Consider the following 134954-nt stretch of genomic DNA (forward strand, 5'->3'; position numbering starts at 1 on the left):
AAAAAACACTTAAGTGGAAATGAAGGTGGCTTTGCCAGACCCCTAGTTTGCCTCGCCATGACTGGACTGCCATTTATAAACTGTGCTGGACCAACAACATCTGGGCTGTGTGTCTCTGTTGCCGCACCCACACAGGTGATGTTCTCCTCTCATCAGATGGTCTCATCATCTGTTGTTTAACAGAGGACTCCAAGTCTTGTAGATTGTGTAAGACACCCAAGGTAAAGAGCTACTACATAACAAACCTGGAATTCAACCAAGATTTTCCAGAGGTCAAAAGTCTGTGTTTTCCACTAGTCAACGCTGCCTCTCAGGGAAGGCATCGTTCTGTCGCCTGGCATCCCTTCTTCAGTCGGGGCAGTACGGGACAGATTCAGCTATGGCCCTCGGGTAAGAAAGTGGGGAGATGTTTAGAAGGCTTAAAGTGGTGCCACCATAGTCAAACTGTGCCATTACACGAAAGTCCCAATATTGCTCAACCACCTCTACAAAACAAGTCAAATCCATCCATATACATTCCACTTACTCATATGATGACCTTATTAAAATGAGTCACGGTGAGCAGGCAAGATGGCTCAGGAGGTAAAGGGCACTAGATGGCAAGCCCAACCACCCAAGTTAGAGCACCAGGGTGTACACGGTGTGGGGCGAGAACCAACTCTTGCATGTTGTCCTCTGATCCCTATGCAGATGACACAGTCCATGCGAACACACATAAATAATATAAATAAATGAAAATTTTAATGTACTGCAAAAACTGGGTATGGTGGTGTATGTCTATAATCACAGTACTCTGGAGGCAGAACATTGGGAGTTCAAAGTCATCCTTGGGTACACAGTGATTTTGAAGCCAGTCTAGGCTACATGAGATCCTGTCTCAGGAAAAAAAAATGAAATTGTGCCACTGGGCTGAGGAGATGGCTTAATGAATAAGGCAATCACTGCTCACACATGTGAACCGGAGTTCTTATCCTCAGAACTCATACCAAAGTCAGGCAGTCATGGCAGCAGCCTGGAATCCCACCAAAGTCAGGCAGGCATGGCAGCCTGTAATTCCAGAACTTGGGAGGCAGAGACGTGGGATCCCAAGGGCAAGCTAGTTAGCAAAAAATGAGCAAGGTTGGCAAGAGAGAGATTCTCTGCCTCAATAAATAAAGTGGGAAATGAGTCACTTGGCATCAAATTTGGGTCCACGCACAGATAAATGCAAGTGTATACACACACACACACACACACACACACACACACACACATAGATACACACATACACACACACAAAGACACATACAGACACACACACACACACATAGACACATACAGACACACACACACAGAACACAGACACACTCAGACACACACAAACACACACCTATACACATGCAAATGCACACACATGTGCACATCAGAAACACCAAAAAACTAGGCAAGAGTCTACATATGGAGCTCCAGCTACAGATGCAAGAACTTGGTTCTCCAAGTACAGATGTATTGTGGAATATTACTTTAAGATGTGTTATATTTGTTTATGCTAAGGAACACTTGTTTAATGATGCAAAGCTGTGTTGCATTCTTTTATGTTGCATTTGTTTAACTCTGTGAAGCTGTGTTACTTCATCTGTCTAAAACACCTGATTGGTGTAATAAAGAGCTGAACAACCAATAGCATGGCAGGAGAAAGAATAGGTGGGGCTGGCAGGCAGAGTGAATAAGCAAAAGGAGAAATTTGGGAGGAAAGGAAGAAAGAGCAGGAGAGAACAAGGAAAGAAGGATGCTAGGAGGGGACAGCCACCCAGCCAGCCAGCCAGCCAGCCAGCCACACAGCCACCCAGCCACCCAGCCAGCCAGCCACCCACCCACCCACCCAGCCACCCAGCCAGCCACCCACCCACCCAGCCACCCAGCCAGCCACCCAGCCACCCAGCCACCCAGCCACCCAGCCACCCAGCCACCCAGCCACCCAGCCACCCAGCCAGCCATGGAGTAAGAGTGAAAGTAAATTACAGAAGTAAGAAAAGGAAAAAGCCCTGAGGCAAAAGGTAGACGGGATAATTTAAAGTTAAGAAAAGCTGGCAAGAAACAAGCCAGGCTAACACTGGGCATTTATAATTAAGAATAAGCCTCTCTGTGTGATTTCTTTGGGAGCTGGGTGGTGGGCCCCCAAAAAGAGCTAAAACAACCAACAACACAGGTACAGTCATTGCATCAACTGCTCTTGAGTGCTCCAGATGGAAGCTAAGTCAGCTAAGGACTCCAAAGGATGCCTGATACACGAAAAAGCAGCTCACTGATTCTAGGAGCTGGCTTCAGCCGTCAGCCCTCTGTGTATGGAGATTCAGAGATGGCAAAGCTGTGGGCCGACTATGCCTGTTACAATAGGAAAGCCAGAAATAGCACTCATCACCATGATGACTTCAAAGCAGTTCTCTGAACTGAATTAAATGGGGAAGAGGCCAAGTGTGGCTATTTGTGAATCAAATAAAGAGATAAATTAATTTTGTTTTTATGCAAACATTCGTCTGGATGAAGAATTAGACTGCTGGCACGAATATGCATTGGAAGAACAGAAGCAAGATTGTGTTCCAAAGGAATCGTCTCAATGACACAGCAGTTAGTGGCCTGGCTGCCTTCTCAGAAGAATCAGTGCTTGTTAGGAGAGTGATCTTGTACTTTCAGACTCTTCAGACCGAGCACAGCAAGTGGTCACTCTACTGGATTCAGCAATAACAAGACACTATGGCATGGAACCACATCTTGGGTAACTCTCCTGATGACGTCTGGGTTGACCCTTACACTTGCTCACCAGCTTTCCTAAGCTGATAGCATCTGCAGGCAGATAGTCTTGAGTGCAGCTCAAACAGCATCAGATTCAAATGAACCCACATGGTCATGAATCATTTGCTTTGTCTGTCTCAACTCAGAACCCTGGCGCCTGCTCCACTTAGGCAAGGAGGGCCTGTGTGTGCTTCTTAAATACTTAACCAGATGCATCTGTTTTTGAGAAGTGGGGGAAGCTAAAGAGATGGCTCAGCAGGTAAAGGCACTGTGGCCAAGCCTAAACACTTGAGTTCAAATCCCCAGAGCCCACACAGCAGAAGAAGAACAGACCTGAGAAAAGTTGGAGGAAACTAAAGGTAACCGTGCATGGCTACCAGTCAGTCCAACCTTCACAAAGCCCCTCACGGGCCCTGCAACACTGCCCTGCTAACACTATAGAAATCCACCACTATTGTCTTTGGCACTGTTCACAGAGATAGAGAATAATTTCAAAGACACAAAAGTGTTACCTAGAATATCAGTGGGGAACGGGTTCTCCTCCACATCTCCAATGTGTTCTGGGCTCCATAAGTTAGACAACTTTGTCTTCAAACATAATTAAAGGTGTGCCAGGATGTGGGGGGGGGGGGCAGGTCCGTCCTATTGTACCTTGTTAAAAGAAAGTGTGTAACCAAAGATGAAGAAATGGGTCCTTGCACTTCAATGGGAGATAAGTGCTGGTGAGCAGGCAGGAATAAGACGGTGCTACCACAAGGAGAGTGAGGAGCTTTGGGACACAGAAGCAGTGTGGCTTTGGCCAGACAACACTGGAAAATGGCAACTACATTGTCAGGCTTTCTGTGAGGGGCAGATATGTGGCTAGACCCTGTGTCAGGGAATACAGAGAGGTCCTGAGGAGGCATAAAACACCCAAGATGAAGTGTGAGAACAACTCTAAGGAATGGTACAAACTGCTTAGGAGAGACACAGCACACCCACAGGCAGCTAACCTCTGTCTGGGAAAACCTTTTTTCCGACATCTCTTGATTTTATCACTGAATGTCTTCTTCCTGTGAGCATGCCCAGGTGACCTCCGAATGCTGGCATCCAGGCCACATGCTCAGGACACTGAATGTGAATCTACAGCCTGGTTTTGGCCAAGCCCTGTCTTCCAGGCTATCATTTCCAGCTGCTGTCTAGACACAAATGTGTAACGTCAGCATTTCCAAAACTAGACTCATTTTTAATGTATTTCTATCTATAAGCTAATGGCTTTACTATTTGACCACCCCTCCCCCAAACTAAATAAAACATCAACTCCTCTCTCTTCTTTCCTCTGATATTTTTATTCCTGATGTCACTAGATTCACTTCTTATATTTTATTTGCATTTTTATTATGTATGTGTCTGAGTGAGGGTGTTTGTACATGAATGTATGTGCTGACAGCGGCCAGAAGAAGATCTTGGAACCCCCTGAAGCTGGAGTTACAGGTAGCTGTGAACCACCTGAAGTGGGTGCCGAGGATCAGACTTGGATCCTCTGCAAGACCAGTACATGTTGAGACTTCTCTCCAAGCCCCACTTCACTTGTTTCCACCTCTACAAATGTCTCTTCTCTGGCCTTTTCTCTGAGGGATCACTGCTGCTCAACTCTGAACCAATGGGGTGTGCGTGCGTGCGTGCGTGCGTGCGTGCGTGTGTGTGTGTGTGTGTGTGTGTGTTTCTGGCAATTACAGAGTGGATGAAAATGAGTAAGAAAGGTATGTCCTGAGGATGAAAATGAATAAGAAAGGTATGTCCTGAGGCAGCCAATCAGTGTCTACCAGAGTTCAGTTGGGTTTTATTTTTTATTACATTTCATTTATTGAGTATATGTACCCGCTGCAGGGCATATGTGGAGGTCAGAGAGCAACTATGGGAATCTGTACTTGCCTTCCACTGTGTGGGTCTCAGGGACCAAACTCTGGTTATCAAGCTTGGTGGCAAGTGCCCACTGAGCCACCTCCCCAGTCCTTCAGTTAGTGTTTGAAGAACCATAGCAACAAACAAGGATGGAGCCCAATCAAGTCATGATCCTGTCTGAAAGTCAAGCAAGGACATTGGACTTTATTTGGCTGGCCACAGGGGAGCGAGAAAAAAGCCTTTGGAAAGAGATGTGATGCAATCAGAGGTATGCATTAAGAAGATTAATTTGGCAACAGCTTATAGGAGAAGATTATATGGAAAATAGATTAACAGTCAGGAGGTCAGTTGTGGCATACTTGTAAAAGGTTATATGATTAGTAATAAAGACTTGAACTCAACCGACAGCTGTGGAAACAGAAGGCAAGGAATGGGAGGAATGTTTTGGAGATGAAAAACATTTCAATTTTGAGACAGTCTCTCTCTACATATAAACACGGCTTACCTTGAACTCCTGATCTTCCTGCATCTGCCCCCCAAGTGCTAGGGGTCACAGGCATGCACCACCATGCCTAATGTCTCACTATGTTTTAATGTCTGGTGAAGGAATAAATAGAAATGACTTCCAACCTAACTGCCCAGGATGTAAGTCCTTACTACCCACCCAGGGCAATGATGATTCCATGTGAGGAGTGACGGAACAAGAGAAGAAGGTTATGGAATTTATGGGGAATTGCCAAGGTCCAACTTAGACATGTTGAGTTTGGGGATACCATGATGGCAATAGCACAGGGGGAGTTGTAGGGCAAAGCAGAGCCTGGAGGAGCAGTGACTCGCCCCTGTAAGAGATGGCAACAGCTCTGGGAATAAATGGTCAAGGCGAGAAACTGATAGAATGCTTCAGAGTTAGTCATGAGAAGAATAACACTCCTAAAGCCGGGCGGTGGTGGCGCACGCCTGTAATCCCAGCACTGGGAGGCAGAGGCAGGAGGATCACTGTGAGTTGAGGCCAGCCTGGGCTACCAAGTGAGTTCAGGAAAGGAGCAAAGCTACACAGAGAAACCTTGTCTCAGGAAAAAAAAAAAACACAACAACAACAACAAAAAACACTCCTAAAGGAAAAAAAAAGGTGGGGGACATCATGGGAAGTAGACTGTCAAAGTATGAGACAGAAGAGAGACAAGATAGACCAGCCTTTGAGGATGATGGGATCCTAGGCAAATGTTATAGAAAGATGGAGTGGGACAAACCACTTTGGAGTCGACACACAGCGGCATTGAAAGCTGTCTGGAACTCACTGGAAAGAACAGGAAAGGGGTGATGAGTACTAGTAAGCAAACTGAGTGGAAAGGCCAGAAGTCAGACAAGGGGCAGTTGGAACTGCCAGGGAGAAGGGACGCACCTGGCTGGCACATCAGTCCTATTGGGTCACTCTCTTAAGTGTTAGTGTCCAGACACTTCTTCGTGTCTAACTGATAGGAACCAGCCGACTTAAAAACTGCATTTTTGAGGTTGGGGATTTAGCTCAGTGGTAAAGTGCTTGCCTAGCAAGCGCAAGGCCCTGGGTTCAGTCCTCAGCTCTGAAAAAAAAATTGCATTTTCACACCCATTTGTCCAAAGCTCCCTCTTTAAGGATACTCAGGGCCTTAGATCACTGCAGGGGCATCTAACCAATGCTGGTCTTGTACCTCGTTCACTTCTGCTTTGATTGCTGGGGTTGGCTCAGCAGCTAAGAGCATGGGCTGTTCTTCCAGAGGATCTGTGTCTGATTCCCCAGCACCCACATGGCAGCTCACAGCCATCTGTAACTCCACTTCCAGGGGATCTGACACCTTCCTCAGGCCTCTGCAGGCATGAGGCATATATGATGTGCAGTAACATGTCAAAATAAAATTTAATTTAAAAAATGGAACATCTAGTTGCTACCCCCTCAATAAACAGCTTATTCCAGCGCAGTGTGACTCACCATTTCATGACTTTCTGTCAATGACAGTCCTAATCCTCATAGGTTCTGAGCTGAGCAATTATACTGGCCCTCCATTTTTCTTCCTCACTGCCTTAGTCCTCCGGCACTGGCCTAACATTGTCTGTCGGCATCTTCCTTTTCTGTTATAGTCAAAGGATCACCACAGGCTCAGGTCTCCCCATGCAGCCACCTTACCCACTGCCTAGTGGGTGCCCCAGGGTGGACTTACTAATCCCTTAGATTGAGCAATGTCCAAGGTCCACTACGCAGGCTCAGAACCAGTTTCATCAGAAACCTGAAAGATAAACTCAAAAGCTCACAAACCCTAAAGCATACATAACAATTTCAAGATGGCAACATTCCCTAGGAAGTCCCCCGCCACACGAATCAGGATGGCCAATGGACTCATTTCCTACCATATTGGTGGGAAGTCTTCCCACCATGTTTTTCCTGCTCCAGGGAAGGTCCTGACCATGAAACAATTGTTGGATGTGTCCTGGGATGGCTGTGTTCCTTGTGCTTGCTTCCATGTGAGCAGGATTTTCCATGTGCCATGACCCAGAGTACATGATTGTTCTTGTGTGTGTGTAAACTTGAAGAAACACAGAAGCCAGAGACTGCTTGTGTCTGGACTCCATCAGGTTCCATGCTCTAGAATGGCTCTGACTTCCCCCTTTCTGCTAGCTCTATTACTACTCCACTGCCTCCCACCTCCTCTAAATCTCTCTCTAACCCTTTAAAACTGATGCTGTTAGCACCAGGGAAACACAGTCAGTTAAGTACATGCCATGCAAGTACAAGGCCCTGAGTTCGATTCCCAGGCCCCAAGTGAGAAGCATGGCCTGGTGGACAGCACTTGTAATCCCAGCAGGGCAGAGGAGGATACAGGGGATCCCTGGGGCTTAGTAGCCAGTCAATTCAGCCTAATTGGCCAGTTCCAGGTCCCAGTGAGAGACTCTGTCTTTAAAAAAAAACAAAAACAAAAACAAAGTAGCCGGGCGGTGGTGGCGCACGCCTGTAATCCCAGCACTCGGGAGGCAGAAGCAGGTGGATTTCTATGAGTTCAAGGCCAGCCTGGGCTATAGAGCTAGTCCAGGACAGGCTCCAAAGCTACAAGGAAACCCTGTCTCAGAAAAAATAAATCAAAGTGGATGGAACCTAGGAAACAATGCCTGAGGCTGACCTCTGACTTCTATATAAACAAAGGCACACATAGAAAATAACAAGGAAGGTGAAAAAACCCTGATGCTTTGTCTATTCATGGTTCCTAACCCTAGATTTGGAGTTTTCCTCCATTCCCTATATGACTTAGGCCATTAATTCCCTCCTCCCCTTCATCAGCTGGTGACTCACACAATTCTCTTAAATGAGAAAAGAATTATAAGCACAATTTCTTTTTATCTCCTTAGATAATGTTATTTTAGATAATAAAAGGAAAATCTTATCCCTGCATGAACTCAAAACCACTTCTGTCCATGAAGTCTTGCCCATTCATCAACTGCTTGCAGCTCAATGAACACGCTGTCTTTCCTTAAGAGTTAAATTATGAGCAACCTGAAGGTTTCACATTGACTCATGCCCAGAAGTGCTTCTCTTTAATGGATTGAACTTACAATGTCTCTTTATTAGTCATAGCTCCTGGGTCAGAAGATGACAGCAGTGGCCAAAACAAAAACCTGAATCCTTGGTGATGGATTATGGCCGCAGACCAGTGCAGGCAATTCTAAGGAAGGCCTGAGTACAGACAAAAGAATGATCGAATCTTTAATTCCAGCTGGTACCATTGACCCAAGCCCAAGGCAGTCTCCTTGGAAACTGGGCTAAGCTGTGAAATAGCCAGTGGCATGTTTAGACTAGAAAGATATCTGGTCCTTACCTCCTCACCATTGGGCTCTACCACAGCTTCTGCTAACCCTCCACAGATTGTAGCTGGACAGGTCTAAATGCCAAGCAATCTCAAGTCTGTTGGCAGTCACTACCCACCTGAAAATGGCAAGGAATTGCAAAAGGAAACCCATCTACTTGACAAAAGGGCTTTGAACCTTCCAATCTGTCCACATAGACTAGGAGGATGATTTTTGGAGGATTCTAAAAGTCAGAACTCTCACTACATCTTATGTCTATGACTGGATAAAGTAATTAAATACGTGTGAACACAGCAAGCAATACAATACACGGCCACACAAACGCTACAAAATGGGAAACATTCTTACACAAGGGTGTTCTCAATTTGTGATCCCAGCTAGGGTGGCCAGTACAGTTCAGTGATGAGACTGAAACCACAAAGAACCAAAACTAAAAGGTGATGTAATGACCATGACCTGGATAATGCTAGTCTTTAGCTGGTAGAAGACAAAGGAAAGACAAGGAGAAGAAAAGGGCCTTTTATTATGTACTCAACTCCCAGGAGGAAAACTAGACAAGGCAGGTACAAGTATTCTCAGTACAATATCATATCAATATATAAATATGTGTGTGTGTGTGTGTATGAATATATATATATTCAACAAAGAAGCAAGCAAGCTTAGCTAGATTCTCCCACCTAGAAAACATTCTCACAAAACATGCAAAGCCCTCTTGCTCCAAATCCTTGATTATCAAGAAGACCATCTGACTATTAATTAAATTTGCATTATGGTTTTAAAACAAGACTTTATGATTTGCTTAGCATTAACACTCTGGGACTTATCCACCTCAAGGTGAGCTAACAAAATTGAATTCTTTGACCTGAAAAGATCCAGAACCCCAAACACTATTATTTCTTTCCTTCTAACACCCTCACCATGAGGTGCAGCCCAAGCCCTTGGTTGGCCCTCCAACCTCTTTCTTCCTAATCAGCTTATTGCAATAGTATTAGCAAGCATTCCAGGGCCTACGGACTACTGGCTAGGTGTTGGCTGTGGACCATCAAAAAACAAATGAAGAAATTGTTTAGGAGATGAAAAGATGTGTCATATAGGCTGTACATTTCAAGGGACAAGGCAGAAGAATCTCAAACTAAGAGCCAGCCCCAGTTGTTTATTAACTACCACATATTTGATAGTAAGGAGAGGGATGTTGTGACTAAATTAGTCTTTCACCTTAGTGAAGCGTGTAAGCTGTAGCACCACAGACAGAATGAAGAGAAAACCAGTAAAAGGCCAAGGAAAGAGACCACCTTGTAACTTAAACACTGCACCAATGATCCTTGTGTTCTCCAGCTGTGGATCTGAGTTGCTGTTAGTACTACCACAGAACAAGCAACGTCTACAGTAGAGGCTCCAGGAAGGTGGTGAACTTTGACATGAATTCGTCCCTCTCAGTGGATCCCTGCGACTATCCTCCATGAAGAGCTTTGACAAATTCAGCTAAACACGAAAAGACATTACCTGCCTGTCTTTAGAAAAGGATGTTTATTCATGCAACCCATTCACAGCACAAACTCACGCTCCAGCGAAAGCACTGGGTGGGCTTCTGTGGGCAAACAACTGCCCTTTGTCCCATAAGCATGTCTTGGACAAAGAATGTATTCTTACTTTGTCCATTTTTCCTTCTGTCCTGCTCCATCACATGAAATATTGCTTGACCTTTGACTTAGACCCCAGACAGGCTATCTGCTGATCTCGCAGCCTCCCTTCAAACATGCTCTAATCATCTCTGTCTCTGTAAGGGTTATCACCAGTTTTTCCCACCACACTCAAGAGCCTCCCTGGGCTTCAAAACACCTCTCTTTTTCTTCACATCCTCGTCTCTTTCAAATTCAACTTTTAAAAAAGATGGTTTCTAGGCCAATGTTGGCTCAAAAAGCAAGGAAATGAAAGTCTCTGGGGTTTTCTAATTCGATGATTGGTAGAATCAATTACCAAATGTCAACAAAGATGGGGTGGTGAGTTAGAACTACCATATGCAATGGTCAGAGATAAAATTGGGATTCTACACTTAGATTAAAATTTATAAATGACAGAGGTGGAGGTATCTCTGTGGCTTCAAGGCCAGCCTTGTCTACACAGTGAACTCCAGGCCAGCCAAAGATACATAGTGAGATCCCATCTCTAAAAATCAAATCAAACCAAACAAAACTGATAAATGAGTATGGCTCATTATGATGACTACCCTATGGTTGTGTTAGATGCAGAGTAGGAGGGTGTCACAGTGAATAGAGTTATGAATGCACCCAGGGTGCAACACTGTCTGCAGAGCACCCTCATCAAGGGACACTGAAGCCTTATCAACTTGTCCTCAGGGTGGACACAATCTTATCTAGAGAGCCTCCGGTTCAGGGCATCACACTGGAAGAGAATGACCATTGGGAGGAAGCCAGAGGACAAAGTCCTGTGCTGAGAAGATTCCAGGTCCTGCCTCTGAAGAGGAATCTCCCGAAGAAGTGGGCATGTTTATTTGGCGAAAGGAAACATGCTGTCAGAAGACCAGGAATCACAACCAATCTATAAAGAGGCCGGGCAATATGGTGGACTGGGGACACAGAATGAGCACTCAAAACAAACAAAAACACAAGTGTGACAGTACCACTGGCAATGTCTTCTGGCCTCAGAGTTGGGGGGACTCAGGAAACTGAGCTGTCCCAGCGTGGGACCCCATGGATCATCTTCACAGGATCTAAGCCAACTGCTACCTTCTTCCAGCTTCTCAAGATCAGCCGAAAGTACGGCTGGTTTTTATTGTTTTGTTTTTGTTTTTTTCCAAGACAAGGTTTGTCTGTGTAGTTTTGGTGCCTGTCCTGGATCTCGCTCTGTAGACCAGGCGCTGGCCTCGAACTCATAGAGATCTGCCTGGCTCTGCCTCCTCTGTGCTGGAATTAAAAGCGTGCGCCACCACCTGGCGAAAGTACAGTTTTTAAGGCAACATGGTTCAATTTGTAATTTTTGCAAATATTTCCAAATTCTCGAGAAACAGTGGTGCCTGTGGGCAGGCAGCAGCCCAGCTTGTCAGTTTACAAGATCCCAGGGAAGCAATTCTTGGTTTCAACACGCTGTGGAAGGGAGATTTTTCTGGATAGTGAAAGAACCTTTAAATGTTTGGGATTCCTCTACAGAAAAGGGTTTTCTAGCACATTCTAAGCAATGAAAAATAATGAAGTCACTCCTGGGTGACAATGCATGAGGGATTTTAGAGAAAGCATTCTCTCCTTAGGCACAGGTATTGAATGGAATCACACTACAATTATGTTTTCCCCTTTATAAAATGCATTTGTATCATCTCGTATTTAAAGTTCATAGACCAACCCCTACAAGGAGAAACGTAGATGTTTCTGATTTACAAAGGTGTGGGCTGATATCTGAAATAGGAAATCGTTTTCAGAAGCAAGCAGGTCCTTGAGTGGCAGGTCTAGGGCTGGGGAGTGGGAACCTCCTCCCCATCACTCTGAGCTAAAGGTCTGGAAGTATTCTTTGTTTCACGGTACCTGCTCACTCTTCGTTCCTACAACTGTCCTCTTTCCCAAAGGCTTCTGTACATTTTTATATTCTGAAGTACCTTCCTGTCCCTTCCACGACTCCCTGGATCCTTCATGATTTCTTGATGACCCTATCCTAACCTGGTTCTATCAGCCATGGGAATGTCTCCTCAACTCTAGGTGTCCCAAGCTATACTTACCCTTGACAAATGTCCAAAACACACATCTTCTGTGTATCTCTTACATACCATCCCCATGAGGATAAAAACCTGCCTTAATTTACTCTCTGTCTCTCTGTCTCTGTCTCTCTGTCTCTTTCTCTCTGTCTCTCTGTCTCTCTCTCTCTGTCTCTCTCTCTCTCTCTCTCTCTCTCTCTCTCTCTCTCTCTCTCTCTCTCTCTCTCTCACACACACACACACACACACACACACACACACACACACACTGCCTCATCAGCAAATCATCCAATCTCTGAATTTCTGGATTTGTCAATGAGGATGATGATGTCATCAGGCACAGCATCTCTTTCTCACAGCCATCTCAACTTCCTTCCAGAAATTACCAGTTCTGACAAAAACCCAGCCAGTGTCTTTCTTCCTGCATTCCCAGTGAGGGGACTCAGTAGAGATTTTTACATTTTAATCTCACAAACAGCAATCTGAAACACACCATTATTCCTGGGGTTGGGATGAACCTTAGCCAGGAATGGAGAAATGGTGTCATACACTCTAACAGAGACAAAAAGCAAATCTTCCAAATGACTTAGTTTGACTACTAGAGGATTTTTTTTTTTTTAACTGCAAAGGGGTCTTCCTTGTTGGCTCACAATCTAATGCTGTGATATTTTCTAATGCACTATATCCAAACCTGGGCAGCCAGACGTCAATCAGCATGAAATAAATCGATACCACTTTTGTCTATCATATAAAATCAACGATGAAAATGTATGGAAACTGGAAAAGATGCATAGAAATCAATAAAGGGAAAACCCCAAGAATTCCTGACCCCTCAGCCAGCATAGGCAGACTGTTTTCCTTTGGTTTAGATTATTTTGTTGTGTGGATCTGTCTGGTCAAATGACCAGTTAAGAATATTTCATAGGATGAGTGTTCCGTTGCTCTAATCTCACTAGACAAGGTTCATATTTGTGTAGGTTACTTATTCTCCCTTTGTTGACTAAGTCAATAATCAGAATCAGCAGGTTTGGAGTCAGACTGGCAGGGGATCAGCAGCCTGGCTTGGGAGGAGGGAGTATAAAAACCCTTCCACCTGAGAGCAGACTTCACAGAGGTCCACTGGCTGCAGCAGGATGGCTTCCTCCCATCTGATCCTCCTTTGCCTTGCTGCATTGGTATCTATGTCTGAGGCTGACCCTGTGGTAAGTGATCCTATGGAAGCCTTTGCGGACATGGCGGGGCACATTAGATAAAGGAGAAGTGGCTTCCTCCGGCTCTGGCAACTAGCTGGTGTTATCAGGACAAGGATGCCCTTAAACTCCCAAGAGAAGATCTGCAGTTTAGACCCTTGGCTCTTTCTCCCGTTGCATTGGTGCGTTGAGTCTGTAATGCTCAGTATCTTAGTGTCCTTAGATAATAAAAAAATATGAAATAAACATAGAAATAAAGAAAAAAAGTCCTGGGCATGTAGTGTAATGGTACAGTGTATGCTTAGCATGTGGAGAGCCTTTTGTTCAATCTCCAGTTGTAGAAAAAAAAAGCATCATCAGTGGGGCTATTAATATTGAATCCTCATAAAATATATTTATTATACCTATTGTGTAAGGTTATATTTTGGTTCTTTAGCTAATCAAGATGTATTATTGATCATTATTTGTTTGGGGAGGAGCAGCACTCTATTCTAGTATCTGATGGAGTTCTGTAGAAGAATGAATCAGTACAATTAGATGGGTCAGGAAATATGTGGATGTTATGTTACAACTAAATAGCAACAGCTGATCAAAATGGTCTCAAGAAAAAGACCCTTCTGTCTTCTTGCACTGTGCACCTCTCCAGTGGCTCCGTTCAGATGGAGAGGTGAACAAAGTCTCTCAGAGGGCCTGTTTTCCCTTTGAAAATTCATTATACATGTCCCTGGTGCACAGCAGTATGTCTGGAGGCAGAGCTGTTCTTGCTTTGGAAACAATGCTCCCTGTGTTATACTGAATAAAAAAGCATATTAATTGTCAACACTTATTTTATCATAATGGGATCAGTATGTACTTTTGGGTTTGTTCCAGATTCTAACACCAGAAGGAACAAGCCCTCTTACTCTGATCAATTTCTCTGACCTCTCTCATCTTCTCTATGCCCAGGGCACTGGAGAATCCAAGTGTCCTCTGATGGTCAAAGTCCTGGATGCTGTCCGAGGCAGTCCTGCTGTGAATGTGGCCGTGAGAGTGTTCAAAAAGACTGCCGAGGGAACCTGGGAACCATTTGCCTCTGGGTAAGCTTGCAAAGCACCCTGCCATGGGATTGGTTCTATCTTTCCATTCACCCTTCTGCTAGTTAGAGACTGGCACATACAGTGTACCAGCTATAGAGCTAAGAGAGATGTCTCAGTGGTTAAGAGCACTTACTGATCTCGTAGAGGACATAGGTTTGGCTCCCAGCACCAAAATGGCAGCTCAAAACCATCTGTAACTCCATTTTCTGGGGGAATCCAACATCCTCTTCTGACCACTGTGTATGCCGGTATGCAGGCACACATGCTGCCAAAACATTCATACACATAAAGTGAAAGGAAGCAGTCTTATAAAAACAAAACTGGCAGTCAGAGGATCTGTTAGAAGGTTAAAGGTGTGGGCAGAGACCTTTCTTAAGAAAGATGCTTTCTTGCTTTGCTTAGTTGAGCATGACCAGGAACCAGAGCATAGCTTGGGACTGAATGAAGGAAAAGGAGAGTCAGTCACTCCTCTGCTTCAGTAGGAGTTTGCACTCTTACATCATAGCCCATTTGAAGAAGGTGATAAAAAACACTGCCTCTAGGGACTGGAGAGATGCCTCAGTCTATGAAGTGCCTGCTTGGAAGATAGGGTACTTGAGTGTGAATCCTCAGACCCCGTGTAAGAAGCCCAGCATGGTAGTGCATGCTTATAGCCTCCACCCTCAGAGTGTGTGTGTGTGTGTGTGTGAGAGAGAGAGAGAGAGAAAGGGAGAGAGAGAGAGAGAGAGAGAGAGAGAGAGAGAGAGAGAGAATTATAGACTCCATGACCTAGAGAGAGAGAATTATAGACTCCATGGCCCCAATGAGGCACATGGCAAATGCATATAAAATCATACAAGTAATTTCAGGAGTGTTCAGATTCCCTGGTACCCATGGGTGATGCTCAAGCTTTGAGTCCTGGTCTTAGAATCTTAGGAAGAATGTACCTTGTGCTGATTAATTACTGAAAGGAAAGGAATGACAAAGCCCTCTCCTGGAGTTGCCTGGCATTATCCAGAATCAGGAGCTTTTTAATGGACACTAGGAACAGAGTAGCTCCGTGCAGGGCTAGCAGCCACCATGCACATCACCCAGCACATCAACAGAGATCTGCAAGGCAAAACGCAGGGACTGATCAATCTCACAATCACCCACTAACATGCCAAAATGACTTCACACCTGTGCTGGCCACTTAACAGTGCATGTGCGCGTGCGCGTGCGTGCGTGTGTGTGTGTGTGTGTGTGTGTGTGTGTGTGTGTGTGTGTGTGTGTGTGTGTTTTAACCACCACAAGAATTCCAAAGAAATTACTAATTAACCTAAACAAATGAACCAATAGAAAAAGCAGCTAAGATGCCCTTAGCACCTAGCAGAAACAGCTAAGCCCTATGTCTCCTGGGTGAAGTCTTTCTATTAAGTTTTAATTGAATGCCAAGAACCACTAATGATCTTCACCAATCATTGGAAAGATCATTTTCTTCAGTGCAGTTTTAACTGAGTTTCTATGTGTTAGTTTCTTCCTGATTATATGAGTGTCAAGCCCAGCATGCAAAGTGGTTCGGGAATCTAAGTTGGAACAGAAAAGACACCCAAATACCCAAGCTTTCTTGGGACTCTTCTTTCTTGTGCACACTCCAAAAGGGGGTGGAGAGATGGGGACAGGCATGATCAGAGTCACTAAAGACAATTGTTACTTTGTCTGTCTTGGTTGTAATGAAATGAGGAGTCGCTTCTGACGTTTCCGTTAGGAACTGGTGCCTACATAGAAACGGAAGTTGCTTGGTGTTTCTTGTTGGCAAAGAATTTTAATCTGCTTGGTAAAAGGAGAAAGTCAGTTAGGTTCTTCTTTGTTTATTAGGTTTTCTACTCTGATGAATGGCACAGGCTCTGGAAGTCACCCTTGAGCCATGGAACACTGGCCTGTCATTCTGCTGCCACAGGGGGACGTCAGCGTTAGAGCTGCTTGTGACATTTTCAGGGACTATCATAGACTTTCATCAAGTCATTAACATTGAATGTAATAGTGTATGCGTGTGTGTGTGTGTGTGTGCATATGTGTGTGTATGTGTTTGTATGCATGTGTGCATGTGTGTATATGTGCATTGTGTGTGTGTGTGTGAGTGTGTGTTGTTGGGGATTGATTCCAGAGCTATACAAATGTTAGGAAGGAACTCTACTGCTGAGCAACACCCTGGGCCTTAAGGCTTTTGTTTTCCTTCTTTTAAACAATCTCATCTGGTCCAGAACTCACTGTGTAAACCAGCTTGCCCTCAAAGCTGTAGCAGCCCTCCTGCCTCTACCCCCAGAGAACTAGGATAATAGGAGGGCCCCACATGCCTGGGTTAAGACTTTTAAGGTAAACATTTTACTGTATTTTTCTCATAAAACAAAACTCTAAAATGAGCTGTACTTAAAGTTTCTGGGAATTTCTTGCCATTTTACCACAAACACAAAAATTTCCTCCCTCTTGACTCAGTTGATAGAAAAAATACACAAATACATACATGTTACACACATGCACACATACATGTCTATCACAACCACATACATACACATGCCTGTGTGTGGTAGCCCTTCTCTTCCCCTAACTCCCCCTGGACTTGTGTGCCTTCCAGGAAGACCGCTGAATCTGGAGAGCTTCACGGGCTCACCACAGATGAGAAGTTCGTAGAAGGGGTGTACAGAGTAGAGCTGGACACCAAATCCTACTGGCAGGCCCTCGGCATTTCCCCATTCCACGAATACGCAGAGGTGAGTGGACACGCCGAGTTGCTCGGGTTGTTTTCAGTTTCCGGAAATGTACTTCACTCTTGGGCATGAGAAGAAAGCAGGACCCTATCCCATCCTACAGCCAGAAAGAAGCAAATCTCCTGAGTTTGTCAAAAACTCATTTGGCAACATGGCCAGAACCTGCTCACACTACTTATGGTCAGTGTGATTTATGTAATTTATGTAATTACATTTGCATGAGTATTCATTTCCCTGTTGAAAGAATATTAATGTCTACCTTTGAGGCAGCCTCCAGATACCACCGAGGGCATTTCATAGCCAAAGAGAAAGTTCCCTGTGTTATTTCTCTAAATTCTGGCATTTTCTTTATTCCTAAACACATCGAGTGCCCCAGAGGTTTGGGTAAACAATTCCGGACAATGCACAGAATGATAATATATTGCAAATCATAACAGCTGAAGAGCTAAATCTCCAAGCACACACCACATGGCAAAGGGGTTTCTGTATCAAAACTGTTTCATCCTTACGATCAATCTATGGAGGGCTAGCCTTGTCTTACCCCCATTTTACCAGTGAAGAAGCTGAGGGAAGTTAAGTTCCTCATCAAGGTCATATGGCAGCACGTGTGAGCAGGTGAAGGCCCAGGGACATGTTGCTGGAGCCCAGGCTGGAGCTGGGCTCTGTGTTGGTTGGTATGCCTCCCATGCCTCAGCCAACTTCTCTAAGAACCTGAGCTAAAGCAAAACACAAAGCCAACAGCCAAAACCGTTAAGAGGAGCCTTTGCCTCACACTGGGCTCCATCTCCCCGGCTCCTCTGTCATTTCACACAGGCGGCTGTCATGGAAATAGAATCCAGGCCTCTTGGTCAGAACTGGAGATAACAAAGTCCATCAAAAATAGCTCTGCATGGGACCTGGTTTGTTGTCTGTTGCTATTATAAGCCCCATGACCTAAAAGCAACATGGGAATGGAAGGGTTTGTTCCATCATACAGCTTACGGTTCATCATGGAGGAAAGCCAGGGCAGGAACCTGGAAATAGGAACTGAAGCAGACACCAAGGGGAATGAATGCTGCTTACTGGCTTGCTTAACTACCGTTCTTTTACTGCCCTGTGCCCACGACCCACAATGGTCTGGGCCCTCCTACATCAATCCTTAATAAAAATAAATGCTCCATGGACTTGCCCACAGGCCAATCTGATGGAGGGAACCCTTCAACAAAGGGTCCCTCTTCCCAGGTTACTCTACTTGGTGTCAAGTTGACGAAAACGTATCCAACCCAGTCTGACAGGGAAACTCTCTGTTGCTTGGCCATGGATGAGTTTCAGTTCTCCCAGCAGACTCTGTTACCAGACAAACCAGAGGGGCTTGTTGGATTCTTGGGGTTCACAGTTGTCAAGAGTCTGCCATCTACCAAGATGTACTCTAGCTCCTCCTCACTGGGCACCAACACATTCATGGAATGGAGCATGTGCAGGGTTAGCTGGGGGACACCTCCTCTGACCCTTATACCCTTGTCTGCTCCAGTCTCAGCCTGCTGGGATGACTTGTAAGGATTCACCCATAACATGGTATCCCTCTTGTCTGACACTCTTTTAGAATTCAATCAACAAACATTTTTATTTTGTTTTAGCTTTTTCGAGACAAGGTCTCTTGTTGGCCAGACTGGCCTCAAACTAGCTGTATAGCTGAGAATGACCTTGAACTGCTAGTCTTTCCGTCTCTACCTCCCAACTGCTAGGATAACAGGCATGAACCACCATAGCTATATTACTCTGTGCTGGAGCTTTGAACCCAGAGCTTCATGATGCCAGGCAAGCACTCTACCAACTGAACCACATTGCCAATCCATCACTCAGCAAACATTCCAAAAAATGAAAACCTACGTCAAGCCCTCTGCTAAATGCTAGAGATGTGCTGTGGGATGTTCTGTATGTCAAATGTGTTGCTCTGATTGGTTAATAAATAAAACACTGATTGGCCAATAGTCAGGCAGGAAGTATAGGTGGGACAAGCAGAAAAGAGAAATCTGGAGAGACAGACACTGCCAGCCGCCACCATGACAAGCTAGATGTAAGGTACCAGTAAGCCACAAGCCACATGGCAAAATATAGATTAATAGAAATGGGTTAATTTAAGATGGAAGAAATAGAAAACAAGAAGCCTGCCACAGCCATACAGTTTGTAAGTAATATAAGTCTCTGTGTGTTTACTTGGTTGGGTCTGAGCAGCTGTGGGACTGGCAGGTGAGAGAGATTTGTCCTGACTGTGAGCCAGGCAGGACCAGAAAAACTTCAGCTACAAAGATGCAGAAGTGATACCATGCATCTGTGCCCTTGGAATAGAAAGGGAGGGACTTCCTGCTGTGAGTCTCTCTGTGGGTCCAAGGTAGCTCGGCACACAGGAGTGGAGACTGTGAGAAGTGGGGTGTGAGTCCCCCCCCTCCTCCAGTGCTGGCAGGCACACAGTGCTTGTGGCCATGGTCTTCTTGGCTATTCCTCTCCTGATAAACGTCTCCTAAAGATCTGCAGTCTTTTAGTACTGGCCACTTCCTCCCAGCCAGCATCCCAGAGGATCACATCACACACACCAAGGAAAACTAGGAAATGTTCTTTGACATTATTAGGTCTCTTTGCTTTGTAGATTTTTTTTTTATGTACGTGTGTGCATGGTTCTGTGCCTGTGTGTGTACAGGTGCACATGTGTGTATGCATGTGGACGCTACAGACAACCATTGCTGCCATCCTCAGGAACCCTGTCTGCTCCCAGCCACATACACAAACTTTGAGACAGGGTCTCTCATTAACCTAAATCTCATCAATTAGGCTAGACTGAACAGCCAGTGAGTCCCAGGCTATCTCTGCCTTCCCAGCTCTAGGGTTACAGACACAATCTATCACACCCTGAATTTTTTCATAAATTCTGGGGATCAAATTCATGTCTTCATGCTTGCAAGGCAAGAACCTTGCTGACTGAGCTCTCTTTCTTGTGGATTTTGTTTTGTTTTGTTTTTCTGAAGCAGGGGTTCTCTGTGTAGTCCTGGCTGTCCTGGAACTCACTCTGTGGACCAGGCTGGCCTCTAATTCACTGAGATCCGCCTCCCTCTGCCTCTCAAGTGCTGGGATTAAAGGTGTGAACCCCTACTTCCCGGCACTTGGTGGATTTTTTTTCTTTACATATCCCTTTTTCACTTTTGAGGAAGAAACAAATGAGACTGAATGATAACGTGACAGAGAAAAGAAACTTGGGATAGTGGGTGTAGTAGCACACACCTGTACTCTACTGCTGGGAGGCTAAGACAGAATGATCATGAGGTAGTGGCCAGCTTAGGCAAGAGGCTAGGCTTGTTACTGAGGGATAGAGGGCTTGCCTAGCATTCACAAGATTTGATCCATAGCACTATAAATAATAATAAATAAATAAAACAGAGAGTTTAAGATGAATTTCCCTTCCATTTATCTGGATGGGTTTTGTGTGTGTGTGTGTGTGTGTGTGTGTGTGTGTGTGTGTGTGTGTGTTAGTTTGTTTTACTCTATCATCCAAGCTTTCTTTGCCTTGTGTTTAGAAATAAGAGGTATTTGTTCAAAGTGTGTCCAAAGCGCTATCTGAAACCTGTACACAAAATGAGAAAAATTACACATATCTTCTCTGCCTACCGTTCCTGCTGGATGTGCCTAACCCCCAGCAGCTGTTGCTGCATCCATGTCTCAGACAGTCTGGGTATTTGGGGTGTGGCTAGCCAACTGCAAAATCCACATTTTTGTCCGGATACCTTCTATGAGCTCTGAAGCATTCATTTCCATTTCTGCCGATGTCACCAGATGTAGATGCTTGTGTTGTGGAGAGAAGCCTGTGATGCCTTTCCCAACACCTCAGCATTGTTACTTACCTAAAAATATACTACTTCTCCTGTTAGAAAATGCAAAGGGACAGAGGGAGAGAAGTCCTTGGACTTGGAGTCAAGGAGCCTTCCTTTCCTGGTGGGCCATCGCTGTAGAACTCACACAGACACCTGCATGCAGGTTTTCAGGAGAATGGTTCCTGCCAGCATTCTAGGTCTGGAAGTCTGCAGGGGGTTGACAACTACTGTTCCCCACAGGTCTATTGTCTATAGGGATTTCCCTTCTCCCCACTTTTCTCTGAAACCAAGAAAATGAACAAAAGCCCTCTGGCTCTCTGTGACTCAGCTTGGAGAGGCCAGGACCACCCAGACTGGTTGTAAACTTGAAGGGAGGCCTTCTGAAATTCTCTAGGAGCTACGCAAGGCTCCGAAGACTTAGGCAGTGTATTTGATTTTGTTCTAATTATTCATCCCCCTCAAAGACAGATGACAAAATGAAGATTATCAATTTAGCTTTGAACTTCCAGGGAATGCTTTGACTGTGGCTCCCGCCTGAGTTCTGTTTGAAACCTAACTTTCTCTCCTCTCTCCCAGGTGGTGTTCACAGCCAATGACTCTGGCCATCGCCGCTACACCATCGCGGCCCTGCTCAGCCCATTCTCCTACAGCACCACTGCCGTCGTCAGTGACCCCCAGGCGTGAGGCCCCCAGCCCAGGAGGACTGGGATCTTGCCAAGGCAGAAGCAGCCCATCTGCAGGGAAACAGTGTTCTGGCTCCATAAACTGTGTTAGCAATTCAGAAAGACGCCATGAAACATTCCTATTAAACCACTTGTCACTTCATTCAAACTTTGTTTCTTTTTTATTCCCTCATTTTTTTCTGCTGCCCCTAAAACCCAAATATTATAGAGCCACTAAAGAATTCTAGAAAATCTTTGACCAGAACTTCTTTTGGTGCCTGTCCTGGATCTCACTCTGTAGACCAGGCTGGCCTTGAACTCATAGAGATCCGCCTGCCTCTGCCTCCTGAGTGCTGGGATTAAAGGCGTGCACCACTACTGGCTGGCAACCAGAACGTTTTTTTAAAGATGTTTTATTTTTCTATGACCATTAGTGAAAGAAGAAAACAAACTGTAAAGGACTAGTTAGTTCTTCGGGCATTTTTGTTAAGTGCTTTATGCATTTGGGGGCTGTCACAGTTGTAAGAATGATAAGCAGCACTGGTTACTGGCACTGGTTCACAAGGAAAGGTCACAGCTGCAACTACCCTAATATCAGTATCAGAGCTTTATTAGGAGGAAGAGAACCAGGCCTGGTGAAGGAGCACGTGCAGAGAGAGAAAGATGGTGGGGGAAGAGAGAACAGAACAGATAGAGGGTGGGGTCGGAGTCACGGCTCCTTAATGCACAGGTGGGCATACAGAGCTAGCTCAGATTGTGTGAGCACGCTGCCCTATGTAATCACCAGCACACACTGAGGACGTAAGACACAAGACTCTTGTCAAGCTCCTGAACTGCACATGTGTTGTCATGCAGCTGGAGCTTGGCAGAATCCTAACCACAGTTCCTCTACACAAGAATGGGCCTATCAACAGTCAGGCATGAGGAGATGGGCTTCAGCGGTCCCGCCCTTACTGCTGAACTATTTACTGATATATAATCTACAATGCTGATAGATTCAGGGAGGGGGGTCGTCACTGTCTTCAGTTGTGTATCCACTGATGACCCCACCATGCTCCAACAGACATCAAGCCAAGGTGAATAAATGGGTCACAGACCCAAACCAAACAAATCTGGGAGAAGGGCTGGGGACAGTGTCGGGAGGGGGTGATGGGGTGGGAGGGAGATAAGAGGGCAGGGAAGAGAGCATCAGAATGCATTGTATACATGTATGAAACTGGAGAAGACAAAATTAATCACTAAAACATTTTTAAAGAATAGTAAATTCCAAAGGGACAAATTTGTAGCAACTCAGCCAGTAGTGGTATTTACTCTGCCCATGACCTTGGGCTTTACTCATGCTCTTGAAGGAGTCGGTGCTGCCTGACGTTGTACTGACCTCTTAAAAGGTCTTTTTTATTCTGGCATGATCAGACACCTGATGGCCTGGGAATTGAACCCAGGTCTAGAACATCAGTCATTGATCTTAACTGCTGAGCCACCTCTCTCCTCTCCTTTTTCCTTTTGTTTTTCCTCATCCTGGTGTTTAGCCTGGCTAGCTCAGTTGGTAGATCATGAGACTTTTAATCTCAGGGTCGTGGGTTCATGCCCTGTGTTGTGCACCAGAAAATGTGATAAATCCGTGGGAGTCTGGTTAAGGAGTATTAGAGAAATTTATTAAAGTAAATTGAGGAAATACACTCACGAATACAGAACAGAGTAGACAGCTGAAGTCATCCTCTGATCTGACTGGGAGTCAATCTACTTAGTTGGATCATACCAGGAAGCGGGGAGAAAGAGCTCATGACCCTTCTCCCTTTCCTTTTAAGAGGTCACATAGAATGGCAAGAAGCACTGCCTCCTTGAGGCCCTATAGCCCAAGGTCATGGGCAGAGCAAATACCACTAAATCAGCCCCTCTTACCCACTTTAGACCAGTTCTACCTGGCAATTGGGTAAGAAACAGAATCCAGCTTGCAGGAGACAGAGGCAGAGGCAGGAGGAGGTCTGTGAGTTTGAGGTCAGTCTGGTCTACAAAGTGAGTTCCAGGCTGGCCAGAACAACACAGTGAGACCCTGTCTAACAACAACTTAGTCTATCCCAGACCCATGTTTAGCTGAATATCTCTCTCTCTCTCTCTCTCTCTCTCTCTCTCTCTCTCTCTCTCTCTCTCTCACACACACACACACACACACACACACACACACACACACACACACATATGCACCAAGAGATGAACACAGTAATATAGGCAAGCAAACAAACAAAAAATCACAACCATTTATGTCATTAAAGAGAAGTTCAATTTTAACCACAGAGTTTAATGTAATCATACCAGTTTTTAAGCTCTAAAGTTGACAGTGTATGCATACGAGTAACCAAGGGGTGAAGGCATCTCTTGAAAAGAATAACCATAAATATTCAAGCCCTACCTGCAATCTATGATAGCACCTGCCAAACAAGAAACCAAGGGTATGTTTACCTCAAGCTGTATTCTATCCACCAGAATTTGTAGCAGAGGCAGAATTATGTCCCCCAAATCTTCATTTCACAGCAATTCCTTCCTTTACTTCACAGTTCATAGAACACGTGCCTCCCTAAGCTCCATTAGTTTTCCTTCCTGCCTTTCAAAATGGAAATAAGCTTAGAATCAACTCCATTTCCCCAGCTCTCTATTCTCTCTGGGTTGGAGCTGTCCCAGTTAATTTTAAGCCAAAACCAATGGTAATTCATCTTTGGCAAACCCAAGAAATACTTAAGGTCCATTCCGGAACCTTGCGAGCAAGGAGATGGGTTGCATACAGGCAAGGAGATGATGGGCTGCATGCGGGCTTCGCTCAGTAAATCCTAGGGATATGCACCTTGTCCCAATTCAGCAGTCAACCACTTGCTGTTGCTGACACTTATTCACTCCCAGGAAGCTAGAGATTATAGAGACAGGTACAAGGTATGATGGGAGGGAAGGCCAAGGCTGAGGCTACAAGGTGAACCCAGAACCGCTGTCTGCACGAGAACCTGTGCTGAGCGGAAGGACAGCAGTGTTCACTGGTTTGCTCAGGAAAGTGCATTTGGAGAGTACATTAGAAGTGTTTCCCAATTCCCGGAAAATAACACCTACCACACAGGAAGTAATAAATGTTTCAGCATCATGGAGTAGCATCCCTTCCAAACATGTGGAATGAATTAATGAATGAACCAACACATGAATGAATGAAGAAATGAGTTCCAGGTGTGCAAATCTGAGTCTTCCACCTCCTGTGACTGACCAGTTGGGTTTTCTCTCCAACATACAGCTGGGAGACCATGGAAAAAATGAGAATTCTGCTACCTCTTCTGGAACCTGTTTTATGAACCAGGGCCAGTTTCTACATTCCTGGACTGACTTCAAGAACTTAAAGTATGTGTAGAAACTGTCTATGGAAATTGTCCTTCTGACTAGCGCCAGGACAAAATAGTAGGCGCTTCTTTCAAAGGTACAACAAAAGGTCACAGAAAGGCTTTGAACCAGGGTGTTCGAAAGCACAGTACTTCTGCTGCCCCAAGCTTAACTAAATAGAGAAGCACCAGAGATGCGGCCCACAGAGTGGGATCTGGACACTATTGGGCAAGGGCTCCACTGAGGTCATTGAAACCTGCCAAGGGGTTAGGGAGTTCAACAGAAGCATTCGGATGTAATTGCTACAGAAAAAGGAAAGAAAGGATCAGGGGGTGGAAAGAGCAATCAGTTGGTAAAGTTCTCGCCATGTAAGCATGAGGACCTGAGATTGGATGCCAAGAATCCACATAAAAAGCTGGGTGTGGTGGTGTATGCCTATAATTCTGGTGTTAGGGTAGTCATACCAGGAGCTCATTGGCTAACTAACTTTGTCAAATCAGTGAGCTCCAGCTTCATGGAGAGACCCAGTTTCAAAAAATAAGAGGCCAGTGAGAACAGAAGACATTCATCAATGACCTCTGACACATGTACACATATGAAGACATACACATGCATACACCACACACACATATACAGGGGTGGGGGGGCTGGGTGTGTGGAAGAAAGGCAGGAAGGTGGAAGACAGGCCAGCTGGTAGGAGAGCCAGTCAACACTGTCATTAAAATGTTTTAAATCCCATAGCAGCAAAATAGAAAAGCATATTCTGATCTCCTGGGCACTAAGGACCTCACAAAGATGGGCAAATTGCTAATCCTTAGAAACTACAAGGAGTTACTAAGTAAGTAAATAGCAAAATGGAGTCATGAAAAGAAAGTTAAGTAGTGAAGGGCCAAGGACTTGAGATGGAGATTGACAATATTCATAGAAAGGTGGTACTTTGGTTATTAGAACCTGGGACATGGCCTATTCAGGCAAGAAGCCTGGAGAGCTTTGTTGGGAAAATTTTAAATCCAGGGCAGTGGGGAAGCTGGTGAAGGTAAGGAGGGTGGTGACTGGCCAGGGCTTTCTGAAGCTCATCCTGTGGCTAAGGTACTGGATCAGGGCCCCAGAAAGCCTGGTGTAACTGTCCAGCGGAGAGACAGCAATTCTATTTATATTGAGCAGCGGCATGGGGGAGGTAGGAGGTTTGTGAGATCCAGTCCAGCCTGGGCTACATAAGACAAAGAAGGAAAGAAAGAAAGAGGGGGGAGGAAGGGAGGGAAAGAGGGAGGGAGGGAAGGAGGGAGGGAGGGAAGGAGGAAGGGAGGGAAGAAGGGAGGGAGGGAGGCAGGCTGGCTGGAAGGAAGGAGATTTTCTATCTCTATTTCTTATCTAATAGAAGTAAAAGAAGTGAACTGAAGGGCTTGAATGTGTCCTTCCTGGTTCCATGATTCCTGTTCAATTTGTTCCTCAGTGGGATTCGTAATTATAATGCTTTAGCTTCAGGGCATAGAGTGAAATTACGTCCACTTCCAGTAATGACTTCTAAAAGAATTTTTTAGATAAGTAGCTACTAAAAACTCATTGTTAACAAATAATTACTTGATTATTTCCACCCATTTTTCTAATAGTCCTTTGGATAGCTTTTATTTCCTTATAAAAAATTCTCTATACAGGCAATGCCATATTCTTTTTTCTTAGAAGCAGTGAGATCTTTCATACTATACAATCAGTGTGTGTGCACACTCGTGGGTGGGTAAAATCTTTATAAATTGTTGAATTTCTTTGGACTTAAAATCTAAAGTTACAAACTGTGTTGTAAAGTGTTATCCTCTGAGCCAAGCTGCCACCATCTTCTTGAGATCAGCTCTTGACATGTTAACATCATGACAGAACTGTAAACATTTCCTCCTAGGAAGGCGAGTAGGTCATGGAACCCTCAACCTGAGTATCTGGTTCTTCCTTCCAGCCATTGTATGCAAGGCTGCCTTAATTGTCCATAGCTAGTATCTAAGCTGGGAAAAACTAGGAGTAAGAGGCTCCATCTATGGGTGACAATGAGGCCACCATCCACGTGCAGTGGAGACTTTTCACTATGGCTGCTTTGGGGGTCACTCATGTCCCTGCTCAGTAACTCACCCTCCCCCTCCCCCGGTATGTACGTAACCCTAATAAACTCATTGACTCCCAGGGTGAACTGAGGCAGAATGTCCTTTGGTTTGTGATTAGCACCTTTAGGGGAGGGAGTCATTCACATCTTCCCCAGAAAAAAATTCTCATGACAAATTGGCTTCTAGAAAGGATTTTTGTAGGCTGAGAAGTCCTGGGATGCATGGACTTCTACAAATCCTCAACAGTCGTTCAACGGTTTCCCTTTTCTGAATAAGCAGGAGTGCCTAGCAGCGAGTCTTCCCTCTCCTCTGCCTGGGACCCTCTCTCGGAACTGCAAAATGAATCTACTCTCTCTCCCAAGCCTCCTCTCACTTCTGAAGAGATGTGAGATTCAAAAGAGGAGTTAAATGGAAAGAGTTTAGGATGTTCCTGAATGTAATAAGTGAAACAATAGTCTCTTCATTAACCATTTTGTAAGCTGGCCCTGTGATCCTACAAAATATTCAAAAGACATTAAAGTAAAAAAAGCCAGGTGTGAGAGAGATTACCATAAAAAGAATGCATAAACATTTTGTCTCAGCCTTTTCACCATAATAATGTGTGTGTGTGTGTGTGTGTGTGTGTGTGTGTGTGTGTAAGTGTGTGTGCTTGTGCGTGCATGCAATGTTTGAGCAATGGTACTGACATGACACGGTTAAGATGTAAAATGTTCTTTCCCTTTCTTCTTACATGACTCTTTTGCATTAGCTGGTGGTGAGGTAACGTAATTGCACCTGTTAGTGGCCACATTTCTTCTACAACTACTACACATGTTGATCATGGGCCTTTGCCAGTTTTACTAATTGTTTGTGTAATTATGCAAAACCTCTGTCAACATCTCTGACAATCAAAAAACACCACACCAAATATTTCTCAAACATAACCCAGGGCCATTGGCATGGAAGAAAGGCTGTTTATCATAAACCCAGAAGCGGCTTCAGACAAATCTAGTTCTCATTGGGAATGTCAGGCCTGTTCCTAGTGTTAGCTTGTTTAATCATCCCCAGGACCCTCCAGTGGCTAAACCAAGAACTGCCCAACTTTAAAAGCTTACTGTTTGCTAGCTAATGACAAGTGATCTCCAAATTCAAACCTTGGTCAATAATGGATGAGTCTTCCCACCGAGCCTTCCCAAGAGTTTACTACCATCTATCAAGGTCTACTGCAGAAGAACAATCATTTCAACTACTCTTTCAGAGTTCATGTTTACAGCTAGGAAGCAGTCTAGCAATGGATGATTGGAAACTCATAAATGAGCGAGTGCAGCCTTGTGGATGGCTCGTGGATGTGCTCCTCAGATCCACCCACTCTATCAGCTTTACATTCAGAAGATGGATGCTTCTTGAGGGTCAGATTGGCTGCTACCCCTTCAAGTGCCTCTGGAACACAAGATGAAACACTGAAGATTAAATTATTAATTAACATACTTCAAGGACATCAAAATATATTTTAAGACTGTCTGAAGGCTGGGCGTGTTGGTACACTCCTGTCATCTGGTACTTGCTTACTGATCTCTAGTCCTCCAGAAGGTCAGTGTGTGCCCCTGACTGGGCAATCTCCCCAGTCAGACCCCAGCATGTGAGAGGTGGATACAGGAGGATAGGGTGTTCTACACTATTTGGGCCACACAGTGAGTTCAAGGCCAGCCTGGAATATGAGAGACCTTGCAGGTGGAGGTCAGAGGACAACTCCAAATATTGATCCTGCCTTCTACCTTGTTTAAGTCAGGGTCCTTTTTGTTGTTCACTTTTGCAAACATCAGGCCAGCTGGCCCACAAGCCTCCAGGAATTCTGCCTCCATCTCCCATCCCGGCACGGGATTTGACATGTGTTACCAAGTCTGGCATCACATGCATTCTGGGGACAAACTCAGATCCTCACGTCTGTGTGGAAAACACTTAACCCACATGTTCATCTCAACCCTGGGCTGAGTAATTCTTGATACTATGGGTTACCGATTGTATGGATGAGTATTAAATCATAGTGTGGTTGGGGGGGTTATGATGAGCACTAAGTGAGGGTGTTTAAGCTTTGAGCTCCATATCTTTAGAGTGTACCCTTAATATCAACCAAGTCATCAATAATGCACCCAAAATTAGGGTGAGGGGGGACAGATAATCCCCAGGACATCCTGAGAGAAAACAATGACAGCACCACACAAAGTCTTTAGAACATTATATTTCATAAAAGACAATGATAAAAAAAGTACAAACATTTCCATGAGAAGCAAAAACAAGACAAAAAAAAAAAAAGATTGCAAGGAATCACTAGCATTTACATCAATGCACTTACACAGAAGTATTTCATATTGAAATAAATAATCTTAAGTACACTTCCACCTCCTGAAAAACAACACTGTGACAGTTTGCTTCTCAAATGACAATTTGCAAACCCAAGGCAAGAAATCTAGAGTGCTGTTTATCTGACAGGTATATAAAGGAACAGGATGAGGCCCAATACAATGGCACAGAGCCTGCTTCGGCTCTCAGAGTCTCCAAAGGGAGACTATTGTATTGGCTATGCTTCCATTTTGTTTTAAGATGGTTATAGGGAATGTAAGTTTTTAATAGATAATTCTGTACTTTAATTTTATAAATAAGATTTTTCTTAGTGAACTACCTTTTCATAAAATACAAACAGAAATTTAATTTTTATTTACCTTGTGATTAACTTTGTGTGTGTGTGTGTGTGTGTGTGTGTGTGTGTGTGTGTGTACACGTGCCTGTGTACACATAGGAAGTCAGAGGACAACTTGCAGGAGCAGGTTCTCTCCTACACTGTGGGTCCCAGGGAGGAAACTCAGGCACCTTCACTCTCTGAGTCGTCTCAAAGGTCAAAGGTCAACAGCAGAAAATGATTTATCAAAAGGAAAAACAGTCACTTCATTCAAACCCTACTTTTGGCAAAGAATTAAACGACATCTTCACTGAGAACCAGAAAGAATGTTACAATGAATGCGTATACTCTCTCCCTTTCTTTGATAAACAGCCCATCAGTCATGATCTCTTTCTCTAGTTCAAAGGCATCATGTGATCTCCCCAGTGCCATGAGGACCTCCTGGCGTATCTGTGTCCACACTTGATTCGAGACTAAGACAACTGACAGGTGAGCTATCAGACGGTGTCTTCCTGATTTCAGAGAAGTTTCAACTTTCTGATTTGACTTGTTTAGGGAACAAAACAATACTTTTAAACAGCCACAGTTAGCAAGGCAGCCAATGGGGAATAGACAGATACCTGGTACAAAACCACTGGGGTAGATGTGATTGTATCAGACTGTCTGCTTCCACTAAAATGTAAGGAAGAGATTTATTGTCATGTGACCATGGTAACTGGGCAAAACTGTCATTCGTGGGAACATATATAGGTCACTGCTCGTAACTGAAAATAATTCTGGGCCTGAATTTAAAAAGCAAAATAGAAAACAAAGGGGTAAGGTGGTTCTCATAGGCTGCCTCACCTGATTCAACACCAAAACAGAACAAAAAAAAAAAAAAGTACTTACATCCAATTCCTGAAGCCATATTAATACCAGATGTAACCCAAGAGAGTAAGGCAGATTACCTGGGGTCCTGAATTTTCCTGAAACAGTGAACTGTGTATTAATTCGAAAAGGTATCCCAATGTCCACGTTATAAAATTTGTTTCCTCAGTAAGATTCAGCACGGTCGTCAATTTCCCCACCACTGGGAGGAGGAACCAGCTCTGGGTCACCTGCCTATACTCCTGTCTCACAAGACATCAGCAACAGTAACATTATAATCTGCTGTCATTCTGTCAAATTAAATACTGCATTAGCCACAGAAAAATAAGCGGATAACATACAAATATCTCCATCTGCAGGAGTTCTGATTTTTCACTATTTTGAGTCACAAAAATGTCAAAAGGTAAATATTTTAGAAACACCTCTAAGAAATAAACGTGGAAAGACTGGTGTCACGACAGACAGGGAAGGATTTTAATTTCTGTATGATTTGGTTTGTGGCCATTAGCATTACCAAAACTATGACAGAGGATCACAACTTCAAGCCAAGCGTCAACACTAGAGCTAAGGGAGTAAAGTTTCTCACACCCAGAACCCCTCCCTCTTCGCTCTTGGGGAAGGTCCACCTTGCGGGTAGACGGTGTTTGTTTGAAATCTGTGAAAGTATGGGAATAAGATCTTACGTAGAATATGAGATACTTTTCAAGAATCTTTATAATTGATCATTTTCAAAGTAAGAACACTGTTTGGGCTTTTGTTGTTTGGTCATGGAAAACCTCATCCAAATTGAGGATGAGTGTGGACTTGGCAGTAGGTAGGGAGACATATTTCAGAAGTTACAGTATCCACACATTCAATGAACCAATTTTAAGGTAAGTCTAGAGGCCCTAGGTTCAATCCCCAGCGCCACAGAAAGGGGGGCGGCATTAAATTACACTTTTGGTGAGAAAATTTTAATAACACTGAAGATTTCTTGGAAGTGAAAAAAAAATAGTTTGAATGACTGGCTGATATGAAAGGGAAACTGTGTACGTTTGATAATTAAAGTTGAAGTTATTTTTAATCTAAGCATTTATCTTCATAAAAATAGAGCATCTAATTTCTCATCTGTAGAAGCACTACTGGATTTTCCCTAAGCTCATTCTTAAAAAAAAGTTTTTAAAAGAAGATATTCTCTTTTGTTCCTCTTAACTGGAAATAATAATGCTGTTCATTATGAAACTGAAAAAAATACAGTATATAAAGACAACCTTGGGAACTTTTTTTTTTTTTTGAGGCACAAGATCCCTGACACTTACATTGGAGGTACATAGAGACAGTTAACGTGAAGAGGTCCTGTACAGCATGTCACTTCACAACTTTGAAGGTTTTCTTGGTAATACTCATGCAGTGCGCATAAACAGTATGGCTGTTGACTTGGCAAAATCTGATGAGATTGCAAGCAAGGAAAAACAGAACAAAACCAAACCAAACCAGGTAATTCTGGCAGGAAGAAAAGCTGTGTGCGTCTTTCCCTCTTTCCTTCCGAGCCCTCAGAGGGCTGGGCCTGGGCCCACAGGAGGCTGAAGGTCTAAAGCTGAACATCAGTAGAACAGTTACTGTATCCATCACAGATATTCCCTTCACGCCATACAAGGCTTAACCTTTGTTTCGAGACATAGATTTACATAATTTTCCCCATGCAAATAAAAAAATGTCTATAAAAGTCCAATGAAGGCATAACCAATCACATGCAAAATTGTGACATCTTATTTTTCAACAATTTGAACACATTTAATTTACATCACATATGTACAAAATATGTTTTGAACAGAAATAAAAGCATTCTCTTGAATTAAATTATAGATTTCAGTATAAAAATCTTCTCTTTGTAGGGAGTTCTCTTCACTTCCAATCCCAAGCAATGGGTTCAGGTTTCTACAATGCTTGCCATGGAGGATGCCCCAAAGCAGGGAGGAGAGTGGGGGAGTGTGATGGTATGGAGTCCCACGCTGTAAACATTAAGGACTGCTGGCTCTTTTCACAGACTGGGACATTGAGACATGTCAATCTCTAACCTCCATGGAGAGTACACTCCAAGCCAAGTTCACAATCCAGCACTGTGGTCTACCCCACCACGAGAGACTTCTTTTAATAGTCTTCAATTGGAGCTAACTCTGGCATGAGGTTTACAGATATATTTGTATACAACCTATCAACCAGTATTTTGGGTGTGTATAATAAATTGTTCAATCCATCGATGTACTGACGCTCCTTGGAATACCTTAGTAATTTATACCTAAAGAAAAAGCAGTAAACTAGATAAGAATATAAACATATATTGTCTACATTTATCTGTCTATATCTCTCTATATACACAACACACTCACACACACACACACACACACACACACACACACACACACACACACACAGAGTCAGAGAGACAGAGAGACAGAGACTATAACAGCAATCCAAGGAGACCTTTGATCATGGAAGTAACTTCCTTCTATTTATCTTCCTTAAATATGCAGTATATTAGTTTTGAAGCCTGGAAGTCTCGAGATGACCATTAAACTTACCGCCCTAAGAACTGTACTTCTCCCCGATGGTGATGAGGGATAGATGTGTATTTTCCCAAGTCCCCCTCCGGCCGGGTTACATTATACCCAGCATAGTGAACTCTGCAAGGCAATGTAGAATGGACTGAATGAATTTCAGAACAAAAAAAGGAGAACAAAAACAGATTTAAGAACTCCAAACTTTTCAGCCTGAAGTCTCCTTTCTTAGAAGAGGCAGATGTGATTTACAAACTATACAGAATTTGGAAACTCAATAACTAAGCAACTTGTGCCTCACCATACCTGTTCCAAAGGTCGTCGTCCTCTCCTCCCCAGCCCCAGAAGGCATTGGGAAAGCCGTTGATCTTCCTAAACTGCTCCACAGTCAGGCCACTCACCCCACCGAAGAACTCCTTATATGGAAGACTGCAAAAGAGATCACGACACAGTGGTCCACATCAGCCAGGACAGCCGGCCGGCCACTCATGTTCCACTTCTCATAGAGCTTGATACACACTTCTAGTTTCACAAAAGCAAGCTGACTTAGAGGGGGAAAATTGTTCCGGAAAATGTGGCCAGAGAAATGAAATATTCTCACAGAACAGCAAAGCAAGCATTTGCATTAAATGTAAAATAAAAACATGCGTGGCAACTGAAATTTAATAGTACTTTTGCTTTATGACTCAAGACCCAGGGTTCAAAAAATACATATTATTCTCACAAAAAAAAAAATGTGTTTAAACATGCTAGTAACTATCAATGCAATGCTAAATCTTGCTAAACTAAAAGCATTTTAAAAAATTAACTGACTTTATTTATAAGCATAGTATTTGTTACATAGAACAGAATAAACATAAATCAGGAAGAAATACATGTTTAATTTCGAAATGAACTGCTATTTGTAAAATTACTCTACTTATTTGGATTAAACTCACAAAATACTCATAGATATTTAATGTATAGTTTTAGAACATTTCCCACATGTTTGTTGGGGGGGTGCCATGCTGCCCTTGTAGTGGGTCAGGTCTTCTTCTTGTAGGGGGACAGCTTGCAGGAGTCGGCTTTCTCTTCTCCACGTGGGCCCCAGAGGTCAAACTCGGGTTATCCACTTACCACCAGGCACTTTAACCTGCTGAGCCCTCTCTCCAGCTCCAAATAGAGTTCTTTTTAATGGGCTAGTATTTGGGGGGGGAACCTTATTTTTAATTTAGGTATTATTTTCCCTCCTCTAACTCAAATTCCAAGGAGCTGGTCAAACTCTGAAACACTTAGAATGTTTGTTTATTACATTTGTTTATTTGCTTATGTGCCTGAGAGGGCCACTATCAGAGGATACCTTTGAGAGTTGCATTCTGTACATAACAGAAACACAGAAATAAGTCTAAGTTAAATGAAAGTATCACAAATGCACTAAAGATCATCAGTATTTAAAAAAAAAAAAACTTAACAGTGCTTCTCTTACACTGTCTAAATAGTAGACTAAACCCAGCAGGACAGGTCAGGGCATGGCCGTCACTGTGAGCATCCTCCTGCCCAGACCCTGAACCGTTCCCACCATCCCTCTGCTGCCATCCTCTACTTACAATTTTGTGACTTCTTAGCAAGCTTCCACCTACATCTAGACCTCTGGATGGCTCCAAAGGATTGGCTGTGACTTATGCCCCAGGAATTGCTGGTTTTGAAGACGCGTCATGCTCATTCCCACAACAGCTGGGCTAACTTACATTCCCACCAGGATTGTCTACCTTCTCTTTTCCCTATACCCTCACCAGCACTTGTTGCTACTTTTTAAAATATGTGTGCAAAAATATGTGGGTTTTTAGTCAGCCATAAAAGAAAAAAATTTGGCACTGTTTAGAGTGTGGTTTCTTAACCTTCCTAATGCTGCGACCCTTCAATACAGTTTCTCATGCTATGGTGACCCACACCATAAGATTATTTTCATTGCTACTTCATAACTGTAATTTTGCTACTGTTATGAGTAGTAATATAATTATCTGATACTCAGTACGTCTGATATTTGATCCCCAAAGGGGTTGAAACCCACAGGTTGAGAACCACTGGTTCAGAGGAAAATGGATGCACTAGACACCATTATATTAAGCAAAATAAGTCCAATTCAGAAAGACAAACAATACACAATTTCTCTCACCTGTAGAACCCTAGCCCTTATGGAGATACATAAAAGCATATCTATGTGGGAGCATGACTCTCTTGGGGAAGGAATGAGAAAATCAGGAGGAGGAGGAGGAAGGAAGGAAGGAGAATGGAGTCCTCAGTGTGATGGACTTATACAAGAATGTCTTTGTGTCATTGTGTGCATGCAATGGATATTCGCCAATCAAAATGCCCTTGAAAAAAAGCAGATGTCTGGTTACATGAGGTGGCACTGTCCATGGTAAGGCACAACTAAGATGTTCCTGTCTGAGTCATCTGTTTGTGTTTTGCCCAAACCTGTCAACACTGGATCATTAACTTTGATGGGACTGCTTCAGACTGTATACTTAGAGTAACAATTACTTATGTAATGAAGGTATTTCTAGGGGGCTGGGGACATGACTCATTATGCAAAGTGCTTGCCACATGAGCATGAGGAACTGAGTTTGAATCCCCAGCACTCACATAAAAAGCTGGGCCAGTGCTCCCAGCTCTGGGGATGAGATATGTCCCCCGAGGCTTGCTGGCCATCCAGTTAAACCACTTGGCAAACTCCACGTTCAAAACTAAGATGAAAAAAGACTGAGGAAGATACAGGACAGAAAGCTCTGGCCTTCAGATACATACACACATGTGCATATATACCTGCCTATACACACACACACACACACACACACACACACACACACACACACAGGGAGGGGGACATTTGTTTCATATAATTATAGAACAGGTGGTCTGCAGAAGGGCAGGTCTGGACCCTGAACCATCCCTAAGGAGCCAGCATGGGGCACACAGTTAGCTAAGATTAGGGTATGTGATCCCAGAAAGCAGCCTCACAGATAGTCTCAATTGTCCAAGGGAAAGGAAAGCCACCTTGAGAGGACCCTGAGACTAAGCAAGCCCTGGGGGGTAAGAACCCACTTTTAAATCTATGTGCTTACTATAGGGGATCTTTCCCACCGCGCCACATTCAACCTCTGTGTGGTCACAAATGGTCAAACCAGTCCTTGTCCTGGCTCCCCAGCACATGCTGGAATGGAGGATGATATATGTCCCTCAGGGTCCTGAGCAGTCTCAGAGTCCCAACATGCTACTACAAGCACATTATACAGCATCAAGAGTGGACATGCTACTCACATGTACATGTACTTGTCCAGCTTCGCTGCAAAGTGACGCGGCATCTCTCCACATCCGTAATAGTTCCGGTCATTCTCAGGCAGATGATCCACATCGTGGAAGATCACACAGTCCCAGGCGTTGTCTTTCATGGCCTCTTTGAAACCCACATTAAAGAGCATGGCACGATTGAACGGTTGTGTGCCGGTCTCCACAGAGCAGAGAAAATCAGAAATATACTCAGACTTGGCCATGTGATATTTTCCATCACTTCTTAATTTGTCATATCATGGTCAAGTAATAATTATATCTTGGTAATGAAATAAACAAGTCAGAAGCATATGTCAGGCTTTCCAAACATGACCAGGCACCACTTACCAACAGAGAGTTCATTCTGAGGTATCATTGAGTGACCAACACTGTACAGACATTACAGAGTCATACACAAATTATGGCTGCTCTATCACTGGGGATACACCCTGGGGAGAGCCATTATACATGTACAGTGCCGCTGATTGATGATGCCATCACAGGGTACGGGGCTGCAGATTGTTTAAATTTATTTATGATGTATTTTAATGACAAAGAAGAAAACCGGATAGCTTTTACTAACCACTCTACTGGTACACTGCAAATATATGATCATATCAACTTGTATTTCTGCTTTACTTCAAATATGCCAGCTCACAGATTACATCTAACCAAAAAATAAAGATAAAATTAAAAAATACACCAAAGAACACATAAAAACAACTTTAAAACAGTACTTTCTACTGTTGCTTTCTGTGATATTAGAAATGAAGACCAAGGGGGTGCTCCGAAGCTAGGCTCAGCACTCAAGAGCCCCGTCTGCTCTTCCAGAGGCACCGAGTGTGTTCCCAGCACACACACAACCATCTGTGACTCCAGCTCCAAGGAGTCTGATGTCTCTGACCTCCTCAGGACCTGCACTCAATTGCACACACCCACTTAATGTAATAAAAATAAATAATTTTTATTAAGATAGAAGGGGGAGCGTGTGGCTCAGTGATAAGAATGCTTGGAATCCTGGGTTTGCTCCCTAACCTGGGGGATGGGGAAAAATTAAGGCAGGAAACTGAAGGCGACTCACAAGCAGACCATTCTCTACATAAAAAAGATGGGCATCCTCTTGAAAGGACAGATGTACTCTGAGGGACTTGGAAGTCTTGCTGTTTACAGTCCACCAAGAGCATTTTCAACACCACACACCCAGCTTCCTTCCTATTGCAGACATCCTACATTACAGTGTACTGGTAACAGTTTCTTTGTTTTACCCTCTGTTCCTGCTTATCATAAGACAAGAACATTTTAACGGACACAACAGAGGAACCTATTACATAAAATCCAAGTTCCTCTACTGCAACCACCTTCCTTTATTCATAATGATGATACAAGTCTGCTGCAAACAGCAGAACTTGCTTTGGCATCTAAGGAAGATGAAAGACATTTACAAATGCCTTAGCAAATCTTATAAAACCATTCCCCAACACCTAAGAAAGAGGATTTAGGCGGGAGTAAAGAAGCCACGCAGTGCAGCTGGCATCAGTGTGGGGGCACAGGTTCCGCAGGAACCCGAGGGCACAGAAAGCACACTGCTTTTATAAGGAAAGGGAGGCAAATTATAACATTATTACTGGCACATCAATATCGGCTTTAATAAACTATTTTTTTCTAAAGTCTTAAAATCTACTTCTGGGAGATGGAGAGATGGCTCAGAGGTCAATTCCCAGCAACCACATGGTGGCTCACAACCACTTGTAATGAGATCTGGTGCCCTCCTCTGGCCTGCAGGCATAACACTGTATAATACATACATACATACATACATACATACATACATACATACATACATCTTTAAAAAATCTGCTTCTATTAAATGTGGACATGATACTTAGAGGTTTATTCAGGGACTCTAACCCATTTCCATCAGTCAATAGTGCACTGCTGCAACTTTTGGGCATGTTTGTTCTGGTGTCCCTGTCTACACCTGGATGCTATCTCTTGCCTGGTTAACTTTAGACATTTTCTAGACTTCCTACTCCAGAAGCAGAGGAGCTAAATCATATCACTGCCTTTCCCTCCCACCTCCCAATATGGTTGCCTTGGATTTTTGGTTAAATTAAAGAGGTGTACATTATTAGCACTGTGTACATATTTCTTTAGTGCTGAGTGAATTGATTTTTTTCTTTGTGGAAGAGATTAACTAGTTTTCTGTATAACTAGAAAGGACAGTCAATATAAGCTACACCTTTAGTAACTGATGTAATTACAGACATTTCAAATCCTCTCTCAGTTCCTTATCTCCTCAGCTCAATCTGCACTGTCCTCTCAGGCCAGCCATGTGCCTCTCATCCAGCCTGCTGCTTCATGTTCTTTGTCACCCCTGTCTTTTATGTGGCTTACTTCATTTGCTGAGGTATGTCTTTCAGAAGGTTCTTTTAAAAGCCCACGAATGTGTGCTCTGTGTGTGTGTGTGTGTGCTTTGTGTGTGTGTCTGGTGTGTGTATGTCTGTGTGTGTGTGTGTCTGTCTGTGTGTGTGTCTGTGTGTGTGTGTGCTTTGTGTGTGTGTGTGTGTGTGTGTGGTGTGTGTGTGTGTCTGTGTGTGTGTGGTGTGGTGTGTATGCATGTGTGTGTGTGTGTGTGGTGTGTGTGTGTGTCTGTGTGTGTGCTTTGTGTGTGTGTGTGTGTGTGTGTGTGTGTGTGGTGTGGTGTGTATGCGTGTGTGTGTGTGTGTGTATGTGTCTCTGGTGTGTATACGTGTGTGTGGTGTGTGTGTGTGTGTGTCTGTGTGTGTGTGTATGTGTCTCTGTGTCTGTGTGTGTGTGTGTATATGTGTCTGTGTGTGTGTGTGTCTCTGTGTGTGTGTGTGGTGTGGTGTGTATGCGTGTGTGTGGTGTGTGTGTGTGTGTCTGTGTGTGTGTGTATGTGTCTCTCTGTGTGTGTGTGTGTGCTTTGTGTGTGTGTGTGTGTGTGTATTTCATCAACAAATGACTGAAAATGCCACATTGTACCCTTGTATTGACATTCTGGGTAGAAAGTTCCGGGACAAAGTACCTTTCTTTCTCCAGAATCTCTAAGTCAGGCTTCTAGCCACCTGCAATGGCAGGATAGTTCATACATTCCTGATTCCTACCAGTCATTTTTCCTATAGTCTTCCTAATACCTTTTCTTTTTCAATTTTACCCTAAAATTAGAAAATACTATGCTTTATAATGGATGTGCGATTTAGTCACATGTGCATTGTGAGGGGTCTCACACAAAGACACATGCTTGTTGCTTCTGGAAATCTCTCTCTCTCTCTCTCTCTCTCTCTCTCTCTCTCTCTCTCTCTCTCTGACAGGGACTCTCTATGTAGCCCTGGCTGTCCTAAAACTCTCTATGTAGAGCAGACTGGCCTTGAACTCACTAAGACCTCCCTCCCTCTGCTTCCCAAGTGCTGGCATTAAAGGCAGGCCCAGCTTTGGAAATTTTTCTTCTATTTTTTTTTCCTTTAGCCCTTTCCTTCTACATTCCTAAAAAAAAATTTCTGCTGCGGTTCTCCAGAATTCTGATGAGTGAGTGTATTAGTTATATATTAACGTATTAAAAATCTTGGCAAAACTTGGTGACTTAAGAAAAGCCATAGGTGGGAGATGTAACTTGTTGACAGTGTTGGATCCCTAGTACTAGGGAAAATGAACAGAAATAAAACGATGCTGACCACGTCATCTACAGAAATGGAATTCTTATGAGCAGAGCAGAGAGCCTGTGCCAATGGCCCACTCTCCACTCAAGACTACTTCTTCTGTGTAGTGGTTCCTCAGGCAGCTTACCTTGTATCCCATTGGCCTCTTGGAGGACCATTATCCTCACATGAATGAGGTGCTTTTACATTCTACTTCCTTCTGTTTTAGTTCTACTGTAGGAGTTATTTTGTCTCTCAGCTGTTCTTTCAAAAGCTTTCACCTACCACATTTCAGTTTCACTGACGTTCTATCTGATGGCTCTTCCTTTACGGCAAACCATTCTCCTTTCAGAAATGATCTTTCACTTTGCCCTTAGCTCCATGGATCCCGATTGTGTGTCTTTGTTGATTCAGTCTTTGGGGTTTCTTTGTTCTCTCGTTACCTTGCTTGACTGTGTCTCCTTTGGAGACATTTTCTTTAAAACCTGGAGCTCTGTGGCTGCCTATTCATGTCTAAGACTAAAGTACTAAAGAGCCAAGGACATCTCCCTAGTACTCACACCGCATATCACTGTATCATTAAATAATTCTACTCTAATTAAAACCTGACCCAACCACTGTTGACAATGTCCTGAGCCACCAGAGCCCAAGTCATTATCATATCCTTTTCGATGACTACAGAAGCTTTCTAACTGGTCTCCTGGTTCCCTTCCTGTCTCACCTATCGCTCATTCTCTGCATAGAACCCACTGGTTTTTCTTTAAAGCTGTCTGCACATGACATGATTATTTGCTATCTCTCCCTTCCAGAACAGTGAGGGGCTTTAGTTGGTGTGACGGGGAGCCCCAATGAAGGGTTGTCTAAGATCAGGTTGGCCTGTGGGCATGCCTGTGAAGGATTTACCTTGATTGCACTGATTAACATGGAAAGACCAAGCCCACTGTGGGCAGTACCATTCCCTGGCTTTGGGTCCTGAACTATACGAGAATAGAGAGGACAAGGAGAAGCAGGTATGAGTGTATTCACCTCTCTCTGCTCTTGACTGTGGAGGATATATTTCATCACCATTTATAATACAGCTAATCTTTTCCTAGTTAGCCCTTTGTTGGAAGTGAGTTCTGTACTTTCTTGTCCTGTTCCATTAAATGTGCTTGCCTGCTTCTATAAGAAGTTCTTTTGCATTTCTGCCTCCATTCTTAGTAGAATATACAACAAAATTAATAATGAGCAAAGTGTGTATTACTAAAGGCTGCTATTTTTTGTGGCAAATATTCTGATTTTTACTGAAGACTATTTTTACTAGGGCCAGAAGAATAATATCCAATTAAAGGTTTTTCTTTGGTGGTTTATTCTGAATTTTAAAAAAACAAAACTTCTCAGCTTTTACTGTGTGGTTAATATGACCCTTCAAGTTTTATCCCTGGTATATGCATTAACATGTCCCTAGCTTGTGTATTCTCCTTACTCCATTGAGACAGGATCTCACTGTACAACTCTGTCTTGCCTGGTTGGTACTCCCTATACAGACTGGGCTGGCCTTTTCACAGAGATCCAATTGCCCCTGCCTCCCAAGTACTGAGATTAAAGCATGTGTACTCATGCCTGGCCCAAGCATGTGTACTTTCTGACGTGGCAACTTATCCTATAAAAATTGACCTTTTAAAAGATGATAACAAGTCAGAATTTTAACCTACTTTCATGATGGTTGTGGTTGTGAATCTACATTGTGATCAGAAACTGCTAGTTATCTAGTTTTTTGAAATATCATTCACCCATAATGTGTAGGAGGTGAGCACTCTCTGGAGTTTGGTGCTGTTGAATGACTGAGTATGTGATGAAGACATCTACCAGAGCACCTGAGGTGTGCATTTTAACTCTCAAGTCTGTTAGGTCTGAATCTGAGACTTGACTGATACTAAACCAGGGATACACATTTGATATCACAGGACAACTGAAGAGACCCCAGAAATCCAGGGTATCTAGGGGTGTGCATGGATTTGTCTCCTTTCTGAAGAAGAAGAAGTGAGAGGTAAAGAAAAGTCTGTTAGGTTATTAAACCCACAAGGACAAACCCACTTCCAACAAAGGGGATAATGGGGGAAAAATGAGCTGTTTTATAAATGGTGATGAAATAACCAAAAACCCACAGGCCAAAAGAAAAACACCCAACCCTCCATCCTCACCTCACACCACATATAAAGATTAACTCAGAGGGATTAGGCCAAATAGGAGAGTTAATACCACAAACGTTCTGGAGGAAAACATTCTGCAAGAATCTGAGAACCATTCTCAACCTCAAAACAAGAAGCAGGAACTATGAAAAAATATCAAATAACTGGACTTTATTAAAACTAAAACCTTTACTTTTCAATAAAACCCTGCCTGGGGTTGGAGGTGTATCTCAGTGGTAGAGTATATAAATAGCAGTGCAAGGCCGATCCCAGCACGGAAGGGGAAGAAAGCAAACACTATCAAGAAAATAAAGGGCAGACCACAGTCTGAAGATGAATACTTGCCAAGCATGACTCACAAGAGACTTACAACTAGAATGCACAAAGAATTCTGCAACCCAACGAAAAGACATTTCAATTAAAATAACAGAAAAGGGTTAAACAGAGACTTCCTAACCTACATGAACAGCAAAGGCATGAAAAAAAAAAATGACCAACGCCATTAATCAGTAGGAAAAATGAAAGATGCAACAAGAATCTACAGACTCCTTGACCATGTCAAGTGTGGGAAAGACCACAGGTGATTGGAAGGGCCAGTATGATGGCGAGCTTTAATTGTCCACTTGGCACAACCTAGAATCACCCGAGAACAGAGCTCAATGAGGGACCGTCTATATTGGGTCAGCCCATGGGCATGTTTGTGGGGATCATAATTAAGTTAATTGGTGTGGGTAGAGCCAGCCCACTGTAGGTGGCACTGCTTCCTGCCTGTCTGGAGCTGGGTGAGTGAAGAACAGGGAGCCAAGCTAAGCCTGGCAGCAGGTGAGCACATAATCTCTTATTCTCAACTCCCAACTGTGGGAGTAATGACTATTTTAAGGCCCTGCCATGATGGACTCTAAGGTAGAGTTGTGAGCTAAAAATAAGTCCTTTCCCCTGAGTGGCCTTTTGTCAGGGTATTTTATCACAGCAACAGAAATGAAATGGTCAGTATACATCAGTACAAAGTACACTGCCTACCGCTGAGGTTACAGAAAGAGAGGCCTGGATCAGTAGAGACCTCTCTATACAAGGGTTAGTGCACTATTTTAGGTTTCTGAGACAGTGCTTTACAAAAGAATATAAATAAAACAACCAAATTCTTTCGTTACACTTATGGTCTTTAAACAAAGGCACGGACTGCAACATCAAGGCAAGGTCACTTCAATTTGATATAGACTATGCCAGCTTGTATAGTATCCATTCAAGGCAAATAGAATGAAGTTATTTTGTTTGGTTTGTTTTTTGCTTTGTCAATATTTATTTATTTATTTGTTAAATCTACTCTCTTCCTGGGTATCTCTTATTCTGAAAAACACTCTAGACTCCCATCTGGAAGGGATATTGGGCATCACAGACTCGGTTCTCTATGTAATTTCTTTGCCCTATCAGTTATTGGATGGGCATTTCCTCACTGAGCTGGTCTCTGCCATGAAAGGGATAGTGTTCTATCATTCACATCAGCCTAAGTGCAGCTGACAAGCTATATATGTGGGTCTACAACAGAAACAAGAAACATAATTATAAAAATGGAAAACTATAAAGACAGAACAGAAAGTGTCCATTACATACCACTTCTCTCTTTAAGGATTACTACCTGGCTCTACTAAGGCACCCTTAATTACCTAATAAGGTTGAGGCAATGTTAGCTTTCAAGGCTAGCCAGCAGTAGTTCCCCCGGACAAACGAACCTCCCATCAAGAATTATCAATGCTTCACATTGGAAAAACAATATGATACCTTTATCCTTCACTTTATGTATTTAAATTAATAGGTCAGAAATGGAAAGCACTTTCAAAACAAAACACAGTGGATGTGTCTGAGATTATTCACATAATGAATACATGCATCATTCAGAATAGGACAGGCTGTTGATGACACGCCACTGTGCACCATCATGAGCCTCAGACAGCTGCACAGGACTAAATACTCCTGAGTAACCTGTATTACAAAAGAAGCAATGTCCCCAAGTAAATTGCCCTTTGTGGAGGTTTTTTAAGAACAAAGCAAACTCATAAATATAAGAAAAGCAGAAATTGAACAATGTTACAAGTTCAGCCTTTAATCCTATAGGATGAATATCATCCAGTTACTTATAAACCAGTTTGACAATCCAATTGGCAGTATAAAGCCATAAAATATATATCAAAGCTATCATCTCAAAGTTAAGCATAATCTCTGCTCAAATCATTTGACCAAATTGCAATTATTACAAGAAAAAAAATACAAGTTCAATCCAAATATGATTTCATTCCACCCCAATCCTAATCTAGGATGAGTCATCCAAGGACCTTGGCTGACTAGTCTTAATCAAATTCCATCTCAAGTTGAAATTCTGCTGTGAAACAATCCTCTATACACTGTGAATATGTATTACTCTCACTGGTTAATAAAAAGCTGACTTGCCAGTAGCCAGGCAGGAAGTAGAGGCAGGGCAACCAGACATAGAGGACTCTAGGAGGAAGAAGGGCAGAGTCAGGAGAAACAGCAGGAGCCACAGAGGGAGCAGGACATGCTGGAGGATAAATAAAGCCACCAGCTACATGGCAGAATGTAGACAAATAGAAATGGTTTAATTTAAGTTGTAAGAGCCAGTTAGTAATAAGCCTGAGCTATGGGCCAAGCATTTGTAATTAATATTCAGCCTCTGAGTCAGTTATTTGGGACTGGGCAGTCAGGACAGGAAAACTCTGGCTACAAAGTTCTAGAATATTTAGTGGCATTTTGAAAACTGTCCTCACCTGTTCGATAACATAGAAGGCAAATTCCAGCCGCTGTTTCTGGAGCATTGGAATCAGGTGCAGGAAGAAAATTGGAAGATGTTCATGGCGGTTACGGAAGGGAATGAGAACTGCCACCTTCGAAACAGAACAGAACAGAACACTTGCAGTGTGAGTAAGGCCGTGTTTCAGCAAGCCCTGCAAGTGCACAGAACCACAGAGCCTTGGAGACTTCTAGTGCCTTCAAGTCATAGCTTGTGAATATTCTCATCAGACTTACACAGGGTGCTCACACAGGTGCGGCCCTTGCTTCATTCCCATTAAGGTCTTGTGAAGCTAGAGGGACAGATATATTCTGAACAATTCTTAAGCATCACTCACTGCCCACCACCACCAACACACACACACACACACACACACACACACACACACACACTCAAACTTTACCAGAGAAACAAAATCTTATAGGTCAGATTCTGACCTTCACAAAGCTAAAGTATGTTCTAATTCATTTTCCTTAACGTCTGAGTATTATTGTAGTTGTTAACTTGTTATTAAAACTTGATATCAACACAGGAAATTTTCTATACATGATAAATTCCAAAAGTCACCAAATTTTCAAACAATTTAACAATGAAAAGGTTACTAAAACATGTCTGAAAGAGCCATAAACCTTGAGTTTGTTGAAATTTTTATCTAGATCAAATATATTGACCCAAGCAAATAAAAACTACAAATAATTGAGAATGCAAAGTTCCAGGACTCATTTTACTTGTAAAATCAGGACATGACCTTAGACATTGTTAACACCAAAAAAAAAAAAAAAAAAAAAAAAAAAAATCAGCAGTAGAGCTGATGGTGTAGTCTGAGGTAAAACACGTGCGTGGGTCCTGGATTCAGTTCCCAACACCAGAAAAAGAAAACAAACAAACAAACAAACAAACAAACAAAAATGACATTTAGCCACGTGTATTGCCAGAGTTGCAAGCGGGACAAGATTGAGTCAAGGGTTTCCTTAGAAGGGGAAGAAGACCCCACTTAGTAAATGTGAGGGCATCTAGACTAGAAAGGCCACACTTCTTTCCTTCACTGATGTGACGGTCTACGAGGCTGGCATTTCCATGCTGCCATTGGCGGTGTTACATTTGACAAGTCATAGGACCCACTATGATTCTGATGCCCTGTGGACACCACTACCATTTGATGTTCCCCAGAAGATATCTTTGAGCTCAGGACCGTGAGGACCTGGATGATGCTATAGCAGCATCAATACGCCCTCCCTAGTCCCCACGTGGTGAGTACTGAAGTTGCCCAGCAGGGACCGCCGGGCTTCGGGATGGTTGGCACATGTGAGGAATTCCTAAATCAATAAGCAGCCAACCAGCTCACGGGGCCCTGGTTCACAGTGAATGCAGGGACGGCTAAGGAAAGTCCGGGGGGGGGGGGGGGCAAGTCACATGGTGAGGGGTGTGTCCTTCCTCTGCCCCTTACCCAAGGTCTGTCAGTGGGAGGTGTAGCAGAATCTATCCTCCTGGCTTTGCATCTGGCTACAAGCTGCCGACTAGGACTTAATACAAACGGGCCCCAAAGCAGTTAAGGCAAATCAGAGATATTGGGCAGGGAGATGGGACATCAGATAGAATTGCAACAAACCGGCCCCTGAAGGTTGTCCTCTGTCCCCTCCCCCATGTCACACATGCCACACGCCTCATACACAAAATGATAAATACATTTTTAAAGTCAAATTATAGGGGCTAGAGAGATGACTCCGTGGTTAAGAGCGCTTGCTGCTCATTCAGAGGACCTGAGTTCCATGGTTTAAGTGGCTCACAACTGCCTGTAACTCCAGCTCCAGTTCTAAGAGATCTGATATTCTTATCCAGACACATGCACACACACATACACATAAATCTAAAAAAAAATAAAATTATAGATACATAAGCAAAGAAGCCACCAAATGGGTGAAAGTCTGTATTAAAGATCACACGTGTGAATGAAATACAGTCATGCTGAGGAGCTGAACATGTAAGGATCGGCAAATACCAAGTGACAACCCTTAATATAGTGTGTTCTTCAGTGCAGCATCTAAAATACCAAGAGCTGGTTTGGGTTTGGAGGTTTGTTGTTGTTGGTTGTTGTTGTTTTTTAATCTTAGTAAGAAACTGAGAATGTTAGAAAAGAAAGTATCCTGTAAACAAAAGGAGCTAAGTATGACATTTTAATAGTAAATGCACATCCAAATCACAATCAGATGCTATCACATTTTAAGTGACTGGCCTAAAGCTGTGTGTGTGTGTGTGTGTGTGTGTGTGTGTGTGTGTGTGTGTGTGTGTGTGAATTAAAATTAAGTTAGATAATATCATAAAAATTCACTACTTGTGGAGCGATATCCTTAATAGCTTGTAATTGATTGTTGAGAAAAACAGTGCAGTGTCCCATGGTCATTCATGTTGAGGGTTATCAGCCTTCCTTCCACACATGTGGACTTGCAGAAGCCCCTCTCTTGTGGATGGACCAGGGGAGATGGAGGACATTTGCTCACTGCCTTCTACACTTTATCTTTCCAAGTCCTTCCTCACCCCCTCTTGTTCAAGAAAAATCACTTCCCATTTTAAGACCACTAATCTTACTGAATAATTTCTGCACTCCCTCTCACACTATGTCCTCTTAAGTTCACTGTGAAGAGACAATCAAGAGAATGTCTGCCATGTAGACTTCGCCCAGCAAGTTCCTGCCCCTTCTGCACACGCTGAAGCGTACCACCATCTAACCCAGCATGGCGCACCACCGTCTACCTGCCCCAGCATGGCACACCACCATCTACCTGCCCCAGCATGGTGCACCACCATCTACCTGCCCCAGCATGGCGCACCACCATCTACCTGCCCCAGCATGGCGCACCACCATCTACCTGCCCCAGCATGGCGCACCACCGTCTACCTGCCCCAGCATGGCGCACCACCGTCTACCTGCCCCAGCATGGCGCACCACCGTCTACCTGCCCCAGCATGGCGCACCACCGTCTACCTGCCCCAGCATGGCACAGCTTTACGCCAGGTTGTTCAGAGTCCAGCTAGCTGTTGGCACTGAATTAGATGGAAGTGAGCATGAGCTGCTGAGCTCTCTTTCTCCTGGGATGATTTAGTTCTACCTTCTTCCTCTTCTTCCTCATTTCCAGTGCCTACAGGAACAAATGTCAGACTGATAAAGAGGGAGGGGGCAGTTCTGTCTCCTCTAGATGAGTATGTCTGATGACTTTGTTCAAGAATTGGCTTGTGTCACTGAACATCTCATGTAGGCTGAAGCTGTGGTTAAGACCCATCCCTGAGGGACCTTGGGTGAGATGAGGAACTTTGAGCTTCTAATTAGGACAGTATTATCAAACCTTAGCCTGTACATACCAGACCTCACGTGAACCCTGCATGGAAAGCCATCATCACAGCTAACCACCTGAAAAGCACCAATTTGTTCTTCTCCAAGTCCCCTGTGGAAACATGACTATCTTTGAAGAATCTTCCTCTCAACCCTACAGTATCAGGAATACCCAGAGAGTTTTGGACTCTCTAATATTGAAAGATTGCGGTGCCAAGTGACTTGGTACTTTAAAAAAGAGAGAGAGAGGGGGAGAGAGGGAGAGAGAGAGAGAGAGAGAGAGAGAGAGAGAGAGAGAGAGAGAGAGAGAGAGAGAGAGAGAGCCTCAAAGATTAAGACTCAAGTGGAGAGCAGACTTTAGCATGTGTCTAGCAACTGCTTTCTTCCTTCCCTCCGAATTCTACACCATGAGAATGGGGCACCATTAGACTCATACATGGCAGGCAAAGGCAGAGGGTAATTAAACATGGCAAGTGTAGCTCACCTCTGAAGGACCTTCAAATGTCCTCCAGTTGTTTAAGTTCAACTTAAAACTAAAGACTACATTTTCACTGTGATGGCTGGTCTTGGTTGTCAGCTTGACTACATCTAGAATTACCCAAAGCCCAAGCAGCTGGGCACACCTGGAGGGGATTTTTTTTCTTAATTAAATCATTTGAAGTGGGAAGACCCACTTCTAATCTGGATCTCTAGAGGTGAGAAGATCCACCTTTAATCCAGACCACACCTTCTGCGGGCAGCCTATATGAAGGACATGGAAGAAAGAAGCTTGATCTCTTTGCCTGCTTGCTCTGTTCTCACTGGCAAGTCCGTTCCTTCGCAGGCATTAGAGCTTACTTCTTTGAGATTCTGGCAAATACCGAAGACCAACTGAGACATCCAGCAACTACTAAATTCTTGGACTTTCCATTAGTAGACAGCCAATGTTAGCCTAGCCTATAAGCTACTCTAATAAATCCCATCTACACACACACACACACACATACACACACACACACATATTCATTTTGTAAATTCTGTTTCTCTAGAGAACCTTAACTAATACATTCACTACAGTGGCTCAAAGCTGAACTAGGCACTATCATACAGCACCTACATAAAAGAAACTAAATTTTTTAATCCTTAAATTACTTTGCTCCCAGGAATTTCTCCAGTCCTCTTCAGTCATGTGAATACACCACCCACTAAAGCTCTAATTAAGAATGACCCCTGTGGTTCCAGCTGTGCCAGAAAGTAAAAGACAATATGCTAGAAAATATAAGACCTACCCAGTACAAGCCACAGTAAGCAGAGTGAACAAGCTTTCTGATCCGAAGCTATCCCACCAGTACAATACACACGCCATGCGTCCTGTTTATGTCTTAGCCTCCATGTTATCCCTCAGTCTTCATGATTATGTTTTTCCTTACACAGCGTTCAACATATGCACTCATTACTCAAGTAATAAAAATAACCCATTTTCCAAGGGCATTTTCTAAAGTAGACTGTTTCATATCTATACAACTGTTCAGAGGATCTATCAAGAAATAGGAAAATTCATTTATGCAATTATAAAATAGAACATTTTCCTAAAATTTGTACTGAAATGCATTGAAGTAGCTTTGTAACTTGCTTGAAGTCATGAGAAAACGGAACTGTTTTACACTTTTATACTTTTAGTAAGGCCACAAAGGCACTTATTAATCTTATAAGGCCCACTCAACAAAACTGCATTATTTAGTGCTCAGCTACACAGGAGGGAGGCAGAAAGAAAGGCATGCATCCCTGAACAGAAGGCGGTCAAGGTCAAGTCAATGTCACAGGATCTTTATCAGACAATGAACAGCATATAAGTCTCCTCCCTGCTGGGGATTTTTTTGATACTAACATACAAATAAGTTAGAAGAGCACTGGTACTTTTTAAAAGGACTATTTCCAGGTTAAAGTCACATCAAAATCCTGAGCGCCTCACACCTGCTTGACTTCTGGTTTTCACTTCAGGTGCACAGTGCTACGCTGGCCTCTAACCACTACACAGATTTTCATTTAGGGTCAGTTTCACAGTACTGAGCAACTTACAACCAGTTTTCTTTGTGGTTGTTTTTGGTTTTATTTGACTGTTTGTTTGTTTGTTTGTTTGAATGCACAAGAGGCTGACATGCTCCCTTACAGTTTTTCAAACAAAATATTAAATAGAATTCTGACCCATCAAAAAAAGCCTATGCTCTACCTTCTGATAACCAAGTGAAGAGCTCAAAGCCCTGCTTTCAAGTTTGACCTGACTTCTGAGAGGCCTCTGGGGATGACTGAGAAAGAGCTTGGCAGGCCCACTGCTGAACCCAACTGAAAATGAGGACATTAGCATCCTTCCTGTGAGTTCTCCGTTCCAGAAACTGGTGGGAAATACCTACAGGATTCAGCAGTCATTGGCTCATGGCCTCTCCTCTGAACAAGGTAGCACCAAAAAGAAATCCATTCTCCAGGTTAAACTCATCTTACTTCTTTACCAGAAACCCTGAGACCCTGAACATAGGAACACACACTCTATGCATGCACAGGTGCCCTTACAATCTTCAAAATAATTGCACTGACCACAAGGAAACTGTAAAGGTCTGTGCATTAAATGCATACATGCTTCCATTTTATCCATACTTCAAAAAGATTTTGCTTTCTGTTTTGAACCAAGCACCTTCTTGTCCACACATGCTTAGTCACTGTCACATAGCCTTTGAGGAAAATTACCTCACCTTCCATCTGGGCTTACAGTCTTTGGGCCTCCAGTGGCCTCCTGGCCCAATCTCTATGTCCTTGGAGAAGAGCTGATGAACTTCATCAAAACTGATTTCACTCACATTGACATTGAGGAAGCCCCCTGCAAGTCAAAACACATGAAGGGCCAACATCAGTCACAGAATGATGGACAGTGTGGGTTATTCCTGTTGCCACCATGTACTTATTGAATAACACCTCCTTTCACTTTCAGATGGTAACTTGTATGGCCACCCCACTACATTTGGCACACTGGCTGAAGAAAATGAAAATCTTCAGCCTTTTGCTTTTCAGTAAAAATACTTTTAAGTAAAAGCATATATTTAATATATTTGGAAATGTTGAACCTCTTCCTAACATGGCACACTCTTATAATAATTTTACAACCACTCAAGTATTTTAGTGTGTGTGTGGGGGGGGGGTATGTGTGTGTGTGTGCATGGGTGTGCACATGAATGGTGTATATGTAGAGGTCAGAGGATAACTTCTCTGGTCTCAATCCTTCTTATGTTTGAGGCAGGGTCTTTCATTGACCTGGAACTACAGAATACACTGTTTCTGCCTCTCACTGCTCCATCACAGGGATTACATGCATTCACCAGCACATCTGGCTTTTTATGTGAGTTCTGGAGACCTGAACTCAGGTCCTCCTGCTTGTGAGGCACAAACTCTCCAGATCATCCATCCCCCTAGCCCTTAAAAACTCCACAAGTGTGAAGAGTTAAATGAGCAATCAGCAGGGACCTGAATCCTAGAGCTACTAGGGGACATTGTTCTTCTCTCCCTCATCTGTTGGGAGAGTGTAGTGATGCCTGCCCTCCAAGGTGGTCACATCCATTTGATTCAAAAGCCTGCAGGATCAGCAGGCTCCACAGCCACAGAAACAATGGACCTCAGATTAAAACATTTGGGAAGGAAAAAAAAAATGTCATGTAGACATTTTTCTTGTCATTGTTCCCTAAAGGAACACGATTCCTACAGTTATTAGAAACTATTACCGATCTGGAGGTGATTGAAAGCATGTGAGAGGCCATGCATAGGTTGCATGCAAACATGACATTTTATGCAAGGGACTAAGGTGTTCATAGACTTGGGTACTCTGGGTAGGAAGGTTCCTGAAATCAGTTCCCCACAGGCCCTGAGAGAGGGCTACATGACTGTGCTGTGGATATTGCTCTGTACAAATAAAATGCTGTTTGGCCAGTGGCCAGGCAGGAAGTATAGGTAGGACAAGAAAGAAGAGAATTCTGGGAAGTGGAAGGCTTGGGGGGAGACACTGCCAGCCACTGCCATGAGAAGCAACATGTAAAGACACCGGTAAGCCACAAGCCATGTGGCAAAGTATAGACTAACAGAAATGGGTTAATTTAAGATAGAAGAAGTAGATAACAAGAAGCCTGCCACAGCCATACAGTTTGTAAGCAATATAAGTTTCTGTGTGCTTTCTTGGTTGGGTCTGAGCGACTGTGGGACTGGCGGGTGAGAGAGATTTGTCTTGACTGTGGGCCAGGCAGGAAAACTCTTAACTACATGACTGCACATGTGCTATCCAGTAGCCAAATCAGTCATTCCAGGGCGTTACGTCCCACGTAATCTGTGTACTGCATGATCGCATAATTTGCGGCTGCGTGATCACATAATCTATGCGCATGTATGGCGTAGCTATATAAGCCCATATGCACATGTGTGGGGGGGGGAATCCATAAAAAGAGGGTCACAGACTCCTCCCTGCTCTTCTTCTTCCTCCCTCTCCTTGCACGACCATCTCCATAGGCCTACGCAGCACAGCTTTCCTTAATAAACTCTTGTAGTGGGTTTTGTTGTGCCTGGAGGCTTTTCTCACAGAGTAAACAGGGCCACTTAATGAGTAACACAGCACCGCATAATAATAACTAACAATTGTCCCCTGTAGGAAGGACGGGGACAGGACAGACACTAGATATACTCAGGAAATACTGGCTGCTATCACTATCCTCCCCACCTCAGCCCCCAGAAAGTGAACACAGGGCCCAACATAAGACTGAGGCAGGAGAGAAAGATAGAAAAATTGAAGACACACAGAAAGGAAAACAAGCCTCCTTCCCCTAACTATTTTGCATTTCTTACTGGCTGACAGTCAAGAAGCTGCACTATAACCGGTAAAACTATGCTTGCTACAAAGGCAATGCTTGGTCTCAAAAGGGTGGTGGAAACAGCAAATGATGCTTTCTTGGGGCCAGATGTTTGTGGGCTTGAGCTGCAGTCTGTTAGCACTATTCTGGACCGCAAACATAAACACTGCATCTCAGGAGACCACCTTCCAATTTTATTTACAAAAAAAAAAAAAAATCCTTAAAATAAATAAGCAAACCAGCTCACACATTTTTAAACTTTACTTGACTTGTAGACTCTGTTTAAATCTTGTTGTAAATTACATCCTTTGAACAATGTAACTTAAAAAGCCACATAATCGTGTATACAGCCACCCAAAGACACTTATGGGGGAACTCTTGCTATTGAGAAGCCCACACCCCTGTCTTGGGTGTGTGGTATCCTTTTCCTGTATGTCTCGCTGTCTAAATCTCTTTGATTCACTCTGGCTGGTCCTGAAACTCTTCTCTGCAGTGTGGTCAAGAACCAGACTTTACCTTGAGAAGACGTCTCTATGGCGCCTCCCTGATCATGTTGATATTACTACTGAGCTAAGTCCCCAGTTTCCGACTTATCTGTTTTGAAGATAGAGATGGAGTCTCACTAAGTAGTAGCCTAAGCTAGCCTTGAACTCCCCATAGGTTGTTTGGTCAGTTGGGTTCGGTAGTGCTGGTGATTGAACCTGGGACACACGTTAGGCAAGTATCACTGACCTATGTCTCATCCACCCCTGCTTGTTTGTTTGTTGGTTGGTTGTTTGGTTGGTTGTTTGGTTGGTTGGTTGGTTGGTTTTTCAAGACAGGGTTTCTCTGTGCAGCTTTGTGCCTTTCCTAGAACTCACTCTGTAGCCCAGGTTGGCCTCGAACTCGCAGAGATCCGAATGCGTCTGCCTCCCGAGTGCTGGGATTAAAGGCGTGTGCCACTACCGCCCAGCTTGTTTGTTTCAATTGTGAAGTCTTGCCAAGTTGCCCAGCTGGCCTTTTACTTGCAATCCTTCTGTCTTGGTCTCCTGAGGAGCAAGGATTACAGACCACCAGGTGCAGCTTGGCCCTTGAACTCTCATTCCCCTGCTTCAGCTTCCTGGCTAGGCTTACAGGCATGCACCATCATAACCGGCCCCCTGACACATCTTTTTTTCTTTTTCAAAAGTGTGTGTGTGTGTGTGTGTGTGTGTGTGTGTGTGTGTGTGTGTGCCCGATGTTAGAGTAGATGCCCTTGGAGACCAGAGATCCCCAGTTGTGAGCTACCTTAAGTGGGTGCTGGGAACTAAACGTGGGTCCTCTGGAAGAGCAATAATGTAACTGCTAAGCTATCCTTCTAGTCCCCCACCCCCAGCAGGTCTTAAGAAAGGACATTTGCATATATAAGCCAACATATTTATTCTGAGCACCTGCCATGAATCAGGCCCCTGATTATACAGAGCTGAAAAGCCAGGGCTAACAAGCACCCACTCTCCAACATAACACTCCTGGATCTCTCTTAATCTAGTCAAATCCTGAACTAAGAGCTGGAAGCTTCTCAGTGCTCGCCGGATCTGTACAGCAGCTGCTCACTAACATCCTCAATGCACCCCCACCCCCCCACCCCCCGCGCCCCATCTCCAGTGAAAGCCGGGAAGACGGAACCATGGGTCATCTTTTAGCAGTCTACTAACCTGACAGCTGCTAAAGCCCAAAGTAGGTACAAATCAGTCTAGAATGCTCTCCTGTCAGTTCTCCTTCCTAACTTCCTCATCTCACAAAGGATAAACCAACAGACCTTGATGTTTCTGAGTCTTCAGGGCTTCTCACGGCCACAACTGCACACAAAACACTCGATTCCTCTCCAGACATCCCCTGCCTTTCCTCCTCTGTATGCTCAGGTCTATCCACGGTCTCCCTTCCCATTCCCCCTCATCGGGTGAAGCAGGCCCAGCGGAGGATGCAGGCAGTGCTTGCTCATGCTATAGGGTAGTATTTGTACATGTACGCTCCTATGTTCCCCAGAGTGGGCTAGGGAGGAAAATCCATCCTCTCTACTGATGAATTTGTAAACAAATACCCACACTTGGTGAGACAAATTGCACAGTAGCTGACCTAAAAAGGTCAAATTTAAGTATGCAAAACAGAATGAGGCCTATAAAGACAAGTCAAATATAAAAGTAACAGTAGACATCAGGCCTAAAATACCAAGAATTTATCACAAAAAACTCATCAAATAAAAATCACAAGCTCTTCCAGAGGTCCTGAGTTCAATTCCCAGCACCATCACGGTGGCTCAATGGGAGATTTCTGGCATGCAAGAGTTCCAGGAAAGGCGCAAAGCTACACAGAGAAACCCTGTCTTGGGGGAAAAAAAAATCACCTCAGCTCCAAAAAAAAAAAAAAAAAAATCAGAAGCGAACTTCTGCCCTCTGGGGTTCTACCATTGTGCTGTAAGCCTGTATTTAAGACCTCCTCCCTCCTTCAATAAATGGCATTCAGCATTCAAAAAAAAAAAAAAAAAGAAGAAGAAGAAGAAGATGGGGTCAAGATCATGATGGGGAAACCCACAGAGACAGCTGACCAGTGCTAGTTGGAGCTCACTGACTCTGGACTGACAGCCCGGGAACCTGCATGGGACTGAACTAGGTCCGCTGAATGTGGGGGACAGTTGTGTGGCTTGATCTGTTTGTGAGGTCCCTGGCAGCAGGACCAAGACTTATCCCAGGTGCATGAACTGACTTTTGGGAACCCATTCCCTGTGGTGGGATCCCTTGCTCAGCCTTGATACAATGGGGAGGGGCTAGGCTCTCCTTCAACTTGGTATGCCGGACTTTGTTGACTACCATGGGAGGCCTTACCCACTCTAAGGAGTGGATGGGGGCAGAGTGGGAGGGAGGTGAGGAGGCAGGAGAAGGGGAGGGAGGAGGAACTGGGGTTGATATGTAAAATGAAAAAAATTAATAAATAAATATATTTAAATAAAAAATCACAAGCAGCCGAGCAGTGGTGTCACATGCCTTTAATCCTAGCACTCGGGAGGCAGAGGCAGGCAGATCTCTCACTTTGAGGCTGGCCTGCTCTACAAAGTTCAGGATAGCTGGTGCTACACAGAGAAGCCCAGTATCAAATAAAAAAAACCAAACAGACAAACAAAAAAAATCACAAATAAATCAGATGTATCCTTAAAGTAACCACATTACTAAAATGATAGCGATCAGGCTAAATTACAAGCAGCTTGCATAAGTGACTGAAGTTTGTGTTCTTGCACTGTTAAACAACTTTTTATCTTTTCTCCAGATTTCTTGGCTCGGCATCTGTAATTGTCACCACCAGTGTTCCCCCAGCATCCTTTGCAGTTTAGTTTCTATCTCCAATGCCTATGCACGGTCCACTAAATTAGGAGTCAGGCCCTCCAGGTTCCTGCTGGCTGCCTGGAGAATGCCTGAGGTGCCTTGTTTTCAATTGCCTCCTGATGGCCTCTCAGGAGCCACCCGCATTGCGTGCTGTCAGCTTTCCTGTGGACCCAGTGCTTTGCTCTGGAATCCCAACACCACGCTGAAGGGCAGAGATGATCCAATGATGTAAAGCCATCCTGCCAACAACAGGAGCATTCCCTAAGGAAAGCCACTTTATATATATATATATGTGTGTGTGTGTGTGTGTGTGTGTGTGTGTGTGTGTGTGTATGTATGTATATATATATATATATATATATATATATATATATATATATATATATTCAAGAATGTCAGTGCTTTCCAAAAGCATTGAGAGCCACCTGCTGTGAAGGAGCCAGGAGTGTGTACACAGCCTTCACCCTTACTACTTATACAGTGAGCCGCCAGCCAGGCCAGCCAGCCCTTGAGTTTATTTGCAGTGGGTGTACAGAGCTCCCCAGAGACTGGCACCTTCACTGATCCATGCTAAACCCCTTCTCTTCTCCTGCCAATAAGTGAAATCTCCCTCTCGTTAAAAGATCCAAAGGTCAAAAAAAAAAAAGTTCATTCACTAAAATCCATAGAAGTGGAGTCAATCAGCAAACAACATAAGTAATACAATTTATCACATCCAGTTTCACCAGTTGGAGGGTGGGGCTAGAGTCAGAAAGAACAGAGCGACCAAGCACCTGCATCCGGAAGGCTTTGCCTGTGATGGGGAGGGCAAAGGGGAAGGGTGGGAATCCTGGGGAGGACCTGTCAGTCTTGTAGCCACGCCCACAAGCCCGAGGACTGCCTTTGTGAATGGGTATAATGTAGCCTCCTGAACACGCACACGTGAGACAAAGCCTCCTGTCCTGAGGCTGAGCCTGATGGGCCTGGAGCCTGTTGGGTTCTCAAGGACAAAAATAGACAGGCTTACGGCAAAGTGAAATATAACATATCCCAGACATGATTCAGAGCTTTTCTTTCTTTCTTTCTTTTTCTCTATTAAATGCAATTCTCAGAATCACAAACATCCAACCCATGTGAATTATTCAAGCTTATATCCTTCTTACAGCTCAAGTGAAATACAAGGCTTCTAATCTGTAGACAGAGGGCTCTTTTCCCTATAAATCAAGAGTGTGAGATGATTTCATCACTCACACCGGGGCCTCCATCAGTTTTGGGTATAAAAAGCCTAATTCTTGATTCTTTGCCTTTGTGACTGTTTTGCCTCCAGGGTTTTAAATATACACTGACCAGAGATCTAGAGACAATGGGAAAGACTCCAGGAATATTCCCCTCTGGTAAGAAGGATGTTCTCTCCCCCACCCTCCTGTGCCTCCCAGTCTAACTCTGTGGCTGAATGACTATGACTCACCCTGCCATGGTTCACCTCTGAGGCCAACACCAGACACTCCTTCAAATGCTTTACATAGACTTCTTAACTTCTAGACTTTCCATAACTACTGTTTTCACAAATGTGTTCTTGAAATGACCAAACCAGAGCTTTCTAAGCATAAAAGTTTTCAGTTACAAATCCCAATGCTAATGCATTGCCTTTTGCATGTATAAATGGATAGTGGGTAGGTGGGTGTGTACATGGGTGTGTGTGTGGGTGGATGGATGGATGGATGGATGGATGGATGGATGGATGGATGGGTGAATGGATGGGTGGGTGAATAGATGGTTGGATGGGTGGGTGAATAGATGGTTGGATGGGTGGGTGAATAGATGGTTGGATGGATGGATGGATGGATGGATGGATGGATGGATGGATGGATGGATGGATGGGTGAATGGATGGGTGGGTGAATAGATGGTTGGATGGATGGATGGATGGATGGATGGATGGATGGATGGATGGATGGATGGATGATGGGTGGAGGTGGGTGGGTGGATGCATGGATGGATGGATACATGGATGGATGGATGGATGGATGGATGGATGGATGGATGGATGATGGGTGGATGGATGGATGGATGATGGGTGGATGGATGGATGGATGGATGATGGGTGGATGATGGGTGGATGATGGGTAGAGGTGGGTGGGTGGATGCATGGATGGATGGATGGATGGATGGATGGATGGATGGATGATGGGTGGATGGATGGATGGATGATGGGTGGTGGATGGATGGATGGATGGATGGATGATGGTGGATGGATGGGTGGATGGATGATGGGTGGAGGTGGGTGGGTGGATGGATGGGTGGATGGATGGGTGGGTGGATGGATGGATGGATGGATGGATGGATGGATGGATGGATGGATGATGGGTGGAGGTGGGTGGGTGGATGCATGGATGGATGGATGGATGGATGGTGGCAGTAAGCTGTTGCACCCCATGTCTTTTTATGTACTTTTGTATTCTCCGACTTGACCAGGTGCTACAACACATCTTTAAAAACACTTATACCAAAAGTATCCCAGGTATAAATGACCTAAACTAGCAGACCCCATAACTGCCAGGCCCTTGTTTCCTAATCTAAACAGGACACAGTTCTTAACGCCCATTTCCTCTCTTGCTTGGGTTTTCCTTGACTTGTTCTGAACAAGTAACTAACAACTAACAACTAACTGAGTCTCCGGTCAACTATTATTGCTTCTGTTCCCAATTATGCCCTATAGTCTCCCCGTGAACTCTGGAGGTTCCTAGGAGAACTCATATCTTTCATCAGATGCTGCCAAATTGCCTTCCCCTTTCCCAACAATTAAAAAAAAAATCTGACAATCTCCTTGAAGACATAACCTGCCATCATTGCTTCTCTCTTTCATCGCACACATCCATTATTCTTTTTTGCTTTGGCACAGGGTTCAATGTGTACATTAATTGCAATGCTTCTTTCTTGTCCCCCAAAAGCAGTTACACAAATGAAATCAAGAAAACACAGCTTATCCCCTGCCTCTACCTTTTCAAACATGTTTCCCAGAGATATGCACATACCAAGAAATCCCCGTGCATTGTATCTCTCAATGGTTTGTATAAATTATCAGCACGTCTAGCTCCTCATCTCACAGAAACCCTTCTCTTGCTTTCAAATTGTACAAAACACAAGGTGAGCACACTGCCAAGTCCACAACCCTAAAGTCAAGCATGAAGAATGTAGCCGCATACTTCCTCCTGCTCTCTCCAAACCGTCTGCTTCCTTTCGCCACAAATTCAACGCCTTACAGTTTCTGCCCACAGCCACACCACCTTCCAGTTCACAGCTCCATTCCTCGACCAGTGCCTTCTGCCCGGCACACCCTCCGGCATCCACGGCCCCTCCCGTGAAGCCTCTTTTTTCTCACTGGACTCCTTCCTTTCCTGCATGTTCCTTCCACAGCCTCTTGATGCCAATGTTTTTTCTGTTTCGATATCACCTCTGTATCCAGCCTCATAAAAAGTTTTGCCAGCCAAGTGGGTGTTCGTGTTTATGATGTATGTTTTGGGCCCCACTGTCAAAACCTCTCTGTCAAGAGATGCCCATGGGTCATGTCCGTGACTACCAGCTCTACTTGTGTATATTTTCAGCTGCAGAGTCCGACCTCCCAAAGGAAAACTTTAGAATCCAATCTTCAGCATCTCAAGCAGGAAAGGACAGTCATGTGACCACAAAATACGGAAAAGCAATAAACAGTCTAAAGACAGGGTACTCTGCAAAATGCCTTGCTGGAACATGGTGGCTTGAGGGTACCAAGCAATGGCAATTCTGTCTCCAGACCTGAGTGTGGCTGAAGGGAATTGTGAGCTCTGCCAAGTGGCACCAAGGGGTACTTCAGAGCGTGGGCTGGGCCTTGTTTGTGCTACTCAATCTCTAATTGACCACCCAGGTTTCCTGAAGTTTCTCCAGTATTTTTCCACAGATTCTATTTTCTTAAACCACAGACAGTGTGGTCTGCAACAAAGAACCCAGACCTTTGCTTAGCGGTCTGGGTTGTTTGGGCTGTCCAAGGCCTGTGTTTGGACAAACACCCCAGCTGATTCTAGTACCTGTCATCCCTGAACTACACTAAGGAAAACATAGCCCACGGCCTGAGTACTGTCATAGTACCCATACCCTCACCAACACCTGTTTCTCCTCCCTTTCTGGACCTGTCATACAAGGACACAAATCGGACCTTGAAGCAATGGCTGTGTGCCAGAATTCTCCACCTAACACAAAGCACTGAAGGAAACCACAGATTAATCCCACCATGAGGTGATACTTCATCTACCGCCTCCAGTACATCCACCTTTGGACGAAAACAAGGGTCGTGTTGTAAGTGCATTGGCAGGCTTTCTTGGCTATCTGGTGAGTCACCCATTAATTAGTGATTAGCTGACTCCACTTTCTTCTGCTCCGTCCTTTCATGGCACTTGGTCCTTCTTTGCTTGTTTTCTCTGTCTTCTCCCCTGCCCCACCCCACCTTCTCTCTCCCTCTCTCTATCCCTCCCTTCCTGCCTCCTCCTCTTCCTTCTACTACCCCACCCGCTCTGTCTCACGCATATATAGACTTCTTAATTGTATCAGACAGCCTGGAAGCGAGGCCTTGACTCTCCACTCATCTCCATAGGGACAGTCGGCTGTGTGGCCTATGGGGTCAGCCTTCCTGTTCACCACAGCTAGCTCATCCACCTGAGGAGGCCACGCCTGTTTCCCTTCCCTTTCTCTACAGACTCCACAGGTCATTCTCTCCAGCATCTCCCAGGCTTCTTCTCCCTTCTCCCTCCGGAATGCACAAACCACACTCCCGGCTCTCTTTCCTGGCTGTCTTTCTCTGAGTCCACCGCTCAGATTCTGTGCCCTATGTTCCTGCCCTGTCCCACTGAACTTTTATCTTTTAATGCCATCTGAGTGGTGGCGCACATCTTTAACCCCCCACTCCCCGCATTCAGGAAGCAGAGGCAGGCAGATCTCTATGAGTTCGAGGCCAGGTTGGTCTACAGAGAGACTGTCAGGACTGCCAGGAATACACAGAGAAACCCTGTCTAAAAAACAAAAAAGTGTGAAGATCATCCAGGTTTATAACCCTGACTCACTTCTCCGGTGTGACTCTTCTATCGCTGGCACAGATCTCCCACCCATCAAGTTCAACAGCCTTCACACAGTTCCTCATTCCAACTGCTCTCCTGGGAACAGTTGATCCCTGGGACTCTGTTCTGACTTCCTGTGCCCTTTCCAGTCTCCTCTATTAATCAACTCCTACCCCACAACTGCAGACCTCTCAGAGCCCCATCCTGAGCCTTCTTTCTGTCTCACTTCCTCTTATTTCCAACCATGTTCTTCTCACAAAACTCAGACCCCGTTAAGTCTCCTGAACTTCCAATAAGACACGCCCAACTAAACTCATGAATTTCCCCATTCTCCACCAGTGGTATTTGTCAGGCAGATGTGACATCTGGCCAAGGGTGTCACATGCCTCACCCGTGACCCTGACTCCATCCTCTCCCTAATCGCTTTGAAATTCTCATCTGAACAACCCTCGTGAAGAACACACCTAGTCTATCATTCATCTGCCCACCTTCAATGGTCTCACTCCCCCACAGCACTGCTCTCAATCCCCACACCCCCATTCTATTACCCTTCGAAATTTGTGTTCTGACTTGAGAGAAATCTGCACAGGCTCATGACCAACCCTTTGCATGTGGGCAGCAGGTCCGGCGCCCCCAAAGCCATGCCATGGTTGCCTGGGGATTCCCCAGCAGTACACACAAACCTCACTACTGCAACCTCACCTCAGTGTGACCCACATACAACCCAGCCCCTCCAGCTGGAGTTGCTGCCCCAATGCAGGAACACAGCAGGTCCTCCTCAGCCCCAAGGCCATTCTCTTTCAGCTTCCTACTGGACTGGCCTGAAGACCCAGTTCCCAAGTCCCTCGCTGACTCTCCTTTCTGCTTCCTGCCTCACCTTGAGAACAGAACACCACATTTCTCTGGGTGCCACCTGCTCCTGGCCAGTTCTGCTGGATCACACTAGCTCTGCTCCCCTGAGAGCCCCTGTGCACACCCAGGCCTGCAGCCAACTGCTGGCTTCTCTCCCTAGTCTCTCTTCACAGCAGACATCCACGTGATATGACAGTTTGTTGCATTAAGCATTGTGGGAGCTCTTCTAGAGTTTACTTGCTTGTACCTTTTTGCTGAATTTCAATCCGCTCATTCAAATTCATCTTAGCCAGCTTTCATAAGGTTTGCAGCTACAGGGACTATCAGGGCAAGGTCAGGGTAAGGAACAGTCACTGCCGGTGCATTCTATTTGAGTGACAATCAGACAGTCAGATGGGAGGTAAGTCGATCTTCATTTTTATGCTGCTTGCACAACTGGCATTTTCCATCTCTAACTCATGCAGAAAAATCAAAATCAAAACATCCATGCTAAGCACAGTGTTTACGCTCTGGGAGGACAGATTTCTATTTCGCTTGGTTATCACCAAGAGTCCTACAGGATTCAAAAAATCTGCGAGTGGATTTGCCCTCTGGAGAGTCTATAAATATTAAATAGCAATGAAATAGTCACTCACCCTCTTCATACAAATACGTGAATTAAGATAGATTTTATAGTGTGGTTGGCCACTACAGAATACCAGGCTCTGCTGAAATTCAGACTCCACAGTATGGAAATCCAGGGCTATCCGTCCACAGCTACACCAGGGGAGATGCCAGAGGAACTGACACTCCCATAATCAAGCACACCATTAGTTCACATCACAGCAGGTGGTAAATTAAATATCACCCACGTTTGAATGCTTTGCATCCAACTACCAAGATTTACACCCAGACGCCCTATAATGCTGCTCTCTGTGGTCACAGGGAATTGTTCTAAGGCTGCACAACTAGGTATGAAGCTTCAGGATGACACACATGTCTCATGCCCTTCATCCTTACAAAGTCTGGCTCCCTTTAAAAAAAAAAAAGGGAGAAAGAAGGAAGGAATCCAATTATATCCATGAAGCTTCACACTCAATACTGAGATTCACCCCATTCACACTTACTGTGGTACTGCAATCCCAGTGTTACAGATGGATACAGAGATGCCCTGGGCATAGTCACATGACCAGCAAAGTGCTCTCGCTCTCTCTGATTACAAAGGACCCTCTCTGCAGGAGCCTCGTTATGTGGTTATTCTTATAGGCCCCTTCTGAAAGATCACCTGTACATGGTCACATTTTCTGTCAAATAACCTGCTTGCTCTGGCTCCCTGGACATGAGATTGGTACTCAGTCTTAAGCTAGGAACCCTGGCGAAGCCTGCTGTGAATGGGTAGCTGTCCATCCAGTGGAGAGGCAGCCCCAGAGCCTACAGCAGCCCCAGAGCCCACAGCAACCAAGCTGAAACTCTCTCAAGCACCAGGCCAGAGAAGCCATCCCACAGGAGCTGTAGGATTATAGGTCAGGGATGCTGGCATGAGGGCCTGGCAGGCAGACACGTTCAAACTGTTTAATTAGTATCCATAAACCACTAATGAAGAAAATGATCGCTACTCCAAGGACAAAGATTTCCTACAACTATAATTCTCTGAATATGCAAATTAAGAGGATGAAATTACTGTAATCAATACTCCAACAGAACATTTTGCAGTGGCTTCAGTATTGCACAGGCAAAAACATTTATTTTGGGGAAGCAAGGCTGTCATAACAAATGACAGAAGAGGAGGTCAAAAAAGTCACTTCTCGTCATTTTTGCTGTGGGACGCACAGATCTACCACAAGTCACACAAGTCACTTTGAGTCACTTTTCATCATGGGTCACAGAGCTAGCACGATCAGAGTCACTTGCTCTTTTGTTTGTTTTACTAATTCCAGGGCACAGTTTAGACCAATAAAACCAAACAGGATAGAGGCTCACTCCCCAGGCAATTCTTCCCTACAGCCCGGGCTGAAGTCCATGTATCTCAAGAGTCATCAATTTCAGCAGTGCCTTGGAACTTTAGGATGAAAATTCCCAGTGCCACTTTAGCCCCACTGAAAGGGGAAGTCAGAGGGCATAGGGACATTGTGCTCTACAGAACCTTCTTGGTGATTCTGATGCACCCTCCATGGAGAAAATCATACCTTACGTACGCCATGTATTACAGTTAGAACATCCACCAACAATTAACTAAAAAGCCAACCTACACCCATTGTAGGCAGAGAGCAATTTCCCCAATAAAGAGGTAAGAAGCACACTTCGACACCCAGGACAATAGAGCATGGGGATAAATAAATAAGCAATCAAAAAGTTTACTTAAATCTTCAAGCACATCAAATCAAGATACAAACCAGCTTATGGAAACTACTCCTGAAAGAGTGGCGTGGAGTTCCGTGGCAGTAAGAGAGGGGCAGCTGCTGATCTCTGGGGGATAGCATTTTCTCTTCACAAGGCAGAAAAATAGATGCTTGAAAAAATATATTTGAACTATATATTTGGGTCACTACTACACATTGGATGCAAAATATAAGAACAAAATCAAAAATTAATGGGAAATAAAGATATTTGTATGGTGTCAAGGTGAGAAAAGTTTTCTTAAAAAAAAAAAAAAAAAGCAAAGTCTTAGAGATTGATCCATCTGAAAAACTGTAATTTGAACTTCATAAAATAAAGGATGTCATAAGAAGGTTAGGAAGCAAGCCCGGGGCTGTGGCAACACACTTAGAGCACACACAACTGACAACTGTCGCTAAGGGGATGTCAACACCTGCCACAGGTGAGCAGGACCCAACAGCCACCAAGGGCGGAGCCATGAGGGGCAGTGAGCTAGACCCCTAGTAAGGAGGCAAGTAGAAATGTGGATAATGGGCTACTGTTCTCACTGTTTGATCAGCAGTTAACAAAACAACGCAAAGAGGAGAGGCGGCTCAGAGGTTAAGAATGCTGCTTCCCACTGTGACAGGGGGTTCCCAACACCCATACCTGGGAAACTCCCAGCCATCCTTATCACTCCAGCTGCAGGGGATCGGATACCCGCTTTTGACCCCCATGAACCACAAGCAAGGACGGGTACTTAAGCCCTCCCGCAAAACACAGTCAAAATAAATAAATAATTTGTTAGAAAGACCACAAAGTCTACCAACATCAAAGCAATATAAATCAGTCCTGGTTATCGCAATAACTTGGGAGAAACTTGAAAACCTGAGGCAGCTAGAACAGCAGCCAACCTCGAGTTATCAACTCCCGGGCTGCACTGCTCTTTAGATAAGGAAGACGGAGAATTTTTTTTCCAGTTGTGTGATTGAAAAAAAAAGAAAGAGAGAGAGAGACAGAGAAAGAAAGAAAGAGAGAGAGAGAGAAAGAAAGAGAGAGAGAAAAAGAAAGAAAGAAAGAAAGAAAGAGAGAGAGAGAGAAAGAGAGAGAGAGAGAGAGAGAGAGAGAAAGGTGGAAACCACCTAACTGCCCATCAGGTGAGCACTGGAAAATAAAACACAGCATATTGTTTATACATATATTTATACAAAGATATTCTCCACATTAGTTCAGAGAAATGACTCAGATCCATGTGGAAGACTGTGGGTAACTCAAAAAACAAGCTAAAATTCAGGTCACAGATTAACATGCACTTTAGACAATCATCTAATTTTTTTTGGTTTTTCATTGTTTTCTTTCTTATTATTTATTTTTTGAAATTGAAAATAGATTTTTCTCTCTTTTTTTTTTTTTTTTTTTGGTTTTTCGAGACAGGGTTTCTCTGTGTAGCTTTGCGCCTTCCCTGGATCTCGCTTGGTAGACCAGGCTGGCCTCGAACTCACAAAGATCCACCTGCCTCTGCCTCCCAAGTGCTGGGATTAAAGGCGTGCGCCACCACGCCCGGCTCATAATAGATTTTTCTTCACACAGTATATTCTGGTCCCCCAACTGAACTTTGCATGTGGGCAGCAGGAATGGAATCCCCTCCTCCCAGATCCTCCAAATCCATACCCTTTCTTTCTCTCTCTCATTAAACAAATAAGCATCTAACTTGAAAACAAAAACTAAAACTAACAACCAGAACCGGACAAAACAAAGAAACAAACAGGAGGGAAAAAAAAGAGCCAAAGAAAAAACACAAGAAATACATACAGACACAGAGACACACACACTTGCACACACAGAAAAAAAAAAAACACAGGAAACACATACAGACACCAAGACACACACTTGCACACACAAAAATTCCATAAAAACACAAAACCAGAAACTATAATATTTAAGCAAAAAATCTGTTAGGCAAATAAATAAATAAATTTTTGAAAACCCAGACAAATCATTATAAGACAAAAATACCACTGAGTTCACTTTTGTGTTGGCCATCTACAGCTGGGCATGGGCCCTGCCCTTAAGAGTAATTTGTATACCCAGTGAGACTCCATTGAAGAACACTGAGCTTTCCTTTGTAAGTGACTGTCAATTGGAAATAGCTTCTTGGGTAGGAAAATTCTTAAAGCCTTTGAAACTATGTATTTTCTCTCTCCATTTTTCTATGTAAAACTACGTTTATGGCACTCTGTATGTGCACACATCAGACAGACGGACACCAGGTCATTTCTGAGGGGGCGGGGAGCCCACATAGGGAGAGGAAGAGAAGATTTCCACTCAATCTCTAATGTTCTAACATCCAAAGAGAGAAATCACATGAGTTATTCTTTTTTCATCTGCATGAAGAGAATTTAAAAGTTAAAGCCTGGTGTGGTGGCCCATGACTTAAATCCTAGCACTCCAGAGGCAGAGGCAGGCACATCTCTGTGAGGTCCAGGCCAGCTTAGTCTACAAAGCAAGTTCCAGGACAGCCAGGGCTACACAGAGAAACACCCCGTCTCGAAAATTTAAAAAAAAAAAAAAAAAGGTTGAGTCAAAGTATTTTTGCAAATCTAGATGGGAGAAGTACAGGTGTTCCTCAATATCTTTTGTTTTTCTTCAGCTTTCAACCACCCACCATCAAAAACAGTGCTTACTGACTGACCCTCCAAAAACTAAAACTAAAAAATGGAAAAACAGGCAGTATAGTAAAAATGTCAGCATTCACAATAATGATCCACCTGATGACGTGTTCAAACCACTCGGTTTTTAATCCTTTATAAGGAACAGGACATCTGTCAAAAAGAAATGAGTTCACACTTACGCATATAAGGCAGCTTCTCTGGACAGGGGAGGTTCGGTAAATAGGTGAAGTTTTGTGGAAGATACGTTGTTGTTTGAACAAGATAGTCACTTGAATTATTGCCTTCAGGATAATCTTGGGGAGAGAGAGAGAGAGAGAAGTTTACAACCCCATACTGTCTTTTCTTTGCTGCTAGTATGAAGTACACACCAGCATGGAGTGGGGCACAGCATGCAAGTCACAGAAGCAATGACCTAGAAAGAATTCCAGTGACGCGCACACTCCGAAGCTGGGCCAGACGCTGCAGGATTTCCCAGGAGAGGTGTGGAGAGCAGCAGGCCCTCACCCGTGCACACAAACACAACAGTGCCTTTTGCGGCCAGAGGACACCTGCTCCCTCACCTCCACGGCTGGGCCTCACCTAAAGGAACAAGCTGCCAGCAGCCACACCATCTGTGCATGGCTACCTGAGTACAGGGCAGAGGGGTGTAGTGATGATTCCTTGACCTCAGGAGAACCCAGGATTTACCCTTCAACTTACTTCTGGAACAGCCCACATGAAGCCTTTAAGTCCGTCACATTCTCTCTCTCTCTCTCTCTCTCTCTCTCTCTCTCTCTCTCTCTCTCTCTCCTCTCTCTCTCTGTCTTCTCTTCTTCTTCTTTTTTTTTGTTGTTGTTGTTGTTGTTGATTTTGGTTTTGGTTTTTCGAGATAGTGTTTCTCTGTTTAACAGTCCTAGCTGTCCTGAAACGCCCTCTGTAGCCCAGGCTGGCCTCCAATTCACAGAGATCTGCCTGCCTCTGCCTGAGACCTGGGATTAAAGGTGTGCACCACCACTGCCTGGCTAGCCAGTCAAGTTCTTACCCTGAAAGCTGCAGCTCCTGAGGATCCTGGCAATGTTGCATTAAGCCCATTTTCTGTAGGGTCAAATTCTACCACCCACAGAGCAATGGCCTACAGCACCACCAAATGCTTGTCTTCAAATCCCACTCTAGCATGTGCTTGATCTCAGAGTGGGACAATCCCGTTTCTCATTTTGATGCCTGCTAATGCCATTTTCAGATTTCAAAAAGCTATTCAAAAATAGCTTTAAAAGGCCTGGAGAGACGGCCCAGTGGATAAAATGTCTGCTCTGCAAGTATGAGGACCTGAGTTCAGATCTCCAGCAAGCACATAAACATCTATAAACACAGCACTGGTATAGGGAGATGGAAACAGGCAGATTGCAGGGGCTTGATGACAAGTCAGTCTAGCTGAAACAACCAGCTCCAGCTTCAGTGAGAGACCCTGTCTCAAAAAATTAAGGTGGAGAGTCCTAGAGGAAGACACCCAATTGACATCAACCTGTGGTCTCCATGTGTGCACATAAGAGTAAGTGCATACACACATGCATGTTAGACAAACTCTCTCTCTCTCTTCACAGACACACACACACACACACACACACACACACACACTCACACACACACTCAAGAGCCTAGAGTGAATAATCTCACGAAACTATTCAGTAGCTTTAGTTGTGAGTGACTGAGTACCTGACCCGACATGTGACAGTCACAGGCATAGGATTTTGAACATGGAATCCAGGACCACAGTTTCATTACTCTCCAGGACACAGAGGCAAACTGCAAATCTGAGGACCAGGATGTGCCCATTTCCTGCTATGTGGAGGAAGATGGCCTGGAGTGGTGACTAGAGATAAGAAACAAAAACAACTGGCAAACTGCTGTGCCCGCTATACCCGACCAGGCACCAGAAAATGTAAACACACATTTACAGTCATCCGCAACCAATTCCAGTGCAAAAACTGTAAAAGCAAAACCTCCTGGTCCATGGGGAAATGGTATTAGGATGGTGACAGGGTGTGTGAAGAGCCATTGCAAGCTAAGCACCTCCCCTGGGGACAGAAATTGTCACCATCACACAGAGTTAGTGGGGCTGCAGCCTGGGAACCAGGGGGACATTTCTGAGCAGAGCTTCCGTACATTTCCAGGCCCACTGGCGGAAGAAGGGCCTGCCGATGCTCCTAACAGGCTGGGGAGATGGACAAAGGCTCTGGGTCCAAAACCAAGGAAGAGATAGAGCCAAAGGAGAAGGTTCAGTCCCAGAGGCTGCATGGAAACCCACACTATGAACGGAGGAGCACATCCATGAAGCATCAGATGAACTGCCAGGAAAGCCTAACGTGACAAACAGCAACGGCACAACGCTAATGCATACTGCACCGGGATATGGGAATCCCCAGGGTGAGATTCCCCACACTGCTCTCGGGAGGGGCCCTGGAAAGCAGCTGGCAGGGAACGGCTCCAAGCCAGGGGAAGGAGAGGTAGAGCAGCCATCATTTAATGTGCCCCAGGGCAGCCCAAGATCACAGAAACTCCCCTTGGGGCCAAACTCTATACTTTGACCTAATGCATCTGAGCCTCCTACCACACTCCACATAAAGCAAGGCTGTGAGGACTTCAAGGAGCTTTATAAAAGCGTATCTGTGTACATCAAATGCAGATCATATTTTTACAACAATTTCTTCTTTCATAAGGAATTCTGCTCTGCCAATGGGAGAGATTGGTGCTCTAAACATGAATCAAGAGTCTGCACACGACTGGAGGGATGGCTTAGTATTTAAGAGTGTATACTGCCCTTGCCAAGGACCCCAGTTCAATTCCCAACACCCACACTTGGCAACTCCACCATCAGGGGACCTAACATGTTTTTCTCCTGCCTTCCACAGGCGCCTGCCCTTACATGCACATCTGCCCACACAGATACACACACATACTCATAATTCAAAAATAAAAATAAATCTTTAAAAGAAAAAGATTCTCGGACACAGGTGAGCTGGCCCTGAGGGCCATGCAGTGGCATGGGTGAGGGAAAGATGCCCTGCCCCCTCTGGCTCTTGCTACCTGCAGCAGGTGAGAGTAAGAGAACCCCTCACCCGCTGCAGAGAGCAGACCCTGTATCCCACCTGAGCAGCATACTAGAGTTGACGCTGTTGTAGTGGGTGCAGGTGAGCCAGCCCTGAGTGCATGAGAGCAGGAGAGCTGACCCTCCCCCACCCCCCAGAAGTCACCTACAGCAATCTGGACAGAGGGCCCTACACCTTGCCTGGGTAGAACAGTAGAGCTGGCCCTGGTGGTGTGAGTGTGGGAGACCCCGATCTGAGGACCTGAGAGCAGAACTGGCCCAGCTCCTTGCTGCAGACTGCACTGGGTGAGCTAGCCTGGGCAGTGTTGGAGAGCTTGTCCTGGTAGTGACCATGAGGGAAGCCAGCGAATTGACCAACCCAGCTACCACCCAGGCCCAGAATCAGGACTATGAGATGGCCCACCCCAGCATCCATCACATTTATGAACTGTTGGAGCATGGGAAGGTGACGAACCTACAAATTCAAAACAGCAGGATCTCCATGACACTGGACAACAGGATATCCAAGAGGAGCCCCAGGGAGAGCCCATCATCAGTGGTGTAGCAGAGGCCAGAGGCCTGAAGCCACACCAGTGACTCAGCAATGAACACTTAACAAGTAAAGATGAGTGGACTAAAGGTAAACTGTGACTCAACGGCCACACCACAGCTTCCACGATGAGAGTCTTCTTCTGTTGTTGTTGTTGTTGTTGTTGTTTTGTTCTGTTTGTCACGTTTGGTCTTTGGTTTTTCTTTTAAATTTTGTTTTGTTTCTGGGGGAAACCGCAATGGCAGACGGAGGAAGCAAGAGGAAGAGGAGGTGAGTGGGATTGGAATGCATGATGTGAAATCCACAAAGAATCAATAGAAGTTAAAAGAATTTTTTTAAAAAAAAGTAAAAAAACTTTAAAAAAATTCTCCGGCTCCACTAAAAATATTTGATTAGCACTTCCTCTATGGGTTTCAGTAGATCTTTGTCCAGCTCTTGGATTTATACCTTAGAGTGTCTTAGCTAATCAATAAATAGACTCCCTGATTAGTAAAATATAACTGAAAGTTTCTTTTTCAGTTGAGAGGAAAGGGATTCTTATTTCAGACACACAGTTGAGAAAAACAAACAAGCTGGCCTTGCTGGTTCACGCTTTTCATTTCAGCACTGGGGCAGCGGCAGGGGAATCTGTGAGTCTGAGGCCCGCCTGGTTTACAGAGTGAATTCCAGGACAGCCAGAACTACCTAGAGAGACACTACCTCAAGAAAACACAGATGATGGGTGGGGATGGGTGTAGACAAGCAATGCCACCGGAGGGGGTGTGGGGGTGGACAAGCAATGCGGGGGCGGGGGGGGGGTGGACAAGCAATGCGGGGGGGGGGGGGGGGAACGACGTGGAGAAGCCATACCACCAAAACAGTTGACTCTAGGGACACAGAGACGACTGTTCATGCTCTGAACGGTGAGGATCAGACTCTAGGCCTGACGGTGGGTCTAGGTGGAAGCTGTGGAAGCAGAATGAGCTCTGAATGCGTTCCTTCTGTAGCAGGACAGCTGCAGGCAATGCCAGGCAGCAGTGGAGTAAGCCTAGTGCTGCAGCTCAGCGCAAAAGCTCCTGCCCAGCATGCTGAAGCCCTGCGCTCCGCACGGAGGGAGAGAGCGAGGAAGAGACAGAGACACAAATACAGAATAAACTGTACAGTTCTAGGTCGCTCTCTCTGAGGATGAGAACTGAAGGAGAGGGCGAGTGGCAGAGACTGTTGTACCGTAATCCCCCTCTACCTCAAAATAAGAAATGATTACTCAAACTGAAAACTGAAGAGAGCATTTGATACAGGTTGCTGTCTGATATGAGATCGATGGTTAGAACAGCATTCTCTCCCTCCCCACCCCCCTTGCACACTCACACCTCACAGCTTTCTGCTGCACACACTATCAGAAAGAACAGACAGCCCAGCTCTATATGAGACAGCTCCTGCTCCTGAGCTCGTCCATTTCTGTAAGCCCCTACTGCATACTGCTCACGCACAGTAGCTGGAAATGGAAAACAAGGCTGTCCAGGGTCCGCTGTCTTTGTGTGTTCCCCAAACTCGTTTTTTTTAAAATAACACTGAGGCTGAAAACTACTAGGCTTCTCATACAGCTCTCAAGTAGTATTTCTATTACTTGTCTGTTTTTAGGTTACTTGGTGCTTTGTGGTAAAGTCTCAGTCTATCTAGCTCAGGATGGCCTGGAACTCAAATCACTATGTAGCCCAGGCTGGCCTTGGAGTCCCCGCCAACACTCCTGCCTCAGCTTCCAAAGTGCTGGGACAGCAAGCATGGCCACTATGTCTAGGTGTCTAGTAATTTCTTCTTTATAAAATTGTTTTATTTGTGTGTGAGAGAGAGGGAGGCAGAGAGAGAGACAGAGAGAGAGACAGAGACAGAGACAGAGAGAGACAGAGAGAGACAGAGAGAGAGAGAGAGAGAGAGAGAGAGAGAGAGAGAGAGAGAGACTCTATACTTCATGTGGGTGCCTGCAGAGGCCAGAAGAGGGTATTAGATCCCCTGGAACTGCCTGCCCTATTTGGGTGTTGAGAATTGAACTGGGATCCTGTGGTGATACATTGTGTACCCTAATAAAATTTGCCTAATGATCAGAGGACAGAACAAGCCACTAGATTAAACATAGAGGTCAGGCAGTGGTGGCACACACCTTTAATCCAAATACTTGGGAATCACATGCCTTTAATCCCAGCACTAGGAAGGAAGTGATGGCTGGTTACAGAAAGGTGTATAAAGCATGAGGAAACAGGAAATAGAGTTTTTTGGCTGAAGCTATTTCGGCTGAAATCTTTTCAGGCTGAGGAGTCCTAGAGGTAAGACGTGGTAGTGGCTTGTTCCTTTGTCTCTGATTTTTCAACATTTACCCCAATTTCTGGCTCTGGGATTTTATTATTATTATTATTATTATTAAAAAGACCTCTTAGAATTCTAGCTACAGAGCAGCAGTGCTCCCAATAACCCTGAGCCACCTCTCCAGCCCCACCCAGTAGCTCTTTGATGCTACGTAGTATTAACTTAAATCTGAGTGTTTTCTTGCTCTGCATATTTGATTGATTTTTGTCACTAACACCTGGGCCTCTCCTCTTCCACATTCTGGGGTTCTATAGACCCACATCCAACTCCCTTTTATTTCCAGCTCTCTGGTTGTTTCTATAACATTTAGCCACCACCCCCTGGAAGAAGTGACAGACTGACGTCCAGAGCAGGTGGTCTAGGGCTAGACTGATCACCTATTTCATAAAAGAACATAAGCTTTATAATAAAAGAATACCAGCTTTATCATAAAAGAACACCAGCCTTAATAAAAGCAAAAGATAGTTTTTAAGACATGCAATCCTGGCTAATCATTTGAGTTCCGAGCATCAGGGGAAAATGTCTGCTGTCCTTGCCCATAACATTATAAATGACTATAAAGGGTGGATGTCACTAAGGGACTGGCAGAGAAGCTTCTGAGCTGCCCAAGCCTTTCATCTGGTGCCACTCCAGCCAAGCCTAACCACAGCTGGAACCACCAGCCTGAGCATCATCTCTAATAAAAATCAAATTGTCTTAACTTCCAGCATAAGTAAGTCACCTAAGACATCCAAGGAACATACTGCTAAAACAGCCTGAGTGATTTAAGGTTCTGGAAACAATGCTGCAGAAACCCACACAAACATTCTTCCTGGGAAGGTGGTGAGTGATCACCATCCACACTGCAGCCACTAAACAGTTTGAAAAGCCCCGAACAGTTCCCAGAGGTTACGTGAAATAGACACACTTGAGATTCACCGCAGCTTCTGTGAAAGGCAGACATTATTCATCTAATGAATGGATGGGAACAAAATGAGCTCCAGACAACCTGCCTGCCTCCCGCTCCCAGAACCACACCCGGAGAAATGGAAAACTCCCAAGGAAAAGTGCTAGGATGGAAAGAACAGAGTCCAAAGGGGACCAAAGGACACCTCTCAAGAGCTTCACTTCTGCAGGAGAGAACCCCGAAAGGTGTGTGGGAACTCCATTAGAGCTAAGGTGTGCTTGTCACTAACACAGGGAGATGGCCACAGCCTCACTGGAAGCACCCATCAAGTAAGGAAGGACAGCAGGTCCATTCTAACGAACCCATCATCTCTCACCCACACAGCCCTGATCGCCTATTAAATTCACTTTCAATAACTACACCTCTTTTGTCAATTCCACAGGCTACTCAGAAAGGCATCATTTGATTCTGAGAACTTACGATTTTTACACAAAAGTATTTTCAGTCTGTTTGCACTCGATGGTGCTGAATGTCAGACACAGCACTGAAAACCTGAAACCAAATATACACGTAAATATCACGACCAACTTCCCTCCTCGTGTTAAATTATAAATGTGTTCATCAGTTCTCCTGTAGTGCTCACTTACAGCTTTGTACATTTTACTGGCCTTTTTTTTTTTTTATTTTGGCAAATTATATCTAAGTCTTTTCAAAAACAATTAGATGCATTTTAGTAATCATGTCACTATGATTTAGTAATCATGTCTCCCAGAAGCTTGGGAGGCTCCTCTTTAAAGGGTTTTTCCTAACTCTGCATCTCCCATATCTACTCTCGCATGACCTATACTAATTGCTCAATAAATGCTGCCTAAATGAGCCCGGCAGAGCCTTAATGCTGCCAACACAGACTCTATTTCCCCATCTCCTTATCTGCATTCCCATCACCCTGCAGCCATGTAATTAGGTCTGGCCAGTGAGCCCATGAAGGGACACAGAGGGACTTCTGTGGAGTCCCCTCAGAGGAGGACATCTTCCGTCCCCCCTCCCCACCCCACTCCCACTGAACCAAATACAAGCAGGAAGGTGGCTGACTGCAGCCCTGGCAACCACTTTGGGCTATACGTTAACTAAGAAGTAATGTGGCAGGGCAGATAGGAAAAAGAAAAACCCATGGTGGTTCATGCTCAGGACCCTCCACAAGAGCTACAGGCTGGCAGCTTGCTGGACTTCACACGGGAAAGAATGCCTCCCGTGTCTTCTAGAAAACATTTCCCTCCAGCATGGGAGTCCTATGGAAGGTTCTAAGAGACTCACAAAAGTAAACAACTCTTTGTCAAAGCATACCCCCCCACACACACACACACACTCAATTCATCTTTATTAAAACTATGGCTGGGAGGGGGAAGGGAGAATTTCCTTGTGTTTTGCAGGGCACTGTGAGGAACATCTGCTTGCTCAAGTCATCATTACTCCCAGCCAAACTCAACACCCACACGGGAAACTTATTCATACCCCAGAGTGGGGAAAAGGAAGCATGAGAGTCTCAGTATTCACGCAGACAAATACGGAAACCTAAACATACTTTACACTCCAGCTGAATGGACTTCTCAGTGAAAATCCCCACAATCGACTTCTTCAACTAGCACGGCCCACAGAAACTCCTCGAATGTTTAAACTTTTAATATGACCAGCTAATGCAGGAGACCAGTGACTCCCCTGTACTATCAAAGGGCCAGCTACCCTGAGCCAGTCTTTCTACATGGGATTAAGGTTCAAAGACTAAAGGAAAGTAAGAATGCTTAGATTTGGGGAATCATAAATAAATCAGGCAGATGAGTAGGATGGATTCTCTACAAGTACATATATCATCTTGAAAGTTTAGGGGAAAAACTCCCACCCACCTGACATGAATTAGAATCCCACTATGGAGGGAGACAGAGGCTTTCTGGGGGGGGGAGAGCAGAGGCGATGAGAACTGAGTATGTCTACAGTTTTAATATGCTTAACTATGTAAAACAAAGCTCTAAAGAGTGCCCCAGGGACAATACAGATCTTGTCAATGTGACATCCCATAATACGCTGGGAGACACTTTATTTCCACAACAGGGAAATAAAGCCACTGACACCAACTACTTCCAATCAGAAAATTCCTAGTTGAGTCAAATTGATATTAGCCTTGTGTGAGTCTAAGGGAGAGCCCACTTTCAGTTAACGTCATAAACAGCGAAGAGGAGTTGCTGGTGTCCAGCTTCATAAATTGTATCCTTTGATTTCTTTGAAGGGTCATAAAAAAAAAAATTACTAAGAAGCACATCCAAAACTAAATGACAGTCCTACTAATCTAGCAGAGCACTTAGTAGGGTATGCCAACCTAGAATACACTTAGTAGGGGATGCCAACCTAGTGGTACACTTAGAAGATACCCACTTAGCAGAACACTTAGTAGGGGTGCTAATTATCTAGTGATGTACTTAGTAGGAGGCCGCTCCCTCTTTGACAGTGAGTTATGAGCAGGTGAAGGAGCTAGAATTTCAAAGGTTAGTTTACTGACCTGCAACTCCCAAGGTAAGCAAAGGAGGACACAGCCTTACCTGTCCCATTGAGCGTGGTGTTTTTATTTGTGTACAGCCTGATCATATGTCCAATTGTTTTCACATTCTCTCTCAGCATGATACCTCGAGCCTGTACCATAAAGAGGTATGTGTTGGCTATAAAAGAAAAACAAAAGAGAGAAAGAAGGTCATGAAATGCTAAGATTTTTCTTAGGAAGATTATATTCAGACTTAGCAAAGTACCCAAAAAGTAACACTCATTACCTACCATGTCAAAGGAGAAAACAAAACACAAGACGACTGTTTCCTGCTTTAAAAACTTAGGAATGCTGGGTGTGGTGGAGTACACCTTGAATCCCAGCAGTTGGGAGGCAGAGGCAGGCAGATCTCTGAGTTTGAGGCCAGCCTGGTCTACAGAGCAAGTTCTAGGACAGCCAGGGGTGTTACACAGTGAAACCCTCTCTCAAAAAAATAAACAAAACAAGAAACAAATGAAAAACTTAGGAACAAGTGGACTTTTACAAATTAAAATAGGGACCAGCAAGATGTCTCAGTGGGTAAAGGTGCCCGCCACCAAGCCCAGTGATCTGAGTTTGAGCCCTGATACCCACCCATATAGTTGAAGAAGAAAACCAATTCCCAAAAGTTGTTCTCTGACCTCCATATGTGCACTATAGCTCTTGAGTGCACACACATACATATGCATACACAGAAAGAAAGAAATGTAAACTTTCAAATAAAAATGAAAAACTTTAAATGGCAACATCCATCTAGCTAACAGATCAAGACTAAATACACAAATTGTAGTAAAATTCCTTAACTTCATATCAACATAGTCATTTCAAGAGAGATATTTATTATAAGTACACAGTCCTCTAATTCAAAACTCACTTTTTAAAACTATGTATTAATTCACTAAAACCAAAAACTCCACAAAGGTAATCCCTTATCTTACAGTGAATATGCTCCAGATTACCAAAGCACCAGGATGGGGTCTATAGATCACTATAACACCAGGATAGAGTCTAAGGATCACCAGAACACCAGGATGGGGTCTACAGATCACAAGAACATCAAGAACATCAGGACAGGGTCTACAGATCACCAGAACATCAGGACAGGGTCTACAGATCACTATAACACCAGGATAGAGTCTAAGATCACCAGAATACCAGGATGGGGTCTACAGATCACCAGACCATCAGGATGGGGTCTACAGATCACCATAACACCTGGATAAAGTCACCATTCTGGAGCCCCAAAAAGTGTCAATGTGTCTGAAGGGAAAAATAACTTGGAATTGACAGCCACTTGGATCATTTCTATGAGTTAATTACTCAAAGTACTATAATTCCTTTCAAACACAAAATATGAAAAATCAACTGTCAGTGCACAGTTTCAGGTTGGTAGCTTTAGTTCTTTGAGGTGTTTTAAAAGCAGGCCCTAATTTCTATCTGTTGGGGAAATCAGTAACCTGACAGACTCCGGAATGCCTTATCTAAGGTGTTACACTCCCTTGACCAGGCAGGGAGCTGTCAGGAGATTCTCTCTGGGGACCCCACTTGAGACAGCCTACAGGACCCCAACGCTGTTTTTTAAATGGTAGCATTGTACCAGATGCCCCCCATGCCCCTTCCATGTTAACTAGTTTCAAAAGCCAAGCCTTCAGGACTCCATTCAGGGAAGCGGTTCATTCCCACAGCAAAGTTAGGCACCAGCAAGACCTGGTTAACATATTTGTCCACTTGACGAAAAGCTGTCAGTGCAGAGGAATGATACTCTCACAAAATGAATACCCAGGCTTGGATGTGTCTGTTGGAGAGTGCTCATAACTGAACTTAACTTATTTAGACTTTTATCATGAATTTTATAGTGTATTTATCGTGTACGGTTAGAAACATGACATGATTTTACTATACTTTTGCCCTTGGGTGGATGCTAAGATGTTAAGAGTGCAGGGACATTTCCCTGGGTCTTAGAGACATAAACTCTAAAATCCACATAGTTTCAGCTACAGGTACAAAATTGTTTAGAAAAAAACAGATTATCATGACAAAGATGAATTTTTTTAACCAATGCATTTTATATTCACAGCATGGATAAGGAACAAACATGAGGAGGATCTGGGGACCATTCTCAACAGTGGGGAGCAATCTATTAGTCTACTTTAAATCATTTACAGCTAAGACAGTTCCATCCCTCAGGTAAATGGCCCTCCTGGGTTTTGTCCCTAAAGACAGGAACCCATTTGGGAATGAAGATGTGCTTAAACACAGAGCGGCTGACAGGGACACAATAATGCACCTACAAGTCACACTAAACAAACCATCAGGACAAGGTCCCCAACATCATACAGCTGCACTGACCCACATGCAGCTACATCCTAGCTAATTATCACTAATAGCAAATGCAATCTCTCGCTGCTAAGACTTTAAGAAGAAAAAATCCTTATCTAAATTTTTTAGTCCAATTTGTAAGAAGCCATAGTTCAGAAAATGAATAAGGTTGTCTTTCTCTTGTTTACCCTTATACCTTGAGACAACTCTGAAATATACTGAAAAGCACCACTACTTAATTAAAACCATGCTGTGTCTTCTTTAATTGGCTCATTTTCTACTTTCCTCTACATAATGAGACATAGATCCAACTTGTTTGCCAGTTATCCTTTCAGAAGAAAGAAAAACACCATGAAAACACCTTGGGGAAAGGAAAGAAAAAGAAAAAACTTCAAAAGGCAATAGTTTGCCAAAGTGTCTAGGCCTTCTAGCCAGGGCCTGTGACAGGAGCTTCATGAACCTGCCCTTTCTCCACTATAAAAACATTAAGAGGTTTGTAAAAACCTTGGGTCGACCACCCTTCCACATCCAGCTCTGCTCACTGGAAGTGTGGAGCACTGATGGTAAGAAGGCCACAGCATGTGCAGGGACATCAAAGTGTCCCTGGATGGGGAGATCTCCAGCACTGATATCCAGGTTCCTGACTGCGCAGACACACCTTGCTGCTGAGTGCCTTACTGTCAAGTGGACAGGCGCTTGCTTCAAAGGGACCTGAGGGGCAGGCAATCTGGCAGCACTTATAATGGTGGGATTGCAGCTAAGAAAGGGGCTGGAACCACAACTAGGAGACATGGAAATAACAGCACGAGGTGGAACAGACTGGTCTCAAATAGACATGAGGAGGTAATGAGCCCATCATGCAGATGGCACACAGAAGGACTATGGCTAAATGACCCCTAAGTTAATTAATCTCAGAAGAACCTACAGACTAAAAAGAAGCCACCTAGGTTAAATGCTGCAAAGGCTACAGAGAAAAAGACTGGGACAGCCTGAGGGCTGGAGGGATGGCTCAGTGGTTAAGGGCACTAGCTGTTCTTGAAGAGCACTAGGGTTCCATTCCCACCACCCACGTTAGTTGGCTCACAATGGCCTGTAACTGCAACTCCAGGGCTCTGACACCATCCTTTGGCCTCTGTGGGCACCTAAATAAAAATAAGTGTTAATTTTAAAAAAAAAAAAAAAAGTACAATAAAATGAAAAGATAATTTAGGAGAAAATACCTAACACATGACATACAACATATGCTTTGCCAGGCATCCCTAGATATGTCTTATGTGTGCCATCTTAATTAGTTCTCTCAGGCAGCTCCTGGGTATTACTTATATTGCCACTTATAAATAAAGAAATTGAGGTGGGGCATTGAGAAAACCATCCTTATTGTAAGTGATGAGGCGGCCACCATCCTACCTCTCCAGCTCCTGCCAACCTGGGAGACAGTGGTGTCTTTTGGAAATGAAAGAATAGTCAACGGTTCGGTGGACAGTACATTTCACAAAAGGAAAATGAGCAGCCGTCAAGGAGAAGAGAAGATTCCTTAGAAGGGGAGGGTCTGAGTAGGCCTGTGGCCCGGGTGGAAGAGGCCAGCAGAACCATTTGCAACGCTCAGAGAAGGAATAACAGGGAAGGAGGGGCATTTCTGCGGTGTGAGCAGAGGCTCTGAGGAGGAAGGGAGCAGAGGATTCAAGTGTGACATTCAGCCGCTGGAGAGTTTAGTAGCAGTGGACGATAAGCTGGACAGCTCCCAGTGCATGTGTGGATGGCTGAAACAGGAAAGGGAAGTGTGGAGACTAGGGTGAGATGACATGCCAGCAAAGAGGAGGAGAAGCTGCCAGCCTTGGAAGCCTGGGTAGCTGTGGTCCATAGAGGGACAGGGAGGACAAGCCACACAGGGCCTGACTGACACCCAGCCTTCAGCAAAGCAGAGTGAAGAGACCATTTTGGATCATCTCGTTTATCCAGTGGCAGTGGCTCTTATAACAGAAAGGGAAAGGGGGTGTGATGTGGGTGTGGGCTCACAGAAAGCACATGACGACAGAGGCAGAAACTCATGTGATCCCAGACTGGGAGACCAACAGGTACCTGCAACCTCAGGACGACGTAGCCTGCCAAAGCCTTCATTTCAGGTGTCAAGCCTCGGGAGAGAAAATTCCCAATGTTTTAAGGTATGGGTGTCAAAAGGCATGCAGACCTCGGAAACTAATGTACTAGCTGAGAGAGAGTCAGCTTTCTTCAGTATGAGATCAGAAAGAGAAAAACAAAAAAGAAAACAACCCAGAGGTAACGTCCAAGTAGATCTGAAGGGTCTGAGGGACAGCAACTTAGAGGCAATGCAGCAGAGATACAGGAGACCAAGTGAGGAAAAAGAGAGATCTTCAAGACAAAAAGTTATGGGGGGGGGGGCACTAAGCCTGACAACCCGAGTTTGATCCCTAAAACCTACAGGGCAGAAGAAAGCCAGCTCTCACAGACATTCACATACACATTCTCTCTCTCTCTCTCTCTCTCTCTCTCTCTCTCTCTCTCTCTCTCTCTCACACACACACACACACACACACACACACACACACACACACACAAGCAAACGAAAATAATCATGAAGAAAGTAGCCCCATAAACCATACTATAATCTATAATTAACGTCAGAGCCAGAAGGGACAAAAAAAAAGGAGAGAGGCTGCCTCCCACATCACTTAAGAACACATGAGGAGACAGGATTTGAAAATGCCCCATGCCACCTACCTGCAGTCACCTAAGAGTTTCTAGGAAGTAAATAATCTTCTAAATAGATGTTTTAGGCGCTGGAAACTTAGCTTCTTCCTACATTCAGTGCCATGCTCAATAAATCTCCAGAAGCTGCTCATCCATGTTCACAAAAGAAAATATACTTATAATAATCATGGTCTAACACCAGGATTAAGCCAGGTCAAGCATAAAACATGGTTTGTACTTTGTAGGATTCTCAACCTGTGGGGTCATGACCCTTTGGTCACAGATATTTACATTATGATTCATAACAGTAGCAAAATTAGTTGTGAAATAATTCTATGGTTGGGGGCGGTCACCACAACATAAGGCACTGCATTAAAGGGCCACTGCGAAAGAGGAAGGATTAAAACCAAAAAATAAACATCCAGACTGTGCCAGGCTGATAAACAATTCTCACTAGGCCAAAGAGTTATAGAGTGTCATAACACAAAGATGATAATATAGACACAGCCTCAAAGCAATGGACTATGAAAACCATTGACCTGTAATATCAACTCCATCTTCCAAGTCAATCTTGGACTGACTCAGGAAGAGAACAGGAACTCTGTGTTCAGAGTCCCACTTCAACAAGTGATAAGAAGCAGTGATAACAGGCAGAACAGGACGGTTTCCAACCCCATCCAACAGCGCATGCTTTGATGGCATAGGCACTAAAAACTAACAGGAGTGCCTCCACAGCATGTCTATCATTTCCATGGTGCCGTTAACAGCTACAATTTTGCTTGGAGGGCATGTGTGTTAAGACTGGTCATAACTTTCCTTTTTAAACAAAACTGACTTTTCCAACAGCTTTTATATTACAGCTAGTCAGGGTGGAGGAAGTTTACCCAGCAGATATTTACTGCCTACTATTTACCAAGCACTGCTGGAAACTAAGGGACCATGTAGATTCAGAATCAAGATCCTGGGTCCTGGGTTCATTGGGAGCTCCACTTGCCTACCATGCACAAAGGCCTCATACCAAAGACTGCAAAAAACCAGAGTCTGGAAGGTAGAGGTGGGAAGAACAGAAGTTCAAGCTCATCTTTGGCTTTGTAATTCTCTCAAGGCCAACTGCAGCTACATGAGATCCTGTCTCAAAGACAAAACAGAGCTAAAGAGATGGTTTAGCCATTAAGAAAGCATAGTGATCTTGCAGAGCAAGTTCAATCCCCATGTTGGATAGCTTACCTGACTGTAACTCTAGATCTGATGAATGTCCCTGTTCTCCAAGGGCACCCACAATCACATGCACATACCCACACACAGACACACAGACACACAGACACAGACACAGACACAGACACACACACACACACACACACACACACACACACACACACACACACACACAAATAACTAAAAATACAATAAGTTTACAAGGTGTAGTGGCACACCCTTTAATCCAAGCACCCAGGAGGCTTGAGGCTGGCAGATCTCTGTGAGTTAGTTCAAGGCCATCCTGGTCTATATAGTGACTCTGCCTTAAAAATCTATTAATTAATTAAAGTTCATTTAATTTACAAATAAATCTGAAAGAAGGAAGAAAGAAATGAAGGAATCAAGATCGCAAAGAAACACAAACTGCCAGGCATAAAGTTCAGCCTTGTTTCAATGTAACATATTTCAAAGAGTACACTTGGAACCTACTGGCATGAAAAACCAACTAAGGACAAAGGACAGCTACATGTCCTGAATTTGTTAGCTCACAATAGTAGCCACCTAGAATGCATGCATAGTTTCTTCCAAGTATTACAAGGACCCTAACAAAGCTAATGAGGAAATGAAAGCAGGAGGAAGCGAGGGACTCAGGAAAGGAAGATGGGTGATGGAACAGATTTGCAAAATCTAATCAGGAAATTCGATGATGTTACATAAGACAAAGCCACAAGTAAACATGCCTGGGAAGCATTACAAAATTAGCATTTTCAGCATCCATAAGATGAACATGAACCAAATCTCTACCTACTTAAGAATTATATTAAACAGATACACAAAGGAGGCAAGGTATAAGCGATGTTTTCTATCTCCAACCACTCTGTGTTTTGATGATTAAAACTTCAGAACTTCCACGTATTCACAAGAAGAGAGTGAGTATAACACAAGAAGCAGAGAAGACGACACTGGGCAAAACATGAATGTGAGCAACCTCCAAGGCCAAGGGCTATTTTTAGATCAGGAAACAAGGTACTATACAGTTCTGTCTCTTCTGCCTGTTGACTCAAACGGAAACCGTCCAATTCCTCTTCCTTCCTAGACTCAAATTGGACATGACACCAGACTGAGAAGTCACACTTTCCTTTGTCCTTTTTCTTTACTCTTTCCTCTATTCTAAGAAATTTTGTCTTATTATATTGCACAGGCTGGCTTCAAAATCCTGGTTCAGGCTTCTGAACAGTTGTTACTACAGGCATTTACCAGTTCCTCAGTTGTCAAAGACAATCTATGTAACACTATTTTATTCAGCAGCTGAGGTGATTTTAGTCAATGTTATATTAATATTATCAAATATATAAAATCAACAGGATGGAACGTTTCAACCAAGATATCACGCTTCAGTAACAAATGTTAGGTAACCACTTAAAGATAATATTGTGAAGATATTTTACATTTTCTTTTAGATTCAATTCTTGTATTTTATGTGTATGAATGTTTTGCCTGCATGTGTGTGTAGCACATGCACACGGTGCCTGGTATTCTTGGGAGTTCAGAGGAGGGTACCAGATCCGTGGAATTGGAGTTATGAATGGTTGTGAGCCACCATGTCGGTGCTGGGAACTGAACCTGGGTCCTCTGCAAGAACAGCCAGTGTTCTTATGTGGTGGTATTGTGCTCCTCAATATATTGTGCACCCTAATAAACTTATCTGGGGTCAGAGAACAGAACAGCCACTAGACATAGAGGCCAGAAAATGGTGGCACACATGCCTTTAATCCTAGCATTCCAAAGGCAGAAATCGAGAATTCTGTGAGTTCAATGTCACACTGGAAACAGACAGGCACGGTGACACATGCCTTTAATCCCAGGAAGTGATGGCAGGAAGCAGACAGGTATATAAAGCGTGAGGACCAGAAACTAGAGCCTGTTAAGCTTTTAGGCTTTTGAGCAGCAGTTCAACTGAGATCCATTTGGATGAGGACTCAGAGGTATGCAGTCTGAGGAAACAAGATCAGCTGAGGAACTTGCAAGGTGAGGTAGCTGTGGCTTGTTCTGCTTCTCTGATCTTCCAGCATTCACCCCAATACTTGGCTTCAGGTTTGATTTTATTAATAAGACCTGTTAAGATTTGTGCTACACTCTTAACCACTAATCCATCTCTCTAGCTCTATTGTAAAGATGTTTTAAGAAGATTTTTCTAGTCAAATGCTGGGAAATGCTATTTTAAAATTACACCTATTAGGAACACTGTAATGATATCTGTTTTAAGAACTTTTATTAGTTTTGTTAAGAAATTGCTGCATATCTTTCTAATAACTAAAAATGATAAATAACATATTTAGATCAACTTCTTACCAAATTCCCTAGTCACTGCTAACCTATAAATGAACAAAGAGTATCACTCTTTTAAGCAATTTTTCTATCCACTTTATTCATCATGATAGTCAGCCACTTCTATCTTCAAACAAGTTATTCTGGTTTTTAAAAACTGGGATTAGTTTTGTGAAAGATCAAATGGCCTCAGAGGATCAATTCAGAAAAGCAAACCTAGGAGTAGGAAATGAAGCTCAATTGGTAGAGCACTTGCCCAATATACATAAGACTTGGGGTTCAAACCCCAACACTGCATTAACCAACTTGAGAGTACATATTCATAATCCCAGCACTCAGGAGGTAGAGGCAGGGGATCAGAATTCCAAGGTCATCCTCAACCGCACAAAACAAGAGTCAACCTAATTCCCCACCACCACCACCACCACCACCACCACCACCACCACCACCACCATCACCCTTTATGTTTGTCAGAAGCATCTAGGTACGTGCTTAAAATGTATGGGGGCTGCAATCAGCAGCTCTACTGGGAGATGTGGGTAGAAGGGAGCTGTCAGTAGAAAGTGCTCCAGGAAGGCCACAGGATCAAGGTACACAATACATGTATATATAATGTATACAACTGCCACAGAGGGGCCCGTTATCTTGAACAGCAAACACAAGCTAATAATAATAATTTTTAAAAAGGGGGGGGGCTGGGCATTGTGGCTGCATCTTTAATCCCAGACCTAGGGAGGCAGAGGCAGGTGGATCTCTGTGAGTTCAAGGCCAATCTGGTCTGTATAATGAGTTCGAGAAAAGCCAAGGCTACAGAATATAACCCTGTCTCAATAAAGCTAAAAGGAAGGAAAAGGTATAAAAGAAAAAAAAAAAGTGTATCTGGAGAAATTCCTGGGAAATAAGCTCATTAAAGCAGACCACTCTAAAAAAAATAAAATAAAAAAAGCTTAAACATTCATATCTGAAAGCCGCTTTCAATAATATCAAAACATAACTAGTAATGAGTGAGGGCTGGAGGAGGGGCCTGCAGAGGGTATCTCAGGGCGTGGGTTCCTGGGTCATATTTGGGAGTCCTTCAGGCCTCGTGTTCCCAGTATCCGATTTCTGGTGCTTTGTCTTGGCTGCCTTGGACCAAGCTGGCTTTTGTCCCCATGGCCTGACCTTACAGGGTGCCCGGCCTGGCAGACAGCCTGTCTTCGCTTCAACTACCTTCCCCTCCGAGCGTTGTTGTTGCTGTTGTTTTTCATTCCTGCAGGATACAGTGACAATATTTGAAAGGTCTTTTGTCAGGACAGAAAAAAAAGAATGTGGTGTGTGAGTGAGTGATCCTGAGGTTGGATGTGAAGATCAGGCCAGCCCAGGAAGGAAGTAGACATTTCAGGGTGCTGCAATGCCTTTCATGAACATGTCTCTGGAAAATATGTGCTTCCTCCTCTTAGAGCCCCATGTGTCTGTCCGTGGTGTTTCCTGGGCAGGTTTGATTTGCTGTTTCATGGTTAGAGTGCTAAGGGAACATTTGCTTTCTGGTCATAGCAGAGTTTGGCAGCATTTGATCTGAGCCCCTGCAAAAACCCCGCTTAGGTGAAACAGGAGTGAGCAGAAAGGATGTTTCTGTCAGCCATTACACTTTGGCTGTGTGGCACAGCCTTATGTTGATGATGCTATGCCTAGTAATGTTAACCCGCAAGTTTGTGATTGCCCTAGTCAGCATTAACTGTCAATGTGACAGCCTGGAACAGTGCTTCTCAACCTGTGGGTCACGACCCCTTTGGGGCTGACCAACCCTGTCACAGGAGTCGCATATCAGATATCCTACATATTAGATATTTACATTACAACTCATAACAGTAGCAAAATTATAGTTGTGAAGCAGCATGAAATAGTTTTATGGTTGGGGTTGCCTCGACTTGAGGCGCTGTATTAAAAGGTCGAAGCGTTAAGAAGGGTGAGAACCACCGGCCTAGAGTCACCTGAAGAAAGGCCAAGGGTCTCTATTGAATGACTATCTTTATCAGATTGGCCTGTGGGCATCTGTGAGGGACTGACTTGATTATTAATTGGTGCAGGACAGACCAACTCAGTATGAGTAGTACCATCCCTGGGCAAGTGGGCCTGGGCTCTGTAAAAAACGTTAGTGATGGAGCCAGCAAGCTGTGTTCCTCCCTGGTTCCTGCCTTGGATTCCTGTTCTGACTGTCCTCAGTGAGGTACTGTGACCTGGAAGTCTAAGAGGAAATAAACTCTTTCCAAGTTGCTTTGGTCAGAATGGTTTATTACAGCCACATAAAAGCTAAATAGAACAGTAATCAACCCCTTCCCCTTCCCAGATAACTAATACAACTTGTTGTTCAATTTTGTTTGTTTATTTTTTAAGATAATTGAATGAGGTGTAGTAAGTTTTGGGCTCTACTAAATTATCAGGCTGTATGTTCATTATATATTGCTTGAGTTGTTCATACATTAGAATGCTGTGTAAAGAACACATTTGATATAAGTTAAGCTGATTGGAAAGGAAAATTCTATTTTGGCTTTATACAGATGTACATGTTTACTGGAGGCTCTGAAGGCAGCTGGAGAGGAGAGGAGACACACAAACCGTGTGTGTGTGTGTGTGTGTGTGTGTGTGTGTGTGTGTGTGTGTGTGAAGTGTGAGAACAGATCAGCCCTTGGATGGGGGAGCGAGAATGAACCAGGTCAACCCATTATAGAGCTACAAAAGTTCTAGGCAGTGTTAGAGACCTTCTTCTCTTCCAACACAACCTGTCCAGGCCCATAAGGGTGGTCATCCACTCTCACTTGAACTGTGTAAAGAATTCATATACTTTAATTGAACAAAAAAAGAAAATGGAGTTCTTATAAGGCCACTTATGGATTTCAAGCCTTTTAGTACATTGAGGGTGTATGTACATGTGTGCAGTATGTTTCTCTGTAAGTCCAAAATCAGTCTTGTAATTACCCTCACTGCTGAGGCTATCCAAAAGTGTTTTATTTTTCATCTACACAAAAGCAATTCAAACTGGTTTGAGAGAGAGAGAGAGAGAGAGAGAGAGAGAGAGAGAGAGAGAGAGAATTCATTTCTCCCTCAGCTTCACCAGGCAAAATTGGAAATTTCCTTCCACACAGACCCAAAAGTCAGATATCCTACCATACACATTTCAGCTCTTCTAGAATGAGACTGAATGAGACTAGGAGCAGGGGGTGATGTGTGGGAGCCTGTCCTTCCCCCTTTCTGCAAACAGTGCAGCCACACTGACCCTGGCACTCCAGGATGGACGTGATGGGCTACTTTTGGGGTTTTGCTCCTGACACTTCTTCAGCAACAATATGGCATCCAAGACACCACTGCATCTTTGCTCGAGGCTCTCATGGCTCCACAGCCTTGCACAGAGAGTGAAACATGGGAACTGGGGTGAGGACAGCCACAACACACCTGGAACCTACATTCAATATGGCTTACCATATTTGCCATATTTATACAACTTCGCAACATATACCTCTTCCCACAGTTCTGAATAATGTTTGAAATATCTATCATACACAGACACCTACCAGCTCGGGCTAGAACTTCTCCCTTACAAATATTCACAGGCATGGCTATTTTTATCTTTAATACATACTAGAAGGCAGAAATGAAAAGCATGGCTGTTCATCCTGCCGTGAAGATCTACCAGCTCTCAAATTCACTCACCACCAAATAAGGAGGAGAATAGCACTCAGCTGGGCCAGATTTCTGTGTATCAATAAATTACCTAGTTCCCCACAAGGTCATATGACTGACATTAATTTTCATTGACACTAGGGGCAGAGTTACAAATACTACTCGTGAGTGACCATCCCACTGCTGGAAGCCATCCTTCAGAGGGGCTATCTTGTGCGTGGACAAGGAAGGGGCCTACAGACTGTTAGAATCTAAACCAGGCTGAGGCTCAGACCACACCAACCTGTAGCAGCCTCTCCATAAAGGGAAAAGCTAGGCCTCCTGCTAAGAGCCTGTGGGTGAATCTCTGACCTCTTAACAGATTCCCCTTGTGCCCAAATTCCAAGACAATGACAGACCCCATTCTCACTTCCTCAGCGATGTTGCCAAGTGCTAAGACATCAATCAGAAGGCTACTAGTGAGGACACACACACACACACACACACACACACACACACACACTCCATAATGGGTACACCTCAACTAGATGTGTACTTCCTCTGCCACTTACAGTTGTGCATTTCTTAGTGGCTGGCAATGCAAGGCCCCTGCCCATCTTCTGCCAGCTGGAGAATCGGTTACAGCCTGACTACATACCTACATGAAACCACTCCCTTTCTATGAGAGTTCTAAGAAGGGATCGCCACTCTGTCTCCTGGCCTGAACCCTCCTCAAAGCCCCTGCCGTGCTTCAGTTTCTATGTCCCTGGTTCTTTTTATCCAGTAAATCCTACCCACAGTGTCCACCCCCACCTCACCTCACTCCCCGCACCACTGCCGCCCTGTGAAATCTGAAACCTTTCACTGATTCCTGTGGGGAATTGCAGGTGGGAAGTGAGAGGGTGGCAGACCCTCTGGGAAGAAGTTCAAACTGCACTTGGACCCTCTTGATATTCTCCTTCAATCACTGGGAGACGGTGCTCAGGAGTCGTTAACTTGGTGTGCAAGTTTCACTTGCTGATATGAGATGACTCCTCGGCTGTGATGGACAAGACAGAGATAAACACCTTCCTCCTGTACGATAGTGACACCCAAACCTGCGCTCTAGGCTCCAAGCCCTTATCCCTAACTACCTAGTCCATGACAAATTCTTCCTGGATAGTCCAGAAGCATCCAGTTACCATACCATAAAGCCAAAACCGCTCCCCCAATCGCAGCACCTGGACGTCCTCTGTGACTGGTCACCTGGGGTCTGAGTTAGGACCTGAGCATCGCAGGGAAGCTGCCCCTTCGCCAGCCCACAGCTCTCATGGCCCACTGTGAGCCAGATCTAACTCTTCATGCTGGAACCCTGTCAGGAGCAGGAGCGTCTTACCTGGTCTGCCTGGCTCTGTGTCTGCCCTACATTTCCCATCCTTCGTGCTAGGATGACTCTAAAAACAAAGGGCTGTCTCTTTCCCGTTTGCAAAACTCCTGCTGAGTCCTGATACTCACAGAACAAAAATAGCAGCAACAGCAAGGCAGGCCCAGAGGCAAAATGTGGCCAATACCAAGCAGAAGAACTGCGGGAAAGGGCCCCAGAGAAGAACAGGGAACTTGAAGAGGGAAGAAAAAAAAAAAACAAAAAACAAAGGACCTTTTCAACACAAAGCAGGCTAAAGCAACTCCAAAGGCACAGGTCATGTAGCAAGGCCCCAAAAAGTACCTGAGTCTAGGAAGCTGAAGAGCACATTAAAAAGTTGCAAGGCAAGTAATTACCTGCTGAGGTAGCCCAGAGCCAGCCAAAGCAAGATATCAGGCTAGCCTTTGAGCAAAGACCTGAGCTACCTCCCACAAACACATACGTCTTCTTAGATACCCCACACCACCCACGCCATTTCCATTTCCAGCAGGCCTCCCATGGAGGCCCAAGTAACCAAGAGACCCACAGGGTTTCAGACAAAGTGGCCAACCAGATTCTGCCCCCAAACACCAAGAAAGGCTGTCCAGGAAAAAGGCTTTGGTGACGAAAGGACGGTAACCTCCCCATGCCCACAGAAGCTAAGCAATCTCCCTCGGATACCGCCCTGTGGGTGGCAGGCACATCTAATTCTTTCATATCGTCCTTTCGATAAAGCTGTGTGGGCCAGACCAGTTCATTCTGCTGGGAATGTTAGTGACCTGAGCGCTGGGCTGGATATAGAGCCCTAAAGACCTTGTAGCAGCAACCTGCCTCTCCACACCCTGAGGAATAGCCATAAGGAACCAGACTGCTGGCATTTTCCAGAAGCTTCTTCTGTGCTAGGTATAAATCAGTGCTTTTCTACCCATCCTAGGAATCTACAACCATCCTTCACCCTCTCTCACACTTTCCATCATGTACACTGAAGCTCCTTCACAGAGCCAACCTCCACAAAGGACTGTTGTCATCGTTTTTCAAGTCTTCCAGACCCCACGGTCCAGCTTCTCTTGGGGGCCCCAAACAAACCACCTGCACCTCTGACCCAACAGGATATGATTGTGTTGCAGGGCAAGTTATATTGGAAATGGCCCCCTAATAAATGGAAGTCTATTCTCAATACAGCCAGCTCAATACCCTAGAAGGACGCTGCACTCAGCTCTTGGCCACCACACACAGAGGCAGACACGAAACAGAATGCCTGACTCCTACCTCTGCTGGGAAGCCTAGGGCAAAGTAGCCACAGACTTCCTGTGGGGAGGCTCCCAGAGACTTATCTACAGCCCGGCTTCCCTCAGCACTGAAGTTCCTCGTGTAAAAACACTTATCTTGTGTTTCCCGAATATGTATCAGGGAAAATGTTTCAACTTCTCCTTAAAATAATGAGCTTTGAGTACTATTGAACTCACTCTAGACAAGGACCCAAACAGCACAGCAAACGCAGAGCAGCAACAAGAAAACAGAAAACTTACCTGATTGGCTGTCTACACTGTGTGGCCTGTCGGCTCAGAAGGGAATGGGGCAGAAGGAGAAGGTTTCAGGTAAAGAGACCCAAGAGAGAGTAAACTAAACAATGGAAGAATTGTCTGGGGGAAGGGCACCTGACCAAACGTGTCTGGACCCCAAAGGTAGAGAAATACAGTGACACCCAACAAACAAATGGATATGTTGTGGCTCAAAAAGACTTAGATTTGAAACAGTTTTTGAAAAGAGGAGCTGGAGCTGGGCGGTAGTGGTGGGCGCCTTTAATCCCAGCACTCGGGGGAGAGAGGCAGGTGAATCTCTGTGAGTTCAAGGCCAGTCTGATCTACAGAGCAAGTTCCAGGACGGCCAGGGCTATACTGAAAAACCCCGTCTCTGACTGGGGTAGGGAGGAAGGAAGGAAGGAAAAGGGCGGCTAGAGAGATGATGGCTCAGCGGGTAAGAGCACTGGTTGCTCTTTCAGAGGACCTGCTTTCAGTCTCCAGCACCCACATGACAGCTAATCACCATCAGAGCTTCAGCTCCATGGCGTCCAACATCTTTTGGCTTTGGCATGCAGATGATGCACAGACATCCATGCGGGAGAATACCAATACACATAAAATAAGAAGAAAAGTTTTAAAAACAGTAAGACGAACTTCTACGTGGCATAATTCAGGCAAGAGGAAATTCTGCTCCAGGATGTAACTTGGGTGAAAATATTAAGCATTGCAAGATTGTATATGGGTATGTCCAGTGAAACTACAAAGCGGTAAGTGATGGCCTGTGAGGCTCAGAATGCAGCAGCAGCGAGGCACCCGGGGCCTCAAGGAAAAGCACCTTACACAACTGGCTGGTGCACTGGGGACTCAATTGACCACATTTTCCACATCATTTTCACCTCAGAAAACAGCTGACACTCTGTGGTTAGACCTGTGTATCTGACCTGCATTTTCTCAGACATGAAGAAAGTGACCTCACACACAGACATGAGAGAGAGAAAAAAAGAAAGAGAGAGAGAGAGAGAGAGAGAGAGAGAAAACAGACAGCCTTTGTCACCAAACACAAAATTTGAATTTTCTAGCAAAACTTTGAATTTTAGAAAACTTCTTCCCAGCTAGGCAGTGGTAGTTTGCACCTTTGATCCCAGCACTCAGGAAGCAGACAGCAGGTGGATCTCTGAGTTCAAGGCCAGCCTGGTCTACAGAGTGAGTTCCAGGACAGCTAGGGCCACACAGAGAAATCCTGTCTTGAAAAACCAAAAGGATAAAAAGAAAAAGAAAAAAAAAAAAAACTTCTTCTCAAACTTAAAGAAAGAGGAAAAAACTCCTCCCAATGCCTCCCCCCAAAATAGCACAAGGGTGGAGGGCAGACACTGGTTTCCACTCTCTCCCCCAAAGCACAAGGGTATGGGGGAGGGAGACACTGGTTTAAGAAATTCATATCATTCATGTTTGGCTAACTTACTTTTCTTCCTGGCTTCATTGTTAACATTTTCAATTATAAGGTTCTCAAAACAGAGTAATTTAAATTATTACTACTGTCTTAGTTAGGGTTTTTTATTGCTGTGAAAAGACACCATGACCATGGTGGCAACTTTTATAAGAAAAACATTTCATTGAGGTGGCTTGCTTACAGTTTCAGAGGGTCAGTCCATTATCATCATGGTGGCATGTGGGCAAATGTGGTGCTGGAGGAATAGCGGACAGTCCTAAATCTTTGCAGGCAACAGGAAGTCAACTGTCACATTGAGGGAAGCTTGAGCAAAAGAGACCTCAAAGCCTGCCTCCACAGTGACACACTTCCTCCAACAAGGCCACACCTCCTAATAGTGCCACTCCCTTTGGGGGCCATTTTCTTCCAAACCACAACATTAACCTACTTGCTTGCAAGACAATTGTGAAGGTTTTATGACATTGGCTGTTCTACTGCAACATTGCACACTCAAATAAGAAAAATGTACCAGGCTTCCATATCAGCTGAATTTTAACAATCTACAGATAGTAGATGAGCACTGGAAAGCTGAGATTCAGATTTCCTTTGCTTAACCTTTTAGCATGTTACCCAATACATGAAAAAACAGGACCCGGGATTAGCTTGGCTATATAGTGCTTTCTTCACATGCACACAGCCCTGAGTACCACCTCTCCCAGCATCACAAAGGGAATGAGGGGTTGGGGATTTAGCTCAGTGGTAGAGTGCTTGCCTAGCAAGTGCAAGGCCCTGAAAAAAAATTTAAAAAATTTAAAAAAAAACCAAAGGGAATGAGAAAACAAAGAGAGACCTTTCAAAGTTGTAAATACAAAATCATAAATTCAAACAAATTCTTGCTGAGTGTGGTGGTGCATGCCTTTAATCTCAGCATTTATATCTACATAGAGAGTTCCAGGCCAGTCAGGGCTACATAGAGCAATCCAGTCTAAAAAAAGGAATCTTGTCAGGGACCAGCAGGATGGCTGAACAGGTAAAGCTGCATGCTGCCACGCCTGACAGCCTGCACTTGATCTCCAGAACCCACACAGTGGAAGGAGAGAGACTACAAGTTGTACTCTGACCTTCACACACACACACACACATACACACACACACACACACACACACACACACACACACCAGAACACCTGCTCACACCTGTACACGCATACACAAACACAATAAAGAAAGACATTTTAAAAAATTATGCTTGTGGGAAGTGAGTGTGATCAGGGTGCATTATGTGCATTATGTACCATTCCCAAATAACCAATAAAAATATTACATTGAAAAAAATATTCTTGTGCAGAATCTTTCACAGCTAAATATCTGGCAAAATACTCTTCTCCAAAGAGGTCTAACTTTTGAGGAGTTACATGAAAAGGTAAAAAGTTTCTGTACAAGTAAATGATTTTTATGATGTCTAAAATGGCAAGAAAAAACTTTTTCTTATAGCCTTTTCCAAAATGTCCTAAATAATATCCAATCTACTAAATGACAGAAAAGATAGTAAAATACTTTCAATATCTACAAACTAGCTGGTGTGGCAGAATTAATAAAGACTTCTTAATGAAAGAGATTCAAAACATCCAACTTAAGGCCAATAAAAAACATTCTTACACAGCCTATCCCAGCTGTATGAGAATTTGCCCATAAGCATCAAAAGTTTCAAAAGAATGGGTTTTTTTGTTGTTGTTGCTGCTGCTGATGATGTTGTTTTTCTTTATCAAGGGAAAAACACAAACTAAAAGACAAATTTGTTGAAGTATTCATACTCCTTCAAACTTTACCCTAAACTCCTAGTTGGCAATGATACATCAAGATTTTTCCAAGCATCATTATCTGACTGTATACTCTTTAATTAAGTCCAATAAAAAAAGATTATACAGTAATAACTTTTTTCATGAAAAATCAGTCTGGATGAAGCTTCAGTCTGTCCCTGCAATTCACTATCATCATCTATCACACACTCACACACCCATACACACACACACACACACACACACACACACACACACACACCCCTACAGGTTTAAGAATTTCACCTCAAAATTCTGCCGCTGTTTCCCTCTTTGAAAGGCATGACATTTTTAGCTAACTCAGGGGAGAAACGCTGACTCAAAAGAAGACAACTGAGTGTCTTATAAGGAGTGACAGAATGTTCACTGTCACCAAGTCACTCAGCATTAAACACTAAGTGACAAGAAAACTCAGCCAGGTTTAGAGACTAGGATGTGTTTTAAGAGCCGTATCAATTCACAGAAATCTTCACTCCCTGAAACAAAGCCATGTGGGCCCCTTGTCAACAGCAGCAGAAATGAGAAATTAGGATGTTCCAATAAAGAAGCCGAGATCATGAAAAAGACATTGGGGACCAAAAGTCAAAAGCAACTAACAGAAAGTTAACAATTTAAGCCCACAAATTGCCTTGCATAATTATTTTAATCATCATTTTGACTGAGCAGGAATCGGAACAAGTTAAGCAGAGGCTGACTTGGACAAGAAGACCCAAACCGACGAAATGACAAAGCTGTGTTTCAACAACTCAGCCCCTAAAATGCCTCAAGTATGGAGCAAATGTCTGTTGACCTACAACACTAGCATGCACACACTCTTGACCTTCCTCTCAGGTCCTGTTTCCCCATCATATTTTCACAACCGAATATTATATCTGGGGATAAAGATGTCTGAATAAAACAACAATTAAACACCCAACTTACCTGATAAAGTTGTCATGAATACTAAAGAAAGCGACAGAGGCACCCCACCCCACCCCCACCCCTACCTGGCTAGCACCAGGCCCTGATTTCCCTACATCCACTGAACACGATTTTAAGTTCTTTGAAACGTGTATTAACCAAGCTAACATGGCCAAGCAGTTTCTTCCAGTTTTAAAATAAGTCAAATCAGATGCCTTGGTTCAGCTTCCAAGACTGAACACCCCAATTACCTTCTTTCTGACCATAGGAGGTGAGGGTGTGTCCCGGTGCTTACCGATGCCTGGAGCTACATAGATGAAGTAGAGACAGGACGTGGAGAGGGAGAAGAAGAAGATGAAAGCGATCAGGGAGCGATTGGAGACCCGCATCATCCGCTTGAGCGCAGACATCTTCCTTGGTCCTGTCGGCAGCGCGGGCTGCGCTCTCAGGTCGGACTCGGGGCCACGGTCCAGGCCCTAAACTTCCATGAATGTACGGAGAACCCCAAGAGGGTAGCGGGGTCCAGCCGAGGAAGCTTCGGAGGGAAGGACCGAGCCGGGAAGGGGAAACGGATGCAATGAATGGGAGGCGGCGGAGCAGCGGGAAGGGTGGAGGGAGGATGCGGGAAAGGTGGAGGGAGGCCGGGGGACCGGGCACCGTGGAGGCCAAAGCCGCGGGCCAGGCTGGTGAATGCGCTGAGTTGCGGAGCGCGGCCCGCGGGCTGCAGCGTGTCGGGGTCCCCGCACCCCGGGCGGCGTCCAAGAGATAAGTCCCCGCGATCTGGACCCGGGCCGGGTCGCGTGCGTTCTGCGGGCCTGCGCCCCGGCGAGTGCGGCCAGTGCGGAGCTCTAGCGTGGGCTCCGGGGCAGTCGAGGCGCGGGCGGCCGCGGGGAACCTGGAGGCTGCGGAGCGGGGCGCTCGCCGGCGCGCGGCCTGCACCTCATTCCGCGCCGGGCCCCGGAGCGCAGCGGCGGCCTCGGGAGCCGAGCGCAGGCCAGGGCGGCGTTCCGGCCAGCGGCGAATGCGCCCGAGCTCCGCTGGCTGCCGCCGCCCGCTGCCCAGCCGGCCACGGCAGCCGCATTCCCGCCGCGGAGCCCGAGGGAGAGGAGGTGCCGCCCCCGCACAGACCCGGGACTACCCGGCGGAGGCGCGCGGCCGGGGCCCGGAGGATGAAGGGTGAAGGAAAGAGGTGACAGACGCACGGTGATCGCGGATCGCGGACACCCACGAGGACAATCCCGACAGCCCTGTGCGCCCTGAGACCCCTGCAGGCTCCGCCCGCCGGTGCACAACTCGCCAGGCGGCGCTGCGCCCAGAGCAGGGGAACCAAGAGTCCTCGCCCCTGGAGCGCCACGCGTCCTGATTGGTCCTGGCACTCCGCGCCAGCGTCCCCACCCCGCCCCGCCCTCCCGGGTCACTGTCCCCCGTGGACCCTGCACTAGGCAAGGACCGCATCCCCACCGTGGGATGCGCTCTGCACCAAGGGATTCATGGGAAACAAGGATCTTTTAGAGAAGGACGAAGGAGGCACATTTCCCTCCCGGATTTATGGACTGTCAGATGCGATGTGGGCCTATGTGTATCCGTCATGCCTTTACCAACCTTCCCATTGAAGGTGAACGCAGCCAAGAGGCCCACGAACACCACAGCCCAATCCCAAATGGAAAGCTGTCCACTGAACTGATGCACCTCCTAGGCGCGGGGCCACCCTTTGTTCCAATGCTCCCTGCTGCTAGCTACATTGTTCAGGCTCCTCACCTACATCACATATCCCCAGCATATTGTATGCAGGTGTTTCTTTTCAGCTGATCAGTTCATCGTGACTATATTCACCATCCTAGCAGGACCAAAGACAGATTCCAAGGAGATATGTGTTCCTTCTTTTAGCCTTCAAACTATTAAAAACAATGGTCTTCAAGAAATCGGAATTTCTCCAAACTCTCATACCGGGGAAGGAAAAGGCTGAAGCCTGGTGCTAGCCAGAGCAGGGACTTATTTCTCCAAAAGAGGTTTCACACAGTTCTGACAACTTGTCAGACTATCTTGTAGGAAAGAGGAAGCTAGGTCAATGATGGAAGGGACCACTATCTGCCCAGGACTGCTTAGTTAGGTGTATTCCTTGCCCTGCATTTAAAATCTAAACTTTTTGTTAGGATTCTGAAGGTAAACTTGGGGTAAGGAGGTCACTGGATCTCGTTATCTGCTTCTCTTCCCAGTGTGGCCACCTTGAATGAATCGTCTTTGTTTGTCACTGTTACTTATGTTTAACTGTCCTGTTGAGGGCAGGTGCTCGGTCCTGGTTTGTTAGGACTGCCAGAGCCAGAGTCAGACTTAATGGTAGCAACAACTGTGTGTGCTCCGTCATGGTCTGCTTCAAGCCCATCACCAGGAGGTTAGACACAGGTAGACCCCAGCTGCTTACTAGCAACCAGTATTAGGCAACTGGGGAGCTCTGGATTCAGTGAAAGACTACCCCTTCCCCAAACCCCTTCTCAAAAGCAAAGTGGAGCAGAGGGAGACACCCAGTGTCAATCTCTGCCCTCCACTTGCACACACACACACACACACACACACACACACTCGTACACACACTCGTACACACACTCACACACTTACACACGTGTATGTGAACCTGTACACATATACAAACATGTACATACATACACAGAACTTCTAGTTTAAAAAAAATGTTTTTAATTGACTCTTCTGGAATACATCATACCTCTACACCAGAAAACAAATGCATGTGGTCACTTTATTAAATGAGTTGATGCCTTTAAAGGGTAAAAGGCACAGGGGAGCCTGACCCCAAATCTCTCCTTTTGATCAGTCTCCCAAGGGACAAGGATGCTTATCTCTCTGTTTAAACACCAAATTTTCGACAGTAAGTTTCTTGTCCCTGGTGATCTTAAGAGACACCCGAGGATCTCCTCACTCCCTACCCAACTCCCATGCCAAAGATTAAGCCTAGAGGCTTGTAGGCAGGTAATACCACTGTGCTGAACCTTAAAACACTGTGCTCAGCTCATTTCTATGACAGAGGCAGAATGCTTGGAGCCTATGAAATGCAAACTGAGCCTCTTCAAGCCTGTGTTAGCAACTGATACTTCCTGGGGGGGCAGGCAAACCCCACAGCAAAGTAGGCTGCAGAAATCTGAGATGTTTGGTGTTTTTTCAACAGTGGTTAAAACACTTTAAACCTATGAGAGTAGACTGTAATTTACAATGGCAAGAAAGAAGAAGGAAATTCCATTTAATGACTTTCTTCTAACTGTATTACTACTGGGCCTATAGTGATTTTTTATTATCTTCTGTTTGTTGGAGCCCCCACACTTGCAATTATATATATTGATGGTTTTTACAATGCCTGTAATCTCAGAATTTGGGAGGCTAAGGCAGGTGATAGAGAGTTTGAGGCCACTGTGGATTAGAGAGCAAGACTGTTAAAAAAAGAAAAGAAAGGAGCAGAGAGAGAAGGAAGGAAGGAAGAATGGAGACATTGTTGCTGGAGATAAAAGACATTTATTTGGTAAATGCTAAGTAAGAATGAACAGCATCTACCAAGTGCTTCAGATTTCTTTATGAGCCTGGTTTTTTTTAAAAAAAGTATTTTACATGATAGAAGAGGAAAATGGGAATAATAAAATCAGCACCTAGAGTCTCACTTTGACCAGGAGCCTTGGTACACACCTATAATCCCAGCACTTAGAAGGCTGAGACAGGAAACACAGCAGGTATGAGAGCAAACATCCGGCCAGCCAAGCTAACCTAACAGGATCCTGTCTTCACAAACAAAACAAGACATCACCTCATTTTTAGTCCTTGCTAAGGCTTCAAACCTCTCTATTGTAATCACTGGTAAAATCGGGTAATTGTGGGGCTAGGGATCTGGTTGAGCTGTTCAAGTGTTTGCTCAAGCATGAGGACCCAAGTTCTCATCTCCAGCTCACAAGTAAAAAGTTGCACGTGGTGAGACTCATCTATAATCTTAATCCTGGTAAAAAGAGGACAGGAGGATCCCTGGAGCTTACTGAACAGCTAGTCTAGCTGAATCAGGGAAACTCCAGGTTCAGTGAGAGACCCTGTCTCAAAAAAGAAAGTGGAGAGGTAGATAGGAAGACATTTTGCCTCAAAGCACAAATGCTCACATTTGCACACACAAACCTACAGATACACATGCATATACCATCCATAAAAATTAATTTTAATTTCATGAGCATATAAACATATAATATTATACCTTTTCCAATGCATGGTCTCGCTATCTGAGACCTAGCTCAGGAATATTATTGAGTTGATAAATTATGCTTTAGATAACTGAATATTTTACATAATTTTTATATAATTACATGTAAATTATATGGAAGTTAGACGCTAGCATGAGTCATAAAATTATTTATACATATGTTGTAGTACAGAACCTTCTCTTAAATAAATTTTCCTTTCTAAATATGGTCAGAATTCTGAGTTTAAAAAAAAAAAACAGATTGATTTTCTTCAATGCTTAGGTTATAGTGGAGAAATTTTTAAAATAAATATGACACTGACAAGCAAACTTCATCACATTAAAGCCACACCTATGGTGTGTCTGAAATAATACAGCTAATAAAAAAATTAAAGAAAATCCCTGATTTAGCATTTGACCCAAATTCTGTGCTGCTCTCTCTTCACATGACTCCTGTCCTTCATCTTCGAGGAAGACCATTCTTTCACATCATTGGACCCCCCTTCTGTGTTCCCAAGTAGTCAAACCACTTGCCCATCATTCTCACAACGCCCGTTTCGTGAGCATCATAGGCCATTTGGGGATGAGGAACAGGAGCCAGCCAGATGAGACAAAATAACTGGCCTCAGGTCAAGAGGAATAAGGCACAGAACTGGGAGCCCAGCCAAGATATTATCAGCTGAGTTGATCTTACGTCCTTCCTGCCAGCCACACCAACATCCATCTTCACATGGGTTCCTTCACGTGTCAGGGTAAACCCTTTCTAGCTGGGGTGCTTTTATCATCGTTGTTGAAATTGATACAGACAATCTGTGATTCAAGCTTTCTTTAGCAATTTTGTCATAAGCATATATGTCAGGATTCTATTTAAATGATATCACACGGCATTGACACTGGGAAGTAAAAGTAGTGCATGAAGTCATGGCCCCTTTTCTGAGTCAGGTCAGCTCCCTCTAGTCCTGACTTGTCACTAGTTTAAAAATCAAAATTGGAAAATTAGTAGATCCTGTTAGCTTTATCCATTCTTTTTCTCAGCTTGATATCTGTTGGGTTTATTCAGCTGTTTGCCTTAAAGAGAATCTGAACTGCCTGATAGCCACCAACTGGCCCCAGCTCAGGGCCAGCAAATCCAAGACTGACTGGAGTAAGAAGCCTACCTTGTGGAAATGAGGAGTCCTTCAGAATGCTCTGGGGCTGGGCAGTGATCAAGCAGACAAGGAAGGGTAAAGGTAGGATTTTTGTTTTCATTTTTAGGGTTTTTTTTTTTAATTTCTTTTTTTTTTTTTTAAGCTGAGGATCAAACCCAGGGCCTTGCGCCTGCTAGGTGAGTGCTCTACCACTGAGCTAAATCCCCAACCCCATTTTTAGTTTTAACTTTTACTCTGAAACAGGATCTCCAATAGCCCAGGCTGACTTCAGATTCACCATGTAGCTGCAAAAGATGTCGAATTCTGATTACCCAGTCTCCACCTTTTAGAAGTTACAGCATTCACCATCACACACAGCTGAAGAATTAAGATGGAAGGATCGAAGTGTAGCCACGTCACATTGAAAGCAAAGCACATTGTCCTCCATGGCAAGGGGTGATCTTAAATACCCAGGTTGACCAGAAGAGGCTGCCTTCACTTGTTTGAGGCTGCATGAACATGGAGCCTGTGCAACCCCAAAAAGGCTGAGGGAAGTCACCACACTGGCACATATGTGCTGAGTGAGTGAGAATGAGGACATGACCAAGCTGAGGTATGGTGGAAAAGAAGAGTTCTATTGTTATTAATTAGAATGGAAGCACGTGGCTACTTCCATGCTAATGAGATCATCAGTCACAATGGAGGAAAACCACGTGGTTGCTATTTAAAAACATCTATTTTCCTAAGCAAAAGTTAGATTCAAGTTGCATATATAGTAAAGTAGAACTATTATTCTAAATAAGACTTGAGTCAACAAGTAGGCAAGGAGAGTCAGAGACAGGTTAGAGCAGGCAGAGGGAAGAAGTGGCTGTAGAGGTAAACTTTAGAATTTGCAATAGAAATACAACACCCTCATTGTTAGATCTGATGCAAATTCAAACTGGTTAATCCTGGCATCTCTGAGATCTCTCTCCTGCTTTCCTTGTTAAAAGGGAGGGGGGGACTGTGTCAAAAATTCCTTGACTCCACCATTTGCTGCACCACTGCTGTGGAACAATCCTTTTCTACACTGTGAATATGTATTACTCTCATTGGTTAATCAAAATCTGACAGGCTGGTAGCTGGCAGAAAATTTAGGTGGGAAAGCCAAACTCAGAATGATGGGAAGAAGGAGGGCAGAGTAGGAGGAGATACTAGCCAGCTGCCCAAGAAACAAGACATTCTAGAGGACTGGTAAAGCCACGAGCCACATGGCAATACATAGATTAATAGAAATGGGTTATTTAAATGTAAGAGTTAGCTAGTAACAAGCCTAAGCTATTGGACGATCATTTATAATTCATATTCATCCTCTGAGTAGGTTATTTGGGAACAAGCAGTCAGGACAAGAAAACTCTGCCTATACCTACCTCCCTACCCGGGACAGGGTTTCTCTGTGTATCCCTGCTGTCCTGGAACTTGCTCTGTAGACCAAGCTGGCCTCAGATTCAGAGATTCCCCCTACCTCTACCTCCCAAGTGCTGAAATTAAAGGCATATACCACCACCACTCACCCCATCATTTGCTTTTTTAAAAGATCACTTGCCCTGGAGTTTGATGATATGCAGTGGTATCTGAGTACCTAGCACAAAAGCAAGAGTTGATCAATGCACTTTATTCACTTTATTTTATAGCCCTTTGGTTGTTAAACAACCACAACAACAACAACAAAAATCCTAATCTGTTTTACCAGAGCACATTAACAACAGAAGTTTTATACTCACAGGTGAATGACTCAGATAAAATATCTAGGTTGGTGGTTCTAAACCTTGCTAATGCTGTTATTTCTGATTCCTAATCCTATAATACAGTTCCTCATGTTGTGATGACCCCCAACCACAAAATTATTTTCATTGCTACTTTATAACTGTCATTTTGCCATTGTTATGAATCATAATGTAAATATCTGATATGCAGATGGTCTTAGGTAACCCCTATAAAAGGGTCATTTAACATCCAAAGGGGCCACAATCCACAGGTTAGAAACTTCTGATGAAAGGCAATGTATTATGAATGTATTTACTGCAACAAGAACTTTAAAGCCCAGCACTCAGGAGGCAGAGGAAGGCAGATCCCTGAGTTCCAAGCCAGGCTAGTCTATGGAACTAGTTTCAGGACAGCTAAGGCTACACAGAGAGACCCTGTCTAAAAAACTAATAATAATAATAACAATAAAATAATACAGCTGCAGCTACAAAACCAAGCCAAGAAATATAATTATGATACAGAGTAACTGTTAATAAGATAATTTTCTAGACCATTTTTCTGTCCATTTATTAACCTATTCAACATCCTAACAAAGCTCCAGGATTTTGCTAGGCTATTCTTTTAGTGACTTAGGGAAAAAATACTTTTGGAGCTTTAATATATTAATAACTTCTGTCAATTTTCTTTACTCTTGAGAGTTTCATACATATGTACAGTGAAACATGATTTTATCTACTCCCATTTTCCCCAACATTCTACCTGATTTCCTACCAACTTCATGTAATTTTTTTTCTTTTGGTAGCCTACTAAGTCCAATTAGTGATTCCCAGGCATGTATGGGTGTGTGGGGGCCACCCACTGGAGCATGAGAATGGGTAATAATGAGCAACTAGGGGTTAGGTCCTGGATAGGAGTCACAAGTAGATAATAACGATGGTAAACATCAGCTTCTTCCCTATCCTCCTGATCTGAGACAGCAGCCTGGCAGCTTTTTCTCCTGCCAGTAGGCACCCTGCTGCTGGGCCTGTCCAACAAGTTCAAGGCCAGATCAGGGTATGTTTACCCCAAAGTTATGGATCTATAAGCCTACCCATCTTGTTCACCTGATGAACCTTCAATCTGAAGAAGAAGACGATCCCTCAAAGACCCTTAAATCCCCACCCCTTAAAGTGGACACTAGCTTCCTGAGTCTCCCTCTTCCCTGGAGGGCCGTGAATATGTGTGTGTGTGTGTGTGTGTGTGTGTGTGTGTGTGTGTGTGTGTCGCCTTGTTGTGTGTGAATTGCGGAGGAGGTGGGAAGGGGTGGGGAAGGGGTGTCTGTACCCCTAATAAAAGCCTTTTTCTCCAGCTGGTTCTTTCTGCCTGGGATTTTACGCTGCTGCTACCTGTTGGACTTCAGAATTTCCCTAACTTTTCATTCTTTTACTGGTGGAGGAAAAAAAATGAACCCACTCAAGACCCCTAATTGTATTAGGAACAACTTCAGAAAGGAAAGAGTCCCCCTCTCTCAGAGCTCTTCTGTTGAACATGGGGCCTGGAGAGGACCTCCCTAACTGTGTTAGAACTGGGGCTGGATTGATCTGGGGCACAGAGCTCGTCTGGATTCCTGAGTGTGACAGCCATGCTTAATGTACTGACACTAAAGTGAGAAATGGGGTCAGTTATGTTGGGATGATGGACTCTGATGCTTCTGAGTCTGAAGGAGAATCCTAGAACACTGAGGTCCTGACTTAAACTAAAATCCACAAGTGCACAGTCCCAGGAAGGATGGTGTTACTGTAAAAGGTAAGAAGCTGTTGTCAAAGACAAGAACATTAGGTATGCTCGAGGTAGCTAAAGAAAGAAAGAAGCCAAGTCCTTTCAACCAGCAAAGTAAGAATAATACCTCTGGGCAGTGGTGGCACACACCTTTCATCCTGGCACTCAAGAGGCAGAGCTGTGGTGGTATTTTGTTCCCCAAAATATTGTGCACCCTAATAAACTTATCTGGGGTCAAAGAACAGAGCAGCCACTAGATACAGAGGCCAGAAAATGGTGGCACACACACCTTTAATCCTAGCATTCCAGAGGCAGAAATCCCTCTGGATCTCTGTGAGTTAAAGGCCACAGACAGGCATGATGACACACACCTTTAATCCCAAGAAGTGAGCCTTTAATCCCAGGGAGTGATGGCAGAAAGCAGAAAGATATATAAGGCGTGAAGATCAGAAACTAGAAGCTTTTGGCTGGTTAAGCTTTTAGGCTTCTGGCAGCACAGTTCAGCTGAACACATTCGGATGAGGACTCAGAGGCTTCCAGTCTGAGGAAACAGGATCAGCTTAGGACTTAGCAAGGTGAGGTGGCTGTGGCGTATTCTGCTTCTCTGATCTTCCAGCGTTCACCCCAATACCTGGCCCCAGGTTTGTTTTATTAATAAGACCATTTAAGATTCGTGCTACACAGAGCCAGGCGGATTTTTGTGAGTTTGAGGCTAGCCTGGTCTACAGAGTGAGGTTCAGGATAGCTAGGGCTGTTTTATGTATCTATATCTATATCTATATCTATATCTATATCTATCTATCTGTATATATATATATATATATATATATATATATACCAATTCACCATGGCTGGTGAGCCTCGACCAGACATGCACGTATCTTGCAACACTAAGTAAATTACAAAAGCAATACAATATAGAAAATTAAAAATACAATATATTTTTCTATTTTTCACTTGTGTGTGGTTTGTACATATGTATGTGGATGTTTGTTCATGTGTGTGGGTGCACATGTATATAGACCAGAGTTTGAAATAAGAATCATCCTCAGGCTGAAGTCAATGGTAAAGAGCACTGGCTGCTCTTCCAGAGGACTACGGTTTGACTCCCAAAACCCACATGGCAGCTAGACAACCATCTGTAACTCCATTTCCAGAGGATCCAACACCCTCTTCTGGCCTTTGTGGGTCCCAGGCATGAAAGTGGGTGCACAGACATACACGTAGCAAAGCGGCCATGCGCATTAAAAATAATGGACGGAATAGGCATGGCCTCGGCATGCAGACTGACGCCCGAAAGTTCATGGACCTGTATGCGTCATGAAAATTCTCAGCGAGCAAACACATCATTGGTGACAAGGACCGCATGTCCATCCAGATGAATGGGATCCGGGCTGACAAGGTTAATGGCCTTTGCAATCAGCAGGGCCATTTGGTGATGGGTCAGATGATTCTATTTTCTGATTGGCTAGGACTCTAACCAGAGAAAATGGGGGAATATTTGTCATTAACAATGAGAAACAACAACAACAACAACAACAAGAAATCGTCCTTCATCACTCTCCCACCTTACTCACCGAGCAAGGTCTCTCAACAGAACCCAGAGCTTGTGGAGATGGCTAGTCTTGCCAACCAGCTTGCTCTAGAGAGAGCCCTCCCACCCCCATTTTGCCTTCACAGGCTGGAATCATGGCAGGCTGAAAGCCATGCCTACCCAACATTTATATGCCTGTTGGAGATCCAGTCTTCAGGGCTCACCCTTGCGCACTGAGTGCTCTAACTGCTGAGCCACCCCCCACCCCACAACCCTAACATTTCAAAGCTAGGTAATTATCCAAGTACACCTCTGCTGTCCTTGTCAAAGGTCAGAATGAAAAGCATTTGTGGGGCTCCTGTTCCCAGGGCTACTTGAAGAAAATGCCAATTTCTACTAAGTTATTGGCTTACATTGTCATCTTGACAGAAACTATCCTCAAATAACTTAGTTTGGTAAAACTTCCCATATATATATACAAAATGTCACTTTACCAATATTAAATGCCAAAATGACATGTGTAACTATAAAATCAACAGCACACACACACACACACACACACACACACACACACACAAAAAAAAAAAAAAAAAAAAAAAAAAAAAAAAAACAGAAATAAATTTTAACCCAGTGATGCCCAGAGCCCATATGTCAGGATCATTTCAACAATGTGAGTCACATGGTGATTAATGAGCACACCAGTAAATTCCAGGATTATTTAGGTGTTGTTGTTTGGTTTGGTTGATTTGACAGGGTCTTACTATGTAGCCCAGACCAAGCAGTCCTGGGACTAGCCTCCAAATTACAGCCACCATCCTGACTGTTCCCTGACCAAATGCTGGGGTTACAAGCAAGAGACACCAAGCCCAACTTCCTGGCCCCTGCTCATAAAATGACTTGAAGATCTTCTTAGGAGCCTTTATCAAGCAGAGCAATTCATTCTCTCTCTCTCTCTCTCTCTCTCTCTCTCTCTCTCTCTCTCTCTCTCTCTCTGACAGGGTTTTTCTTGCTCCAGAAAGCAGGCTGGCCTCGAACTCAGAGATTCGCCTGCCTCTGCCCTCCTAAGTGCTGGGATGAAAGGCGTGCCCAGCTCAGTTTGGGGGCTTTTTAAGGCAAGATCTCACTATGTAACTCTGTCTGTCCTAGAACTCACTACATGAAACAGGCTGGCCTTGAACTCACAGAGATCTTCCTGCCTCTGCCTCCTGAGGGCTTGGGTTAAAGGTGTGCACCCCCACACCTTGGCAAGCACAGCAATTCTTAAGCTGTGCGATGATCTATAGAAAGAATATTAATGCTCTGAAGTACACCATTAGGTAAGGTCAGGGTGGTGGTGTTCTGTCTGTCAGTCTTTCTCCACTGCCACAGAAAAGGGAGTTAAACAAGCATTACTCATTTGGCAAGAAGGAACCTTGCTACAAAGGCTGGACTGACTGCATGTGCTTTCCTGTTTACACTCACTAAATAAAAACATTTCTGTCACCTACCCTCCAAAAGAGAACAAAACATCTTCCAAGATACTGGGGACCACCTAAAATCCCCAAACAGTAATATCCCAAGCAAGCCTGGTGACCACAGATGTAGCTCCATTGGTAGAGTGCTTGCCAAGTCTGCCTGGGGATACATGCTGTGACTTCAGCAATCAGAGAGGTGAGAAAAGACGGGTCAGAAGTCCCAGATCATCTTCAGCCACAGGATGAGTTTAAGGCCAGCCTGAGCTACATGAGACTCTGTCTGGGCAAGAAGGACATAGACAATTGGGAATATTTTCTCACAGGCAGGGAGAATGCTGGGAAATGCTCTGTTGACTACATAGAAGGGAAGGATTATTCAACTAGCCATGCACACACAGCATTTCTGCAAGAAACAAGCTATGGCTATAGATGTGGAGGAAACATTGGAGGACATGAAATTCTGAACTGCTGACTTTTTTTCATATGGAAAGTATTGAAGCTGAGTCAAAGGCAGTCAAACTTAGTCTACTACAAAACTGTGTCCCATACAAGTGCAACTTTTAACCTAGTCTGGAATCGTCTTACAGAGCCAGCACCAATAAGAAAGCTCTAAATGCAACACCTTGTAGGCCTCCTGCATCAGAAGTGCCACCTTGGCCTATATCCATGACCTGCAGAGGAAAACTCTATTCTAAACAGAACTAGTTAAGGCAGACCCAGGATAAGGCCCAGAAAGAATAGAAAGAAAAGGTGACATGACATTTGAAGGGTAAATAACCACGTATCAGGAAGATTGTATCCATAATAACACATTGGTTTTTAAAATTGCAAAAGAAGAGTTTTGCAAACACACACATACCCTCGGGGAACAGAGCATGGGTGAAGGACTGTTTCTCAATCAGTTTTAGGTCTGATTGGTGACTAAAAAGAGCTAAACACTAATAAGAAATTTCATCCTGTGAAACTGAAACTTTTTTGTTAAACCAAGTAATCCAGATCCAGAAAGACAAATTGCTGAGAGGTACTGGTAGCAATGGCTTTACCAGAGGCCACAAGAATGTACAGCACATGGCAATTGATGGTTCAGGTGTCGACCTACCAGATGAATAATTCTCTAAAGGAGGAAACCCATTCAAGCAAGGCTTATGGGACCACAGACTCTGAAAACCGGTTCTGTCTCTGATTTTCTCATGTGCCACTACATTTCTTCCCTAAAAACAACTATGGGTATTTTCCCCACTGCTTGTATGTTTATCTCATGTGTATATTCCATCTTCTGGGCACACATATAGCTGTGGACGGTCAGGAAGACGATTTCTGCTTAAGCTGTATAATTTTGAGAAATAGAGACAATACTGGGGTATTCTTCATAACTCAGACTGACACAGGAAAGTAACGGTATTCTCAGCTACAAAGACAACTTTTTACACAGTTAGCTAATTTTAGACTTTAGAGCAAATTCAAAATAGACTAGCTGTCCCTGAAAAATATGCACAAGGGCAAGTTTCCAGGTGTCTGTTTGTTGAACAGACTCACCATGCCTGGCAGAGGGCTCTGTTTCTTACTGTTTACCCAAGTAATGCTGTGTGACCATGAATATGTAACTCTTTTATTGTCTGGTGTTTGTTCTGGGAAAGGAGAGTGTATGAGTGAGGTGAGTGAGTGAGTGAGTGAGTGAGTGAGTGAGTGAGTGAGTGAGTGAAGAATGAATGAGTGATGTAGAAAAGAGATTCTAGTTATGAGTGGAGAAATGTAGCAGGGTAGAGAGAAGTGTGTGTGAAAGACATGTGTGGAGAGAAGAGATGTAGCTGTTGAAGGAGATGTGTACAGAGAGAGCTGTGTGGAAGATGAGCAGCTATGTACAAGAGAGATGTGGAGAGATGTGTGGAGAGAGATGTGTGGAGAGAGATGTGTGGAGAGAGATGTGTGGAGAGAGATGTGTGGAGAGAGATGTGTGGAGAGAGAGATGTGTGGAGAGAGATGTGTGGAGAGAGATGTGTGGAGAGAGATGTGTGTGGAGAGAGATGTGTGGAGAGAGAGATGTGTGTAGAGAGAGATGTGTAGAGAGAGATGTGTGGAGAGAGATGTGTGGAGAGAGATGTGTGGAGAGAGATGTGTGGAGAGAGATGTGTGTGGAGAGAGATGTGTGGAGAGATGTGTGTAGAGAGAGATGTGTGTAGAAGAGAGATGTGTGTAGAGTGAGATGTGTATAGAGAGATGTGTGTAGAGAGATGTGTGTAGAAGAGAGATGTGTGTAGAGTGAGAGATGTGTGTAGAGAGATGTGTGTAGAGTGAGAGATGTGTGTAGAGAGAGATGTGTGTAGAGAGATGTGTGTAGAAGAGAGATGTGTAGAGAGAGATGTGTAGAGAGATGTGTAGAGAGAGATGTGTGTAGAGAGAGATGTGTGTAGAGAGATGTGTGTAGAAGAGAGATGTGTAGAGAGAGATGTGTAGAGAGATGTGTAGAGAGAGATGTGTGTAGAGAGAGATGTGTGTAGAGAGAGATGTGTGTAGAGAGATGTGTGTAGAAGAGAGATGTGTGTAGAGAGAGATGTGTATAGAGAGATGTGTGTAGAAGAGAGATGTGTGTAGAGAGAGATGTGTGTAGAGAGATGTGTGTAGAGAGAGATGTGTGTAGAGAGAGATGTGTGTAGAGAGAGATGTGTGTAGAGTGAGAGATGTGTGTAGAGAGAGATGTGTGTAGAATGAGAGATGTGTGTAGAGAGAGATGTGTGTAGAGTGAGAGATGTGTGTAGAGAGAGATGTGTACAGAGAGATGTGTATAGAGATGTGTGTAGAGAGAGATGTGTATAGAGAGATGTGTAGAGAGAGATGTGTGGAGAGAGATGTGTGGAGAGAGATGTGTGTGGAGAGAGATGTGTGGAGAGATGTGTGTAGAGAGAGATGTGTGTAGAGAGAGATGTGTGTAGAAGAGAGATGTGTGTAGAGAGAGATGTGTATAGAGAGATGTGTGTAGAGAGATGTGTGTAGAAGAGAGATGTGTGTAGAGTGAGAGATGTGTGTAGAGAGATGTGTGTAGAGTGAGAGATGTGTGTAGAGAGAGATGTGTGTAGAGAGATGTGTGTAGAAGAGAGATGTGTAGAGAGAGATGTGTAGAGAGATGTGTAGAGAGAGATGTGTGTAGAGAGAGATGTGTGTAGAGAGAGATGTGTGTAGAGAGAGATGTGTGTAGAGAGATGTGTGTAGAAGAGAGATGTGTGTAGAGAGAGATGTGTATAGAGAGATGTGTGTAGAAGAGAGATGTGTGTAGAGTGAGATGTGTATAGAGAGATGTGTGTAGAGAGATGTGTGTAGAAGAGAGATGTGTGTAGAGTGAGAGATGTGTGTAGAGAGATGTGTGTAGAGTGAGAGATGTGTGGAGAGATGTGTGTAGAGAGAGATGTGTGTAGAAGAGAGATGTGTAGAGAGAGATGTGTAGAGAGATGTGTAGAGAGAGATGTGTGTAGAGAGAGATGTGTGTAGAGAGATGTGTGTAGAAGAGAGATGTGTAGAGAGAGATGTGTAGAGAGATGTGTAGAGAGAGATGTGTGTAGAGAGAGATGTGTGTAGAGAGAGATGTGTGTAGAGAGAGATGTGTGTAGAGAGAGATGTGTGTAGAGAGATGTGTGTAGAAGAGAGATGTGTAGAGAGAGATGTGTGTAGAGAGAGATGTGTGTAGAGTGAGAGATGTGTGTAGAGAGAGATGTGTGTAGAGAGATGTGTGTAGAGAGAGATGTGTGTAGAGTGAGAGATGTGTGTAGAGAGAGATGTGTACAGAGAGATGTGTAGAGAGAGATGTGTGTAGAGAGAGATGTGTGTAGAGAGAGATGTGTGTAGAAGAGAGATGTGTAGAGAGAGATATGTGTAGAGAGAGATGTGTGTAGAAGAGAGATGTGTGTAGAAGAGAGATGTGTGTAGAGAGAGATGTGTAGAGAGAGATGTTTGTAGAAGAGAGATGTGTAGCTATAGGAAAAGAGACGTAACTGTGTGTAGAGATGTATGGCTGCATAGAAGAGAGATGTAGCTGTATAGAGATGTATGGCTGTAAAGAAGAGAGATGTGTGAATAGAAGAGAGAGCTGTGTAGATGAAGTGTATAGCTGTGTATGGAAAATGTAGCTGTGTGGGAAAGGTAGCTGTGTGGAGACAGATTTTTCAGAAAAGGATTTTTAAGATGAAGTAAAAGAAAAAGTCACCATCAGAAAGCATGTGCTTCTTTACCCCTCAGAGAGAAAAAGTCTAGCTCTTGCCACATTCCTGGATTTTTTGCATGCCCTGGTGCAGCCTTGGAGCATTTTCTCTAAAGGCTGCTGATAGCGGACGCCATGTGTACGAATCCAAGACTTCTGTTTGTAAGTATGTGCACTTACGTGTGGGGCTTTTAGGTCATAAAACCGGGAAGGTGGCTTGGAGAAGGGAAAAGGTGGATCTTCAGGGAGGGGGATTGAAGAACGAAAGGGTAATAAGATACATTTGACATGAAGACAACAGGGAGACTTTCAGCAGCAGAAAAGGGACAGCAGGAGGGAACCAGGAGGACAGGGCTGGGTGGGGGGCAGTCAACAAACTCAGAGCGAAACTGAAGATGCCACAAGAAACTCAGTATCTGGTGTCTGAATTTTAAAAAAATAACTTAGCTGCTTGCTACCAGGGACCTTGTAGCCAACACACGTAGTATAGACCCAGATAACTGTAGTTTTCGCCCTTCACCAATGAAGCTTCTTTTTGCAGCATAAAGAGACCATCCATCGCAAAAAGCCACAGGTGTTCAGAAGGCAGAGAAGAGCAGACCACTAGGTCTCATGCTGTGATAGACACCATTGTCATGGAATATTATTGCTATTCTCCCTGTTGTCTTCATGTCAAATGTATCATTGTCATGGAATAAGATGTGTTACTTTGTTTATGTTGAGAAACATTTGCTTTAATGATGCAAAGATGTGTTGCATTCTTTTACATTTACATTTGTTTAACTCTGTGAAGCTGTGTTACTTTGCCTGTCTAAAACACTTGATGGTCTAATAAAGATCTAGACTGCCAATAGCAAAGCAGGAGAAAGGATAGGCAGGGCTGGCAGACAGAGAGAATAAATGGGAGCAGGGGGGAGATCGAGAGAACAAGGAGAGGAAGATGACAAGCCACCCAGCCAGCCATGGATTAAGAGTGAAAGTAAGAAAAGGAAAAAGTCCAGGAGCAAAAGGTAGACAGGATAATTTAAGAAAAGCTGGCAAGAAATAAGCCAAGCTAAGTCTGGGCATTTATAATTAAGAAAAGACCTCCATATATGATTTATTTGGGAGCTGGGTGGCAGGCCCACGCAAAAGAGCAAAAACAAACAACATACCACAACCAAAAGCAACTCAGAAAGGAAAGGGTACATTCCCATCCCACAATCCATCATGGAAGAAAGTCAAGGCAGGAAGTCAAGGCCAGAACCTGGAAGCAGGAACTGATGCAGAGACCATAGAAGAACACTACTTACTGTACATAGCTTGCTCATCCTGCTTTCTTCTAAAAACTAGGTCCATAGCAAACATAAATCAAGAAAATGTCCCACAGACTTGCTTACTGGCCAATCTGATGAAGGTGTTTTCCCTCAACTGAAGACCTCTCTTCCCAGTTAACTCTAGCTTGTATCAAGTAGACAAAAAAACTAACCAGTCCAGGTACACAACCCAAACTGCTATGCAGACAACACAGCCCTACATGTGGGGCTCAGGAACATAGTGAAAGAGAAGTTGAGGACCAGGACATATGTTTCAAGATTGTGTCTTCTGTATGTGACAATGAAAACATTAATGGGGGGGGTCTCACAAGGCCCCATCCCCAGATGAAGAGCTACATGTAATTAATGACTGCTAAGAGAGGGAGACTCAATCTCCTCCAGGGATGAGTCCCCTGATTGGTTATTCAATACCAACTGGCCACCCCAAAAGTATATATATGCAATAGTGAATGGACTCAGTGAGTTGTGTTTGTATATTTATATGTATACATGCATGTAACAGTAATAATTAAACAAAATAGGAAAAACTAATTTAAAAAATCAAACCTCAATTTAAGGAAAAAAAGAGATTTCATTATAAATCAGAAATTGGGGTTGGCCAGGCAAGATGGCACATACCTTTAATCCCAGCACTTAGGAGGCAGAGGCAGGCAGATCTCTGTGAGTTCAAGGCCAGTATGGTTTACAGAGTAAATTCCAGGACAGTCAAGTCTACAGAGAGAAACTCTGTCCAGAAAAACAAACAAAAAAAGCAGGGGAGAAAGAAAGAAAAGAAAATTGGGATAGAACCTGATCTTAAAATTTCTCTGTAAGGTCCTGGAAAGTTTTTGGCAATGTGGGGGAGGTATTGGTTTTCATCCTATTTGAAGTTGACATCAAGCAAATGTCAAGAAAAGAGTAAACCTTAGGAGGTGGTTTACTCAGGCAAGTGCCTGTCATATAAGCTCAAGGGCCTGCATTTCCTGTCCCCAGCAACCATATAAAAAGCCGGTGCCATGGTGTGTGCCTGCCATCCCAGCACTGGGTGGGCTGAGACAGAAAGATTCCTGGAGCTGGCCAGCCAGCCGGTGTAGCAGAATCATAAACTTCAGGTTCAGAAAGACATCCTGTTTCAAAAACAAAGGTGAAGTGCTAGGTCTGGTGACATACACCTTTAATCCCAATACCTGGGAAGCAGAAGCAGGCCATTTGTAGCTGGAGAGTTTCTCTCCAGCTCCTGCCAAGCCCCGGTAGTCCCGCAGCCCACTTATAAAATAAACACACAGACTCTTACATTATTTAAACTGTTTGGTCTAGTGGCTCAGGCTTCTAGCTGTCTAGTTCTTACTTCTTAAATTAACCCATTTCTATAATTCTATACCTTGCCATATGGCTCGTGGCTTACCAGTATCTTACAGGTTGGTACTCATGGCAGTGGCTGGCAGCATCTCCTGACTCAGCCTTCCTGTTCCCAGAATTCTCTTCTCTGCTTATCCTGCCTATGCTTTCTGCCTGGCTACTGGCCAATCAGCATTTTATTTATACAGAGCAATATCCACAGCACTTCCTCTTTTCTTTTTTTTAAAAAAAGGAAGGTTTTAACTTTCACATAGTAAAATTACAGATAACAAAACAATCATCAAGCAAGAATTACAGATACACTATCTAGTCTATTTATAATAACTAGTCTATTTGTATTTGGCAAAATTAAAGAAGATAACCTATATTTGTGAGTCTAAGGTCTCATATCTAACTTATCTTTTATCATAACTAAGGAAAATTATAACTATATAGTATTCAACTACATCAAAGACCTCAGAAGGATATATTATCTGAGAAATGGGAGACGGATGCAAGCAACTTTTGGGAGTCTTGCAAGAGTAGATAGAGACAGCTGGCAGCCTGGACAGTTATCCAAAGTTCCTTTGTAAAGTTGGGGCATCTGTCTTCAGCCCATAGGTCTAGAGTCTCTCAATCATTTTTCTCTGTGTCCTGTAGAATGTCTGGCAGTTTCCTCTGTGAAGCAGTAACCTGAAGGACCATTTTGCCAAGCAAAGTTCAGTGGTTACCTTCCTATGGGTTCTGCATGTCCAGTTGATCAAGCAGTTCAGGCAAGTACAGTTTCTTGCCCAAATAGCTTTTTTTGCCAAGAAGATAAACTCCATATGGAGTGTCTTCAATGCCCATCCTCCTCTCTGAAGTAAATCAGTGCTGCCAGGAGCAGATATGTCTCATTGTCTAGAAAGTCTAAATTTTTGAAACATTTTAAATGCCATATTCTGTAGGTCTTTGAAGTATTTAAAGATTATCTATCTGAAATATATCTATGTATACCTAGAAAACTTAGCATGACTATAAGTTTGACTATCATAGAAGACTAATTGTTCCATTACAATATTTTGTATAAACATAATACTTTAAACAAGAGTAAAAATCCACATACAGTATAAAAAAATTAACTTTAAATTTATATCAATAAACTAAAATCCATAGCAATGTAAAACATTTTTAAACAAGTTGCTCTTTAAAAGTAGATTCAATAATCTACTCTTTTATCTTATCATAATCTATACTGTCCCCTTTTGTTCTTTAGAAAGAGATTGTATTTATAATCAACCTGTTTTAAATAAAAATATTGGTTTTTTTCCTCTGTCCCACACAAGAGAGCTCTTCTGATAAGGGACACAAGAATCTTTCAACCTTTTTTAGATATTTATTTATATAAATCTCTGTGAGTTCAAGGCCAACCTGGTCTACTTAGCAAGTTCCAGGCCAGCCAGGGTTACAGAGTGAGACCTTGTCTCCAAAAAACTAATAAAAGATAAAGTGAGGAGAAATTGAAGAAGATACCCAACTATAATAAATCATGCAACTTGGCCCTGACTTTAATCCTATTATCTATATTTCCCATAAACAATCATCAGTGCCAACAGAAACTGAATAAGATAAAATGGTCCAATGAATTCTGTGGTAAGTGGTAAATCAGACTATCAGGCACAAGGGACAGCCACTATTAATAGTCTTACAATGTGTCCAAAGTCTGAAGAGTTATATTTCAAAATACTGAGGAATAATGGAATTGACAGCCAAGCCCAACCTTGACTGGAGGAGCAGAGAGTTCCATCTCACACCAGAAAGGGTCTGTATCTAACTCAGTGCCTTTTGTTGTGCCTTATTTGGAATATTTAAAATCTGATGAAGTTGAGTATCTTGCCTCAGTTCTCTAAGAGTGATGATGGACTTCATCTTTATAAGATATGGTGCTTAGGTTGTAACTCCTTCCTAAGTGCAAGTGCATTTGGTGAATTAAGAGCTTGGGTCAGGGTTACCAAGAAGAATCAAAGGGTTTGTTTTCGTTTTACCAAAATAGTGTTAAGCAACTTACTGTGACCTCTCTTGTGTAATACACATAATAGTCAACAGCATTTAGTGGCCCAGAGTCTTGAAGAAGCACCACATGATTAACCAGTTTAAGCCTGAGAAAGATGAATAGAGAAAGTGTACATAAGCAAGTAAAGCTGAGTCTTCATCAGTATAATTCTACATTGTCTTGGTTCCCTTTGCCTAAAGAATTAGGCAGAACCTATCAGGTAGAGGACAGAGAGATGGCTTGCAGTGGAGAGTGTTTGCTGCACAAGCTTGAGGACTTGAATTCAGTTCCTAGCACCACATAAAAAGTTGGTGTGGCAGTGTGACTATCCCCTCAGTGCTGTGGATGGAGAAACAAGAGAGATTTTTCGTTTGCTAGCTACCAGCCTTACTCCAGGCTCAGGGAGAGACCCTGTCCCAACGGAATAAGGGGAGAGTAACAGAGCAAGGCACCTAGCATCCTCCTCTGGTCTTCATGTGCACACCACAAACACATACACAACACACCCAGGTACACACATATAATACAACACAATCATTACAAACACAAACACACACACACATGAACAATAGGTCCAACACAATGAAAATCAGCTGAGCAAGACAAATAAGGCAAAAGCCAGGTAACTACTTAAATGTATTCATTTTTAATTTACAGATGAGAATTGCAATAGAGAAAAATAATGCAGGATTGGGTCTTTTACTGCCTCCTGTATGATTTAATATGTTTCAGTCTTATTTTCTTAACTATGACATTAATGAGGATAAAATACACAATAGTATAGTGTGATGGTTAATCCTTCTTTATTGAAAGTAATGATTTTTTTCTGTTTGAGGGGTTTTTGTTTTGTTCTGTTTTGTTTCATTTGAGACAGGATCTCTCAGTTTTGTAGCTCTGACTACCCTGGACCAGGCAGGCCTTGAACTCCAAGATCTACCTGTCTCTGCCTCCAAGGTAGTAGGGTTAAAGACATGCACCACCATTCCTGACTCTTCTGCTTTTTTCTTATTCACCACTTCAAAATGGATAGTCTTGATAATCATCTTGGTTAACTTTAAAGACACAAAAGAGATTGATAAGCACATTTCTCAGCATGTCTATGGGGTGTTTCTAGAGATGATTGACATGTGGAGAGCAACTGAGAATGTAAGCCTGATCTGAACATGAACAGCACCATCCAATAGCCCAGGTAGCTAGCATCAAAGTAGAAGGAAGCCAGCAGATCCGTGAGTTCAGTTTTCCTAGAGCAATGTGGTTATTGCTGCTGCATTATCCATGGATGTCAGACTCCAGCTTCCTCAACCTTTTAACTCAGACTCATATCAGCCACTCTTCAAGGACCCCAGGCCTTCAGCACACATCAGGGACTGTGTTGTTGGTCCCTGCCTATTCTGCTTTGAATGATTATGGCCTCCATAGAGTCACATACTTCAATATGTTTTTCCCAGTTGGTGGAAGCCTTTGGGAAGGATTAGGTGTGGCCTTGTTGGAGGAGGTGTGTCACCACCAGTTGCTGGTTATCTCTCTTTTCTCTGCTCTTTCTGGTGGATCATGTAGAAGCTTTCAGCTACTGCTCCAACTCCATGCCTGTCTGTCTGCTGCCATGCTCCCTGCCCTATGATCAGGTATTCTAATTCTCTGGAACAGTAACCACCAATAAACATTGTCTTTTCTAATTTGCCTTGGTTGTGGTATTTTGTCTTGAAAAATAACTAAAATGCTGCCTTTCTGAAGCTTCCAGCTTTTTAAGCAACTATTGGGTCATTTTAGTTTTTTGGCTCTCCAGCATGCAAGCGAGCATCATGGGACTATCTAACCTCAGACTGAAAATCCTTTGTATAATGCAAAACCAGTCTAGCAAATCCTTTGTATAATGGTATATTCTATGGGATCTATTCCTCTAGAGAATGCCAGTATAAATTCCTTAAGAGATATGTAAAACTTGGACCTAAGGCAAAGAGAAGTCAGGGTATGCCTTTGGTGACACATTGGGTCATTATTTAACCCTGCTCGTTCATGGATCATTAAACTATGGGTGCAAAATTCCTTTGACTTTTGTACAGAGCTTTTTGTATGACTCATACAGGAACTAAGAGTTTAGCCTTAGTGGAATTACATATTAACTTGCAGGTAGATCAGTAAACCTAAAGCCATTTCAGTAGGATGGAAAAGATGAGCTCAGAAGTTTCGTTGTCTTGTGACTATAGAGCACAATCTCACTAATACCTGTCTTAAGTACGTGCACTCTCATTTCTTCAAAATACTCTTCAAACGACTTTGTCATCTTGCTGATTCACTCACTTGTGAGTTAATCAATGCATTCATTCCATATCAGAAAGAGAATTATGTTTGGGGAATTTTATAAACTATATTCAGAAAAGTAGTGATAAGACATTGTGCTTAGAACATAGTAAATATCAGCAAATATTAAGTTTTTTAAAATTTCATGTCCTAATACCTCCAGCATTAGAGAATTAAAATGTCATACAGTTCTCAGAGGTAACAAGTGCGTGCATGTGTGTGTTGGGGTGGGGGGGTTCCTAGACCCACCTCATGGTTGGGAGGCCACAGTGTGTTGTGTGGACTCCCTGTTTGAAGTGCTCAGACCACACACAGCCAGCAATCACAAAACACCTTTAGCCTTACAAATCCTGCCAGGAAGCTGCCACACCTTGTTTTGTGTTAGTTTGGTCTGGGTTTGGGTGTTGTCTATTTATTTATTTTGCACAAAGTTAGCATCCTGTCCTGAAGAGTTATCTTTTCAGAGTTTTCCCAAAAGGATGCATCATCTGTAATGCTCTTCGTGGATGTCTGACCCTTACAGATCCTGTGGTCTCAATCTGCCTGAAGACTTGGTGTCTATCTAAAGATAATTTCTCCTTAGCAAGCACCTCTGACACCTACTAGAATAAGACTTTAAATACTGGCTATGCTTGTGTAGACCTAAAATCTCAAGATTCAGAAAGCAGAAGCTGGACGATCATCTCTCCCAGGCCAGCCTGAGCTACAAGAGACCCTAACCTGTGTGCTTCCACCTCAAGCCCAAACAAATTAACTATGTGTTTTAAAGTCTGAGGATAACCAATAAAATGTTTAAAATAGAGTGTAGAGACTAGAAGAGAGGAAAGACCAATAAAATAAAATTTGATTAGTCAAGTACAAAATTTGATAGGGATTATAGAACCATCAAAATCTATACTGAAGAGAGGTCCTTGTTCTGTTTTTAGCTCAATTATATTTTTTAACTTTTTCCATTGAATTCCTTCTGTTTCTACTTCACCAATATCAAATGTGCATCTTTTTTATTGTGTTACCTGTCTCCGTGTTTTCTCTATTCTTTTACTTTGACATATTGAGTTCCTAGTTAGTCTGGGTGACAAAGTAAAACACTACCTCAAAAAATAAGTAAATTAAATAAAATTAATAATTTTAAATTAACTTTTATAAAAGCAGAGTCCTAATTGCTTGTTCTCACAGCTCTGCATTTACAGCTTACTCAAATGTGTGTATGTGTGTGTGTGTGTGTGTGTGTGTGTGTGTGTGTGTGTTTGTGTTTCGAGACAGGGTTTCTCTGTGTAGTTTTGGTGCCTGTCCTGGATCTTGCTCTGTAGACCAGGCTGGCCTTGAACTCACAGAGATCTGCCTGGCTCTGTCTCCTGAGTGCTGGGATTAAAGGCGTGTGCTACCACCACCCAGCTCAAATGTATATTTTTTATAACCAAATATTCTAAAAGGATTGTAGCTACTAAGTTAAAACTTAATAACATTATTGAATGTTATTGATGATAATAGTAAAATGTTAATAACATTGAAATCTGAGAAATGTAGTGGATAGGCATCCCAGCATTGGCCTGGAAGTTCCAACCCCCACTGAGGCTTCGGTAATGGTCACACCCACAAGGCGGGGCAGAGGAGGAAGCGGAAGACAAAGGATCGGGAAGGACTCACTCTCTTGGTTCCGGGACGCGGGACGCGAGAGGTGGACCGAGCAGAGTTCTCCAGTGAACGCCTCCGGACTACCCTATACCTTTGCCAGACTCTGCGACCTACCCCTTCATTTGTAAGTTACCCCACAAAATAAACTTCCCTTTTAACTACGTGGAGTGGCCTTAATAATTTCACCAATATCTGGCGCCCAACGTGGGGCAAATTCCAAAGGCCCAGGCGGCTCGCTCCCTCAGCCTCCTCCTGGCTGGCGGCTGGCGGGCACCTAAAAACGCCTGCAAAGTTCCATTTAACCAGGGGACGCCTACAAGGTCCCATTCGCGAAAAAGGGAACAGCAAGTCGGGTGTCAATTTCCTGGCTTAGCCCCCAGACCAGCGAAAACCGCTGTGAGTGAGGCATTCCCACTCCTCCCTGAGTGCCGGCTCCCTGCCACCTTGACTCTGGTGGCTCCTGCCTTCAGCTGCCGCCAGCCAAGGTCACTAGCAGGCCTTGCTTTGGAGCTATACCAACGCCTCCTGCTGGCTAAAAAGTGCTACTGCACCCCCCAAAACCACAGAAAGGTAAGCTTCTTTCAAGTAAAAGTACTTGATAATTTTACACCTTAAAACTGACTAACAAATCTTGAGTAATTCTTGTAATATGGCTGACAACATTACCTCACAAGAATTTAAAAACCTTTTTGCCTGTATGATGAATGACATTTTCCTGGAAATATACGACCTCCCTAAGACATATCTGGCCTGTACCATTTTGACATTCATTGTAATAATTCACACAGTGTTCAAACACTGGTTTAATAGTAAGAACAAAGATGAGTCATTATTGGGACTGATACAGGCTTTAAAAATTAGCAATGAAGGCTTACAGAAAAAGATCTCTTTCTGGAATCTGCTAACCAGGAATTACAGGTTTTAAAAGATAACAAGAGGACTTACATAAAAAGATTCTCTCTCTGGAATCTGCTAACCAGATTTACAAGTTTTAAAAGATAGCAATGAAGACTTACAGAAAAAGATTCTCTTTCTGGAATCTGCTAACCAGGAATTACAGGTTTTAAAAGATAGCAATGAGGACTTACATAAAAAGATTCTCTCTCTGGAATCTGCTAACCAGAATTTACAAAACAAGCTTGTACCCAAAATTGCTTTTATTGATAATAAATATGAGTATTTAATGGATAGAACACTAACTCTCCAGAGTGAAGTTGTAGCTACTCAGACACTATATAAGGAAGAAAAATTATCATTACTTGATAAGATAAGGTCCATGGAATCATGTGTTTCAGAAGAACATAAAAACTTCCATGATTCCATGAAAAATCTGGAATCCCTTACAAGAGAGGAGGTTTACTCCCTGGAACAGACCCTAGGAGCTCGTTTACAAGCCCTGGAGGAAACTCTCAATAAACATGACAAGGGACCTAATAAGCAGAAGGGCAAGACCATACAGGTTGTAACATCTCCAAGTGGCTCTCATACAATGGCTTATCCTGTTATCATTCATGAGAAGCCAGCAGATGACACACACCCCGAGCCATATACGACATATACATTACAGCCAATTTCAACAAGGGACTTTAAAAATATAAAGGAAGCAGTAGTTACATATGGGATACACTCCACATATGTAAAACAGATGTTAAATTCGTGGTCTACCTCACATAGAATCATTCCAGATGACTGGCATCAGTTAATTTCAGCTGTTCTAGAATATAGCCAGCAGTTACAGTGGAAAAGCTGGTTGAGAGAAGAGGCAAGAAATTTAGAACAACAAGGTAAACTCAGAGGTTTTGAGGTCTCCCAAGATCAAATACTTGGTGAGGGATGTTTTGCTGACAGGAATGTACAAGCCATTTATGATGAGCATACAATATCCCTATGCCGTACAGCAGCTCTAAATGCTTGGGAAAAAATTCCAGAACCTGGAAAAGCAACTGAGGTATACACAAAGATATTTCAGGGACCACATGAACCCTTCACTGATTTTTTACAAAGGCTGAACACAGCTATAACAAAAGCTGTATCAGATAAAGAATTAAGAGAAGTATTAACTGAGTCCTTGGCATTTGACAATGCTAATGCAGAATGCAAAAGAATACTTACACCATTAAAGATCAGATCAGCTCCTTTGGAAGAATGGATTCAGTATACTAATGGTGTTGAATCTCTTAACTACAGTAATGAGGCTTGGATAGGAGAGACAAATCCCAGAGGTGAAAGAAGGCCCCGTGGTACCAAATGTTTTAGATGTGGTACACCAGGTCATATAAGTAAAAACTGTACATGGGGTAATCCTAGAAGTAATACTCCTTCTAGGAATAGCCTAAACAGGAGACCCCAACCACCTCCTGGATTATGTAGAAGATGTGGCAAAGGCCGACATTGGACCAAGTGAGTGCAGATCAAAAATAGATATACAAGGCAACCCTTTACTGGTGGGAAACGCCTCAGGGGGCCTCTTGCAGGCCCCCAAATCAAATGTGGTAAGAACATTCCCAGCCACTGTGGAAGACATTCCTCTCCAGGACAACTGAATAAACCAATGCCTAATGTAAAAACCAATACTGCAATGGATGATAAAACAGCTCTGATAGATGAATCACAGTTTACAAAGAACCCAATAAAACAAATATTTTGGCAGACTTCCATAAATGAACAAAGACCAAAGCTTAGAATTCGAATTAATGGCTTGGTTCTGGAGGGCCTGGTAGACACAGGTGCAGATGTGACTGTAATTACACCAAAATCATGGCATCCAAATTGGCCTCTTCAAGAGGTAGATGTCCAACTTTTAGGAATTGGCACCCTATCTCAGATAAAACAGAGTTCGAGATGGGTTGAATGCATAGGGCCAGAAGGACAGAGAGGAAGGCTGAAGCCATATGTAGCAAATGTAGCAGTAAATCTATGGGGCCGAGATCTGTTACAACAGTGGAATACCCAGATTAAAATTCCTACACTCTCAGAAAAGGAATACAGGCCAATGCATGTTTCTAGGAATAATATCATAACATGCTATAAAAACCAGTCACCAACCATTCAGGCTGTACACAAACAGAGCACAACTGCTGTTGAACTCTCAGAAGTACCAACTGCCTTACCTTTAAAATGGCTAACTAATAAACCTGTCTGGGTTGGACAGTGGCCTTTGACAAAAGAGAAGCTACAAGCTTTAGAACAGCTGGTTCAAGAGCAGTTAAATGCTCAACACATTGAAGAATCTACCAGCCCTTGGAATTCTCCTGTATTTGTTATTAAAAAAAAGTCTGGTAATTGGAGAATGCTGACAGATCTGAGAGCTATTAATAAAGTAATTCAGCCAATGGGCTCCCTACAGACTGGGATGCCCTTGCCCTCTCTGCTACCCAAAGAATGGCCTATAATAGTTATTGACTTAAAAGACTGTTTCTTTACCATACCATTACAAGAAAATGATAGAGAAAAATTTGCCTTCACAGTTCCTAATTATAACAATTCTCAGCCAGTCAAGAGATATCAATGGAAGGTCCTCCCACAGGGAATGTTAAACAGCCCTACCTTATGCCAATACTTTGTGCAAAAACCATTGGAGATAATTCGTGTAAAGTTTCCACAATCCATAATTTATCACTATATGGATGATATCCTATTAGCTGATCCAAAGTTAGACACATTAGAAAGCATGTTTGAAGAAGTAAAAAAAGTTTTGCCTCGCTGGGGACTGCAAATTGCTCCTGAAAAAATACAAAGAGGAGATTCTATTAATTACTTAGGATATAAGATAGAGTTACAAAAAATTAGACCCCAAAAGGTACAACTGAGGAGAGATCGATTAAAGACTCTTAATGATTTTCAAAAGTTGTTAGGAAGCATTTCCAACTTATTGGGTATCATGGGAATACCCAAAGATGGACTACAAAATTTGGCTAATACTCTAGAAGGGGACAAAGAATTAAATAGTCCTAGAGAATTATCAGCTGAAGCTGAGAAGGAATTGGCTCTAGTAGAAAAGACAATTCGAGAAGCACATGTGGATCGTGTGGATCCAGAACTTAAATGCATTCTTGTCATATTCCCCTCCAGACATTCCCCCACAGGTATTTTGATGCAGAGGGAAGATATTATATTGGAATGGATATTCCTACCACGTAAACCAAATAAGAAATTAAAGACTTATATAGAAAAGATCTCTGATTTGATTCAAAAAGGTAAATTAAGACTTCGTCAGTTGACAGGAATGGACCCAGCAGAAATTGTAGTACCTTTAACTAATGAGGAAATTTCATCACTATGGAAAGATAATGAATACTGGCAGAGAGCCTGCAGTAACTTTTTGGGAGAGATTAACAACCATTATCCCAAAAGCAAGAGGATAGAATTCATAAAGAAGACTGAATGGGTCCTTCCTCACATTGTACGACACAAGCCAATTTCTGGAGTCCTCACATTCTATACAGATGCAAATAAATCAGGGAAAGCAGGATACAAATCAGGAGACTTAAGTAAAGTGGTACAAAGTCCATACAGCTCTGTACAAAAGGCAGAACTGTATGCCGTTCTTATGGTACTGATGGACTTCACAGAACCCCTCAATATAGTCACTGACTCTCAATTTGAAGAGAGAGTTGTTTTACACATTGAAACTGCTGAATTTATTCCTGATAACACAGAATTAACTTCATTATTCATACAATTGCAGGAAATCATCAGAAAAAGGGAACATCCTATATATATAACACATATCAGATCCCATACAGGTCTGCCAGGACCTCTAGCACAAGGTAATGATGAGATTGATCAGTTACTAATAGGTAATGTGCTAGAAGCCTCAGAATTTCATAAGAAACACCATGTAAATAGCAAAGGTTTGAAGAAGGATTTCTCCATTACTTGGCAACAAGCTAAGGATATTGTGAAAAAATGTCCTACTTGTTCCTTCTATAACCAAACTCCATTACCTGCAGGAAGCAATCCAAAGGGTATACAAAGAAATGAAATTTGGCAGATGGATGTGTTTCATTTTGCAGAATTTGGAAGATTAAAGTATGTACACCATACCATTGACACCTATTCAGGATTTCAGTGGGCAACTCCTATGAGTTCTGAAAAGGCTGATTCTGTGATTACACACCTATTAGAAGTTATGGCCATCATGGGAATACCTGTACAAATTAAGACAGACAATGCCCCAGCATATGTCTCCAATAAAATGAGACAGTTCTTTGCTTATTACAATATAAAGCATGTTACAGGTATACCACACAATCCCACAGGCCAAGCAGTCATAGAAAGATCCAATCGAACTTTAAAGGATATGCTAAATAAACAGCAACAGGTAACAATGACTCCTAGAAATAGATTGCATAGTGCTTTATTAACCTTGAATTTTCTCAATGCTGATGAGAAAGGAACAACAGCTGCGGAGAGACATTGGACGACAGACAAAACTCCTGAGCTAAACCAACCGGTTTATTTCAAAGATGTGTTGACCTCAGAATGGAAACCTGGATATGTCCTACGTTGGGGAAGGGGTTTTGCTTTTGTTTCCACAGGAGAAGAAAAGCTATGGATACCAACAAAATTAATAAAAATTCGATTCGAACAGGAGAAACCCCTTGAGGAGGAGAAATAAAAGATCATCCACCAATGTGACATCTCTTCAGGTTGTAAGAAAAATTTAACAATCAAAGGTTGGGGTAGGGTTCTGTTTTTGTCTTTCCAGGATAATGGAAATACCCATCTTCCAGAAATCATAAGGCCTTGGATATCCGGATGTTTACAGCAGAAAGAAAGAATCTATTGGTACCAATCTACACAGGGTAAGATATCACTGTCTAACATCTATATCTCTATCAATCTAGAATAGTTGTGGTTCCAATTTAATTATAAACCAAGCTGGCTTTGGAGATGGAACTGGCTCACTCCTTCTCTAAACCCAAGCATATTGATAAAAGAAAAGGTTGAGAGATTCTTCAGTCCCATATCAGAAGAGCCCTCTGGTGTGAGACAGAAGGAAACCAATTATAAGGGACCATTATCTTCAAGATTCTAATTCTCTCCATGCTTACTCTTGATTTCTTGGAATCCTTTCTTACATGTCATGACATCTTTAAATCCAAACCTTCCATTCTGATAAAAAATAAGTTTTTTCCAATAGCAATCTCTGAAGTCTCCAGAAGGAAGATGGGGCCCCAACAACAACAACAACTCTACCCAATCCAGAATGATGCCATGGTAATCATCATCATACTACACTTCTTGCCAAAATTTCAGACAGTCTTACCCATTACTCTGAGAGTTGCTGCAGAATCTACAGTTAGTCTAACTGAGATTTAACTATCTGAGCTTTCTCACAATACCCAACAGAGATACCATCGCTCCCTAAACAGCAGGAAGCAATTCTAAGAAAACGACGCCCCTTCTCCCTAAGGTTCATATTTCTCAGGGTTATGGTTCTAGGGTTGGGGGTGGAAGAAACTGTTAAACTCAGTACTCTCCTTAAGGAAAGAAAATATGTCTCAAAAAAAAAAAAAAACATGGGAAAAGAAGAAATGGAATGAATAGGTATAAGATATTATGGTAGACTGTCATATACATTAGTAAACAAATTTAGTAATATAGCAGCCTTTGCACTGTTATGAATTCTTATATGTTGATAAAATTATAAACTTTTTACATTCCTATTTAAGATAATTTGTATATTGATACAAATACAGAACTATGTTTGTTATATTGTACACATATTTTTACTCTCATGTGAAATATTTGTATATTGATACAAATGTGAATTTATATCTGTCATACTGTATGTATGTTCTACTTCTGTTTAAGATATTCTGTATACTGATATATATTTAGGATTTGCACTATACATTCCTACCTCTGTTAAAGTTATTTTGTGTATTGTCACAATTTAAAGTCATTGTCCTTTTACTGTACATTTGCTTACAGACTGTTTGCCTTATTTATAGGAAGCTTAGTCCTTAGGTTGTTTAGGTAGATAAGACTTACATAGTTATTGTCACCTATGCTTGTCATCTCTATAATTATGTTAGTTAGGTTATCCAGATTTATAAATACATAGGTCAGATGGACAGGTAATCTTCAAACACTTCATGGACCTAGAGAACATGGCATTTAAATAACTTAGAATTCTGTTGACGTGAGACATAATTGCTCCTGGCAGCACCAATTTGATCCCGAGAGAATGTTGGGCTTCTAAGACATTTCCATTTGGAAGTTTGTCTTCTTGGCACAAAATGGCCTACTGGGCAAAGAACTGCCCTCGCCTCAACTGCTGACAGTACAAATGTTGTCCTTTCTGGACAAGCGGGACACAAGGAAAGCAACCACTATACTTTGCCAAGACAGGGTAAGATGGTCTTTCAGAATTCCTGCTTCTGAAAATGGTCTGTCAGATACTCTAGGCCTGTAGCCAATTTGAATGCACCAACGATACTGAGAAACGTTAGGTGACTGTCCAGGCTGCTAGCTGTCTCTGTCTACTCTTGCAAGACTCCCGAAAGTTGCTTGCGTCCTTCTCTCATTTCTCAGATATTATTATATTCCTTCTCAGGTCTTTGATGAGGTTGGAGATTAGCAGTTATAGTTACAACTTAGTATATATACATATATAATATCTTAGATAGGATATATTATGTATTAGACTCAGGTTCTTTAGGATAGGACACCTTTTGGAATGATCTTTGTAACACGCCACCTACCCATGCCCTAGACTTCCCTGGATTTTACTATGTGTTTTTTGCTTGATATTGTTTGTACTTATTGTAATTCCAACTTATCTAGGTCATTATCCCTCATTACTCCTGGACAATATTTGATAACCATCTCTTTGTATATAGTCTTGTATTAGGTTAGAACTTTCTTATTTAGACAAAAGGGGGAGATGTAGTGGATAGGCATCCCAGCATTGGCCTGGAAGTTCCAACCCCCACTGAGGCTTCGGTAATGGTCACACCCACAAGGCGGGGCAGAGGAGGAAGCGGAAGACGAAGGATCGGGAAGGACTGGCTCTCTTGGTTCCGGGACGCGGGACGCGAGAGGTGGACCGAGCAGAGTTCTCCAGTGAACGCCGCCGGACTACCCTATACCTTTGCCAGACTCTGCGACCTACCCCTTCATTTGTAAGTTACCCCACAAAATAAACTTCCCTTTTAACTACGTGGAGTGGCCTTAATAATTTCACCAATAACAGATAACAATTTTGCACAATTTTGTAAATATGGTATACAAACTGCTCATATCATTAAGAGGAGAACCATAAAGCAGAACAGAGGTGGTTCCAAGCCTAAAGGAGAAAACACCTAAGGATCTGAGTTCAATTCTTTCTTAGGAACCCAGGTAAATAGGACAGGTGTGGAACATATCTATTATCTTACCATTCTTACGGGAGCTGGAAATGTGAAGAGAACATTTGAAGTACACTGGCATCTATGTTCATATCCTGAGTCAATTGTGTTGAAATGTCTATGCACTTTTTACAGTGACTGAAAAATCCAAAGCATTTGCTTCCATAACCAAAGGAATTCTTCATAGACCAAAAAAAAAAAAAAAAAAGTTTTAAAATTCATATGGAAACAGACTGCTGTGTGAGAGAGTTCTGTGATGGAGAAGCAGCATATATCTGCTCATCTCACAAAGGGAACCTGTGACAGACCAAAGGAAAGATTGTACCAAAGTCCGATCTTAATGAATGAGATTTTATTGACGCTACGTACAGAGTAAGGCACCCTCAGAAACAGCTCCATCACTGACAAGCCGACCCCAGTCAGGGAAGGAGTGACCAAAGCTGTTTCCCTAGAGCTTTCTGCATAACTTGTAACAACACGATAGATTCTTCAAGACCCCCCTTTGTCATCTCCGCTGCTCAATCTCCCACTACTAGTTGTTTACGATTCCTGAAATCTTCCAGAATCTGGCAAATTTCTTCTTTCCCATGTGAAAATCACTTACTTCTAAAGTCTTCTCTTAGATGCTTGGCAACATTCTGGAGGGAGTGTTTCAATTCAGGAAAGGTAGATACATAATACATAAAAAAAAAATCCCCATCAAGTTCATATTTTTTCTGCTTAAATATTTTTGAGTGCTTGGCCTTCTACTGCCACAAGCTCACAGTGTCCACACACTGAAGGAAAACTGGTCCCTGTACCATCTATAAACTGAGAAAATACATTCGGGGTGGTACTTCACACCTATTTTAACTCTTCATAACAAGATTTTGTCTAGATTGAGAAAGCCAAAGTGGTACACATGTTATCATAACTATCATAACTACTGTGTCTAGATATTCCATTATCTGATTTTGTCCAGCAAACCATTTCCTTGTAGCCATACATTGCCTCTGGCTATTATAATCTTTCTGACCCCTGTTCTGCAATGATCCCTGAAACTTGTGAAGACATACTGTGATATAGATATCAAATTTATGGCTGAACATTATACAGTTGCTTATTTTCCACAGATTAATCAATTTTGAGTTCCTATCTTAATTTTTGTCTACTGAATAAAGAGTTCTATAGGATAAATGTTAAAATACATTAATAATGTTTTGTCTGAACACAAGTCATTAGAAATCATTTTAACACTGTGGCAATTTAACAGATTAGTACAGGTCTGTTTCCCTTAGAGCATGTGACATGTGTAAGCACAAGTTCTTGGCCACAACAATGGTTGTATGCATATGGCTCATCTTGTAGAGTAAGTTTTAAATTCAATCAGAAAATTATTGGTTATTCCCATGACATGCAAGCCATTATTATATTAGTGTATATGTCTTCAGTAGGTTGGTAATTATTCTCTCTCTCTGGATTCACAGTTGGTAAGACTAAAGATTGCATGTATAGCATCTTCCAGCACTGTGAAAGCTGACCAGTAGGGCAGAAGCTTAAAAGTGAATACAGTCTTGATTGTTTCACCTGCTATTAAAGAAATTATGCAGTGTCTTTCAGAATAAGGTTTTTATTTTGAATTATGGAGTAAACTAAAAATAATTCCTTATTAAATATACCATCCTTGGGCATATACACCAAGGACTCAGAAAGGTTCGTGCTCATCCATGTTTATTGATCTTTGAATCACAATAATCAGGCAGTAGAAAAGCTTTTAGCTCTTCATCAAGTAATGAATGAGGCCTTATGAAATCTCTCCCACCCATGTTGGCAACTGGTATTTTCATTATGCAGATCTTTTTTCAGTAGTGATATTGTTGACATTTCCTGGCTTCAGCTTCCCTGCCATGTTTAAAAGTTATCTTCCAGCAAGTATCTAGTCCTCTGGCATTTCTCTTCTGTGATGTTCCTTGAGAATTTGGTGTACAGGTTGAGTTGCAGATGCACCAATTGTAGTTGGACAGCTCTCAATCACTTCCTGTACGCATTTTGATGAATTGTACATTTCTGTAATTATCTCCATCTGCTACAGTGAATGCTTCTTTGATGCGCAGTTTCAGCTGGTTTAAGAAGGTAGCAGTGGTGGCTTCTTTGGGAAACAATGAAGAAATAGGATTATCATTTTTACAATATTAATTCTATGAATCTGTGAGCATTGGGGATCTTTCCATCTTAGAGTTTCTTTCTTAATATCTTCCAGATGTGTAAATCTTCCCTAGGTTTCTTTTACATCCTTAGTTAGATACTCCACCTAGATGTTTCATTTATTTATTTATTTAAGGGAGTTGTGCATGGGAGAGTTTTCTTGATCTCCTTTCCAGTGTGTTTTCTTTTAGTATGTAGAAAGATTACTTATTTTTATATATTCAATTATATTTCAAGTTAAACAGCTTCTAAAGAACACATGAGAATATTGGGTAATGTGAAGCCATTATATTTTCTGAATCATATGTGGACTAAATATGAGTAGAAACAATGGGACTTCAGAAACAATTTATTTGAGAGTTACTTACTTACTATGAAAGTGTTGGTTAATTAGGAAACAACTTGAGTCTGAATATAACTATTGTGAATGACTAGTTTTCTCTTTTTTCCATTTTTTTGTTTTGCTTTGGTTTTATCCATCCATCTATCTATCTATCTATCTATCTATCTATCTATCTATCTATCTATTTTATTTGTTTTGGGACAGTATTTCTCTGGGTAGCCCTGGTTGTCCTGGAATTCACTCTAGACTGGGCTGGCCTCAAACTCAGAGATCTGCCAGTCTCTGCCTCCTAAATGCAAGGATTAAAGTCATGCGCCACCATGCCTGTTTTACAAATCATTACAATTCTTGCAGCCAGCACCATGGTAAATCCCATTGTCATAGATTATCAATAGGGACAAAGAGATTCCACTTTTGTCACAGTTTGGAAATTCTAGAAGTTTCTTTACTTATTTCTTCTTTTCTGAATCGCCTTTCTAGCTACATTGCTCACTTTCTGGAGAAAGTAATTTGTAAAGGAGAGGTAGATAGGGAAGTATAATCAAATCAAAATAATGTTGAATCAAATGAATTTGTTCCTTATTATTGAAATGCTGTGAAGTGGATTCAGGGTTTATTCTCTTGTTGGAATGATGGCATGTACGGATGTCAATAATGTAAATATACAAACGATTGCAATCCTTTTTCTATTGAGGCCTTAGTTCTAATGCATGCATTTGGGAAGCAGGGTAATAATAAATTAGTGAGGATGCTAGAATGCAAATCCCTGTTCTCTAAATAAGAACAAAGCAGAAGTCTCTTAGTCATTTTTTGTTTACAAGTGAAGCTTTTCATCTGTAAAATTTATACATTTTATTTAACATTAACTTCTAATAATAAAGGCTTTCACAGAATGAATATATGTGTGCTGATATGACAAATATTCCAAATTAATGCTTTTTATTTTTCTTAATAAGCTATTTAGACTCTGTGTTAAATTCTGTTCTGTTTTAATTTTAATGACTTGTCCTGACAATTTTTCATGTACATACATATACATAAATAAACCATTGTAGGCTTAATATGTCAATTTTCCAATTAAATATTTTCCTGAATTTTCCATAATAAGAGCTATTTAATGTTTCCAAAAGTATATTTTATTGTAGGTCTTGTTTTTTGCTATAATTGTATGTTATAAAATCTAGTAAATAATTAAATTTTTACTGTCTATAGAGTCATAATTAAAGTATGAAATTTTTCCCAGAAGAAAAGAGATCCAAACTTAGATGTAAGATTTAATTTATTTTCACAGCAACAAACAGACCTTCAAAATTAAACTCCGAACTTGGAGTTTATATATATATATATTTATTTATTAAGACATGTACACGACTTGCAGAACAAAGAAACATAATTCTAAGAGGCTAACACAGATGGCTGGTCTTTTTAAAGAAAATTAGAAAGCGAGGATGGCAGTGAAGGCAATTTGTTGAAGATTTCCCATTGAGGGTCTTAATCACAGCGTCTGTTATTGCGACTATAAAAGTGGCTGAGTAGAGGAAAGACAGGAAGTAACATTTGCCCACTGATTGAGCAATGTGGCAAGCATTGATTGGGAAAAAGAGAAATGAAAGAGAAGCAATGTAGACAAGAAAAGCCTTGAAGCCACCTTTAATATATCTCCAAGCATGGCGGAAGAGACATTTGACATTTTGACAAAAATGGATCATCTGCTCTGCAGTAACCTTTTATTTTTCCTCTATTTATTCCTTAGATCTACAGCATTAACTGCTTGTTTCCCAGTGATTCTATTCATACATGCTTTACTAAACTGCCCTGCCATGAACAATTGAAAAACCCATAGGTGGGTATAAGAAGTGTTTTAAATATATATTGAAGCACTTTATTTACAATTGTATTCTCTCAGCCAACTTGTATTCAACATTCAACAACAAAAAAAAAGCCCTCTCTACATTTCAGAACCTAGTTTTGAGAAGGAAACAAAAGTGCCTTTGGTGTTGTACTTGGGAAAAGTGTGTGTTTGTGTAATACCTGCAATCATAATATACTGAAAAATGTAAAAATCAATTGTTGTTACACTTCAGCTTAGTTTTTTTTTATTTAAGTTCTGTGATATGTGTAGTATTTTGCTATTTTCATTTATTTATTTATAGTGTCATTTATTAAATACATTGTTTGTTAATATAGAATTATATCACTACTCCCCCCTTCCTTTCCTTCCTTCTGACAATTCAAGGTACCTCCCATTCAATCCATTATGTACCCCATTACTCATTTGATAGCTTCTTTTTGTTTGATTATCATTGTTTACATATACATGTATATATGTGTGCTTATGTGTGTGTATGTGTGCATATACAACTATATACAATGCAACCTTCTTGAGTCCATTTTTGTTCTCTGTGATCCTTGGCTTCAGGGATGTCTACCCTTATTGAATAAGAAAAAAAAAGTTCATTTTTCCCTTTTTATAGACCAAGGAAAATGACACTCACTGAGGTTCAAAATGCCATTACTAAGTAAAGAAATGATATCTTGCATTTCTATTTACTGATCTTATTTTTGTTGTTACTCATATTAATTTTGGAATACATAAAGTTTTTTTTTTTAATACAGAGTATTCTGCTTCTGATGTCTTTCCCATGCATTTCATTATAATAAACAAGTTCATAGGATTTTGAAGGATTGTTTGAGGTAGTCAGATAAATTTTGAGCATATATTCAAATAGGATTTTGTATTAAATTAGAAATCCACTCAATAGGTCTATTAAACAGGCTTCTCTAGAAGGAACAGAACTAATAGAATGAATGCACGTGTGTGTGTGTGTGTGTGTGTGTGATATGTATGATTATTGGAGAGTGGGTTTCTCAACTCAAATAACCAAACCAAGAATATATACAGGGGATTTTATTATTTATTTATTCTATTATTTATTTATTTATTTATTTATTTGTTTTATTTGTTTGTACAGTGGATTACAGGCTGTGGTTCTGGTCCAAAATGGCTATCTCCTGATCGATGCAATAGTTGTTCAGTCTATGAGATTTGACATTTCACTAATCCCATTTAGGTGATGGGATTGCAGGGAGGTCCTAGGAAGCTGACTGTTTTTGTTTCATGTGATAATCTGAAGAAGTAGGTTGTAAAACAAACTAAAGAATTACTCTGGAAGAGTATAGATGAACTTGCTAG

General features: G+C 43.2%; 2 protein-coding genes across 2 annotated transcripts; one reads left to right on the top strand and one right to left on the bottom strand.

The window, feature by feature from the left end:
- Window positions 1–13271: 13271 nt before the first annotated feature.
- Window positions 13272–21855, top strand: Ttr (transthyretin). The gene is made up of 4 exons (XM_036205142.1): window positions 13272–13392; window positions 14326–14456; window positions 17050–17185; window positions 21601–21855. The coding sequence occupies exons 1-4, from the start codon at window positions 13324–13326 to the stop codon at window positions 21706–21708; spliced, it is 444 nt and encodes a 147-aa protein (XP_036061035.1). The 5' UTR covers window positions 13272–13323; the 3' UTR covers window positions 21709–21855.
- Window positions 21856–31912: 10057 nt separating this feature from the next.
- B4galt6 (beta-1,4-galactosyltransferase 6) lies at window positions 31913–96711 on the bottom strand. Its single transcript, XM_036204867.1, has 9 exons — window positions 96539–96711; window positions 77006–77122; window positions 67754–67867; window positions 51184–51308; window positions 45107–45223; window positions 36491–36678; window positions 33497–33619; window positions 33215–33316; window positions 31913–32931 (listed from the first exon to the last, which is right to left on the bottom strand). The coding sequence occupies exons 1-9, from the start codon at window positions 96651–96653 to the stop codon at window positions 32784–32786; spliced, it is 1149 nt and encodes a 382-aa protein (XP_036060760.1). The 5' UTR covers window positions 96654–96711; the 3' UTR covers window positions 31913–32783.
- Between the last annotated feature and the right edge of the window lie 38243 nt (window positions 96712–134954).

This window comes from Onychomys torridus, chromosome 13, assembly GCF_903995425.1.
Source record: "Onychomys torridus chromosome 13, mOncTor1.1, whole genome shotgun sequence".
In the NCBI taxonomy this organism is placed as follows: domain Eukaryota; kingdom Metazoa; phylum Chordata; class Mammalia; order Rodentia; family Cricetidae; genus Onychomys; species Onychomys torridus.

Excerpts from the sequence above, each read along its gene's own strand:
- B4galt6 (XM_036204867.1), bottom strand. The coding sequence starts at position 96,653 with ATGTCTGCGCTCAAGCGGATGATGCGGGTCTCCAATCGCTCCCTGATC. Across the intron at positions 67,868-77,005 it reads CACCACGCTCAATGGGACAG|ATTATCCTGAAGGCAATAAT; the intron begins GTAAGGCTGTGT and ends TCTCTCCCCAAG. Across the intron at positions 33,317-33,496 it reads GACGACGACCTTTGGAACAG|AGTTCACTATGCTGGGTATA; the intron begins GTATGGTGAGGC and ends ATTGCCTTGCAG.
- Ttr (XM_036205142.1), top strand. The coding sequence starts at position 13,324 with ATGGCTTCCTCCCATCTGATCCTCCTTTGCCTTGCTGCATTGGTATCT. Across the intron at positions 14,457-17,049 it reads TGGGAACCATTTGCCTCTGG|GAAGACCGCTGAATCTGGAG; the intron begins GTAAGCTTGCAA and ends TGTGCCTTCCAG. Across the intron at positions 17,186-21,600 it reads CATTCCACGAATACGCAGAG|GTGGTGTTCACAGCCAATGA; the intron begins GTGAGTGGACAC and ends CCTCTCTCCCAG.